Consider the following 144,179-nt stretch of genomic DNA (forward strand, 5'->3'; position numbering starts at 1 on the left):
TGGGAAACAGAGGCAGGGGACGAATAGATAAGACCTTGAAAAAATGGGACAGAAAACCAGTAAGCTGGGTATAGGAAAATAAAAAAGGCGATAAAAGGGTACCAGCAGAGATACCTCAAGATAGCCCTCTGAGAGTTATGTTAGCTAACTGGGATAAAAATCCTTGTACAAGGACAAAGGACAAGGTAAAGATGATCCAGTTTTGTATGATGTGAAAAATGCCAATCACTTGGTTTGTAAAATTTTTAAAGTTTAATAATAATAAAATGGTTATAAAAATAGTAATACAATTAGAGTAATAAAAATTTAGAGTTAGGATAATTACAAGACAATAAAAAGCAAAGAATTACGGACGTCCAGATGCTCTCGGGCACTTAAGCCACGACAAGCATGCCTTGTGAACAAAGGAATAACCTTAAAAGCAATAGCCTGTTGCATATAGAAAACACTTCATGATTATGCATATATTTTATTTAAAACAAGAAATTCGTCTGGTACTTGTCAAAAAGTTTCTGTTAATCCCCAGGCGCCTTCGAGTCGAAGTCAGGCTTGAAGAAGTTCATTTCTATTGATAAGGAAAGCCATAAATTCCTCTCCTCTGGAAAATGTAGGGGTTTCTGTAATTGTTATCTTTGTGTGAAAAATTCCTTGATTATCTCATCTCTTTCTTGAGCTAGTTAAAAAGTATCCTACATAGCGTAGTTTCTATTTTAACATTGTGTTATAACCTAAAAATACATTCAACACACTACTTGAGAGAATTAATACAGCATAACTTTCCAACATTACACATATAATATTCATTGTAACTATTGCAAAAAGCCAATCATAAAATATGCATTTTTCACATATGGTATAATGGACAAAGAAGGAAATAAGATCTGACCATGTTTGTTGGCCTAGATACAGGTTTTTTTGAAGTTTGGATTTGTCAGGCTCTGAATATATTTGTAAATTCAAAAGAACCGTTTAATCCAGAAGAAAGAGAATATGCCACATGCTGGATGGTAGGTCTTAGGCAAATAAAAATCTAAAATATCAGAAACTCTCGAGAAAAAGCAAGAAAATAAAAAGGGGAAAGAAAAAGGCTGGAAACGAGGGAAAAAAGAAAGAAAAAGATTGGGATCCTTTACAAGTATTGCCTCCTCCGTTCCCGCTTGTTCCCCCACCGTTCGCGGCTGCACCACTTGCCCCAGCCCCCGTCCCGGCCCCGCTGCTTGCAGCTGCACCACTTGATCCAGCCCCTGTGCCGGCTCCAGCCCCGCCAGTGAATTTGTCTGCCCCAGTCCCAGCCGCCTGGCCTGCGGCCGCTCCGCCAGCTGTGCCGGGGGTCCCGCCTGCAGCGTGGTCTGTGGTCGCCGCACCGGCTGCGCCGGGGGCCCCGTTTGTTCCAGCCGCTCCATCCCCGACGGCTTCTCCCGTGGCTGTCCCCACTGCCCCACCCCCGGCTGCTCTGCCCGTGCCGAATGCACTGGGCGCCACCACTGCTGCTGCAGCCCCCGCCCTGCCTGCTTTGTCTACGCCGGCTGCACTGGGAGCTGCCGACCCAGCCATCATGAACCACATGCGAGCCATCCACGCTCCAGTTTGGTTTCCACCGGAATATCCCCCTCCTTTCGCGGTTCCTGCAGCAGACCCTGCCTACGCCCTCCCCTTAGAGGACCAAGCCTCGGCACGGACCCCTCCCCTCACCCCCCTTCCTTAGACACTTCCATCCGTCTCTGCCCTGCGTCCCGTTCCCTTGGTAACGACAGTTCCTGATGTTCAAGAAAACTTTCTCCCTGAAGAAGAAGCACCTTATCGACTTGAGATGAAAATAGGTTTTTTTCAGGAGGAGAGGCAAATGATCAGGGCTGCTGGAATAAAAATTTGGAAAAGGGAAAACCCTCCAGGAGAAGACAAAATGCCACCAGCACCTCTTGAGTGGACTCAAAATAATGAGGAGGGGAGGAAACACATGAATGACTATCGTAATTTAATAATCAAGGGAATCAAAGAGGTGGCACCCCGACGGCAAAATGCTAAAAAGGCTTTTGAGGGACAGCAGGGGAAAGAAGAAATTCCAAATGAATGATTAGACAGACTTAAGAGAAATATGAAACAATATTCCAGAATAGACCCTGAGACTATTGTGGGACAAGCCCTGTTAAAAATTAATTTTGTCACTAATGCCTGGCCAGATATTAGGAAAAAACTAGAAAAAATGGAAGACTGTCACGAAAGATCACTAGATAATTTATTAAAGGAGACTCAGAAAGTTTATGTCCGGAGAGATGAAGAAAAAGCTGAAGTGAAAGAAAAAATTATGGTAACCACTATGCGAGAAAGTAATTTCCAGAGGAATCTAAAATCCCCAGGCACCTGAAACATAAACTTTAAGGGATTTAGAGATTTTAGAGGAGCTAAGATTTTACTTAGAGATAAGCCTTACTAGAGTTAATTAAAATAAAAGGAGTCTGTAAGTAGGCCTTGATGAAGTTAAGAGTTAGTAGTTAACTAATAATTGATTGCTTGTCAACACAATGTTTAGTTAGCTGGGTTTATAATGAAGAATATAGAAACTGACAAATAGCTTTTAGGAACATAAGACAATTGTGGGCCTCCTCTGTTCTGAAACCAATTGAAAACAGGGAATGGGAGTTCTACCAAGAGTTCATTTGTCATATTTGCATTGAAAAGGTAGAAAGGTCAGAATGAGGAAGACTTCATTTACTTCCTCATTTTGGGACCCCTCCCCATGAAAGGGACCACTGACCCATTTCAAGGAACAAACTATGCAGGCTTAATAGCTTTTGAAATTATTAGCATATGAAGCGAGGAATGGGATGTACCAAAATTATGAATATGTATTTGTATTTTGGGTATTCAATACGTGTATGGATAAAAGGACTCTAATCATTTGAAAGGTGCAGTGTGTATTTGGGAGCTATCCCGCACACTGCCCGGCATCGTAATAAACATACACTTTCTAACTTTAAACTGTTAGAGAGTTTTTGTCCGTCACAGTTGGATATCAGTACTAGATCAATATCCATATTTCGTTAATAAATCTTTCTTTCTTTCTTTCTTTCTTTCTTTCTTTCTTTCTTTCTTTCTTTCTTTCTTTCTTTCTTTCTTTCTTTCTTTCTTTCTTCCTTCCTTCCTTCCTTCCTTCCTTCCTTCCTTCCTTCCTTCCTTCCTTCCTTCTCTTCTCTTCTCTTCTCTTCTCTTCTCTTCTCTTCTCTTCTCTTCTCTTCTCTTCTCTTCTCTTCTCTTCTCTTCTCTTCTCTCTTCCTCTTTGCCTCTTTTACTATTAAATAAAATATATCAATTTTTTGTATCAACATCTAACTTTATTTGGTTTTATCTCATTTGGGTAATATTCGAACCTTCTGGGTTCATTCTGTTCTATTCACAGAGAGTTAGTTATCTTTGCTCTTCTGTGATTAGAGTGGATCGCAACACCTTTCCACCAATAAGGAACAAAATACGAGTAGATATAAATGAAAAAAATAAGTTTACTAACAAACAGAATGTCAACAGGCCAAAAATAACAGTAAATAACAGATAAATACAAAATTGCCATGTGGGGACCCTGGGGGGCATCCCCTAGGTTAGGGAGACACAAGAAGCTTCCCTCAAAAAGTTGTTAAGACCCCATTGGCTCCTTCCCCTGTTCCTATGTCTGTTCTTATGTCCCTGAACCACTCCCTCCCTATTCCCCCATTGGCCCTTGTCTTTGTACTGCCCGGATGCCACTGTCTAGTCCTGACCTCTGGGTAGAGAGAAAACCTGGATTCCCCATGAGTGTGCCTGGGACCCTGAACATCTTACCACGTGGCTGAATAAAACATCTGTGGATACCATGCAAAGGTCCTTTTTGCTTCCTTACCCTGGACTTTACTAGCAGCTATTCAGGCCGCAACACTGACAAATTTCACAAACCCCATGGGAACAAAGAGAGACACAAAATGCTGGAAATACTCTTTCCAAGACAGCATGCAGCAGGGGCAGCCTCATGGCTTGAAGGACAAAAGGAAAATGATGCCATGATGATTTTTTGCCTTTTCTTTTATATACCTTTTATATACCTTTTATGTATCTTCAGTGCTCTTAGCATGCATACTTGTAATTCCTTAAGTCTGATAACTTAGCATAGTCCTAGTATTCTGTTAGGCCAGAAGACCAAACATCCTAGAGGCCTCACAGCTGGAGGCTGGAAAGCCCTACACTATCTTGAGAAACCATGGTCCTCTCTAGAATACATCCTCTAAACTAGGATTAGGCCCATCGGGGGGGAATTCTTCAGGATGGGGGGATATCACGCTATTCCTTCAAGCCTCTCATTGGAGCATCTTTGTTACATATGCTAATTTGCAAGGTCTGTAAAACTGTATACGTGCTCTATCGTGTGTGCATTTTGGCGTATTTCACCGTGGCAAAGTGTTGCACCATAAGGATCCTTATTAAATACCGAGGTAAAAACCCTTTATCCCTTAACTGCATCTGGCTCTCAATTTTAGGACCAAGGAAAAGGCATCAACAAGATGGTGTCAGATTCCTCCTGGGAAGACAGGAGCTTAAGAAGTTCCAGCAGCAGACGAAGAGCTGTGGTCAGCACCCTCCTCACACAAGGCACAGAAGAGCAGGCATGGCAAGGGGAAGCAGCTGGGCTGGGGCCACTCAGCATTTTATCTTGTAATATATGTTATGGAATAATTTGTGCTTATGTAAAATATATATATGTAATAAATGGTGCTTGTACAAAAAAATTCTTAAAGTTTTAAACCACAAGCCGCAGACGGGGAAAGGTTGCAAAACCACAGTGTCATGATTTGACACTGGCGCAATGCCAGCGCCCCCATGAAAATACACCTTCCCAAATAAATGCTGTGAGATGTTATCAGGAACAGAGCAGAGCAGGCCCAAGCTTAATAACAAAGGGAAAAAAAAAAACTTTATTAAACTACTACAGAAGACACATGGACTAAATCCAGGATGAAGACCTTTTAAAACACCCCTCCTCCTCCCAATTTCCAAAACACCCACCATGAAACATCACCCGGGATTCCTGATCAAGTTACCACCCTTCAGATAATCAATACGCAAACTATCAAGGGAGAGAGAAGTCTCTCTTGCACCACAGACCCCCCAGGAAACACAGTTGCCACCTCCTGTGTTTCCCTGTCACACATGGCAACCACCCGGAGAAAATCTGCCAGTGTGACACTCTCCTTTCCATGTCACAGTGCTCTCACCACCATGCATGGACAGACTGCTCATAGGGCTCCTTTAAGGATGCTTTGCCACGGACCCAAAGATACAACAGTTCAGCTTCTCATCCTGGGACTACAGTCCCCCCCATTTTCCCCTGGGGCCAATGGTCCAAGAACAGAAATCATCTTCTTCCTGAAGACAGAGGGCATCACCATTCCCTCCTCAACTTTCCTCTGTTCTTGCCATTCCTGTGCTGGTGGTTGCTGAAGCAGGTCTCCTTGGGTCACCACTGCATCCCCCTAAAATGCAGTCTCTATTGCAGGAGAATTTGGTTCAGTCTATGACTAACAAGAAAAGTCCAGCCAAAAGCTACTTCATCATCTCCTCCCACCTAAAAATTTCTTCTTCTAACATCTCAGGTCCCGGACTGTCTCTCTTCCACTACAAATCAAGGAGGAGTAATATTTTACAAAGCCCTCATTTCCCAGAAAGGGTTAAAAGTTCAGACTCACTGGACGGCTGAAATCTCTGTCCAGCATCCCGTCTCCCACGCTGGGCATCATCCCTCCCCCTTTCTCCTTCTCCTCTGCTGGCAAATCTCCAGGTGCCGCCAGGCTCTCTGTCACTTTCCCTCTGTGGGGGGGGGGAACAAAGGCATCTCCGCTTCTCTCCACCCTTCCGTCTGCAGGAGCTGGCTCGGTTCCAGACCTTCAGCCCCCTCGGCCTACCTGGACAAGGCCACATGGCTTCCCCTCCCCCACCCAGCCTGAGGCTGGGCAGGGGAGAGTCTGCACTCTCTGAAGACCAGAACCAAAGAGACAGTTCTCCTGGGAGTCCTTGCTTTTAACCCCCTGTGTTCTCAGAGGCTTGTCCATACTTTCAGTGGTCACTCCAGGTGCCAATATCCAAACCTGACCACCGATTGGTTTGACCCAACTGCCTGGAAAAAAATTCACTTCCATGTCAAACCACGACACACAGATGGCAGCAAGCAGAAAGACCTCATTTACAAACAAAAAAACATGGCTCTGGGTGGAGATGGGCACTTTCCTGGACCATCCAGGAGACACCCAGCAATGAATACATGGGAGATATCTACGATCAAGATAGAGTCGTCAGGAGCATAGTCAGGAACACGCATCTCAGTACCAGCTTCCTGTAACTCAACATCAGCATCCATCGGTTCCCAGAAACAGCTTTGTCCAGCTCAGCACAGAGAAAAGGAGACCCATGAATATGTGAAGCAAAGAGAAGAATAGGAGAACCTCTGCCTCAGACGAAAAAAAACTGTATAAAAACTGACTGGACAGAGACAGCATTTGTGAACAGAGGTCTGATCTGTGTTTACCCAGCGCCGATCCTGGCCTTGGTACTGCCCTTTTGATTGTGGCTATCTAAGACCGAATCTCAGTCACGAAATAAAAATCTATTTTATTAATTATTAATTCGTCTTGTTCATTTTTACCTATAACACTCTCTTTGGCCGGGCACTGCTGCTGAGCCCCCAGCGACTCGGACTGAAGTGCAGCTGCTCTGCTACTGTTGGTGTGATGCCTCCAGCTACAGACAGGCAGCTGCAAAATTCAACCTAAGGCAGCTCAAAAACGCTAGCTGCAGTCTCTTTAAGACAAAAAAAAAAAAAAAAAAACAACAAAGAGAACCCAGAAAGGGAAAAGTCTCTGCCTAAGCAAAGACCACGCAGCCAGCAAAGCAAAAACCACGTGACTGAAGGGAATGAGCAGCCTGCTTCAGCAGACTTTAAAAGTGCCCACAATAGCAGCCCCCACACAAGGTTCCTGGCTGCAGGGTCTTAAGGAGACAGTAACAATTTTTGTGAAGAGATAGATATGGAATACAATAACATTATGGATTACCCCAGAACAAATGATCAAGACCAGAGATCTTGAGGAGGGTAACAGTGTTCTCCTGGGGTGAGACATACTTTTGTAGGTGCCATGGCATTGTGGATGCACAGGGTGGTCTTGGTGGTGCCATTAGATTGAACTGTGCAGAGTTGGAGCCAGTTGCTGCAATCCCCAGGGGAAAAAAAAAATGAAAATTTGTGACCTCTGTGTCTCTTCAGCTGCAGTGCAATGGGGTTGTCTTCAGTGCTGCCTCAGAGGGACCAAATCCTGGTCCTGGGGAGCCCCTGTACCACACTTGAGGTTGCTGCAGGGCAGGGAGATTCTGGGATGACCTTTGGCAGGGGGATAGGCAGGTTACCTCTCAGATATCCTCCCCTATTGCTTGCCCTGGGGTGTCCTGAAGCCCCCAGGCCCACAGGGAGGGCAGATGGGAAGGCAGAGGTGGGCAGAGGGTAGAACATGCCCTAGCACCTATGTGGGCTGAGTGGTGATGTCAGCTCTGTGTACAGGAGCTGGTAGGCTCCTGCTGGGAAGTTGGTACAGAAACGTGTTGGCATTCAGGAGCTGTTGAGGGAGATGTTGTTAGATGCTCTTTATGGCTCCAGGTGATGCCTTAGGATTTTAGCTTTTATTTATTTTATATATATGTATTTGTGATCCTGTAATTCTTTAGTGTATCGCTCTAAACTCCATATACAGTGCTAGCTACTGTCTTCACATTTTGGTCAGACAAAACAATTCCTCTCTAGGCCTGGGAATCAAGGACACCTTACTGTCTCAGGCCCCAAGAGATATAAACAAAAGTGAGTTGGGGGGAGCAAACTTGGGGTAAATGACTTCATTACCTGAAGCTGTAATTGGAAGATTAATCTCCAATATGCAAATGGACCAAACTTATAAAGGTGTGAAAACTCATTGTCACCATTGAGTAAGAAATTATACAGGCTTACTAGAAGGTTGATTGGTATAACGTGCTGTTTATTTTGGACTGTTCTTTTTTATAAGTTGTTCTGATTTAGGTGGACTTGATTGGTTATTTAATTAATACATTTTACTTGATTGGTTAATTAACAAGATGCTTTTCTTATAAACAATCTTTGAGAAAAACAAGGAAACAGAGAGTAGGAAAACAACACTTGTAGGTTGTTTATAATAATCGGCTATAATTGTTTATCTTCAACTCCCTGAAGTCTCTCGGGCTGATTTTTGGGAAAACTTATCTAGTTTTCTCGCTCTCTGACTAGGTTGTCACATCACATCTACAGCTCATGACTCGTCGTCCATTTTTGGGTGTAGCCCCTGGGGGGACTTTGTCTGCCTGAAATGCAACTGAAGGCCCTTCCACTGCTGCAGCTATCCCCATAGGGCATTAGCCACCATCCAGGAGCTGCTTGCTGGCTGGCGGCTATAATCTTTTCATAAGTCTCCAAGTTCTGATGAGATCAGGGACCAAGTAACTTCAGTTTCCTATTTGACTTGCCTCACTCCCTTTGATTTCTTTGTTGAAGGGCCTGCCTCTTGATCTAACCCCTTCTTTCCTACTATTACTTCCTCTTCTTCTTCTTCCTCTTCTTCTTCCTCCCTTACTAATTGGTGGTACGGGCCTGAAACTTGCCTTGTCCATTTATCGAGTGACCTGGAAGAAGAACCACTTCAGGTGGGGCCCTGAGCAGCAACAGGCCTTTTAGCAGATCAAACAGGAAATAGCTCATGCGGTAGGTCTTGGGCCTGTTTGGACAGGACCAGCTGTGCAAAATATACTCTACACTTGATCTGAGGAGCAGGGCCTCACCTGGAGCCTCTGGCAAAGGACCACAGGAGAAACCAGAGGTTGACCATTTGGGTTTTGGAGCCAGAGTTATCGAGGATCAGAAGCCCACTATACTCCAACTGAAAAAGAGATATTAGGAACCTATAAGGGGTTTTGAGCCACCTCAGAAGTTGTTGGGACAGAAGTATGTCTCCTCTTGGTGCCACGATTGCCCATTCTACACTGGATGTTCAAAGGAAACATTCCCTCAACACATCATGCAACCAGATCTACATGAAGTAAGTGGGTAGCATTAATTACACAACAAGCCCGAATGGGAAAGCCCAATTTCCCAAGAATCCTAGATGACATTTTGGATTGGCCAGAAGCCAGAGATTTTGGAGCACTGCCTGAGAAGGTGACCCGTGCCCAAGAAGCACGACCATATAATGAGTTACCAGAAAATGAAATAAGCTATGCTTTATTTACTGATGGATCCTGCCGAGTGATAGGAAACCATTGGAGGTGGAAAGCTTCTATGTGGAGTCCCATATCACTGTTGAGGCAGGGACGGGAATGAAATGACTCCATGTTCAGAAGGCAAAGAATGAACCCTTTATTCAAAGCATGTCTCTCTTTTATAGAGAACATTGTGAAGACTAATTTCATTGGTCTTAGAGTAAAAAGATTTCACCTGCTTGGTACACTGCACTTAGGTCAGTGTGGCAGAACATATCTATAAACCATATGAACAGAAAACAAGATAACAGATGGTTTACATTCTTCCCGGACTTTTTCCCAGGCCTAGCCTGGCAGAAATCTTTCTCCTTTTCTCTCTGACTGAACTGAGTATATCCATAATTCCACATTTTTGTTTAAAGAAGGAGGCAGTGTATGTTGCCCTCCTGCAGGGCCCTCTGCAGAAAAGAGAACAAACACAGCTCAAGCATTTTATCAACTGTCAATCAAAACCTCAATCAGATATTGGCTCAGAACGGTCGAAGAGATTCCAAACTTATATTATAAATTCCAAGAAATGAGTTACCAACTCTAGTATAGTAACAACCCATTGTCAGTCTGCCAAAGGACTGGCAGTCCAACTTGTCAAAACCCATTTCCCAGTGTGAGCAGATGCCCACATAACAGAAAAGAAGGTATTAACAAACAGGTGCACATACCCAAATCAGCCAAATTTGGAATTTGGCAAAATTAGTAATATCTGGTTGCTGCAGCTGCAAACCCTTTAGGCCTCTGGCATTTATCCCAACCAGTAAGGTGCAGCAGGTCAAGTTTTGGTTGGCATTCACCAAAATTGCTTTTTGCAAGGTGTGTGCACTTGATAGAAGAATCATGCAAGGCTTTTGGCCCATGCAGTCATGTCCTCAATGAACAACTTGAGTGATAAAATTGAACTCAGGTCCAAATTGCATCCTCAAAGTTTTCAAAACTATTGAGTAGAATTGACCAAATTCAGAAACACTTAAGAAATCTCTGAAATGGCCACAGCCCTTAATTCAGTCACTTGGGCCGAGGCTGACTCGTGGCTTTCCAGTACTTTGAGCTGTCAGTGAAGATGCAGCTCTTTCCACCTTTTTTTTTTTTTTTCAAAAGAGCCAGCAGCACCGGCGGGCTTTAGGACCCTGTGGTGCTGGGCGAGGCGGGGGACCCGACCCAGGGGGACGGGCCAAGTGCCCCAGACCCGGCCAGGGAGGCGGGGAGCCCAGCCCCTCTGCTGAGCCAAGATCTACTCGGCTCGGTCCCTCCCCCCAGCTTCTCATTGGTATCACTTGGGGACCCTGGATCTAGGGCCCCTGGGACACCCCATGGCCACCCGCAGATGGGCGACCCATTCCAACCCTATTTTTCGGTGCCCGCCCCCACCAGGCTGTCAGAGTCTCGGCAATTCCTCTGGCTTTTCGCCCTCCCCCCGCCCCACCAGGCCATAGATCAAACCACAGCTTCTCGGGATCCCGCTCCTCCCGCTCTGCAAACAGGAGCAGGATGCGCAGGGTGCGGGCAGGGAAGGTTTTCCCGCGAATATGAAATTCCACCCTGGATTTGGGGCTCTTGGCACCGCCCATGCCTGCCCAGTACAAGGGGCTGATCCTCGCTCCCTGATCTGTAGCCCCACTCCCATCCCCAGGCACGGTACCAGCAGCAGCGATGCTGCTGCGGACCAAACGGGTGCTCCCTTTCGGTGCCCCTGCCTCTGCCTCAGAGGCACACAGCTCGGGGCAGTCTGGGGGAAGTGGAGGGGGTGGTGGGCTGGGTGCAGGCTCTGAAACAAGCGGTCTGAACGTGTCCAGCACGGGGCTGCCGGCCGCTGCCGGCGGCAGATCACAGAGCGGAGTGGCTGCTGATGAGCCGGCTTCAGGCGGCGAAGCTGGAGCCCGAGGCACAGCGAGTGGAGTGGGGGACGCAGTCTTCCCCGGCGCTGTGGCGGGAGCCGCCGCGCCCTGTGGGCGCTGCCCCCCCTGCAGCATGGCACACCGCCAGTCTGAGCGAAGCGGGCGGGGTGGCTGCGGCGGCTTCTCTTGGTGTTGGTGGCCGCGGCGGTGGCCGCAGCAACTCTGCCGGGCCCGGGGTGGGCGGCGGCGGCGGTCGCGTCATTGCCGCCCGAAACAGGAAAAAACTGACTGCTCTGTCCGAAGCGGTGGGTGGAGCAAAAGGCAAGGCTGCGGCTGCCGGAGCGCTGGGCAGCACAGCAGGCGCTGGCACCGCAAAGGACATGAAGTCAGCCAATCCACATGGCGTGCAGGGGGGCGGACCGGGAGGTAGTTGCGTCTGTCCCGTCGGCAAAGCCGGAGCCCCCGCGGGCAGCGGGGGGTGTGCCAGGGGATGGATCAAAGGCTCCATTGCTGGTCCCAGCAGTACAGGGGGGCGGGACCCGTACATCTGCGCAGGTTCCATAGTCGATAGCGAAGGAGCCGGGGGGGCAGCAGCCCCCACTGTGTCACGGGCCGTGGGCGGCGCTGGCCCCCCTCCCAACTGCATTCCGGAGAGGGGGGTCAGCAGCAGCTGAAGCAGTGAAGCTGCCGGGTCAACAAATGGGCGGTCTTCAGTCCTCCGCGGTGAAGACGGAAAAAACCCCGGCAGCCACCCAGGCTGCAGAGCCGCGGGCTGTGGTGGCTCCTGCCGGGCCGGGGTCGCCCCGTGCAACCCCTGCAATGTCGGTTGTGCCGAAACTGATAGTTGAGACAAAGGCACCCCCGCTGCCGCCTGAAAGGCGGAGAAAGTCGCCGGCTACATTCTCGGGGCGGGATGGTCCAGCCCGACTGACCGCGACATGGGCTGCGGTGCGGTCAGTGTCCGATCGGTCGGCAAAGGATATTTCTGCTGAACGTAGTCACAAGGATGGGGATACTTGGGCTTAACATAAGTTCCTGGTGACATATAAAGTCCGCGGGGCGTCCCGGTGTCTCTCGCTGCCCCGCGCTGCACCGGGGTGGGACTGGGCATGACCCTGCCTGCCTGTTGCCTGCTGAATCCCGAGATGCCGCTGCATACCGAGATGGCATCTTCACTTCCCGAGAGCTCCCTGTCAGAATTGCTGCCTCTCGGGGTCTCGCCCCGTAGGGCTGTTATAAATTGAGGCGAATAATTTGTTCAGCCTTTCAAGAGTCAATCATAAATTTATTGATTACAGCAAGCGATGGCAAGCAAACAGCGCTGGGTGTAGCCGGGGAGTCCCCGCTCCGCAAACGGCCCACCCCGTTTCCCCCTTCCCGCAGTGTTTTTATACCCTTTTTTTTCTCCGGGGCCGCGGTATCTCTGGGTGTACTCTGCGCTTGCGCCCTCTGTTGCTAGGGGGTCGTCTTCTACTCTCTGTTGGGCGTTTGAGGAAGGCTCCTCTCTTCTTCCTTGGTGAAAGTCCACGGCCCTGTAATGGTCTTTTCCATATAAGGTTATATGTTATATGCACCTAAGTTCTAATTACTCAACTAGCTTAAGTAATCAACATACTAGCTAGTTTCTGTCTGGCAGTTTTCTGTTATCTACACAAGGCTTCTCCTTTGGCTCTCTGTTATCTTACACAAGGCTTCTCCTTTGATTTTCTGTTATCTACACAAGGATTCTCCATTCTGTCTTGATGAACAAAGAGTCGTCTCTAACTTATCACAGGGCCGTGTATATGCACCCCCAGACTGTGAACAGTGAGGACGCTAATGCGTCCCCCTTGTTCAACTTCATCATGAGGCAACGACCCAAGTCACACCAAACTCACCGATCCAAGGCGTGTCTGAGATCCTCAGAAAATCCATGGTCCCGAGCCCAACCCAGGAGGAGAACGAGCTCGGCATCGGACACTGGGATCCCCAGCTGAGGGATATAACCCTGCCAGGAGGACAGAACCAGCTGTTCAGCTGTAGAAAGTTGGTTCCCCATTTCCACGGAAACCCTCCCTTAGCAGATGTCCACTTCATGAGACAAACAGTCTGCTATTTCAGGGAAAACCATCCGGCTCAGTTCTCAGCTTCTAAGAGCCGACCTGCGGTCCGAACAGGACCGAGTCTTTTCCAGAAGACACGGGGTTTCAGCGTTACCTCACTCAAGAGGGCAAATATGTCTGACCGGAGTCTCCAGACTCATGGTGTTCAGCCTCGGCTGACAACTCCCCCCCGCCCTCGATCTGTCAGGGTCTTGGGTCTTCAGCCGAGGCTGTGGTCATGTCCGGGTCCACCAGATGTCACTGTTGAGGCAGGGACAGGAATGAAATGACTCCATGTTCAGAAGGCAAAGAATGAACCCTTTATTTAAAGTATGTCTCTCTTTTATAGAGAACATTGTGAAGACTAATTTCATTGGTCTTAGAGTAAAAAAGTTTCACCTGCTTGGTTGTCCTGGCTTCTAAGATAAGCATATATTTTATTTGCCATCTGTTGGGCAGTTTTCTTATCTTTTCCAAGAACAATGTCTCCCTCCGGGGAGATATCTTCTGTTAATGGGCCATTGAATGACTCACTGCATGACTGATAAAGTTACATCATCCCATTGTGAGATGCTCCACCCAGAGGGAGGAGCCAAGCATCCCTACCTGCATAAAATCAGCATTTTTTGGGACATCAGAACAGCCTCTTCACTGGATTCCAAAAGGAGCAGCTTCTTCCCCACTGAATTCCTAGAGGAAGACCAGGCCCATCTACTCTATCACCAGACCTTCAGAGAAAACTACACCTTTCTATGGGATCACCACTTCAACAGCATTTCATCTGCCACTACAGGAGGAGCAGCCACCATTTAACTGGACAATCACCAACACCCTGACTCTATCAGTAGTTTTGTTTGTACTAATTACATTCTTTTAAATTTAGTTTTTTCCTAGTAATGAACTGTTATTCCCATTCCCATATCTCTGACTGAGAGCCTTTTTACTTTGAAATTGTGGTCATTCAGAGGGAGGGGGTTTACCTTTTCCATTTCACGGGAGGCCCTTGCCTTCCTTCACAGACTCCTGTCTTTTCAAACTTAGACGGAAGGAAAAGGAAAAAAAGTTAATGAAGGTTTCATGAGTGAGATAAGGATCGGGAGAAATATTTCAAGGGCAAAACAGGCTCAACTTTAGTTGAAAAGTGAATTTATTACTAACAGAATCAGAGGATAAAGAGAAATAAAATAAGCCCTTAAAACACTGTTCCCCCCCCCCCCCAGCCCCTTCCTCCTTCCCACCGACAGTGCAGGGAGACAGGGTGTGGGGGTTTTGGTCAGTTCATCACTGAGATTTTCTTCTGCTGCTTAGGGAGAGGAGTCCTTCCCCTGTGAGGCCGTGGGGTCCCTCCCACTGGAGACAGCTCTCCGTGAACTTCTCTGGCATGGGCCCACTCTCATGAGCAGCAGCCCTACTGCACCTGCTGCAACGTGAACTCCCCCCACAGGCAGACAGTCCTCCCAAAACTGCTGTGACGTGGGTCACTCTTCCATGGGGTGCATTCCTCCAAGGACAGGCTCCTCTAGCCTGGAAGCAAGGGTCCTCTCTCTCCACTGGGTCTCCCACTGGATCACAGCCTCCTCCAAGCATCTACCCTGCTCTGGCTTGGGCACCGCCCCCACGGGCTGTGGGTGGATCTCTGCATCCCACGTGGACCCATGGGCTGCAGGGGGACAACCTGCTTCACCATGGTCTTCACCATGGCCTGCAGAGGAATCTCGGCTCTGGTGCCTGGAGCACCTCTTCCCCCTCCTTCTCCACTGACTTTAGTGTCTCCATGTTGTTTCCCTCACATGTTCTCACCTCCTCCTCCTCTTCTCTGACTAGAAGCAAAACCCCTGAGTTTGTTTTGATTTTCTTCTTAAATATGTCATCACAAAGGCGTTACTAGCCTCTGTCATTGGCAAAGTTTAGGCCAGCAGAATGTCCATCTTCAGAGCCATCAGGGATTGGCTCTGCTGGACATGGCAGAAGCTTCCAGCAGCTTTTCACAGGAGCCATCTTTGTGGCCCCCCTGATACCTAAAACCAGGCCACACCAAACCAATACAAACCTTTTCCTGATATCCAACCTAAACCGCCCCTGACAACTTCATGCTGTTTCCTCGAGTCCTGTCACTGGTCAAGAGAATGAAAAGATTGGAACCTGCCCCTCTGCTTCCCCTCCATGAGGATGCTGAAGACCACAATGAGGTCTCCTCTTAGTCTCTTCCAGGTTGAACAAACCAAGTGACCTCAGCCACTCCTCATATGGCTCTCCCTCCAAACCCTTCACCATCCTCCTGGCCCTCCTTTGAATGCTCTCTAATAGTTTAATGTCTTTTTCATATTGTAATGCCAAAAGCTACACACAATATTCAAGGTGAGACCACACCAGTGCAGAGCAGAGTGGGATAATCACCTCCCTTGATCGGCTGGTGATGCTGTTCCTGATGCACCCCTGGATACAGTTGGCCTTCCTGGCTGCCAGGGCACTTCTGACTTATTCAACTTGCCATCAACCAGGATCCCCAGGTCCCATTCTGCAGCGCTGCTCTCCAGCCTTTCGTTCCCCAGTCTATACACACAACCAGGGTTGCCCTGTCCCAGGTGCAGAATCCAGCACTTGCCCTTTTTGAACTTCATACAGTTTGTGATTGCCTGTCAGCGATTGAGAGATGAGACTCTATTATGGCCTGGGGTTCCCAGGGTCTATCAGACCCCGGCTGCTGTAGGTGTCCTGGATAGCACTGGGCTGATAAGCACAACCTGTCCAGGTCCCTCAGGCAAGCTCCCAGCCGCAGGCAATCTTAGCAAGCAGCTCAGCTCTTAAGTGAGATCAGTTCTTTGGTGAATTCAGCTCTTTAGTGATTTCAGCTCTTTGCTTGCTAAGTGCCACAGGCAGACACGTGGGGAGAGAGAGGAGAAGGCTGCATGAGGCTCCACAGTGGTGTCTTTATTGGCAGCTCCAGTGAAGGGTTTCAGTGACAGCTCTTCTGCCAAACTGGGAAGAAATGGAGGTCTATATAGGATACAGAGGTTTTAGAAATTGGTCCAATAGTAAGGGTCGAGGCGAATATGACCTATAGTCTTACAGAGAGATAACAAGGGTCTGAAGGTGGAAGAGGGGCTACTTTGGTCCAGTCATCATGACTAGGCATTTATCTTAGGCAAGTGACTGCCAGGGAGGCCTTGCAGGGCCTCTGGCTTTTACAGGACTCCACTTAGTGCAATCAAGAAGTCGTTTATTGTTTCTAAAGTTCGGTTTATATACTCTTACAGCTTTGAATAAAATTTTCCGCTGCCAAGCAATAACTACATTATTAATACAATCTTGCACCTGCAGTCTTACATGGCTTCCTTAAAACAAAGCACAACATTCCTTTTCCTTCCTCCCTCAGATTTCTGTTTCCCAAGGCTTTTGGCTTACCAAGGCCAAGATGTCCACCTCATCCATCAACTCTCCATACTCTCTGCTCCACTGCCCAGCTGCTTCCCCATAATTGCCCATCTCTCTCATTTGTTCAGGTCTCTCTGGAGGGCCCCTCTGCCTCCAGGGAGTCGACAGCTCCTCCCAATTTAGTGCTGTCAGCAAATTTACTTAGTATTCTTTTGAGTCCTGCATCGTAGTTGTTAATGAAGGTGTTGAAGATCACTGGGCTGAGGACGGAGCCCTGCAGAGCCCCACTAGTGACCAGTCACCAGCCTGATGTTACCTCATTTACTGTAACCCTTTGTGCCTGACCCATGAGGCAGTTGCTCGCCCATCATGTAATATAGTTATCCAGCTGTGCGCTGGACATTTTGTTCAGAAGGATCCAGTGAAAGACTGTGGTGGTGCGTGGCTATGCAAAATGAGCAGACAAGCTTTGTGAATTGGAAGTTGGAATTTTTGTTTCGTAAATCTGAAGTTGGAGTTTCTATTCTGTATTTTTACGTATATTCAGCCTCCCCCCTGAAGTTATTCCCATTGGATTTCACCTGTGATGTATTTAGACTGGACTCTGTTTCTATTGGATTTACCTTATCTCTTATATTCCCTATAAAAGCTGTGACGCAACCCCCTCCCATCGTCACTTGTACGTGCGGTGTTCGAGCAAATACAACCTACTTCGGACGACACACAAGTGTCCAATCTCTTGAGTCTCTTTATCTCGGTCTTAGTCGCGCTGGCAAAACCATTCTGTCCATATCGGAGCAACGAACAACAAGGTGGTTGTTGCTCACAAACACGGCCACTCCCAGAAGCCGCTGGTCGGCACCCGGGAAACAGAAGCCGTGTGGAAACAGGAACCAAAGAGAAAGCAACAAAAGACAGTATCAAAAGCCTTGCTTTTGGATATCAGGTTTGACAAGCAGGACTTTCCCCTCATGAAGCTGTGCTGGGTGTGACCAATGACTGCGTTGTCCTCCAGGTGTTTTTCAAAATGCCCTTTCTCTGGCACACATGAACCCATACAGCCTTGTATGGTGCATAACAGTGGACACCAAAAAGTATGAGGGATCCAGCATCCTTGGCTAAGCATGGGGCAGAAATGCATTGACATGGGGAGACTGTCCTTCATTTGCCCCCCAACCTGCTAGAGATCTAGCCAAGCATTCACTGCTTTTATGAAGATGGCACTGGGCATCATCCTGCAGCCAGAAAAGCTCTTCCCATGAGGAGGGACTGTGTAGGAATACAGCTAAAAAGCTGAGCTGGGAGCACTGTTCAGCTCATGACAGAAGTGGATATGATAGCATTAGTAGGCTGCAAGCCTTGGCAACAGAAAGCAGAACTTTGAAGAAGGAATGCAGAAGTTAGCGGTGCGCTTGGTAAGCAGAACTTATGTAAGACGGTACATACCTGCACTAGTTTATATGAGGCTTTGAATTAAGCAATGTTACCTAGTTACATAAATGTTATAGTTGTGCTATTTTTAGTTACTGCCGAAAAGGTATATAAACTCAGCTTTGTGTATCAATAAATGGCTTCATGTGTGCAAACCATGGAGTCCACATCTCTAATCAATCACCGTCAAATGGTACCCTCGTGGTGAGGAAGTGATGATTGCCTAGCTGAGTGACTGGTGATGAGCCCTGCAGAACAAAGTGCTGCTGTGAGGAAGCAGAAAAGCCGGCCAGTGACAAACCCCTCTGGGATACAGAAGGTTAGCCACTGCAGGGGACAATGGGTCAGGGGATGTCTGCCCAGGAGAGATGTTTTTGAACTTACGTCTAAGTTGCTGTGACAGCATGGCAAAATTTTACCCTCACATGACTTAAAAGTCCTATTATGATGGACAGCAGCTGATATGCTAGGAGTCACTGAGTCCATGGTCTTTACAACAGATCTGTGGGACAAAGCAGGAATTAAGCTATGGGATTCTGCTACCAAGAGAAATAAAGTGGCTGCAGAAATGCTACCCTCCTGGCGGGTGATTTTTGGGGCCTTAAAGGCTCAAGAAAACTCCCAGGCTACGGGGAATGCCTGCCCTCCCACTGTGGCAGAAGCTCAGTGCTCTTTAAAATCTGAAGAGACTGCTGCTAAAGTCAAACAGATTGCCGTTTGCTCCCCCTTTACGGCGGCGTCTGAGAATGCCTTACATTCCAAAGAGACTGCTGCATCTCCCACCATAGCAAACACAATCCACAGCCCCAGTACCCTCTCTTATGAGGGAAAGAGAGGAGGGCCCTTTGCACTCTGAAGGGGCTTTCGCTGCTTGCTACAGTCCAGAAAACAGTGAGGAAAACAAAAAAGAGGATCCCAAGGAGGATCCCTTTGATCCCAGACACATTGATCCTGACAAAGAACCTGATTTATATCCCCCCCACCCTCATGACAACTGGGTATGCTTAAAACAAGCATTAAGGGAGGGGGGTTTTGACATTGCTGAAAGAATTGTGGCACTGATAATATATTTGGGACCCCAAAAGCGAACTGCCTATTGGGAACAGCTGTCTTTCCCAGAACTTAAAGAGCTCCGATGGGCAGTTACAGAGCTCAGTATCAGCTCACCTCATTTTACAAACATGCTAGATTCTGTGTTTGCTGCTCACATAATGACCCTGCACGATTTAAAAACTCTCACTCGGCTACTGCTATCCCCCATTCAATACAGCTTGTGCGAAAAGGAGTGGGAGAAAGGTTTGCAAAACCTTCTTAAAACTTATATGGGTCGTGCTAATCAGACCCTGGCAGGCGTCACAATGAGACAGCTTATAGGAACGGGACCGTACACAGATCCTGCCGCCCAGGCACGAGACTGCCCAAGGGAAGCCCTTGATGGAATCCGGGATGCAGCTCGCCAAGCCTTTTTTAAGGTCCCTGATGCAAAAACTCCTCAGAAAGCATTCACAACCATTGTCCAGAGGCCTCAGGAGCCCTACATGCAGTTTATCAATTTGGCGTTCAAGTGCTTGCTTAAGATGGTCAATAATGTAGATGCCTGTGAAATTTTGCTTTTAAAACTTGCTGTTGAAAATGCAAACACAGACTGTAAAAAACTCCTTAAGTCCCTGCCTAACCAAGAACCAACTCTTATTGAAATTATTGAAGTGCGCAACTATATTTGGACAATAGAACTTCAATATGAAGCCATGGCCACAGCTTTTGCAGCCACCAAAGGTGCCTTTGGAACTCCGGCAGTTTGTTTCAGCTGTAGCAAACATGGCCACCTTAAAAAAAGACTGCTTTGTTCAGAAAGGGCCTAAGCCAAAAACCCCTGATGCATGTCCACAGTGTCATAAGGGTGGTCATTTTGCTAACCAGTGTCACTCTAAGTATGATTCTGAAGGTCGCCCGATCCAGGGAAACTGGAACTGCAGCACAGACCTGCACCGCGCTCTGATACAAATACCCCAGCTGACACAAATACCTCAGCCACCACCGCAGATGCTGCCACCGCAGATGCCAACTGTGCAAGCGCAGCCACCAAGAATACTCAGCAGAGGATTGCCTCAAGTCTTCACCCAGCAACTGCAGGCAGTGTCAGACCGGACCTGTCAACCTCAATCACAGTAACGTTGCTCAACTCTTCTGTTCATTTACTCCCTACAGGAATTTTTGGCCCACAAGGACCCCAGAAAAGTGCTCTGCTGGTGGGGAGGTCTTCAACTACCCTTTTAGGTCTTTTTTTCCTCCTGGGAGTTAGACTCAGACTCTGTTGGGGAAATTAAAATCATGGCTTGGACTCCCTTTCTGTGAGTTTGAGGGCCCCAAGTTGGGCAACTCCCTGGGGGCTCCCCTGGCAGGGGAGACCCTCCTGGAGCAGTTCTGTGTCAGGAACGAGAGACGCATTGGACTTTTTTGGTCTTCAGCTTCTGTTTATTGTTATCTTATCAAAACTTCAGCACGCTCTCTGCACCAGACTCTGCGTGCAGGAAAAACAGCACAAAAATGGCTAACAATCTCTTGTTACGAGGCCTTTTAAGTCTAATCAAAAACTAAGCTACCCAATTAAGAAGTGACACCTAAATTATTTTCCTTTCTAACCCAATAACTGACCCCTAAAGACCCACAATGCAGATTTTTCTACCCAATTACAAGATACCACCTAAACCCAAGAAGAAAGAGGAAGAAGAAGAAAGAAGAAAGGAACTCGAGACAACACCCTATATCCTCCATCTTGAACCCATCTGTAACATACAAAAAATCCTAAAACCTAAATTTCTCACCCATGTGACATACTAAACTACTCTCTACAATCTCTACAATCTATTTCACACTTTTGTGGTTTCTAGTTTACCTTGAGGCTTTGGAAGTTTTCTCCATGAATGAGGGTCAAAGTCAGTGCTCCCCTGGGGGTCAGGACACCCCAGAGCAGACAGAAAAATATTCCCAGTGCCCTGGGTTTCCACACCTTTCCACCCTGTACTGTCCCTCAAGGTACACATATCACACAATTGATTCCTTTTTCACGCAATTTGTCATCCCCTAAACAGAATGCAATACAAGGGTAGGAGGATTTGGTTCTTCAGGAACCCCACAAATATTAGAGGTGCAGACAATTTCTGATGAATGTCCCACTTGCAAATGTACCCTGTCATTACAGGGGGGACAGATAACACTCACTGGTATTTTAGATACTAGAGCTGACGTCACTTATTGTGGTAGTGCGTAGCTACACAAAAGGGGCAAAAAGCTTTGTGAATCTGAAGTTGGAGTTTCGTTTCTGTATTTTTCTGTAAGTTCATCCTTCCCCCTGAAGCTATTCCCATTGGATTTGACCTGTAAATGTATTCAGACTGGACATTGTTTCTATTGGTTTAACCTTATCACCTATGTACTCCCTATAAAAACTGTAACCAAAACCCCTACTCCCATCACTTATCCTTGCGGCGTTCGAGCAAATACAATCTTCCTCGGACTGCAAACAAGTGGCCTCTCTGGTCTCTTTGTCTCGGTCATGGTAGTGCTCTCAGAATAGCTCTGTCTGTATCAAAAATTGAACATGAAACCTATAGTAATAAAAATAGTTGATGAGAGCCATCCAGTCGCGTACGACAATATCCACTCTCCCTGGAGGGGAGACAAGGACTATGGCAGGTGATCCAGGACCTACTTGAGGACGGGACCTTAGAACCATGTAAGTCCCCTCATAATATACCCACATTACCAGTAAAGAAGTCAGATGGGACTTATAGGCTTGTCCAAGATTTAAGAGAAGTAAACAAAAGAACAGTGAATTGGTACCCAGAGGTGCCTAAACCCTATACACTACTGAGTAATATTCCTCCATCACACCAGCGGTTTAGTGTGCTAGACTTAAAAGATGCCTTTTGAGCATGTCCATTGGCAGAGAAAAGTAGGGATATATTTGCCTTTGAATGGGAGGACCCCGATTCCGGGAGGAAGAAACAGCTTCGGTGGACTAGGTTACCCCAAGGGTTTTCCGAATCCCCAGACCTATTTGGTCAAGCCTTGGGAGAAGTACTACAACTCTTCTCCATCAAACCTGAGATAAAGGTCATCCAGTATGTAGATGATTTGCTTCTCTCAGGACGGGAAGAAAGTTCAAGAATCCACCATAGCATTGTTAAAATTTCTGGGGAACCAAGGACTTCGAGTATCAAAAGGGAAACTCCAATTTGTAGAGAGGGAAGTAAAATACCTAGGACATGTGATTTGTCAAGGGAGCCAGCAGTTGAACCCTGAGAGAATCACAGGGATAGCTTCACTCCCACGGTCAGAAACTGAGGGAAGTTAGAAAGTTTCTAGGCTTGTTGGGATATTGTAGGATATGGATTGAAGGATACAGGCAAGCTATCAAGTTCTTGTATGAAAAGCTAGTAGAAGAAGAGATTAGGTGGGAAGAAGATGATGAACAAAAGTTTGAAGTTTTAAAGCAAAAATTAGTCAGTACACCAGCACTGAGTTTTCCTGCCTTAGACAAACCTTTTTATCTGTTTGTAGATGTAGAAAGAGGGGTAGCACATGGAGTATTAGCCCAGGACTGAGGAGGATCCAGGAAACCGTTGGCCTATTTATCAAAACTGCTAGACCCTGTCAGCCGGGGATGGCCTATCTGCATTCAGGCAGTGGCAGCAATTGCTGTACTCATAGAGGAAAGCAAAAAATTAACCTTTGGGGGAAAATTGAAGGTATATACTCCTCACTCAGTTAGAAGTATCCTAAGCCAAAGGGCTGAGAAATGGCTCACTGATTCCTGAGTGTTAGAGTATGAAGCCTTCTTAATAAATAGTGATTTAGAGCTAATCGTGAGTAACCAATTCAACCCTGCCCAGTTTTTATATGGGGAACCAGGTGAGGAATTAATAAATACTTGCCTAGAGGTTATAAACTATCAAACTAAAGAGAGGACCTAACGGATCAACCACTCCAAGGAGGAAAACAATTGTACATCGATGGATCTTCAAGGGTAATCCAGGGGCACCGGGTATCGGGGTACGCTATAGTAGATGAAGGGTTAGTGGCCATAGAGAAGGAAAAGTTACCTTCCAACTGATCAGCCCAAGCATGTGAGTTGTATACCCTAAAACGAGCTCTAGAACTATTAATACGAAAAAGAGGAACAATATATATAGACTCAAAGTATGCTTTTGGAGTAGTGCATACCTTTGGAAAAATTTGGGAAGAGAGGGGGCTATTAAATTCAAAGGGAAAGGGACTGATTCAGGAAAAGCTTATTTTGGAGGTATTAGAAACCTTACAACTACCAGAGGAAGTTGCAGTAGTATATGTTAAAGGACATCAAAAAGGCGTGACTCAAGAGCCACAAGGGAATAATTTAGCAGATTTAGAAGCTAAGAATGCGGCCAAATCGGGGACAGAAAAATTAATGGTAGTGTTAACCCCCATTAAAAAAATGCAGGAAGTCCCCATATTCAGTGAGACAGAAGAGAGAGTACTCCTTAAAATAGGAACCAAGAAAGATAACAAGGGGAAGTGGAGATTAGCAGATGGGAGGCAAGTGTTAAACCTCTTGCCAAGAAAATGCTAGAAGGCATGCATGGTACAACACATTGGGGTACTCAAGTGCTAAGCGATCAATTTCTAAGGGATTTGGGCTGCATAGGAATTTTTGGGATAGCTAAGCAGGTGACTGAATGGTGCGTGATAATTCAACAAGTAAATAAGAAGGTCCTAAAAAAAACTCAGGGGATGGCGAGAACTAGCCTTAAGGCCCTTTCAAAACATCCAAGTAGATTTTACTGAACTCCCCCAGGTACAACGGCGGAAGTTTTTGCTAGTGATAGTAGATCACTTGACTCATTGGGTAGAGGTGGTACCCACTGTGAAAGCCAATGCCAATGTTGTGAGTAAAACACTCCTAGAATCAATCATTCCCTGATATGGGATGGTGAATAGGATTGATTCAGACCGGGGAACTCATTTCACATCAAAGATATTGCAGAAAGTTTTTCAAGCCCTGGGAATGAAATGGGAGTTACACACTCCATGGCATCCACAGAGTTCTGGTCAGGTTGAGAGAATGAATCAAACTCTTAAAAGAGCTCTAGTTAAGCTACTGATTGAAACCCAAATGTCATGGATAAAATGTCTCCCTTTGGCCTTATTAAGAATTAGAACCCAACCCCGGTCAGATTTGGGGGTGTCACCCTATGAAATGATGTTTGGGTTACCCTTCCTAACCTCACCCCAGAAGGCTGCCACCTGTGAGGAAGGGGAAACCAGTGCCAAAAAATGTTATATCTATAGTACAAACCTTAGAAAGGCTAAGACATAAAGGGGCAATTCCTCAAAGTACCACCCTGGATTTCAGAATCCATAATATTAATCCTGGGAATTGGATGGTGATTAAGTCATGGAGAGATCAGCCTCTAACTCCGTAGTGGGAAGGTACTGCTCACCACCGAAACGGCCATGCGAACTGCAGAGCGGGGATGGACTCGTGCCAACAGAGTTAAAGGCCCAGTGGAAGAACCCAAAGAATGGACTGTAACATCCAGGCCGGGGGAAACGAGATTGACTCTCAAGCAGAGACCGAGAGACAACCAGGAAAACACCAAGACACTCAAAAAGTAGAATCAAGCTTTCACCAGCCACCCCAGGAACTGTTGTTTTTTTGTTTGTTTGTTTTTCATGTTTTAATGACGAATAATTATGAGTATCTGTTGAGGGGAAGTACACAAGGGACCATAAAAAGTAATGGGACAGCTTCCTTAAGAAAATAAGACAAAGGAAAGAGGGCAAGACCAGGTTGGCCCCTTTGTTTGCTACCAAGAAGACCCCATAGCCCTTCTGTGGGTAGCAACCCCGTAGGCATGGTAAGGTAGGGACAAAAGGCCATACCGGACCTCAGTAATTCCCCAACTGTCTTTAAATACAAAAGGGACTAGAGGGCAAGACTGAGTAGGCGTCTGTACTCACCACTAAGAGACACCTCCTATGGGTAGCTGTGGAGCCTTCCCGTTCTGAGGAGGCTGTTATCTGATCTTAAGACTCCTCCCATAGTGTCCCAGATTGAAAGGCAAGATGTATTCCATTTGCCATTTATATGGCAGTTGTCTTCTGTTAAGTGGGCAGTTTTCCTTATCTCTTCCACAACCAATCCTCTCTCAGGGGAGACATCTGCGGATAATGGGCTATTGAATGTCACTGCGTGACTGATAAGAACTATAACATCCCATTGTGAGATGCTCTGCCCAGAGGGAGGAGCCAAGCATTTCTACCTGCATATAATCTTGAGTTTCTGGAACACCAGCATGGCTTTTTCTGTACTGGATTTCCCAGAGGAACAGCTGCATCTTCCACTGCAGGAAGACTACACCCTTTTCTACAGGATCACTGCTGCAACAGAACCACACCTGCCACTCCAGGAGGACTGCAGCCATAATTCCCAATTGGATTGCTGCCAACACCCTGACTAACAGGGTGTCAGGTTGTATTCTGACTCTGTCAGTGTTGTTTTGGTTCACTGCATTTTTTTTTTCTTCCCTAATAAAGAACTGTTATTCCTGCTCCCATATTTTTGCCTGAGAACCCCCTTTAATTTCAAATTTATAACAATTCGGAGGAACACGGTCTACTTTTTTTTTTTTTTTTTTCCATTTCAGGGGAGGCTCCTGCCTTCCTTAGCAGACAGCTGTCTTTCCAAACCAAGACACATGGGACACCTGATAAAACCCCACGGCCCTGGGTCTGCTCGCTCTGCTCTCAAGCTCTCTGGGCTTTGCTCAGACTCCTGGGCCTCCCGCCCCCTGCTCCCCCCGGCACGGGATTGGGGGGGGAAAATAAAATGGACTCTCGTGATAAACAACAAAGAGCCTTGTCTTGTCTGTTTTCCCTGCCATCGGTTGTGGCCTCTCTGGACACCATTGTCACTGCTGCTACAGGCTGCTACAGGTAGCAACCCCATAGGCAAGGTAGGTGGGGGTAAAAGCCATACCGGACCTCTGTAATGACCTTTTGTTCAATCTGGATAACGGTGTCTAAGGAAGCTTTTGTTTCTTTTCCCTTTGGTTCCCTCTGTCCTTTCCCACATCAAACGATGCTAGTATGACATATTGGGTTAAATTGTTAAACTGACTCTCACAATTATCATGTATATAGGTTAAGAAAAGTTTTATAGATTTAGTTATGCTTTACCCCCCCTTGCATTGTTATCAAGAGACAGCCAGGGTTGGGGCATCTGGGAGGGTCAGCTTGTCACTATGGCAACATCTGACCTCCAATCAGGATTTGAGGAAGTGATCTCCACCACTGGACAGCAAAGAAGGGGTCAATGGACAGAACCTTAGGAGGGGTTAAAGGGTTAAAAGGTGAAACCTCAATTGTGTGGGCAAGCACATGCTGAGGAAAATTCATTGCTCCTGGCGCCATAACATTTTCTCTATTCAGTCTTCTGTTGTATTTTTGGTATGGTTTAATAAACCTTTCTAAAATTATGAGAACTGAGTAGCCATTTCTCACACTTCTCTCTTTTTCTGTTTAAACTTCTCATAAGATTACAGTCATTTCAGCATCTGCTTATTTTAGCATAGAAGCTTTTGTTTGATATTAATTTAAACACTTTTATCTCTTTATAGTTTTATGCATTATAAAGAAAAAAGTATTTTTTCAATAGCTTATAAGAAGGTTTCAGTTCTAAAGAAAAAAAGCATTTCCTCACCCCTCCCATCTAAAACTTAACTTCTTCCTCACTGACCTCAATATTTTTATGTTGTTTCTTTACATACTTACATCTTATTCCTTTCTCTCACTCAAAAATACTAAAGTATTAAAAAAGTTAACATCATGCCTAAATTCTTCAAATAGTCACCTGACCCCCAATCAAGCTAAGTGTTCTAAATAACAGCTAAAAGAAGCAGCACACATCTAATCAGCTAAACTAAAACTCAGCAGCAACACACCAAAATTAAGAGAAAAAAGTAGCCTTTTCTTTTCCCCTGCCCAATAGTTATAAGCAACTTCCACAAGAGTAAAATCCCAACACTGACCCGGGGCTGCTCCCAGGGTGCAGCGGGTGGGGCTGGGCCCCAAATTAAAAAATTATAATAAACAATTAAATATTAATAAAACTAACTCAATTCAAGTCACAACACCCCCTCTCCCTGCCCAAAAACAGATTAAAAATAAAACCAAACCAGCAGGCAGCCCAAAAAAAAAAAGACCCCAGCCCCACAGCAAAACCAGTAGACCCAGCCTGAGACAAAACCCATCCAGCCATGTTACCTCATTCTTGACCAGAAAGTAAAAAAAAAACAGTTTCCAAGGTTTTCTTTGTCTTTAACACGTGTATTTCACAAAAATGTGTCCAACTTCTCAATAGTTTAACAAACCATCAATTACACAAAAAGCTTTACATCACTTTTCTAAATTTCCTCCCCTTCCAAGCTATAACAGAGGGGTATAAAAGGTTGGGCTATAGAACAAGAAGGGCAGATGCTTGCAGCCTTCTGAAATGATATGAGCTGGCTCTGGCACAGTGTTATGAACCAGTTTAACACAGAAGACCAAAGGAAGCTAAGTCTCTGTGAATAAAATGGATTGATCCCAGAAAGATTTGAAATACTGTTTTGGTTTGAAAAAACAGGTGTTTGCTTATGGAAGGCAGAAGCCTTCCTTGAAATGGAAAATGTAAACCCTCCAAATTATTATAATTTTGAAATTAAAAGGCTCTCAGGTAAAGATATGGGAATAGGAATAACAGTTCTTTACTAGGAAAACTAAAAATAAAAATGTAATAGTACAAAAAAAAAAAAACTACTGACAGAGTCAGAATATTACCTGAAACCCTGTGGGTCAGGGTGTTGATAGCAGGCCGTTTGAATGATGGCTGCAGTCGGCCTGGAGTGACTGATGTCGTTCTGTTGAAGCAGGGATCCTGTAGAAGGGTGTAGGTTTCCTCTGAAGGTCCAGTGGTGGTTTAGATGAGCCTGGTCTTCCTCTGGGAATCCAGTGGGAAAAGGCTGCCTGTGGTCTTCAAATCTCTGATTATATCCAAGTAGGAAAGCTTGGGTCCTCCCTCTGGGTAGAGTTTCTAACAATGGGATGATGTAATTTTATCAGTCATGCAGTGAGATTTAATGGCCCATTAACAGAAGATATCTCCCTGGAGGGAGGATTGTTTGTGGAAGAGATAAAGAAAACTGCCCACTTAACAGAAGATAACTGTGCCACAGATAGGAATAGAATACACACATCCATTTCCAACCTAAGACAAAATTACCCAAAAAATGTGATTAAAACCAAACTAGTTTAGAGGTTGGTGCGAAAAAAAATATATATTTTATTTAATCGTAAAAGAGGCAAAGAGAAAGAAAGAGAAAACAAAGAAATAGAAAAAGATGGGGGGGGGGGTTGGGGAACAGGGAGAGAGTGACAGGGGTTAGGTAGAAGCATATCACACTTCTGGGGGTCCCAACGATGTCTTGTTTCTCCCCTCCATCTGGTCTTCTTGGTAGTGAGGGTCCAATGCTGCTGCTGCCGCCGTGCTGAAAAGTATAGAATCCAATGGATCAATATATGTTTGGGCCAGATGGGAACGCCCATCTGAACAGCCATCCTGAGGGGGTTAGGTTTGACACTGTCCCTTGCAACACTGTCTATTTGTTGCATCACGTTGCAGTGCTCTGGTGCAGGGTCCTGGGGACCCCTTTGAGGAGACCTTTGATGGGCCATGACTCTGCTGTCCTTCTCGTAGATGCGGCTTTTCCCAGGATGAAGGGGATCCACAGCTGAGCTCCTCTGCACAGCAGAGGATGGAAGATGGATGTTAGCTGTCTCTAACTAGAGGCTTTTTCACCACACACCCAAAACCTCTCATCCCTATGGATATTCTCAGTTCAGTCAGAGAGAAAAGGAAATATCTCTGCCAGGCTAAGCCTGGGAAAAAGTCCAAGAGGAATGTAAACCATTTATTATCTCTCTTTCTGTTCGTATTGTTTATAGATATGTTCTACCACCGTGTGCTATTCATAGTGCACCAATGGTGTGGAATGTTTTTAGTTTAAGACCAATGAAATTAGTCTTCACAATGTGCTTTATTAAAGAGCAATGTATTTGAATAAAGATCATCATTCTTTGCCTTCTGAACTTGGAGTCATTTCCATTCCCGTCCCTGCCTCAACAGTGACACATCCCCCCCCACCCTTTGTTGTGAGGGTCTCTTCCAGCCTGGCAGCTGATAGACCTGGGGCTGTGGTCTCCACCCCAAAGGTGCTAAGCTCGATTCCTTTGTGAATGCATTTCTTCTTTCTCCAGTCCTGAATTTATCTTATCTCCATCATGGAGCAGTGTAGGGCCTCAGACAGAAGGCCTATTCAGGGTGTGGTGGTCTTCTCTGCAGCTTTTGTAATACAGCTTTGCCATAATAGGCAAAGGTCCTTCATGAAGATATTTAAGCCATAAATTATAACATTCAGTCTCCAACACACAGGTGCTCTGTGATTGCTCTGGTGTAAAGCCCTGGTTCAGCTGTAAAAGCTGCAGCCATGAGCCCTCAGCCAGTGGACAGCATGAGAAGTGATGTTTCTCCTGGTGCTTGTTCCTGCTCTAACGCCAGAGGCTTTTCCTGCAGAAGGGCATGCAGAATATATTACTATATACCTCAGAAACAGCAAGTTAGATCCTCCTCCTTTTCTTTTGCAGAGTGTTTGGTGAAGGCAAGAAGGGGAGGGCTGGGCCTCTCCCAGACTTGGATCAGAGGGGTGAGTGTTTAGCTTGCTGAGCAGGGATGAACCTGTGCCAGCCCACTACTTGGGAAGCTCGAGGCTATACTCCTGCCACCCCGTCCCTTCCCCAAACATTGCTCTCAACTTCTCTTCCTCAGCATTTTTCCCTTGCTGAAAGCCTGAAGATGATTGCAGCTGCGTGTACCCTAAAGCTGAGTTATTAAGGGCACAAGGATTTTCTTGCTGCATTCCCACATCACACAGCTTGCCAATGCAAGGCGGCATGCAGCTGCCATGGCACCCACTGCCCCGGCTGCTGCCAGGGGCTGGGGTACAGCGGGGTGGCACTGCTGACACCTGCTCTTGGCTTTGTATTGGGGACTGGAGATGGGGACCAGCCCCTGAGACCTCAGCTTCCAAGAAAGCTGGGTGCTGTGCTGCAGCGGCAACGTTGTCCCATGACAGCATAGCCTTGTGGGGGCTGTTGCTGGTGGGGGATGGAACACGGGTTGTGTTGTCGTGGGTTGATGCTGGCCAGATGCCAGGCATCCACTAAAGCCACTCTCTCACTCCCCTCAGCAAACTGAACAGGGGAGAGAAAATATAACAAAGGGTTCATGAGTTAAGGACTGGGAGAGATCACTCATCAAATACTGTTGTAAGGAAAATTAATCCACAAACACCAGAGGTTTATGTCCAAAAAGGAGACAGAGTTACTTTATTCGTATAAAGGGAGAGGCCATGGGGCATTTCCCCTGGGGTCTCTCAAATTTTTGGAGGACGCAGCCTCCTTTTTATCCTAATTTCCTGGCTGCATTTCCCTCTCTCTTTCCCCACTGGCTGAGGTACTTGAGAGGTACAGACTCCCCAAAATGCCTAAGACCCCCTTCTAATGTATACTTCGCCTCCTTTGTCTTTTCCTTGTGTCAGTTAGTGGAATTCCTTATGGAATTTATGGTTCTTCCCATTGTTTCTTTCATCTCTCAGTATTCAATTTTATTTATCAGCAGACCTACAGTTTGTAAAGACAAATCTCTCATTCCATTTATCAATCAGTGGAATCCTTCCCATTGTTTCTTTTATCTCTCAGTATCTACCTTTATTTATCAGCAGACCCACAGTTTGTTTGTAAAGACAAGTCCCTCATTCCTTTCACTGTCATGGGCAAAACAGGCTCAACTTAGAGATATAAATTAAGTTTATTACTAACAAAATCAGTGCAGGATAATGAGAAGTAAAAGAAACCCTTAAAAACACCTTCCCCCCATCCCTCTCTCCTTCCAGCTCTACCTCCTCTCACCAACCGTGCAGGGAGACAGGGAATGGGGGTTACGGTCAGTGTATCACCCAGGATTTCTTCCCCTACTCAAGGAGAATTCTTCTCCTGTGGGGTCCCTCCCATGGGAGACAGTTCTCTAGGAACTTCTCCAATGTGAGTCCATCTCACAGGCAACAAGTCTTCCTCAAACTGGTGCAGCATGTGTGTCTTGGTTTTGCATGGCCTGATTTTTGGTAGCAGGAGGGGCCACAGAGGTGGCTTCCGTGAGAAGCTGCTGGAAGCTTCCACCATGTCCAGCAGAGCCAATCCCTGATGGCTCTGAAGATGGACATGCCACTGGCCAAGCCTGGGCCAATTAGAGATGTTGGTAACACCTCTGTGATAATATATTTAAGAAGAAAATCCAAACAAAGTGGGGCACAGTTTTTTTCTAGCTAGAGAACAGGAGAAGGTGAGAACATGTGAGGGAAAACAACACAGTGACACCAAGGTCAGTGGAGAAGGAGGGGGAGGAGGTGCTCCAGGCGCTGGAGCCGAGATTCCTCTGCAGGCCATGGTGAAGACCATGGTGAAGCAGGCTATCCCCCTGCAATCCATGGGTCCATGGGGGATGCAGAGATTCACCCACAGCCCCTGGGGGAGGTGCCCACGCTGGAGTGGGCAGATGCCTGGAGGAGGCTGTGATCCAGTGGGAGACCTGGTATGTGCCTCAAGGAGATTTAACCTTAGAGTAAGAATAATCTATGGTGTAAGTTGTATGTTGCAGGAGGTAAAGTAGCAGGAGTAACATGAACTGATGAAGAAGGAATTTTGCGGAGCAAGGAGAATGCAATGATGAGCTGGGACAGTGTCAGTGGCCAAACATCAAATGTACTACTTCTCCTGTCCTGACCCCTCATCCTGCTGTAATGGAGACCTGGAGGGATGTGAAAGGACTGGCTATAGTAGTTAATGAAAAAAATGTATGTATGGTATAGAGATGGTTTAAGGATGTAGTTTAAGCTGTATGTGGGGGTAAGAAAGGAGTCCAGTAATGAGAAATACATATAATGGAAGAGTTGGAAGATATATAGATTATACGGGATCTGAGTATGACGCAAATGGTATGGAAAAATGGGTGGAGATTGAATTGGGTCTGACTGAGGTAAAGTTCACAGCCCTCACAGTGCTGTGCTTTGCATTAGTAGCTGGACAGGTGTTGATAACAGACCAGTGTTTTGGCTACTGCCAAGCAGCGCTGTCCCTCTGACATTCCTTCCCCTATCAAAGGGGATGGGATTGGGCAAGATCCTGTGAGGGGACACAACCAGGCCAGCTGACCCAAATTAGCCAAAGGGATATTCCATACCATAAGACGTCAGCTCAGATATATAAAGCTAAGGGAGAGAGGAGGAAGGGGGGGCATTTGTGATTCTTCAATGTTTGCCTTCCGGAAGAACCATTACATGTGCTGAAGCTCTGCTTTCTGGGAAGTGTCCAAACATCATTGCTGATGGGAAGTAGATTGACTTTTTTTCCCCTTAGCTTATGTGCATGCAGACTCTCGCTTATTTAGTTCCTTTCACTGTAATAAAACTGCCTTAACTCACTCACTGGTTGTTCTCCATGTTATTATTCTCTCCCCTGTCCTATTTGGAAAGGGAGTGATAGAGTAGCTTAGTAGGCACCTGGCACCCAGCCAAGGTCAACCCACTACAATGGGTCACTCTTCCACTGGGTGCAGTCCTTCAAGGACAGGCTGCTCCAGCAGGGGCCCCTCTCTCCACAGGTCTCCCACAGGGTCACAGCCTCCTCTCAGGCATCCACCTGCTCCAGTGTGGGTCTTTTCCACAGGCTGCAAGTGGATCTCTGCATCCCCATTGATTTCCATGGGCTGCAGGGAGACAGCTTTTTTCACCATGGTCTTCACCACAGGCTGCAGAGGAATCCCAGCTTCAGTGCCTGGACTTGTTGGGGTTCAGCGCAGTGTAAATAGGACTACACAGGATCCCACATCTCCACTGTAAGTTTTATCTTCCCCTCTGATGCTTGCTGCTGTTTGGGGTACCAGCTGTACTGTGGTGCTGAGGAGACTGTCCCATGCACTTAGGACAAATTGATCATTCCTGCCCACAGTGGTCCCATCCTGGAGCTGGACTGTTTCTAACCTGGGACCACTGTACCATGTCCAACCATGGTCCATTCTCCTGTGCCAAGCCCACAGCTGAGCCTCAGCTATGCCAAACAATGGAGTGCAAAGCACTTGGGGATGGCCCTGGCCAGCCTCCTGCCTCTTCACAGGGCTGGGGCTGTTCCCAGTGTCTGAGGGCAGCTGGGCAGCATCTGCCTGCATTTGTTGCCTACAAAGCCCCAGCCAGCAGGAGAAAGACATAAAGCCCAGGGCGGAGCTTTCTTGTTCAGATATGTTGAATTTGCATTGCTGTGTTTTGGGATTTTTTAAATTATACACATATATAGAGAGCTCATTGGATAAACTCCATAAGGTTTTTTCCCTGCCTGTTTTGTGGTTTCTGGAGTGGTGCACTGTGTGTGTGCATGTGTGCGTGCATATGTACATACATACCACAAGCATGGGTGTAAAAGTAGAGCCAAACGTGAGCAGAGCTGGGGTCTTTCAGTAGTGTTTGTATTCAACCTTCAGGATTTTACTAGGAAGATAAATGTATGTATATATTTTTCTACAGGAACAATTAATTCAGGAGGCATTTTTGGGTGTTAAGGTGGAACTGGGAGGCGCATGAGGCAATCTGGCTTTGTTTTTAAATGCAGTATTTTTTTAAAAAACCTTTGTATTTCCATTGGGAGAATTTTTATAGTCCTTACCTTTCTTGACCCACTCTGCCTTGTGCCTTTTTCCTGGGAAGGGCTCCTACAAAGTGGAAGGCACATTTGACTGACCTTTGTATTCTTCCACTACAGTACCACAGAGAAAACCTCTGGAATAATCTGCCAGGAATCCTTTTTTTTTAAGGAGGAATCACTGACTTGAAACAGGAGGTCCTTTTGGACAGGGGAGGAAGGGCAAGCATCAGGTGTCCATTGGGGGCTAGGTATACAGCTGTATATTGCATTGTACAGGGCATGGAGGCTGGCTGCTGCCACAGCTCTGGCACAGGGTAAGGAGACTTCATTAGGCACTGTTTAATTTATCACCTGGTTTGAAAGACAAGGGTATGCCACTGGTTCACTCCACTGGTCCTGGTGGAGTTTGACATAGAGAAACCTGGAGGGAGAAGACAAGTTAGTGCACAGATACAAGCTCCTTTGTTTTCTCAGTTTTAATGAGACCTGAATGTTTTATAGTAGGTTTTTTTAAAAATATTTTTAAATGTCAGTATTGAGAGAAAAAATAAAGTAAAAAATATACCTCCTTGGGGTGTGTTGTGATGGGAGATGCTGGGGCTGTGCTTGCCCTGGCCTGGGTGCAGGCAGCAGGGCTAGGGAAGGGGCTTGTCTCTCACTGGTACCAGGGCAACCCCATGGGGGTTCTGCATCCCCTTGGGGCTCCCAGGATGTGGCCAACAAAGGCAGGAGTGGGGGCCAGCTGAGGAGAATCTATGAATGGTAGGGTGGTGGAGCTGGGATAGTGAAGGGGGCTCCTTGCTGACAGAATGCCTGAGGGGGCTGGAGAGATGCTGGTGCTCAGCTCTTGAAAAAGAAAAGGTGGCCCTGGGGCTGGGTAAGAGGCAGCAGCACATGTACCCAGGGACATTCCCCACTGAAATCAGGAAAAATGTTTGTTCATAAGGCACCAAGCAAGAGCAGCCGTAAAGGCAGATGGTTTGAACAAAATCCCATGGGCATTGTGTTTGGAAGGGGCCTGGGCAGAGGCTGCCAAACCCCAAATGGGGGACATGGCTCACTGCCCTCTGCTGTCAGGAGCGCCCTGCTAAGCCCGGAGACTTGGGGTGCTGCAGGGCCCCAGTCTCCTGGGTCAGGGACCAACCTCTAATGACAATGCCTTGGCCGGGGCAAGGGGATGCAATCCTTCATTCTGCATACACCATGGCTGGGCTACACATTGTGGATGCTGTCAGCATCCACAACACATGGCCCTCTGTGGAGCCTGGCTGTAAGGCTGGGGGCAGGAGATGGACACGGGACACACAAGGACATGGGGATGTAGCTCTGGGGCCACATGGGGAACCCCAGGGGGCACGAGAAGATGCCGACCACTGCAGTGAAGAAAGGGCCTCCCTCAGCTGCTCACCTCACTAATCTTGCTCCATTCAGGACAAGCTCCAGCTGACAGCACCTTCCTCCTGCCAGCACCTTTGGGGCTGCCCAGTCTCCCCAGCAAGATCCTGGGCAGGGGAGAAGTATGCTGTGGAAAGGCTCTTGCCCATGCAGCTCCCAGGGGTCCCTGCTGCAGGGATGGCCCCTGGAAAAGAGCACAGATTGGGGCCAAATACAGTCCTTGGGGCTGCTGGTGGTGGAGATGCATGGGGGTGAGGGAGACCCTAGTCAAGCTCCCTGATAGATGCAGGTGTTGATTTGGGGGACACCCTCTGCCCCCCAGCAGTTTTACACAGCTCCAGTGCAGGGCGGATGCTCTCAGTGCCACTGTGGGTGCTGTCCCCACAAGGAACCATGGAACCATGTCCCACAGGTGGCAGGGAAAAAAAAAAGATGAGGGTTTCCAGCCCTTGTGATGGATTTAATTAGCATTTGCAATTATGAGAGGTAGCAGGAAAGGCTTTGGGGAGCTGGGACACATGCACCCTACTCTCCTATACACTGCTTGTCCCAGCCTCCACAGCAGAGATGCCAGGGTAGATCTTCTGGGGGCTTGCTGAATGGTCACATCCCCAAACTGGCAGGAAGAAATTCACCCAAATACCAGAGCTGAGGAAGGTTTTTGGAAGAGTCCTAGAGAGCTCCCAGCAGGGATGGAGAACCTTCCCAGGTGGCTGGTTCCTTCCCTGGCTGGATCTGCCTCTCTTGGGCTTGCACTGATGAACAGGTAGGACACAATGAAAGCAAAGCCAGTACTTGCATCCACCCTGCTTGAAGGAGCACAGAGCAGCAGAGAAAAGTACAGGCAGGGAAGCAGCCCTGGAGTAAAGGTTTTCAGGTGCCAGTTATCCCCAGAAAGGGAAGTGCCAGCCTGAGAGGGACAGGCTATCCTTAACCCTGCTGCTATAGACAATGGCCAGCATTTTCTCTGCAAAGCAGAACAGAGGTGGCATAAGGACAGGGCAAGAGTGGTGCTGGCGGGGAGACAGCTCTTAAGCAAGACAGAGGACCTGAGAAGGGGCTACCCCCGCTTCCCAGGGGCTTACATGTTCTACCACAACAGGTGTTCTTTTTCCCCATTGGTATGCACTAGTCCCCCTCTCATGGATAGTCCCATCCTTCTATCATTTTGAGACAAGACTCTTGCATGTCTCCCCTCTCCCCTTAAATATAGCCAGGTTGCTGAAGTTCTCCTAGGTCTGCCAAGCTCTGGGGCTGAAACTTACATTGCTCAGGCCCCACATAACTCCTGCCACAGGGGAAGTTGCCCTCTTCAGTGTGGCTCAGCCCGAAAGCCTAGGGCACCCTTCTGCCACACAATCAACATTTAAACTTTGCAGAAATCCTCAGTTCCTGCACTCTCTCCAAGTCAATAGCACATGACCACTCTGCACATCTTATGGCCATTGTCTCAAACAGGCTCTCCCCTTCAGTTCACAGCTGGGTCATATCCAGCATGCCACACTGCTCCTGTGTGCATGATGAGACCAGACCCAGGGCTTCTCTCATATAAAACACTGAAGTACAGCAGTACAGTTAAGAGAAGGGAAAATAAACCAAGGAGCAAGGCAGCAACCTGTAACCAGAAAGGAAGGATTAGAACTATGATCAGAACCCAACTACAGAGTATGAGGCAAAAAAAGGGGCAGGCTGGCAGCAGAGAGCCATGTCTGTCATCAGAACTCCAAAAGTATTGCAGGGGAAGGGGGAAAATCTCTCCACAAAGCCTGATGAACAGTGCTGTAGCATCCCCTTTTCTAACAGTAGGGTCATGCTGCACCACAAACTTCAGAGACAGCTGAAGAGCCCCCTTCTACCAACCTTCAGGCAGGGCAGATAGAACCAGGATTACTGAAATCCTTTGCTGCAGAGGAGCCAAAGCAGCAGGAGACCCGACAGCTCAGGGCCAGCATCAGAGAAGCAAGAGATACCTGCTACCAGGCTCTCTTAGTTGGTGCTTCCTGCCAAATTGAAGCAGGAAAGAGACAGACTGCCAAACCAATTTCTTCTGCTAACTTGGGCTAAGAGACATAACAATGAAAAACAACCTCAAACACATCAGGGAAGCATGCATATAGATAGGCTCCACCAGACTGAGGAGTGCTCAGATAGCATGAGACATGGAGTTTACAGGGACAACACAAACTACACTGTACCAGGCACACGCAAAGGAGTGTTGTGGGATTTTTATTATTTTTTATCATTTTTGTGGGATTTTTTTTTAATACAGGCTAGCATTTTATTCTTTACTAAAGCTGCTGATTCTGCCACATAAACTAGCACAGAAATTTCTCTGAAATTAAGTCAGTTCCCCTCCTTGTTAATTCACTGTCTGCCTCCCAATTGAACACCACTCTGGATTTGTGTTTGCAGAAAATATTCCCTGTACAAAGTCTGGTGTGCAGCTACACTGTTCTGACTGAAGAATGAAGAAGCTAAGAGTCCACTGAACACTGGATTTTTTTGCTGTACAATGTGGCCTGATGTGGAGCTGGTCCACAAAGCTGAGAGTTAACCGTAGAGATCGTCGTCATTGTCTTCGCTGTACACGTTGCCCCCGCTGCCACCTCCTGTGCCTTGGCTCGGACCGGTACTGCCCTGGTTGCCTGATGGGAACCTGCATGCAGCAGTGCAGGACAGGAGAGAAGAGATGCTGTTCAAAAGCCTCCTTGCAGCTCAGTGCCATACCCTCCCTCTGTGCCAAACCCCAGTGACAAGTAGGACAGGCAGGAGGAATGGGATGAAACCTTACAGCAGATCATGCAAAAGGTTTATATGACTTCTGGGTATCACTTGTCCTAGGTAACCCAAAATATTATTGTAGTCCATATCTATCTGTGCCCAAAGATTGTTACTGTCTCTTTAAAACCCTGCGGCCAGAAATGGAGCTGTGGGGCTGGGGGATGCTTGGGCTTTTTGAGGTTGGGGCATGAAGGCAGAGCTCTCTCTTGCCTCTACTAGCAACAGTAGCAACATGAGAAGCTGCATTTCGCAATCAAAAACTGCTACAGAGTGAATTTTGCCAGTCGAGGTTGGGCCACCATTCTTAGGTGCTCAGAAGTCCATTTTTTTTCTCCCCCATCAATCAGAACAGGGACCCGAGACAGCAGCACCAACACCAGCGGCTTGGAGGCTGCAGTGCCGACACTGGCTGGATCCAGCTGGCCGAGAAAGAGGCAGAGAGAGAGAGAGAGAGGAAGCCTGCTGAGCCACCATGAGAGCCTGTGTCAGCTCCCTAGAAGCATTGACTCTTTTTGGACAGAAATAGTTTTCCCAGGTTTTGTTTGTCCCTGCTCTGGTTGTTCGTTTGGGGAGGCGGGGGGGAGGGAGCTTTGGAACTGTGGAGGCTTGTTTGCCACGTTGATTCCTTTGTTCTCTCGCTCAAACGCATGGCCCAGAAGGAGGATTCTCTGCCATTTTGTCATTGTTCCATGGGACAATTAGGGGGACCTCCTCTGCATTTATGGGTGGAGAATAAACCGTTTTGCCTTTGTTTCCCCACACGTGGTCATCTGTGGAGGGCAACATCTTCAGGGGGTTTACTCTGCCATTTTGAGTTTCTCTTCCTGGGGACTCTCAGATTTAGCAACTTTGTAACTAGTGATTATCACCGGGTTTTTTTTGCCTGTTGCTGTTTTGTTTTTTTAGTAAACTTTTATTTTTTTCACTTATATCTACTCATGTTTGTAACTCATTGGTAGAAAGGGATTATTTAAAGCTATAAGGGGAGGCAACTCATTTTAGAGTGTTCCCCTTAAATTGTCTTAAACCAAGACACTTGCGTTAAAGGAAAAAGGGTTGTTGGACTCCAGGAGTACTAACAGAGCAGCTAAAACCAACCTGCAGCACAGCCTACACCTGCCACACACTCAGCTTTCTGCTGTACATGCTGGGGAAAATGCAGTGGAAGAGGGAATTTTTTATCCAGAATCCAGCAGAAAGGTGCCTCAGTGCTCTGTTCTGGGGCTAACTGAGCCACACTGCCCTTCTCATGTTTACCTGAAGCTGCCAAAGCCACGGCTCTGCTGTAGGGTCTGTGCAAACATCTCATATTTCCTGATGTCGTTGTCACTGACAGAGCGGCGAGCAAAGCGCATGGCCTCCTCAAAGTGATCCCTGCGTATCTCGGGAACCGGGTCATCCTCCTCCACCTCCTGCAGCAGGACAGAGGAACCAGGTGAGCTGCATGCCCAAGCTCTGTAGCCCAACAGCCATCCACAGCCTCCTACTAGATCAGGAGGCTCCAACACCCACCAAAGCTGGAGCTGGAGAGAGACACTATGGCAGACTAAGTCAGGGCTGCAGCAGGGGCTGGCTTTCTGAGCAATGCTGACAGTGAGGTACCCCAGGAGGACCTCATGCTCCCATTCCATGTTCTCTTCTGAGACCCCACTCATCCCCAACCGAGGATTATGAAGAGGAATGCATCCTGCCTCACCCACAGGCAGGGGTGGGCTGCCTGTGTCATAAGTGGGGAAAGCTCGGAGTATCCCACTCACCATGGCAGAAGGGTTGGTCTGCCTCTCACGTTCTCGCCTGATCTCACTCTCGATGGATTCGCGGATGGCCAGTTTGCAGGCACGCTGGCAAATTTCTGTCAGGTCAGCCCCCGAAAAGCCATTGGTCATCTTAGCTAGGAAATCCAGGTCAACATCCTAGTGGAAAAAAACCCAAACAAAACAACAAAAACAACATCAAAAACCAAACAAAAAAACAACCCTCAAGAGAGGTCTGTCCTTTATACTTTACATCCTCAGGTGACAAAAAAGTGTCTTTAGATCTCATGGTATAAAGGTGCTGCCTCAACTTTGGCCAATTTTGAAAAGATGAGCTGTTAAGGTTCTTGGTTTTGGGAAAAGTTAACCACATATAAAGGCAGGCCATACTCCCCACACACCCAATAAGATCCTGGGAAGCAGCTGTAAATCACAGAATGGTTTGGGTTGGAAGGGACCTCAAAGATCATCTAGTTCCAACCCTCCTGCCATGGGCGGGTATCGCTGTTGAGCAGGACGGGAACGAAAGACTCCAAGTTAGAAGGAAAAGAGAATGAACTCAGATTTATTTCAAATGCACCACTCTATATATAGAGAACATCGTGCAGACTAATTTCATTGGTCTTAGAGTAAAAACACTCACACCATTGGTGTGCAGTGAATGATGCACAGTAGCAGGACATATCTATAAACAATATGAATAACAAGATAGATTAGAGAATTATTTACATTCTTTCCCAACTGCTTCCCAGGCTCTCGCCTGGTTAGAAAACCTTTCTCTTTCTCTCTGACTGAGCTGAGAATATCCACAGGCGGGGACACCTTCCACTAGACCAGGCTGCTCAGAGCCCTATCCAGTCTGGCCTTGAACACTTTCAGGGATGGGGCATCCACAACTTCTCTGGGCAACCTGTGCCAGGGCCTCACCACCCTCATAGTAAAAAATTTCTTCCCAGTATCCCATCTAACCCTGTCCTCTTTCAGTTTGAAGCCATTTACCCTTGTCCCATCACTACACACCCTGACAAAGAATCCCTCCCCATTTTTCCTGTAAGCCTCCTTTAGGTATTGGAAGGCTGTAATGAAGTCTCCCCAGATCCTTCTCTTCTCCAGGCTGAACAGCCTTAGGTCTCTCAGCCTGTCTTCATAGCGGAGGAGCTCCAGTCCCCTGAGTATTTTTGTGGCCTCCTCTGGACTCACTCCAACAGGTCCATGTCCTTCCTATGCTGGGGGGCCCAGAGCTGGACACAGTACTCCAGGTGGGGTATCATGAGAGTGGATTAAAGGGGAAAAATGCCTCTGCATTGTTTACCCTCAAGAAGATGCAGGTTGTCTTGTGGATTTAGGATATGATTTACTCTGGTCTCAGCATAAGGAGTCAAATGAAACACTGTCAGACTAGAAATAGGAATGACACACAGGCAGACCAAGACAACCAATCTTCTGCTCCTTCCCTTCAACTGAGAGAGTAGTACTTCAACCTCCTTTGAAGCTTTCCTTCCCAGCAGCACCTAAAAAGGTAAGCTTGGCATGAAATAGCTTGAGCTCTCACTTGACATCTGTTTTTCTCTGATCAGCTATCAGTTTCATTATTGCCTGCTCCCTATGCAAGGAACATAGCTCTTGCAACAATTCAGTTCAGCAACAATTAATTTCAGTAGTTCCTCTTCAGTTTCCATTTCCCACCTGTTTTCTACATTTACTTTTCTTTCAGAGTACAATATTCTTTTCCATCTTGCCATAACAGGCTTTCCTGTTCCCACACTGTGGGCAGAACTCCACCATGTGACAAAGACCTGCTGTGCTTACACACCAACACCAACCTTTATTAATACCTACTCTCAGAGCTCAAGCCTCCCCCTACTTCTTCACTTCCATCCTTCAGGGACTGAAGGTTTCCCAGGTCTGGATTGCATTGAGCAGTCACCAGCCCTCTGCTCTATCCCCAGCTTGTGAGGAGCATGTGCAGCTTACAGCAAACCAAAGCCAGACACAGTCAAAGCACAGATCCTTACCTTGGCAACTGGTGATTTCCTCAGATTGGCCTTAAGAATTGCAACCCGGGACTTCTCGTCAGGCAGGGGGATGTAGATGAGCTGATCCAGGCGGCCAGGGCGCAGGATGGCTGGGTCAATGATGTCTGGCCTGTTGGTGGCACCAATGATGAATACATTTTTCTTGGTGGACATGCCATCCATCTCGGTCAGAATCTGGTTGATAACACGATCTGCAGCACCGCCGCCATCACCGATATTCCCACCTCGGGCCTTGGCGATGGAGTCCAGCTCATCAAAGAAGAGCACACATGGGGCTGCTTGACGAGCCTGCAGAAAGCAAATGGGAACAATTACTCCAAGTTTATACCACTAGGCAAGGAGCATGCTGACTTCACAGTAAGCCTACCCTACATTTAAAGCAGCTTAGAAGAGTACAGCAGAGCTCTGCTGCCACAAGGACAGCTTGGAGGAGTTGCTATGGAACAGTCTCCTGCCACACAAACACTCAAATTCTCCTGAAAAACAAGCTGCATTTCCCCAAAACTAAGAGCACTGTGAACCAGGCAGAAGGGTGGGAACTCCAATGCCTAGAGGAAAAGCTGGAGCCAATTTGCCTGGACCAGATCTCCCTCCAGGATTGGGGACGTCAATTGGTTATTTAGTGTCTTGGGGTGGCTTTATAATACTGTATCCTCTATTGTATGCTTTATGCCCAGGAATGGGTCCTGTAACTTTCAGCTGGGTCTGAGGGGGGGGGGAGCCGGGGGAATTCTTTTGGTGGTCTCTGTTCAAACACACATCCTCTGCCATGTTTTCTCAGTTGTGTTGTGTAGCACGAAGACGAAGTACATCTTTGCATTTAGCTAGCTTATTTTGGTTAGCTGAGGCAAGAAGCTTTCCCAGGACTGCATACAGCTTCTCTGTTGACTTCTGTTGCTTCTTTTGTGAGAAATGACCCTCACTTTTAAAATTTTAAAAGGTTTATTAAACCTTAACAAAAAAATACAACAAAGGACTGAATAAGGAAAAATTGCAGCGTTGAAAGTCTCCATGACTAGCAGCCATGCGCTCATCTACAAAATGGATGCTCTGCCTTTTATACCCTTAGCCCCTCCCAAAGTTTTGCCTTGATTGGAGGTCAGGTGTTGTTATGTCCCACCTCCTAGTAATAAGCCAGCCCTCTCCAAATGCCTTGACTACTAAGGCTATTACAAGGGGGAGGGGAAAGAGGACTATGGGAGGACATATTACAATAACATCACTATACATCTTAACATACACATAATATCTATCTCTTAATTGTGAGAGACAACCATTACATTACTCATCTATAGCAAACTCTCCTTTTCCTTTTCTATAAGCCATTTGGCTCGAACAATTAACTCTCATTTTTGATTATGATAATCTAGTCCTACTTCTCAAAAATGATAAAGAAATAATTTTTTTTTAATGAGTCATACTAGCATCTGTTGATGTGGGCGAGGACAGTGGGAACAGGAAAAAAAATCCTAGGTTTTCCTTAGACACACTTATTTGGAATGGACAAAAGGGGATCACAGAGCTCTGGTATGGCCTTTTTACTCCCATCTACCATGCCTATGGGGTTGGCTACTCATAGCAGGTGTATCTTAGTGGTGAGTACAAAGGCCAACTCAGTCATGCCTTCTAGTCTCTGTTGTATTAAAAGATAACTGAGGAATGATAGAGGTCCAGTATGGCTTTCTTGCCCCTACCTTACCATGCCTATGGGATTGCTGCCCGCAACAGGGCTATAATCTTCTCGGTGGCGAACACAGGGGCCAACTCGGTCATGCCATCTATTTCTTGTTTTACTCTACTTGTTGGTTCTTAAGGAAACCGTCCCAATACCTCTTACAGTTCCCTGTGTACTTCCCCTCAACAGATGCTTGTAATTCCCATCTATTAAAACAGGACAATTACATCAATAAATGTTACAGTTCAAACTCCCCGCTCAAAGTGTTAGTTAAAACAATCTTCAAGCTGACTGGTGGAAGCTCGACTCTACTTTTTGGATGTCTTCGAGCTTCTTTGGTTATCTCTCACCTGGTCTGGATGTTATAGTCTATTCTTTGGGTTCTTTTACTGGGGCTTTAATTCTGTTGACATGAGTCCACTCTTGTTCTGCAGTTTGCACAGCCGATTCAGTGGTTAGCAGTACCTGAAAGGGACCTCCCCACTGAGGGGTTAAATTGAAGACAATGCACATAGCACTGCCTCATATGTTTAATCGAGTCTTAAAGTAGTTACTACTGTTGACACAAGGGAACTGCAGCCTAGGAAGCATTAGAATCACAGAGAGGTTTAGTACTTGGTCTAGCATCCCATTTTGATGGCAGCAGTTTTTAGGGAACATGGGTTAGAACAGCAGTGGATCACAGTGATTGTAGATACCCCTGTTTATAGGGATTTAACGGAAACTTAAACACTATTAAATTTGATGGAAATCACTGTACACAACTTTACATAAACTTTTTGGCAAACTTATACATAGAGGCAAATTTTTTCTCCTTACAAGAACAGAGTTTACACAGAGAGCTAGGGGCCACTCTAGCCAGCAGAGCTAGGTAGTGACACACACACAAATACATATATATACACACATCTGTTTTTCCAGGTGGGACAGCAGCCGGATGCACAGAGCTGTGTATCTAGAGCTATGTCCCTGGACATGCCCAGCCTGTGTGTGCATACAGGAACATGTGCAGAGCTAGTGTACATACACATAGGTGCCTGCTCACCTGCACAGAGCTCTTGTGCACTATGGTACTTGCTAGCAGCACACACTTGTGTACACCTAACCTGCCACACTAGCACACGTGCTACACAGACACTCACTTATGTACAGTCCCTACTAATGCACACATGCCTACAGGCAGAAGACCTGCTTGCACGTAGAGCTTGAGTACACCAATGTGTGCAGTGTCATACACATTAATATACGCATGTCCCACTCAGAGCCATGCTCACACTTGCACAGCTTGTGCACACTCACAATCACGGAGCTGTGCATAGACCCACTCATACCTGAGAGTGTGTAATTTAACACACATGTAAACAGCAGTGCACACATCACGTATACATGTCAGCAAATCTATATGAATAGTGCTGTGCACACTAACACACATGTACACTGTGCAAAGCAGGACATGTACACTCACATCTGGGCACACCAGAAAACACATGTGCACACAGAGCCGTACACATGGGCATACACATGTACAGCGCTCTCTCAGAGCTCTCCTGGCCCAGAGGCCCCCGTGGGTCTCTCCTCGTGGGATCATGTCATAGTGGGGATGGGGACAGGAGAGGGGAGTATGGGTGGGACATTGTGGCACAGTTTAAAGAGCACCCTCTGTGCCTTTGGGGTGGGAACAGACAGGCCTGTCTTAAAGGAAAGGTCAAAAGGAGACTATGCTGGATTCTTGCTTTTTGCCTCTCACTCTACAAGGGCAAAACTGAGCACTTTTTGCTGCCTTGTTTTCTCTAGGAGCTTGACTAGCACAAAGGAGAGGATTAGAAGGATTTATTGAGGATCACTGCTAGCACATAGCACACGTGGTGTTTCTCACCCCTTACATTATGATGGGATGTTGGGGTAGGAACTAACAACAGCCTTACTCCACTGCCTTGGAAGCTTGTGTTTTGTCAAGAGGCACCTTTTACTTCTTAACTGAGGAGGGGTATTTGTGGCCTTTATTACTGTGGAGGGTAGCTCACAGTCCTCTGGGGGTACATTAAGGAAAGCTTCAGGCCTCTTTGCAGAGGTGACAGTGACTTTGTTTCAAAGTTTTTTATCAATATTTAATCTCAGACTGAAAGAGGGAAAGGTATCTTTGTTATGCATGGAAATTTGAGTGGAAAACAACTGTAATTTCTAATAAATAATTCTCATCGATATAAGGTCTCCTGTTTTCTAAAGAAGCTTGGTTCAGTCTGACAGAAAATCACTTCCTGATGTACAGCTGTCAGTGCTGACTCAAGGTACACTTTTACGAGGTATATATTTAGTTTTCTACAGCAATGCCAGAGATTCCATGAGCATATGCATCCTTGCAGTGTAACAAAGCACGTGAGCTCTGACAGACAAAAGAACATAAAATATAGATACACTTTGGGTTCAAACCTGAAACATTTGTCTCTTGGGAATTCCATTTCCACATGAAGTGTGGCTGGATGAACACTACTGAAGCACGCAAATACCAAGACCACCACCACAAAACTGCAGAAATTATTGAAAATTCTCTTCTACTGGCAGTAAGAGTAAACCTGTCTAAAGGTTTCTTTGTATGGAGAGCAGCTACAATGAACGGTTTCAACATCAAAATCAACTGGAAAACAACAATTTCAGGTAAAGTGTTAAAAAATTAACACTGTATTTCAGGGATTTTCTCAGTCACATTTTTAAGATGATGTACACAAACTAAACTGCCTGAGGGAAACAGAGCATTACAGTGTACTGTAAGACTCAGCTTTTTCAGGGAGAGGAGGGAAGAGCAGAAGCTTAGCAAAGACTTGCCAATTTTCTGTCCCCTTACAGAGAATCTAAGTAGAGCTTAAAATAAAAGTGACTGCAGTAATGACCTACCAGTACTACTCAACAGTATGCTACAAGAGCAGATCGAAAAATAGTATTCACAGAGAAAGAGACAAGAAGGCAGGAGGTGGTAAAAGAGAGGAGGAAAACAAAGTACACTCTAAGCTAGTGGGTTTTTTTCTGGAGTCTAGGATTTTGTTTGGATGGAGTGTAGAGTAGTTAAAACTTGATACATCTACTTTTCTTTTGACTCACACTATGGCTAGTACATATATTCAATCTCCTTCTTAGTGTATTTTATTACATAATATTGCATACTTTTGGTGTTGGGGTCACATCTCTACCAGGTTTGTTTTCTTCTCAGTGGGTTATCAGGAGGTATACCTGTTGACATCTCTGTATTTCCTCCTTCTCTCTTTGGGGACTTCCTATTTGTTCTCAGTCTTATCTAACTACAGGCTCTCCCGAACGATCCAGGAGATCATTTGTGAGAAATGACCCTCACTTTTAAAATTTTAAAAGGTTTATTAAACCTTAACAAAAAAGTACAGCAAAGGACTGAATAAGGAAAAATTGCAGCGCTGGGAGTCTTTGTGACTAGCAGCCACATGCTCGTCTACAAAATGGATGCTCTGCCTTTTATACCAAAGTTTTGTCTTGATTGGAGGTCAGACGTTGTTATGTCGCACCTCCTAGTAATAAGCCGGCACTTTCCAAATGCCTTGACTACTAAGGCTATTACAAGGGGGAGAGGAAAGAGGACTATGGGAGGACATATTACAATAACATCACTATACATCTTAACATACGCATAATATCTATCTCTTAATTGTGAGAGACAACCATTACATTACTCATCTGTAACATTCTGGAACTGTTCAGCTTTGCTCTGGTCCAAGAACAGACCATCGCCGGGAGCCGGCGGGGGAGGCCCCAGGATGCTGCATTCTGGCTCTGGACCTTGGGAGGAGCCGAGCCACACCTACAGAAAGAACTCTGAATCCACCAGCTTTCTCTGCAGCAAGAAGGTTTTACTATTTAACATTATTTGTTTTTTTCCCGTGCCTGTGTGCACTCTGTGTGTGTGCTAAATAAACAGTTTTTTTCACGTTCTTCCAAGAAATTCCTTTCATATCAGTGGTGGGGGAGTGTTGTGGTTTGAAATAGCTTGGTTTTAGTTAAGGGAAAAAACCATCAGGTACAGAAGTAATTCTCTCTGTAAAGAACACTACAGCTTCCTCCGTGCCTGGCAAAACCAATCTCTGGCTGGCTTTGATAACGGATACACCAATTAGCCAATTTGAGAAGCTAGAACCGCCTCTATGAATACCATATTTAAGAAAGGAGAAACCGCGAAAAGTTCTCTCTTATTTCCTGCTTTCTGCAAAAGAGTGGAGGCCCTCCCCCCTACCCTTCCCGGTAAGGCCAGGCCGGGCCCGCGTGGCCCGGCTGCCAGGCAGCAGGAGGGGAAGCCCAGGCCAGGCCGGGCTACGGCGCGGCTGCTGAAATCCTGCTGCTGCTAAGCTCCGCCCACAGTCATCGGGCCAGGCCGGCTCTGCTGGGCTCCGGGCCGGCCGGGCCCCGTTCCAGATGCAAGCTGCCGAGCCATCCTGCTGGGGGCTGTCCTGGCGCCACGGGGCACCGTGCGGCTGAGACCAATGAGCAGCTCTGCAGTCTGCGCAGGAAATGGCCCCATGGCTGGAACTGAGAGCGGCCGGGGCCGGAAAACAGCCATGCGGCCAGAGCGGCCGCCGCCATCCTAGCCCAGCCAGCGAGAGACTTTGCGTGCGTGTCTGCTTCTAATCTGCCTCACTGCAGACAAAAGGACAGAAAACAGCGCCCGGAGCGGCTTGTGCAGCGCCGGGGAAGATCACATGACCAGCAGCAAGAGGCAGAACACGCAATTCCTTGATGCAGGGCCTGGACGAGATTAACCCTTTCCGTGCTGTAAAATTCCACTTGAGATAAAGCCTACAGACGCCAAGCTCTGATCTGACTTGAACAGAGAGAGAGAATCTTTGCTTTCAGAGACAGACGAGAACCTTTGCTTTCAGAAATAGAAAAACAGAATTTTTACTTCCAGAGACAGAAGAAGAGAACTTTTGCTTCTATAATAGAACAGCTCATCCTTAAAATTATACCCCAGTAGCCAAAATGGCCCTCGACAGCAGTTGTGGGAAAAACTGTAAGTCAATGGGAGGGACTTTCACGAAGCAAACAAGTTTTTAACGGGCAGACTGTTTAACTGTGAACTTAAAACCACAAGGAAACTGTTTCTTGTGGCTTGACAGAAGAGACTCCTATCCTTAAATGAGCTGAAAAAATTCTTTTTTAGAAGTGGCAAACTGACTGATAATCACAGGTTTTATCTCTTTATGTTGTTAGTGAGAAGGAAAGAGGGGCTGGGGGAAGAAAAGTGTTCTAAAAGTTTATTTAGCTCTTATAATTCTTATTTTAGTTCTGTTAATAAAGTTTTCTTTATACCCTTTAAAATTTTGAGCCTATTTTGCCCCTCAAGCATTTTCTCCTAATCCTTATCTCAACCCCATGAGCTTTAGTGTAACTGGGTTTTTTCCCCCCTCCTCTGCTCCAATTATAGCAGAGGAAGATGACTAGACGATTTTCGTGAATGCACTGGCGTTTGGCCAGCGGTCAACCCACTACAGGGAGGGAGTGCCAAAACCTGCCTTCTTCAGAGAAGACGTTCCTTTCGGGACATTTCCTCCTAAACTTGTCTCAAACCAAGACATTTAGGCACTTGAGTATCAGTAGGTAAGAAATATCAAATGGAAGGGGGAAATCCAATCTGTCTTCAGCTACCTAATATGTAGAGTTATAGGGAAAAGGGAGCTATATCCTTCTTCAAAATGCACAGTGTTATAAATAACTATGTATTTGTTTGCTTTCGCTATTATGTATTAGCTTTTGCAAATTATTATTAACAACGATTTTGATGTAGTACAGTTTGTAATCACTTTTAAACTGTTTTTGATATAATTTGTCAGCTTTTGTGGCCATTTCCCTGGCCATGTGTACCTTATCTATGTATTAATGTGATAAATATATATTGTAGTTTAGGCTTTCGCAAAATATTAAAATAGAGACTATGGAATGTTAACTTTTGCAGGATGCTTTTATTTTTAGCTAACTGACAGTAGTGAGAATAACTTAGATAAGTTTGTGGAAATAGCTAAAACTGTATGATTAGATAACATTGAAAAAACCACACAGATAACATGGAAAGAAAGGATGTGAAAAGTACTTCTGCCACTGACCCTGGGGCTATCAATAATTCCCCGTTTGACGTTATGAGGAAATGGCATGCACGTTGTGAGGAAATGGTATACATGTTGTGAGGAAATGACATACACGACTCCCAAAAATCAAAGCTACACTATTGCACGACGGGTCAGGGGTCGAACAAAGCTAAAGAATTTCCAGAACATGTAAAAGTACTCAGAGGAATGTTTGAATATGTATAATCTTCATGAATATGCATTTAACGAATGTAATGAAAAAGTATATAAGAAATTTGTTTTAAGCTAACGGTGTGCTTTTGGCAGTTTGCCAAGCACCCCAGCACTGGATATTGTCCCTTTTATCCCTTATTAAACTTTTAAAAATGTTAAAGAGTGAGCCTTGTTTCTCACACACAGCAAAAGGATGAAAGACCAGAGACACAAATGGCTGCAAAGAAAATTGCAGTCAGAAATAAGGGGGGAAAGAATCCTCACAATGTGAGAGCTCAAACACTAGCACAGGAACCAGAGAGGTCAGGGATTCTCCATCTTTAGCACATGTTCATAACACAGGGCCCTTGTTGGAGGTTAGGTTTTTCTCCTTTTTTTTTTTCTTTCTCTCATGGAATTTTGTCCCATTTGTTGCTGAGAGACAATAACCACAAATACTTGAGAGACAAAAGATGTGGCTGGGAGGAGGAGGAGAGGGAAGGGTGCAGCTGGCTACTCGCTTATCTGAGGGGTTTTCTCTTGGGAAGGGCAGAGATACCGCGAGATTTTGGCCTGGGGGTGAGGGGCTGGGCTCAACTCCTCTCTCTCTTGTGCTCGAGATCAGAGGGAACAGTTGAGCTGCTGCAATCGCTGCCACTGCAGAGTCCAGCCCATTACTGTTCTATCCTACTGCAAGTGAGTATTTTGCTTGTACGAGCAGCCGTTGCACTGAGACCTTATTAACACCCTATCTCTCTGGAAAGGACCTTCACCATCTACTCAGGTGCCTCAGGGGAAAACCCAGGCCCCTGAGCCCCTCCCCCTCCAAGGGAGCCTTTCCTGGCAACGTTTGGAAGCCCAGCTTGCTGATGCCCAGCCCCACCGTTTTTCTGCCACTGCTCTGGGGTTTTTGCTACACTGCAACCCAGCACTGTGCCTACCAGGACACCCCGCGGCTCCTGCTACAGATGAGGAGTTTCTGACACATTCTGTTTGCTACCCCAGGTCTGCTCGTCCCTGCCATTCCAGCTTACTGCTTCCGAGGCTCCTGCTACAGCTCATTTTGCTATCCGGAGGGGCACCAGGACTAACTGCCCCTGTGTGAGTTTGTAAAGGAAGCCCCTTTTCCATCTCTTCTGCCGGCTATGCCTGCCATTACCCACGTGAGAGACAGCTGAGGTCATGCCACAGCGCCTCCTGCAGCCGCGAGTGAATCATTGCACCTGCCCTGCCCAGACAGGAGTCAACAGTGCCCCTGCCGCCCGTGACCGTAACTACACCAAAGGGGAACATGCTTGACAGCCGACAGAAGGCTGTTACTGGGTTTTCTGGTTTTGTTTGCCTTGTTATATGTGGATATTCTCAGCTCAGTCAGAGAGAAAGAGAAAGGTTTTCTAACCAGGCAAGAGCCTGGGAAACAGTTGGGAAAGAATGTAAATAATTCTCTAATCTGTCTTGTTATTCACATTGTTTATAGATATGTTCTGCTACTGTGTGTCATTCACTGCACACCAATGGTGTGACATGTTTTTACTCTAAGACCAATGAAATTAGTCTTCTCGATGTTCTCTATATATAGAGCGGTACATTTGAAATAAAGAGAGAGTTCATTTTCTTTGCCTTCTGATCTGGAGTTCTCTGTTCCTGTCCTGCTCAACAGCGTCAGTTATACACATACATATTAGTAAAGAACTGTTATTTTTTCCCATATCTTTGCCTGAGAGCCCCTTAATTTCAAAGTTATAGTAATTCAGAGGGAAGGGGGTCTTATTTTCCATCCCAGCAGAGGTTCCCACCTTCCTTGGCAGACACCTGTCTTTCAAACCAAGACAGTCCTGAGCAATCTGATTGAATTTCCAAGCTATCTCCCTGCTCTGGACAAACAGCTGAACCAGATAGCCTCTGAGGTTCCCTCTCAAGCTAAATTTTTCTCTCTCACTCTCTTTCCAACTTTGCTCTTTCAGCACCTTCCCTGACCACAGGAATGAGGATTCTCAGGATAATCCATGCAGATAACCTCCTGGGACAGGAGGTCACACTATCTACAGGGAAACTGGGCAGTGGAAGTGGGCTCCTTTGCAAGCCATATATATTGCAGGAATAGAATAGAATAGAATAGAATAGAATAGAATAGAATAGAATAGAAAAGAAAATTTCAGTTTGAAGTGGCCTACAATGATCATTTCGTCCAACTGTAGAAAAATAAGAACCCATAACATCCTTTAAAAATCTGTAGATGGTGATGGTTAATGAGGTGTTGAAATAAGTTTTCAGGGATGCAGAGAATATCTATGCCATCCTAATGCTAGCCTCCCTGCTAAGACACTGGGGCATTTATAATCCTGTAACAACAGATACAAATTCCAGTGGGAGAAAACCATCTAAATATCTATATTGCCAAAGAGAATTCATACCTGTCTTAAGTTGCAATGCAAGGTGTAACCAAAAGTATGTATTCTATTACTATCTCTTAAAACCAGGTGGGGCAGTGTTCTTTATCTCTTCCACAAACAATCCTCCTTCCAGGGGGATATCTTCTGTTAATGAGCCATTGAGTCTCACTGCATGACTGATAAAATTACACCATCCCATTGTGAGATGCGCCACCCAAGGGGAGGAGCCAAGCATTCCTACCTGGATATAATCAGATATTTGGAACACCACAGGCAGCCTTTTTCGACTAGATTCCCAGAAGACCAGACCCTTCTACATCACCACTGGACCTTCAGAGGAAACCTACACCCTTGTACAGGATCACTGCTTCAACAGAACTACATCTGTCACTTCAGAAGGACTGCAGCCACCACTTAACCAGACTTCTACCAACACCCTGACCAACAAAGTGTGTGGGTATTCTCAGCTCAGTCAGAGAGAAAGAGAAAGGTTTTCTAACCAGGCGACAGCCTGGGAAACAGTTGGGAAAGAATGTAAATAAATCTCTAATCTATCTTGTTATTCACATTGTTTATAGATATGCTCTGCCACTGTGTGTCATTCACTGCACACCAATGTTGTGACATGTTTTTACTCTAAGACCAATGAAATTAGTCTTCTCGATGTTCTCTATATATAGAGCAGTACATTTAAAATAAAAAAAAAAAGAACTCATTTTCTTAGCCTTCTAATCTAGAATTCTCTGTTCCCGTCCTGCTCAACAGCATCAAAGGTGTTAGGTTGTATTCTGTCTCTGACAGTGTTTTTTGTACTACTGCATTTTATTTTAATTTTCCTAATAAGTTGTAGGGGTTTTTTTTATTTATACATACTAGTAAAGAACTGTTATTCCTATTCTCATATCTTTGCCTGAGAGCCCCTTAATTTCAAAATTATAATAATTTGGGAGAAAGGAGTTTGCATTTTCCATTCCAAGCAAGGCTCCTGCCTTCCTTAGCAAACACTTGTCTTTCAAACCAAGACAATACCCTAACATCAAAGGAGCAGCCTCTGCTCTCAGTGCAAGCAAGGAAAACAAAACCAGGCCAGTAAGATGGGTGCAGTAGAGGGTTTGGGAGTACCTCAGCACAAACATAGCACAAGGAGTAGAAGAAATACTTACTTTGTCAAAGATCTCACGCACGTTGGCTTCAGACTCACCAAACCACATGGTCAGCAATTCCGGCCCCTTGATGGAAATGAAGTTTGCCTGGCATTCATTAGCAATGGCTTTGGCCAGGAGTGTCTTACCACAACCAGGTGGCCCATAGAACAGAACCCCTTTTGATGGGGTCATGCCAAATTTGAGGAATTTGTCTGGGTGTTCCACAGGATACTGAAAGAGAACCAAACAAACAAATTAAAATCTCTCAATATAAGCTAGAACAGGACTATATCTTAGAATCACATAATTGTTTGGGTTGGAAGGAACCTTCAAAAATCCTCTAGTCCACAGGCAGGGACACTTTCCACTAGACCAGTTTTGTTTCTGCTCCTACCAGAAGCACTACCTGAGATGACTTGTGCAAAGCATTGGACAGTGTCCCACATGCCATCCTGGGCTCTAAACTAGAAAGATTGGGATTTGATGGGTGGACCACTCAGTGGATAAGGAATTGGCTGGATGGTCACACTCAAAGAGTTGCAGTCAACAGCTCGATGTCCAAGTGAAGACCAGTGAAAAGTGGTGTCCTCAGGGACCAGTGTTGGGACTAGCACTATTTACCATCTGTGTCGGTGACATGGACAGTGGGATTGAGTGCATCCTCAGCAAGTTTGCCAATGACACCAAGCTGTGTGGTGCGGTCAACATGCTGGAGGGAAGGAATGGCATCCAGAGGGACCTGGACAGGCTTGAGAGGTGGGTCTGTGCAAACCTCATGAAGTTCAACAAGGCCAAGTGCAAGGTTGTGGATGCTGACAGTTTAGTCAGAGAGAAACAGATAACTTTCCCAGGCATCATCCTGGGGAAGTTGTAAGAAAGCTCAGAGAAAGAATTAAAACAATTCTTATCTTAACCTCTGCACCTGGTGCTTGTGAACATGTGGAATGTTTGTACATGATGTTTATGGAAAGGTATTTACAAGAAGGTGTTGTTCCTAATTAACCAATGGTGTGAGGGGTGTTGTTTAAGTACCAATCAGGTTCTGGGTGAATGATTCTGTCTATAAATGTGTGTAGTTTCTAATAAACCTTGCTTCATGCCTTCTAAGAAGCATTGGAGTCTGTGTCGTCTTTTCCTTGTCATTCCTAACTCAACAGCAACATCTGGTTACCCCTCCAGAAACTGCAGGATGAATGGGATGCTTCGGATCGACCCCACCGGGAGACGCCGCAGTGGCCCCGCCGGTCCTCGCAGGACAGACTGGATGCCCTCTGTCCTCCATTTAAGAGTGGTAACAGTGATTTTCCCCGTGCCTCCTTGAGACAGCTGGTCTTTTCATGACCATGGGTAGCAGCCCAATGCCAAACAGCTAGGGTGGAACGGCTTTTCCCAGCATAGCTAAAGTGTTTACATCCCAGAGTAGACTACTGCTGCGTGCGGGCTGCTGGGAAGGGTTTCCTTCAATATGGGGAACCAACTTTCTACGGAAGAGATTAGTTATTTCTGCATGGAAGGATGCTTTGCCACGTAAGGGGGTTCCTGTGTCAGATCATTCCCTGTGTGCCTTACTTGCCTGGGTGAGGCCCCATGACTTTTCAGTAGACGCAAACAATGCATTTAATCCAGAGACTTGGCCACTGCCTGTGGGACGAGGTCATCAGGGGAGATAAGACCACACCTCAGTTAGCAGTTACCTGGGGAGTCTTTTCGAGAGCTTTGCAAGGTTGGACCCCAAGGGGAAGTGAAACGGAGATGGGGGACTGAGAAAGTGAAGATGCTCTCTCCATGGACACACACACCCTGGCGGGAGAGGGAGCCGGGCAGGGGGCTGCCGGCTCTTTATCGGCTCCGCCCGGACCCTCGAGAGTCATGGAGATTCCCCACAGAATATATCCCTCGCCCAGGGACTGTGTTCCGCTGAAATATCCTTCTCCTGCGACGCTGCCCCCGACGACTTCGGTAGCCGTGTCCCGATTGGACCTGGCAGAGCGTTCCCCTCTATTCGCGCCACCTTCGCCTCCCCCAGCGCCACAGGTGGCGGCCGGGGTGTCCCTGCCACAGCCAGCGATTCTGGCTCCCCCTGCACTGCGAGACATCACGGGAGGCCCTCGCCGCAATTGGTTTCGCCCTCCCCGTCAGCGCCAGTTTTCTCTGCTCCGCAAGCGGTAAGCAGCATGTCCTTGTCACAGCCTGCTACACAAGCAGCTTAGCTCCACCCACCGGCCCCTCCCCTCTCTGCACCACAGCTGGCCGGGAGACAGCCCTTGTACGGCCAGCCAGCTTCCCAGACCCTGCCGCCGGTTCCTTCTTCCCCTGCACTGCAGGAGGCGGTGCAACCGCCTCCACCACCGGCGAGTGACGTGGCTGGAACGACCGCCCCTTCAGCTCCTCCGTTCCCATCCGCGGAATGAGTGCAAGTGTATGCACCACCCCCCCCCCGCATCGCCATCGCTTGCCGTTGTGCCTTTGTTCCTGCCGACTTTGTTTCCCCCGCCAGTCCCCTCCTCCTCTGCGGTGCAAGCGCAAGCGGCAGCGGCAGCACCTTCACTGTAGACAAATGATGCGACCGGAGACGCGATCTCTTCTGCCCCTCCGCTTTCACCTGCGGAAATGGTGCAACTGCCTGTGCCTACTCCTCCTCCCTCTGCTGCGTGCGGATCAGCAGGCATCATACCTCTTGCAGCTTCACCGCCACAGCCCGCACCGCCCGCCATGGCCGGGTCCCCCGCTCCGCTGGCTGCTGCCAACTTCCCTGCCTCAGGGCTTGCAGCCGGCTCCACCGCTTTGGTGCTTCTAGCCGGCCCACCATCCTCCACCTCCCGCAGGCTGTCCCGCCCGCCCCCACCCCGGGACACGGACAGTGACAGCGACAGCGACAAAGATCGGCAACCTGCCCCCCACCGGGGGCGTGGCCTGGTGGCGGAATGCCGGCACCGACAAGCAGCGACATCATACCAGAGTCATCACTGGACATTGCCCCCTTGTCGGGTGACCGTGTGACCGACGAACCCTCGCCGGTTTTGGGAATTGGTCAAATTGCGGGCTCTGGAGAATGGGGATTGAGACCTGTTAGAGAAGGTGGGAATGCCCGGGGGCGGACTCATCAACGCGATAAATGCGGAGGAAGGGGCCATAGGGGACAGTCAAGTAGTTAATCCAGCATCTGAGGAGGGGACACAGGTGGATCAGGGAGGCAATGCTCCGTCACAAGGGGGAGTCCAAGCCTTTCCCGTGTATAAAGCTGTCCCAAATACAGGACAAGCCGACAAGCACGGTGTCATAGAATGGCGAGTCGTGCAGGATTTGCAAGGTAAAGTAGAAAAATATGGGCTTGGTTCTTCACAAGTTATGCAAATTATCTGAGTGATAAACACTGACCTGCTTGCTCCATTTGATATTAAACATATAACTCAAAGATTGTTCCAACCTGTACAATTTAAAGTTTTTAAGGACAACTGGAGGAAGATGGCTGATAGGGCTGCAGCAGAGAACCTGCGATTGCCTCCGAATGATCCCAGGTATGCTGTGGGAGTGGATGCTCTCATGGGGAAGAATGCCTTCTCTAATCCTGATCTTCAGGCTACCCGGGACCCTGCCATTCTCGAGCAGTCAAAAGATAGGCTTTGGAGCACTGTTAAAAACTATAGAAACAGCCGTTCCCAAAACACTATATGTGAAAATAACTCAAGGAATAAGAGAACCATTTCTACCATTTGTTGAGAAAATTGCAGCAGCCCTGGAAAAGCAGGTTGAGGATGATAATTTGAGGCAGATTTTATGTAAGCAATTAGCAAGAGACAACACAAACAACAATTGTAGGAAGATCATGGATGCTCTTCCAGGCGACTCAACATTAACAGACATGGTCCAAGCATGTTCAAAAGTAGGTTCTGTAGACTACAAAATGTCTGTTTTGGTGGCTGCTTTACAGCCAGGCCAGACATCCTCAGGGGATGGACAACAGAAACAGGTGAAAAATAAGGGCAAGCAAAACCAGGGAACACAGAAACAGAAAAGAAATAAGAATAATTTCTTGTGTGCTAAGTGTGCAAATACAGATCATTATGCAAACCAATGTAACTCTAAATACCATGCCAATGGTCAGCTTTTGGTAGGTTCGGTGTTGGGAAGGATGAAAGTTTGACAAGAAAGTTTAACAGATATGTATGCTTGGCAGAAAGATCTCTGAATGTAGAACCTGAGAATGGAATAGAGATGGAAGCAAGTTTTGATATAGAAGAACAATAGATGTATAAATTGAGGTTTGCTGAGCCAGTCTTGCTGGACAACTAAGAAGGCAAAGATTATGTCGAGTTGGAAAGAGGCTTTATGACTTAGAGCAAAGGATAAGCTGACCACAAACAGAAAGGTGTCTTTACCAAGCAGAAAGATACCACAGGCAAACAAGACATGTTGATTTGGCAAGTAGAAAAAAGGTCTCAGAATTTTCCACTGCAAGAAAACTGAAAAACAACTTCTAGCTTAAACTGTAACATACTAACTCATGTGATTGGATAGTATTAACCATAATATGGTAATGACAGTAGTTATGATAGGCTATAGGTAAAAGTAAAGGTATAGATTGGTTCTTATGTATTAAGATGGTCAGCAAAGTATATAATGCAATGTAACCAAAACTAAAGCATCTTCTGGCTTGTCGACAGCTGGAGCTGACAGCTGTAGGTGCAGGCTCTGTCACTCACGACCCCGGACTGTTGTAAAATCTTGGATACAATAAACTGCATTTTGAAGACCCGCCTGAAGTCCCGCATCTCTCATCTCAGGCTCTTACTGTTCAGGAAATGGGAAGACAAGCGCAAAGGGGAACTGCGCTCTGACACAAATGATTCCCCAGGGCATGGTACCAGCACAGGCTTACTCAGCCAGCGTAGGGGTAGCACCCACGGAGCAGCCGGGGTGGATGTGCACACTGCAGCAACAATCATCTTAGAATCTTGTTGTGTATATAAGGTTCCTGTGGATGCCTTTGGACCTTTGGGTCAAGGATTGAGTGCACTGCTTGTGGGAAGATCTAGTGCCACCCTCCAAGGAATCTTTGTGCATCTAGGTGTCATTGACTCTGACTTTAAAGGTCAAATTTGTGCTATGGTTTCCATGCCCACCCCCCCGTCACTATCCCGGCAGGGACTCGTATTGCTCAACTTGTGCCTTTTCAGTCATGTGTCCCCAGGACTGACCAGCGGACTCGTGGAGATGGCAGCTTCAGATCCACAGGACTGCCAAGAGTCTTCTGGACTGCAGATATTTCTGCTCAGCGACCACAGATGACATGTATCCTGATTCTACCGAGTGCCAGCCTGCCTCAGATCCAGCTCTGAGGTTTGATTGACACAGGGGGTGATGTGACAAGTCATTTCCTTCTCTGCGTGGCCTCCTACATGGCCTTTGGCTTCCATAGGTTCGTCCATTGAAGGGGTGGGGGGTGCAACACAGACCTTTGTAAGTCAACAGTCTGTGCTGATGAAAAACGTAGATGGGCAGACAGCTATAGTTCGGCCGTGTCACTGCAGCTCCGATCAACCTCTGGGGGTGGGATGTACTGGTAGCCTGGGGGGTTTTGATTGGGACACATTTTTGATTGGGGTCACTGCGCTGAAAGGTGCAAAGTATCCTACGCTGCCTTTACAGTGGTGTCATAGTTTGGAATGGGAGGAAATTCAGGGAAGTGATGCAAAGCTTTTTGTGTAACTGACAGTCTGTTGAAACACTGAGAAGCTGGACATGCCTCTGTGAAACACACATGTTAAAGACAAAAACACCCAGGAACTCTCCCTTTTCCTTTCCGGTTAGGAGCAAGGTAACACAGCTGGGTGGTGGGCCCCGTCCTGGGCTGGGCTCACCAGCCCTGCTGCGGGGCTGGGCTCCCTTTCCCTGGGCCGCCTGCTGGGTCCCCCTCCCTTCCCCCATCTGCTCCCGGACAGGGAGAGGGGGTGCCGGACAGGGAGAGGGGGTGCCGCGGGCCAGATGGAACTGGCATTACTAACTTCTAACTGCTTACTACAACTCCCCAGCCCGGGGCCCAGCTGCACCAACTGCGCCCTGGGAGCAGCCCCGGGGCGATGCCGGGATTTTACCCCCGTGGAAGTTGCCCGCAGCAACCATCGGGCAGGGGGGAAAGAAAAGGCCACTCCCCCAATCCCGGGTGCTGCTGCCGAGTCTTAGCCTAGCTGATTAGATCCCAGCCACCTCCCCCAGCTGCCATCTATGCCATCTAGAAGACCCAGCTCGACTGGGGGTCAGGTGACCATTTGAAGAGCCCAGGTGTGATGTTAACCCTTTCAGTGCTTCAATCCTCCCTCGAGTGAGAGAAAGGAACAAGATGCAAGCATGTAAAGGAACAACATGAAGACATCAAGGTCAGTGAGGAAGGAGTTAAGTCCCAGATGGGAGGGAGGAGGAGATGCCTTGTTTTTGGAGCTGAAATCCTCTTGTAAGCTATGGAGAAAGGACTCTTTTTCCTTATAATGCATGAAACTATGGGGAGATTAAAGTGTTCAAATTGATATCGAGCAAAGGCCTCCATGCTAAGATAAGCAGATGTTGAAATAGCTGTGATCCCACTTGAACAGAGACAGAGAGTAGTCTTCTGCTTCCAGGAGAAGAAGAAGATCTCTGTTCCCAGGGATGAAGATGATTTTAGAAATAGATAATGAGAACTTTTGCCTTTGAAAAGCTCATGTTTAAAACAATACCCCATAAGTCAACATGGCCCATCAACAAGCTGTGGGAAGGCTTGTGGAAATGGGAAGGATTTCAGGATGGCAGGGTTCCCCAGGTGGCTGCTATTCGTGATGAAATTGAGAACCACTAGAGAACTGTTTTTTCCTCTTGTGGAGAAGTCTCCATAACCTTAACAAGAGGGACTTCTCTCTCTCCATGAACTGAAGAAAGACTATTTTGGGGTGGTAAACTGACTGGAAATCTTAGGTTTGGTTTCTTTACATTGTCAGTGGGAAAGCAAAGGTTGTGGGGGAGAGAAGTGTTCTGAAGGGTTTGTTTTGATTCTTACTACCTTTTTTTTCCTTCTAGTTACTTTTAATAAAATTCTCTTTGTACCCTTTTAAAGTTTTGAGCCTGCTTTGCCTTTCTCCTAATCCTATCTCACAGCAGGAAGTGAGTGTATTGGTGATGAGCCAGCACCGAACCCATCACAGGTGGCTAGCGAGCAGACCCATCTGGGAGAACCAGTGGCCCCTAACAAAAGAAAAATTGGTTGCCCTTCATGAATTGGCTCAGAACAATTGCAACAGGGACACACTGAGCCTTCTACTAGTCCCTGGAATACTCCTGTCTTTGTGATAAAGAAAAAATGTGGGAAATGGAGGCTGTTACAGGACCTCTGAAAAATTAATGCAGTGATGGAAAGTATGGGAGCATTGCAGCCTGGTATGCCCTCACCCACCATGCTCCCTATGGGATGGGAAATTTTGATCATTGATTTAAAGGATTGTTTCTTCACAATTCCTTTGCATCCTGATGACAAACCAAAGTTTACCTTTACTGTGCCTGCAATTAACAATGCTGAACCTGTGTAGAGATATCAATGGAAAGTGTTGCCACAGGGCTGTAGAAACAGCCCGACTATTTGTCAATGGTATGTGGCTCAGGCCTTGTCCGGAGTCTGGGAGCAGTTTCCTGATGCATATTGCTATCACTACATGGACGACATCCTGGTGGCAGCATCCACCCAGGATGAGTTGCTGAGGATACAGCCTCAGCTGTTCGCTGCTCTGCATTCTTATGGACTGCAAGTGGCTCCGGAGAAGGTTCAACAGCATCCTCCTTGGAAATATTTTGGAGTCAAAATTCTGGATCAAACCATCCAGCATCAAGAGGTGCAATTCACAGATTCTATTAAGACTCTGAATGATGCCCAGAAATTGCTAGGTGTCATCAGTTGGTTACGTCCTTATTTAGGGCTAACCACGAAACAATTGTCCCTGCTGCATAATATTTTAAGGGGGGACCCTGACCTGAATTTATCGTGGAAATTTACTCTTGAGGTGTGACGAGTGCTGGAGGAAGTCCAACAAGCTGTTTCTGCTCGTCAGGTTTATCAAGCAGATCCTTCCATTGATATCACTGTTTCCATTACCAATCCAGATTTTCATCCTACAGGTATCATTGGCCAATGGAGTAACAAATAGTCTGATCCTTTGCACATTTTGGAATGGGTCTTCTTGCCCCATCAACCAAAAAAGACAGCACCCACATTGTTTGAATTAATCGCTCATTTGATAATCAAATGCCATCAACGGTGTTTGCAATTAATGGCAGTTGATCCCTCAAAAATTATTCTTCCAATAGAGCGGGAAGTCTTTGAATGGAGCTTCATTAACAGTACTCATTTGCAAAGTGCACTGCAAAATTTTTCAGGGCAGATTGCCTATCATCTGCCCAGTCATAAGTTATTGCAGTTGGCAAAATCAACCAATCTGTCTTTGAGGCCAAAAAATAGTCAGGTGCCGGTGCAAGGACCCACCGTCTTCACTGACAGCTCAGGAAAAACAGGGAAAGCCATTGTTACTTCGAAGGATCAATCTGGGTGGCAAGTGCTGGAAGGCCATGAGTCAGGCTCGACCCAATTGGCTGAGTTAAAGGCTGTTGCCATGGCATTCCTGAAATTTTCTCAGGTGCCTCTGAACTTGGTCACAGATTCTGCTTATGTCGCAGACATAACCAAACATTTGGATTGTTCACTTCTGAAAGAAGTCAATAACGCAGTTTTGTTTCAGTTATTGAAAACTTTGTGGTGTGCAATTCAGACCCAAGTTCATTCATATTACATCTTGCACATTTGGAGTCACACCAATTTACCAGGTTTCATAACAGAAGGCAATGCCAGGGCTGACAGGTTGGCTAACCCTGCGTGGGTAGCACCTCAGCCTGACAAGATTGCGCAAGCCAAAGCATCACATTATTTTTTCCATCAAAGTGCACATACCCTGCAGAAACAATTTCAGTTAACACCAACTGAGGGTCGTGACATTGTCACTTCTTACGCTGACTGTCATGGACTTGCTGCACCTTTACCAGCCGGGGTAAACCCCAGAGGCCTAAAAGCCTTGCAGCTTTGGCAAACAGATGTCACTCATATTGCTGAATTTGGCCGACTTAAGTATGTGCATGTGTCTATTGACACCTTCTCCTCTGCTATGTGGGCATCTGCTCACACTGGAAAAAAGGGTCGCGACATGATTGCCCATTGGAGGATGGCTTTTGTGATTTTGGGTATACCTTCTGTGAAAACTGACAATGGTCCCACCCATGTCTCGCAGAAGACGCAGCAGTTTTTGCGCTTATGGGGAGTCTCACATAAACTTGGTATTCCGCATTCTCCAACTGGTCAAGCTATTGTTGAACACGCTTATGGTACTTTAAAGCATGTTCTGGAAAAACAAAAAAGTGGAATGCCCGGAGAAACCCCGCACAGCCAATTGGAAAAAGCTCTATATACAATCAATCGTCTTACAGTGCCACAAAATTCAAACAATCCTGTCATTTTAAATCACTTTTTCTCATTGCAGTCTTCAGGTGAGACACACCTGCCTCAAGTGAAAGTCTGGATACGGGACCTAACCACTAATAAGTGGGAGGGCCTGTGTGAGCTTATCACTTGGGGTCGTGGGTATTGCATGCATTTCCACAGATACTGGGGTATGGTGGATACCTGCAAGATGTGTTCGCCCTGAATTGCGACACCAAAACCAGAATGTGGCCAACAGGCAACCTTCAAACGATGATCAAGATGACAATCATCAATCAGATGGTCCCTCTACGAGTAGGGAATGAGCATTCTAACTCTTTCTTTGTTTCTGGAAAAGGGTTGTTGACAAGTTAGACTGCCAGTTTTTTGAGCAGACTAACAATGTTTTATTATCATATTAGAATTAGTAAGGATTTCTTGTAAGAAGGAACAACAAGACTTGATATTGGTAAAAGGATGTGATTGTAAAGAATTCGATGGTATGTGTTGGAGAATCTCCCTGACCATTCTAAGTCAGCGTCTGATTGAGGTTCTGACTGATAACTGGCAAATTGCTAAAGGGACCTCTTGAGCTATGTTTGTTCTTCTTCCTGCAAGGGGCCCCACAGAGGATTACAAACACCGCCTTCCGCTTTAAACAAAAAAGGGGGACCTGTGGATGCTGACAGTTTAGTCAGAGAGAGAAACAGATAACTTTCCCAGGCATCATCCTGGGGAAGTTGTAAGAAAGCTCAGAGAAAGAATTAAAACAATTCTTATCTTAATCTCTGCACCTGGTGTTTGTGAACATGTGGAATGTTTGTACATGATGTTTATGGAAAGGTATTTACAAGAAGGTGTTGTTCCTAATTAACCAATGGTGTGAGGGGTGTTAAGGACCAATCACGTTCTGGGTGAACGATCCTGTCTATAAATATGTGAAGTTTCTAATAAACCTCGCTTCATGCCTTCTAGGAAGCATTGGAGTCTGTGTCATCTTTTCCTTGTCGTTCCTAACTCAACGGCGACACAAGGTCCTGCACCTGGTTGGGGCAATCCCAAGCACAAGTACAGGCTGGGAAGAGAATGCATTGGGAGCAGCCCTGTCAAGAAGGGCTTGGGGGTGGTGGTTGATGAGAAGCTCAACATGAGCCAGCAATCTGCACTCGCAGCCTAGAAACTAACTGTGTCCTGGGCTGCATCAAAGCATGGCTATCAGGTTGAGGGAGGAAACAGCTCTTGTGCAGGCACATCCTGCAGCAGAGCAGGAGATTGCAGCAAACAGTGCGTTTCTAAAGGCAGGGTAACCCCAGGAGAGCATCAAGACCCATGTGGAGCTTGAACAAGAGCAGTTGCCTCAGCATGGGCAGGGCCAGGAGTGACAGCAGCTGATTTAAGCTCAGTCTGTCACTCACAGAGGTGAACAGCTCAGGTGCAGGAGCCCCCAGGGAGCATGAGAGACCAGGAGCACAGCAAACAGAGGGAGCAAACAGGACATGGCATGTCAGTCAAGGTGGGGCACAGCAATTTGCCACTGCAGTTGACAAGGAAGGGCTCCTCTCCATAGGAGGGCCAACATAGTAGCAGTACCAGAGAGCAGGAAATAGGAGCAGCAGTTAATGGCAAGGAGCAAAGGAAGCCCCTTCTTTCCCAGTCTTACTAGTGTGAGCTCCCAACATTATGGTGATGACACACTGTAGAGCTCATTCCCCAGTGGCTGTTGGAGTTGCTGCACCAGTGGCAGACCTTCTGACAGTACATGTAGCTCTGCAGGCCTCTGGTTGTAAGGAGTGCCTGATGCCTGTCTGGGAAGCTGGGGCTGAGTCATCTTCTCTGCAGAAGGTGTGTCCCTGTCAAGGAGCTATGTCACCAGGTCAAGGAGTTATGTGAGTAAGCAAGCGGACTGCACAGCATTCATGAAGATGAGAAAGAGATAGGATATTATCAGAGACCCTACAGACTCAGGAGTTTCAGTCCCGCTCTACATTGGAGATGCATGTAGGCTCTGCATCATGTCTCAAGAAATCCAAAGTCAAAAGAATGCTGGAAACTAACCACTCTGTACAAGGAAGAATTCTCTTTTTCCTCCTGAAGACTTGCTATTAACAAACAGGTTTAGTGCCCTCCAAGCCAAGGAGCTGGGTAAGGATTCAAGCAAAGCAGTAATATATATTTGTTTTGAGATCTTGCAGGAAAAAAGAAGCTTGGGAAGTAGCTGAAAAGAAGCCGTTTGTCAGACTCCAGAGCAAAGGACTACAAGCCTACTTAGGTATGGCTGGATGGTGTCAGTTATGGATTGACAGTTATGGGGTACTGGCAAAACCCTTGTACGATCTTCCACCGAAAAATACTTGGTATGGACTCCTGAGAGTCAGAGGGTCTTTGAAGCCCTAAAAGAACCTTAATGACAATGCCTGCACTGTGACTCTTACATTTGAACCAAACCATTTGAGTTATTTGGGCATGAAAAGATGCACCTGGCACTAGGGGGACTGGTGCAGTATTTGGGGTCATGGAAGCAGCCTGTCCAAACAATTGGAACAAAAAGGAAGACATTGGATATTGCCAGCAGGATGCTGAAATACCAGCAGGACATTGTTGAGCTGCTTAAGGTAATCATTGCTTTGAACCCAGCCATGTTTCTCCAGGCTTCAGAAGAAGTCCAGAGACCTTTGAACCATGACTGCCTGGTAACCATTGGACAAGTGTGTTCTGGCAGACTGGATCTCAAGAGCAATCCCATCCAGGACCAGGAACTGCACCTATACACCAGTGGGAGCAGCATGGTACGAAACAGAAAACGGGCAGCTGGGTATGCAGTGGGAGCCTCTACCCAGACAATAGAAGCCCAGGGTTTACCTTTTAACACATCAGCACAAAAAGCATAAGTAATGACTTTACAATGAGTGCTAGAAATCACTGAAAGAGTAAACAGATGGACTGATTTAAAATATGTTTTTGGAATAATACACACCCATGAAACCATATGCAAGGAAAGGGGATTGTTATTGGCACAGAGGTCTCCTATTAAGTACAAAGAAGAAAATAGTCAACTACTACAGTGTGCAAAACTCAGAAAAAGTGGCCATGATGCCCTTGTAAAGCCCATCAGTTTGGAGACTCCCCAGTTAATACAGGGACTCAATTAGCTGACAAAACAACTAAAGAGGTTGCTGAAAAAGGTATCCTTGCACTAATACCTAGCAAAAAGTTGAATGTCTGGGAACAAAAACCAAATTATAGTAATCAGGACAGGCAGTTAGCCCCATCATTAGAAGCAATGGGAAATCTCAGCAGGTGATTGGTAACCTCATGTGGGCAGGTAATTGTACCTCCACAATTAATGTATAAGATAACAGAACTAAAACATCAGGAAACACATTAGGAAATAGAGAATATGGTAACTAGTTTATCAAGGAACATAGCACAAAGATGACAGAAAATAATAATTAGTTGAAAAATGTGTGATTTGTTTTGCAAAATAATCCCAAGAAAGGAAAAGGGCCACCGCCGGGATAGTAAAACAGGGGAATTCACTAGGTGATAATTGGCAAATTGATTTTGAAGAACTGCCCAGGCAGAATGGGGACTGGTACATTTTGGTATTGGTAGATACTTCTTCTGGATGGCCAGAAGCTTTCCCATGTTGCACCAACAAGGCAAGGGAAGTCTCAAAGATTTTGCTGAAATTAATATTTAATAGCACTGGAACTAACTCTTTTAAGTCTTAAAAGGTACAACACTGTCAACAGATAATTTGGGCTAGACTTGCCTGTACATCCTTTCTGACCAGGAGATACAGTGTATATCAGAACCTTGAATTTTGGACCAGTTCAGGAGAAGTGGAAGGGACCATATCAAGTCCTCCTGGTAACCTACACTGCACTCAAGGTAAAAGGAATCAAACCCTGGCTTCATCACATGTGGGTAAAACCATCAACCATACGTTAAACACAGCAGAAACAAGACTGACTAACACCTTGGAGGTTTTTCATCTAAATCCTAAAATTTCAGGTATAGAATATTATTTTCTAGGGGGATACTATTTATTGGACCTAGATGAAGATGATAAATAATTGCATATTTATAATAATAATAGAAACTACGATCTTAAATTCTTGGAAGGGGAATATGGTCCTAAAGTCAGATTACAGAATGTAACTTCTATAACAGCTTGTTTACCAATACCAATCTCTGCAGAAAATCCAGTTCCGTGGGGAACTTTAGTCAGCAATTTGACAAAAATCTGGGAACACATGTGAGAAGGATACGAAAACTATAGTGGGATGGATATAAAAATCCATCTTTACTCCTCCTCAAACATTTACCTTTAGGAACAGACTAGCTATACACAATTTGACTCTGCAAATGGAAGCTTTAGCAAATACAACTCAATTGGGGTTTGCTGAAATAAATGACCAATTGCAAGGCACAACTAAAATGACCTTACCAAACAGATTTGCTTTAGATTTATTGCTACTACATGAACATGGAGTATGTGGATACTTGAATTTAAACAATATTTGTTGCATGCACATTCTGAATGTGACTGCTAAATTGTATGATCAGATAGAGAGGATAAAATCAGTTGCTGCATCTAGCAGAAAATTAGGGACAAAATTAGAAAGTAACTGGTTAAATAAAATATTTAAAGGACTTGCATTTTCTCTGAGTGGTTGGTTGGCCTCACTTTTGCAAAGCATAATTGTGATCGTAGTAATAATTGTGATTATGATGTTTGCTTTAAGCTGCATAAAAAACATGATGGCTAATGCAATGCAAGGAACTTATATGATGTTATTAAAAATCAAAGTAAGGCTTATGAAGGCTTAACAAGACAAGCTTCACAAGCCTCAAAGGGGGGGAATGTTGCCAGATGAAAAATTGTCTACACCTGGTGAGCTAACACAATGCTTGTTCTCCAAAACCCACTGGCCTATGGAACTGCACAATGCCCATTGTGTAAGAAGGAGAACTGGAAGTTCACTAGTCCCAGTGCCCTGCCAACTTGACCAGATCAGGTATTACATTGGGGTCCTCAATCACTAGCAACCACCAAAGAGACCCCCAGGACAAAAGAACACATACGTAAAGGGGAGGGAAAATATGTTAATGATTTCAGGAAAATGATTATGATATGCATGTTTATTCTGGGATAATCAATGAATATGTATGTAAAATACAGTATATAAACAGAAACTTTCCTGTACTCACTGTGCTCAACTTTAGGAGGAGCTATCCCTTCATGCATCTGGCCAAATAAGGAATGCCTGCTTCTTAATGCTACATTGGTGTTAAGGAGTTTTTTATTTTACCAAATTTTTGGTAACAGAATGATGTGCTGCTTGACCTCATACTAACAAACAGGTAAGGCCTTTTTGGAGATGTAAAGGTTGGGGGCAGCCTTGACTGTAGTGACCATGAGATTGATGAGTTCAGTATCATGCGAGGAAGAAGCAGGGCAGCAAGTAAGATTGTAACCATGGACTCCAGGAGAGCTAACTTTAGCCTCTTCAGGGATCTTCTTGGAAGAATCCCATGGGATAAGTCCTGCAGGGAAGAGGAGCCCAAGAGACTTGGTCAATATCCTCCTGGCTCAAGAATGGTACATCCCAATGAGCAAGAAATCAGGCAAAGGGGACCCAAGCAAAAGCAGGAAACACAGGAGATGGAAGCAGGGTCAGGCCACTTGGACTGAATATAAAGAGGTTGTCAGAGTAAGTAGAAAAGAGACAAGGAAGGCCAAGGCCCATCTGGAATTAAATCTGGCCAAGGATGTCAAGGACAACAAGAAGGGCTTCTTCCAATACATCAGTAACAAAAGGAAAACTAAGGCTAATGTGAGGCCATGAGTAAATGGAGAGGGGACCCTGGTGACAGAGAATGCAGAGAAGGCAAAGTTATTGAACGTCTTCTTTGCATCAGTCTTCACTGACAAGACCAGCCCTCAGGGATCTCTGACCCAGGAGACCAGGGTAAAGGAATGTTGGAAGGAAGACCTTCCCTTGGTCAAGGAGAGTTGGGTCAGAGAACACCTAAACAAACTTGATATCCACAAGTCAATGGGCCCTGATGGGATGCATCCACAAGTGCTGAGAGAGCTGATGGACACCAGAGAGAGGCTGCTCACAATCATCTTTGAAAGGTTGTGGCAATCAGGAGAGGTGCCTGAGGACTGGAAGAAAGCAAATGTCACCCCAGTCTTCACAAAGGGCAAGCAAGAAGATCCAGGGAGCTACCAGCCAGTCAGCCTCACCTCAATCCCTAGAAAGGTAATGGAGTTCCTCCTTCTGGAGGCCATCTCTATCCACATGGATGACAAGAAGGTGATCAGGAGTAGTCAGCATATATTCACTAAAAGGAAATCATGCTTGACCAACCTGATTGCCTTCTATGATGAAACAACTACATGGATGGATGAGGGGAGAGCAGTGGATATTGTCTACCTTGACTTGAGCAAGGCTTTCGGCACTGCCTCTCACAACATCCTCATAGGCAAACTGAGTGTTGCGGTGTGTCTTCTCCCTCCTAGATATGTAAGCCCTTCCCCTTTCCCCCACTCCAACCCCTGCTGTGAGCCCTACTTGTCAATCTTGGAAGAAGTCCAGACAGGGCGTCGAGTGATTGGTAGATTCAAAAGATTCCCCCTGCCCCCCAGGGAGTATTGGGCAATCTAGGTGCCTTTTTCTCCCTGGGACCCATCTCCCCTCACCTGGTTGGTTAATCCCCTGCCCCTGCCCTCCCCCCTGCCCCCAGGATAAAACCGGGCACCCCCATGCGGTCGGGTCTTCTGTTGGAGCTGTTACTGGGTTCAGAAGCTCGTAGCTGGAATAAACACTCTGGATTTAACCCTCTGGCAGAAGTGACTCCTTCCTTCACCATAGCCCAAAGTCTCTCCACTGAGGAATACTGTCCGCTGGGGTTTCTGGCAAGCTTTCAGCCACCTGCAGCCTCTGGGTGAGCCAAAGGGTGTCTCTGGGGTTAAACCACCCCAGCTGCCGCCATTGAGCTCAGCAACGGGGCAAGCCCGGGCGTGTTCCTGCAGGAAATATTGGTATCCCCAATACTCAGGAAGTGTAGACTGGATGAGTGGACAGAGGTGCATTGAGAACTGGCTGAATGGCAGATCCCAGAGGGGTGTAATCAGTAGCACAGGGTCTAGTTAGAAGGCCTGTCACTAGTGGTATCCCCCAAGGTTCAATACTGGGCCCAGTATTGTTTAACTTGTTCACCAATAACTTGGATGAAGGGGTAGGTGCCTCCTTAGCAAGTTCGCTGACAACACAAAGCTGGGAGGAGTGGCCAATAGCCCAGAGTGCTGTGCAGGCATTCAGAAGGACATCGACAGGTTGGAGAGATGGGCAGAGAAGAACTGTCTGAAGTTCAACAAAGGCAAATGCAGGGGCCTGCGCCTGGGGAAGAATAACCTCAGGCACTGGTAACAGGCTGGGGGTGACCTGCTGGAAAGCAGCTCTGCAGAGAAGGACCTGGGGGTCCTAGTGGACAACAAGCTGTCCATGAGCCAGCAGTGCCCTTGTGGCCAAGAAGGCAAATGGGATCCTGGGGTGCATTAAGAAGAGCACTGCCAGCAGGTCAAGGGAGGTGGTCCTGCCCCTCTACTCAGCCCTGATGAGGCACATCTGGAGTGCTGAGTCCCATTCTGGGCTCCTCAGTACAAGAGAGACATGGAGCTCCTGAAGCGGGTCCAGTGGAGGGTGACAAAGATTATTAAGGGACTGGAGCATCTCTCTTATGAGGGAAGGCTGAAGGAGCTGGGCCTGTTCAGCCTTAAGAAGAGACAACTGAGAGGGGACCTCATCAATGTGTATCTGTATCTGAAGAGAGTATCATCAAGAGGATGGACCAGGCTCTTCTCGGTGGTGCCAAGCAATAGGATGAGAAGCAGCGGGCAGAAACTGATGCACAGGAAGTTCCACCTGAACATGAGGAAGAACTTCTTTACTGTGCGGGTGACTGAGCACTGGAACAGATTTCCCAGAGAGGTTGTGGAGTATCCCTCACTGGAGGTATTCAAGAACTGTCTGGATGCAATTCTGTGCCATGTGCTCTGGGATAACCCTGCTTGAGCAGGGGGGTTGGACCAGATGATCCACTGCAGTCTCTTCCAACCTCAACCATTCTGTGACTCTGCCCCCCTGCTCTGCTCTTCTGAGACCCCACCTGGAGTACTGCATCCAGTTCTAGGACCCTCAAAATAAGGATGTAGACCTGCTGATGCAAACACAGCAGGGAGATGATCAGAGGGCTGGAGTACCTCTCCTATGAAGACAGGCTGAGAGACCTGGGGCTGTTCAGTCTGGAAAAGGCTCTGGGGAGATCTTAGAGCAGCCTTCCTGTACCTAAAGGGTGCCTACAAGAAAGCCAGAGCGGGACATTTTACAAGTACATGTAGTGATAAGACAAGGGGGAATGGCTTTAAACTAAAGGAGGATAGATTTAGATTGGATATTGGGAAAAAATTCTTTACTGTGAGGGTGGTGAGGCACTGGCATAGGTTGCCCAGAGAAGTTGTGGATGTTCCATCCCTGGAAGTATCCAAGGCCAGGCTGGATGGGGCTCTGAGCAACCTGGTCTAGTGGAAGGTATCCCTGTCCATGTGTATTCGGTTTGCATGGCCTAGTTTTGGTAGCGGGAGGGCTACAGGGGTGGCTTCTGTGAAAACCTGCTAAAAGCTTCCCCCATGTCTGGCAGAACCAATCCCTGGCAGCTCCAAAGACGGACATGCCGCTGGTCAAGGCTGGCCCAATTAGAAATGGTGGTAACACCTCCATGATAAAATATTTAAGAAGAAAGAAAAGTTATTGTGCAGATGTAATTGCAGCCAGAGAAGAGTGGGGTGAGAATATGTGAGAAGAAAAACTATGGAGACATCAAGGTCAGTGGAGAAGGAGGGGGAGGGGGTACTCCAGGCACCAGAGCTGAGATTCCCCTGCATCCTGTGGGTAAGACTATGGTGAAGCAGGCTGTCCCCCTGCAGTCCATGGAGATCAATGGGGATGCAGAGATCTACCCGCAGCCTGTGGAGGACACCCATGCCAGAGCAGGTAGATGCCTAAGAGGAGGCTGTGACCCTGTGGGAGGCCCGTGGAGAGAAGAGCCCTTGCTGGAGCAGCCTGTCCTTAGACAACTGCACCCCATGGAAGAGTGATTCAAGCTGTAGCAGTTTGAGGACTGTTGCCCATGGCATGGACTCACGTTACAGCAGTTCACATTTAGCTATTGCTCGTGAGATGGACTCACATTGGACAAGTTCATGGAGAACTGCCTCCCATGGCGAGGGACCCCACAGTGCAGCAAGGGAACGACTCCTCTCCGTAAACAGTGGAAGAAACCACGGGTAATGGACTGACCAAAACCCCCATTCCCTGTCTCCTTGCACTGCTGGGGTAGGAGGTAGAGCTGGAAAGGAAGGAGGGGTGGGGGGAAGGTGGTTTTTTAAGGGTTCATTTTACTTCTCATTGTCCTGCTCTGATTTTGTTAGCAATAAATTCAATTCATACTCTAATTAGAGCCTATTTTGCCCACTATGGTATTTGATGAGTGATCTCTCCCAGTCCTTGTCTCAACTCATGAACCCTTTGTTAAATTTTCTCTCCTATGGCCGGCTGCAGAGGGGAGTGAGAGAGCAGCTTTGGCGAGTGCCTGGCATTCAGCCAGGGTCAACCCACTACACCATGGCTGGGAGGTTTGGAATGATCTTTGAGGTCCTTTCCAACCCAAATAATTTCGATTCCTGGTGGTTTAAACACAAGAGTCTGCCTGCTCAGTGCCACTGGTGTTTTTAAATGGGCACTGGTTTGAAAAGCATCACAGCTAAATTGTAAAGCCTATGAACTAAGTGCCAGTTCAGGTAGTTTTCCAGCACATTTAACCCCAACTTCTGTCTGCCCTGCAAAAGCAAATGAGAACAGCTAGCTCATTATCTAACCTATTTTCTCTGCCCTCCAAAGACAGTCAAGATGTCTGATGTGAGCATTTATCCTTCCAACATGATCAGAGATAGGTGATGATTTTAATGCCAGAAGTTAGATTGAAAAGTAGATTCTTTTATTCACAGACAGGCTGTTTCTACAGTGCAACTGAAAGCAGGGATGTATCAAACCCAAACCACCCCAATTCCGCAGACTGTTCATGACTTTGTTCCAGTTTCTCCTTTCATAGAAGGCTTCAATTACTTCTCACCTCTATCTATGCTAACACTGCTGCAAACTTCAGAGGCTCTCTGCATGAGAATCTTCATCTACTTTCTAGCATATTAAAGCCATCACATAACAGGATTCTTGGCAGCAGTGCTATTGCTAGTCTCCACTTAAGAGAAGCAGAACTGCTGCTGTTCCTGCATGTACCACAACACCCACCCAAGATGTCCCTGTATACTCAGCTCAGGAAAGCCTGATGCTGCTTCCCAGCACCTCCCTCTCCCCAGGTTCACTAAGATGGAACAGCATGATATTTTCAGTCCATTACACAAAAATACCATATAAACTTTGCATTTACCCTGGTCACAGCCCGAACAGGAATGTGCAGAGGTTCTGAATTTTATTATTGTCCTGGTTCTGGCCAGGACAGGGTACCACCTCATGTCATGCAGGGGGCAGAGGAAGGGGGTCCCTTTTGGTCGGATAGCGTGAAGCAAGCAGTTGGGGATATTGTCATGTTCCGTATGGTGAGCACTCACATGTGAATCATTCACCTGCCCTGTACACTGTTATTAATATGTTCATTTTCTTATCTCATTGCTGTTTCCAGTAAATTGTTCTTATCTCAGTCCACAAACTTTACCTTTTCTACCTCCAATTCTCCTCTCCATCCTGCCACAGGGGAGGGGAGAGTGAGTGAGCAGCATGTGGTTTGGAGTGTTTCAATGGGAACACTAAACTGGGGAATACCATTCCTAAACCATGACAATCATTATTTTTCAAGCTGACTAGGAAAAAATCTGTTGGAAACCCTTACCTGTACAAGTTCCTGGAGTTCTCTCTTTACATCTTCTAGACCACCAATATCTTCCCAGGTAACTTGTGGCACCTCCACCACAGTCTCCCTAAGAGCAGAAGGGTTGCTCTGGCTCAGAGCCCACTGTCATTAGAAGAAACAGCATTATATAAATTCTAATATTTTATGTTCACTTGCTTCAGATAAGCAATTAGACATTGCACACAAAAGAAAGAAGGGCACTCCTCCATTACCCTGAAGTCATCCATGGTCACAGCCAGCGAGTTCATCACTTCAGCATCAATAGTTTCATCTTCTAGGTCTATGAGATCCATCTTCTTTCTGATAGCCTGAAGAGCAGCTTCTGAGCAAAGAGCAGCCAAGTCAGCACCAACATGGCCATGGGTCTCATTTGCCACCTGAAAGCAGAGCATTAACTATGACTCTCAGGAACACAAGCAAGCACTCTGCAAGGGCAATGCATGCTCTGGTCCCTCATTCAGAGGTGCAACAAAACTCTGAAGGACGGAAACATTAGTGCTTTGCTGCAAATTCAAGATAACTGCTATCACATTTAGCAGACAGAGACACTGCTGTTCTACCTCTTACTTGAGAACAAAGTTGCAACTGGAATAGATAGTGTGCAGAAAGATAACCCTGAGGACTGCAGTTCTTCATTCAGGACAGAGATTAGATCCATCCAGTATTACTATAATGTTCAACCAGCTCTGTGAGTGCTGTTTCAGGCTTGATTTGTTTTTAAAGAGAATGCCACAGCAAACAAACACAGGACAGTGGCAAGGCACTTCCAGACTGAACTGGTACACATTTCTTTCACTTAGCCACAGCATTCTTAACTAGCAAGTGAGGATTTTTGGTCACTGGTAATCTAGTCAGAAGGAAGCTCAGAGATCACATATTTGCTCAGTTTCACACTGTCCTAAATGAGCAGAGGCAAGCTTTCATAATAGCATGCTACTTACCTGTTCCAGATCCACATCATCAGCCAGTTTCATATTTTTTGTGTGAATCTGCAGGATCTCCAGGCGCCCGGTGGCATCTGGGATACCAATATCTACCTCTCTGTCAAAACGACCTGGGGAGTACAAGCACACATTGAGTTGCTGGTTCTGCAAACTAAGGGAGCTACAGTTGATACCTTCCTCTGACACAGGAACATGATGACAAGCCACAAATAATTTCAGAAAATGCCAGAGCTTTGAGTTTCTCTGCAGCATCAATCAGCACAGTAGCAGAGTCAGATCAGAGAAGGCAGAAAGGCTTATAGCCATTTAGGGAAAGTGAGACTACTGCATTAAGTACAGTTCAGGATTATATAAACACAGAGGATTTCTGTTTTTTTCCAAGCCTAATTTATAGGAAAATATGCTATCCTAACCAACACACCATGGGACATTTTTATTTATTCCTACCTTTGTGTCCATAAATACTGAGAGATTACATTTTTCAGAACTTTCACAGCAGTACCCAAGTGGTGAAAAACATTAACTGCCCCAATATCTGAGGAAGCAGGAAACTCATGTATTACTGCAATATTAACTAGGGCATGTACATCTATCATTTTCTTCTAGCTATAGCTGTGCATTCAAATGCCTCACTAGACATTTAAGAGGCCATTTTTCCTGCAAATTTGACTTTACCAACTGGTCATACAACAGACGTTCATTTATACTGCAAAGTTTTGAAAACCTGAATCTCAGAAACTACCAGACTTTTCATCAATAAAAGATAAATGGGACAATTCAGAGCCTCCTGCAGCCTGAGGCATGAACAACCCCTTAAGCATTTGGTCCTGAAATAGCCTCACCTAACTGATGCAGTGAAAAAATGTGCTACCCTCTAAGTATTTTATTATTTCTACAAGTTCTAATCTAATAAAGCACAAAAGATTATACCAAAAGCTGAAATCTAGAAATTATTCCCAAACAAGTAGCTGGAGAGAAGTTTATATAACACATAAGATGCTTAATATTAATTTCTACTCAGTCTTTCCAAGGCCCCTGAAGCACAGTCCATAACAAAGTATCTGATACACAAAAAAAGAGATGGCAGTCATGGTTACCAAATCGCCTGAGAGCTGGGTCAATGCTGTTAGGTCTGTTGGTGGCTGCCATAACGATCACATGTGCTCTCTGTTTCAGTCCATCCATAAGAGTCAGCAGCTGAGACACGATGCGACGTTCCACCTCTCCGTGTGTCTGTGGAGAGAGAAAGTAATATTTAGACCAAAAGCTCTAAAACACAGCACAGGAGCTAGTACTGCACCAAAGCAGACAGATACAACAGACATGAGCTGTTAAGAAATACTGTGAACTACATCAGATTCTTCTGATACCCAAATTCTGACATCCAACTGCTTTCAAGCATTAAGTTAAATACTGCTTTACCCTGTAGTCAAATGCAGAGATTCACGCCAGCTGCTAACAAAAGGGATGCACTCCTTTACCTTCTAAAGGCTTTCTTTACCTTCTCTCTTTTAGGAGCAATGGCATCCAGTTCATCAATGAAGATGATGGCAGGAGCATTCTTCTCTGCTTCTTCAAAGGCTTTCCTCAGGTTGCTCTCAGACTCACCAGCCAGCTTGCTCATGATCTCAGGACCTAAAAAAAATAGCAACTGTGGCACCCAGAAGAGAGGCAGCTAGCCCCAAAAACATGCAGCTGATTTTTTTTTTAGTACAAGGTTCACATGTATCTATGTTTGAAGCCAAAGCAAATACTATCAACCAAGTTCATTAAATTTACATCTGAACAGGCAAGGCCAGCATGCAGAATTACTTACTATCATCATTTCAGTGTTTTTAGTTTAACAGAATGCAACACTCGCCAATGAGATACCATTAGCTGCCTCTTCCCTTACCCTATTTCACACTCGGTGAGCTTCTCTGTAATGTGCCACCACACACAGTTAATGCTCATAATGGAAGCAATCAAATTATATGGTGACAAATTATCAGGGTAGGGAAAGAAAAAGCTGTAAGATACCAAAGCTGTCTATAGCATGCATTACACAGGTATGCATTTACCTCTATAAGATTTTATAAATGAGTTCAAAAAAACCCAACTGTTGGGAGGAATGGGTTAAAAAGCAAAACACTGGTGAATGCTCAAGTGACCTTGCAGCTGGAAATAACCCTTGATAAACGTGTGTGAACAGTAGCCAGTGATCCTCTGGCGTGAACTAACAGTGCCCATGTCTGTGCTTGTGTGCCCCTGTGCAGGTATTGCTTCAGGGATCTCTCAGTTAGTGAGGTAATGGAAATAAATTTACTCTATGTTTTAGCCATGGGTTTATGGTTGCCCTGGCTGCCTGTCTGTATTGACTCACACACCAACTAACCAACCAACCAAAAACAACAAGCCACCACTAAAAAAAACAATACCCCAAACCCCATCTCCTCTCAAAGAATAAATAATAAAAATGTGCAACCACATTAATCCCAGAAGGAAGGGCAGCATTCCTCTGAGATCTCCTATAATTGCTGAACACTAGTGCAGGCTCACAGATTTATTCTGTTTTTACAGATTTTCCATCATGCTGAAGGGAGTGGTAATGAAGAAAAAGTATGCTTCTAAAGGATCCAAGAAAAAGAAACCTGACCCTTGGAAGTGCAAGGCTGCCAGCTGACTGAAGCAGGCCAGCTGCAGAGACACTGGTACAAGCAGGTACTAAGAATGCTTCATTACAGGTAACTCACTAATTCATACCAGCTTCATCTACAACACTGCAGCTCCATGCTTGGGACTAACAGACAGAGAATGCATTGCTAACTCTGACAATGTTATTTTTATTATGCAATAGAAATACAAGTGTCTAAAATGTCTGGTTCATTAGCATGCAGTAACACCTTCCACATACTTAGAAAGTATATGACAAGGACAACATATGGCTAAAAACAGTCAATTTACATCTGATATCTTGAGATATAAAGCAAGTCACTTCCCTACTGCTGTTCACTGCTATACTGTGCTATATACTTCTTTGCTTTCACCTTCATGGGTCTAAGTGACTGAAATCAGAGAAGAAAAGCATCTGTTATGGTTTGACACTGGTGCAATGTTAGTACTTCTATGAAAATGTACTTTCTTTAAATAAATGTTGTGAGATGTTATTAGGGATAGAGCAGAGTAGGCTCAAGCTTAATAACAAAGGAAAAAAACTTTATTAAACTACTACTAATATAGAAAACACATAAACTAAATTTAGGATGAAGACTTTTTAAAACTACTCCTCTTCTTCTTAATTCTAAACACACTCAGCCATGAAAACATTACCTGGGATTCTTGATTAAATTACTACTCTTTAGGTAATCTATGTTTAAATTATTAAGGGAGAGAGAAGTCTTTCTTGTACCAAAGGCCCCCCAGGAAACACAGCTGCTCTTCTGTGTTTCCTTGTCACACATGGCAACTGCCTGGAAGAAAAATTTGCTAGTGTGACACTTTTTTTTCTATGTTACAGTGCTCTCACTACTGTGCATGGACAGATTGCTTATAGGGCTCTTTTAAGGATGCTTTGCTACGGACTTAAAGATATAACAGTTCAGTTTCTCATCTTGGGACTACAGTCCCCCCCATTTTCCCCTGGGGCTGAGGGGTCTAAAAACAGGACTCATCTTCTTCTTGAAGACAGAGGGTATCACTATTTTTTCTTTAGCTCTCTTCGTTTTTCGCTATTTTTGTGCTGTTCGAAGCTGAAACAGGTCTCCCTGGGTCACTACTGCATCTTCCTAAAATGCAGTCTCTATTGCAGGAGATTTTGGTTCAGTCTATGGCTAACAAGAAAAGTTTAGCTAAAAAGCTACTTCATCATCTCTTCTCACTTAAATATTTCTTCTTCTAACATTTTAGGTCCTGGACTATTTCTCTTTTACTATAAATCAAGGAGGAGTAATACTTTTAAAAAGTTCTCATTCTCTTGAAAGGGTTAAAAGTTCAGACTCCCTGGACGGCTGATATCTCAGTCCGGTGTTCTGCCTCCCACGCTGGGCATTTCCCCCCGCCTTCTCTTTCGCCTCTGCCGGCAGATTTCTAGGTGCCACCAGGCTCTCTGTCTCTTTTTCTCACATGGGGGGGGGGGGCAAAGGTATCTCTGCTTTTCTCTACCCTTTTGTTCACAGGAGCTGGCTGGGTTCCAGACCCTCAGCCCCCTCGGCCTACTTGGACAAGGCCGCGTGGCTTCCCCTCCCCCACCTAGCCTAAGGCTGGGCAGGGGGGAGAGTCTGCACTCTCTGACGACCGGAACTAAAAGAGAGAGTTCTCCTGGGAGTTCTTACTTTTAACCCCCTGTGTTCTCAGAGGCGTGTCCATACTTTCAGTGGTCACTCCAGGTGCTAATATCTAAACTTGACCACTGATTGGTTTGACCCAACTTCCTGGAAAAAATTCACTTCCATGTCAAACCACGACACTCCACCCTTCGCCTCTGAGAACACACATTTCTAAAATTATTATCAAAATTACATTCAACACACTTATACATAAAACAATAACTTACACTAACCTTCTACTTCTATATTGGCACTATAACTTAATACATGCTTTGTTCTTATTCTTTTTGATCTCATCTCACAGCTCTCATCTTATCTTTATCTCATCTTGCCCAGAATTTGATTTCCCGGTCAGGGAACCAAAAATGTTATGGTTTGACACTGGTGCAATGCTAGCACTTCTATGAAAATGCACTTTCTTTAAATAAATGCTGTGAGATGTTATTAGGGACAGAGCAGAGTAGGCTCAAGCTTAATAACAAAGGAAAAAAACTTTATTAAACTACTACTAATATAGAAAACACATAAACTAAATTTAGGATGAAGACCTTTTAAAACTACTCCTCTTCTTCTTAATTCTAAACACACTCAGCCATGAAAACATTACCTGGCATTCTTGATCAAATTACTACTCTTCAGGTAATCTATGTTTAAACTATTAAGGGAGAGAGAAGTCTCTCTTGCACCACAGGCCCCCCAGGAAACACAGCTGCCCCTCTGTGTTTCCTTGTCACACATGGCAACTGCCCGGAAGAAAAATCTGCCAGTGTGACACTTTCTTTTCTATGTTACAGTGCTCTCACTACTGTGCATGGACAGACTGCTCATAGGGCTCTTTTAAGGATGCTTTGCCACGGACTTAAAGATATAACAGTTCAGTTTCTCATCCTGGGACTACAGTCCCCCCCATTTTCCCCTGGGGCTGAGGGGTCTAAAAACAGGACTCATCTTCTTCCCGAAGACAGAGGGTATCACCATTCCCTCTTCAGCTCTCTTCGTTTTTCGCTATTCTTGTGCTGTTCGAAGCTGAAACAGGTCTCCCTGGGTCACTACTGCATCCTCCTAAAATGCAGTCTCTATTGCAGGAGATTTTGGTTCAGTCTATGGCTAACAAGAAAAGTCTAGCTAAAAAGCTACTTCATCATCTCTTCTCACTTAAATATTTCTTCTTCTAACATTTTAGGTCCTGGACTATTTCTCTTCTACTATAAATCAAGGAGGAGTAATACTTTTAAAAAGTTCTCATTCTCTCGAAAGGGTTAAAAGTTCAGACTCCCTGGACGGCTGATATCTCAGTCCGGCGTTCTGCCTCCCACGCTGGGCATTTCCCCCCCCTTCTCTTTCTCCTCTGCCGGCAGATTTCTAGGTGCCGCCAGGCTCTCTGTCTCTTTTTCTCACATGGGGGGGGGGCAAAGGCATCTCTGCTTTTCTCTACCCTTCCGTTCACAGGAGCTGGCTGGGTTCCAGACCCTCAGCCCCCTCGGCCTACTTGGACAAGGCCGCGTGGCTTCCCCTCCCCCACCTAGCCTAAGGCTGGGCAGGGGGGAGAGTCTGCACTCTCTGACGACCGGAACTAAAAAAGAGAGTTCTCCTAAGAGTTCTTACTTTTAACCCCCTGTGTTCTCAGAGGCGTGTCCATACTTTCAGTGGTCACTCCAAGTACTAATATCTAAACTTGACCACTGATTAGTTTGACCCAACTTCCTAGAAAAAATTCACTTCCATATCAAACCACAACAGCATCACTCCTTAAGTACAAATGTTCAGTTATTCCAACACTGAATGTAAAATGGCACAGAAAAGCACTGAGGAAAAGTTACAGTCTGACCCTTACAGGACATAAACCAGTATCCACCTCGACTGCTACAGGTGAAGAGTGATCAATAGGAGGTTCTGTCACTTGTAGCTAAGTCCTAAGGTACTCATAGCTTTCAGGATAGTTCCTCACAATTAATGTTATATGAAACAGAACAGGTCTTGTGCTTTACTTGAGGGAAAAACAAATCCACAGCAGATCAGCTTCTTTTCTGAATGGAACATGCTGGCAGCAACAGAAACAAGCGTTCTGCATCCATATTCATAGAATAATCTCACCACTCCCAGCTCTGCCCTCAACAACATATGCAAACACTAAGCCAGACAGATTCCAGGTCCCTGTATTGCAAAGTAGTCTTTCCAATGAGCCAGCTACAAAACAATCAAGCTTAAGGGAAGTGCCACTACAGACACTTCCACACAAATGGCCTCTAAGTGTCCCCAGATGCACACTTCAAAGAGGTAAGAAAGGTTGTCAGGGAGACGGCATGCTCTACAAGCCCTATTGACACCATTCCTTACCATAAGATGGACAAGTGAGCACACAGCAGACCTGGGGCCAAAGCAGTCACAAAACTTACCGTTGATCAGGAAGAAGAAAGCCCCTGTTTCGTTGGCCACCGCTCGGGCAATCAGTGTTTTGCCAGTGCCAGGAGGACCATACAGCAGGATCCCACGTGGAGGCTGAGGACAAAGGCAAGGGATTTAGGTGGTATCTGAATGCCTAAGTAGATTCACAGCAAATCTGTAAGCATTTGATAAAGCCAGTCTGAAATTGTGATGCAATCTTATGCAACAGCTGCCATGTCAACATTGCTATCAACACCCTTACTACTTCACACAACACACAACAAAAACCTTGCCAGTAACTGGCAGCACTGATTCAAAGCACCCCTCTGCTTTGCAAGTTGACAGTACTTTTATCTGTGTCCAAAACATGTAAGGAGATACTTTCCTAACACCAGCATTTAAAAAAGTCCCAAACATAAGCAAACCAAACACCCCCCAAAAAAACCCCAAATTACTTATTCCCCTCCCAATACCTCATGAACCTCTGATATCAAGTCATCTTCAAGGGCAAGCCCACTCATCTACCTGGTGCACATGGGGACATACCTTCACCCCTATGGCCTTGAAGAGAGCAGGGTGTCGGAGGGGAAGTTCCACCATTTCTTTAATTTGAGCCAGCTGCTTCCGGCAGCCACCAATGTCATCATAGCCCACTTCATTCAGCGACTCCTCTTCATCCTACCCAGGAGGAAATACATTAAACATCTGAGTTAAAACAGTAGCTCAACAATCCATCCTAGTCTATAGAACCCAGGTTTTTGCTCATTGTAATTTCTTTGATGTCTTGAGATTCTCATTTTCAAGTCTTTCTGCTGTCTTCTACAACTGTTTCTTAGTTCTCTCTTCCTAGACATGCAGAGGGAAATTCCTCACTGAAGCCTACCCTCTTGAATGACAGCCTCTGCTGCCAGGGCCCCTACAGACTAGTGCAAAACAAGTTGTGTGACCCTCTGATTTGGCTAGCAAAGTTGATAAGACAATGAAGCCCAGCATAAAATATACTTATTCCTTAAACTCTAAGTGGTATTTCTAACTGCCTGACATACCCTAGCTACCATACAGTTCTCCAGCATAGTGTTTTCTCTTGGGATTGACTCAAATTAACAGAAAATGTTACAATCCAGATGTGCAGATAAGACCACCTGTAACCAACTCTTTCAGTATAGCTCTACAGCATCCATTAATTTGGCTGTCCAAATTTCTATTGGCCTTAGTTATCTGTAACATTAGGCCATGCTAAAATAAAATAACACAGCCTGGAATCTCAGAGGGGCTCAGTCCGAGTCCCACAAACTGGAACTACTACACTTCAAGCAGGTTGTTCAGGGTCTAGCCCTACCAAGTTCTGAAGGTCTCCAGGTCTGGAGGTTCCTGCCCTCTCCAGGCCTTGTTCCAGGGTTTGGAGAAACCTTTTTCCATTGGGAATTTTCCTTGATCCAGCTTGTGTTATTGCTTCTAGTCCTGTCCCTGGGTGCAGCTCTTGGGAGAGCCTGATTATCCACACCTTCCTATCAGGCAGTTGCCAGTAACCCTGAACTTTTGCCTTCCCTTCCTGCTGCATCAACCCACTCCCAGCTGTTCCTCATTCATTCTGACCTCCAGCTCCCTCATCAAATTTGGTGGCCTTGACTGAACTTGCTCCTGTCTCTGTTGTATCCTGAAGAACCCAAACTGGACTCATCTAGTGCCCAGACATGACATATTTGCCCTCACAAGTGTCAAATAGAGGTGATTTTTTTTTGAAAAGGCAGCGCTAACTACAAACTAAGACTCACCCCGATCTGCAGGCAGTAAAAAGGCACTTACTTTATGAAGCATACAGCTACCTTAGCCCATTTCTGAGCTTTCCTACTCTGTAACAGTAAGGTGGCCAAGACCTGACACACAATCCACTCAGGCTGCCTCAAGCTTGGGACACTCAAGGCTATACGCCTTTAAGGGATTGGGAGGAAAAAAGAAAAAAAATCCATAATTTACATTTCAAATTTCTCACTGAAAAAGTATCAATTGCTTTCTTTCCACATGGCATGAAATTCAGCAACATTGTAAGCCCTCCCTGCTAGGTATCAAGGGAACTTTGGAATTAAAAGATTAATCTAAGTCCAGCATGAGATATATGGAAGCAGATGCAAAAGAGCTGCTGCCAAAGTATGGCATCTTATCAGCAAACCTATGCGCTGGTGCTATCTCAGCATATGAGGAAGGATGCTGGAAGCACATTTCTCTGACTATCTTCAGCAGCAGCTCATCTCCTGAAACCAGAGGTTTCAATCATTACATTCAATACACAAAATGCCAAAACAGGAACTGCAAACACTGCTGCTCTTAAGGAGTGTCACTAAAACAATTTCAGAGGGGATTCAGTAGAACTGCACAGCAGGATTCTGCTCACCTCTCTTTTGATGGGCTCTCCCTCACAATGGATCACTGTGTCCGGAGCCACTATGCAGTATGGGCTTGGATCTGTCTCCACCACTTTGAACTCCACTGCACGCATCCCTCCACGCACCAAGAAGATGTCACCTATAAAACCCCACATTTCAGTAGCCTGCTGCAAAATGTCAACCCTTGTACTACCAGCAGCCCCAGAGAACAACAAAGTGGGTTACACAGGTATACACTGCTGGCATTTTTAACACTACTCTGCATTTTAAATTCAAGAGCTGCATGTACTGTGACCACTCGAGCACCATCAAATTTCGAGAAACAAACAGCAAACAATAGAAAAATAATATTCTGCCTAAATACAAAACATAAAGGCAAGGAATCATGTTTCTTTTTCATCCAGCTTCAATTTAACATTTCTAAAAATGGCAAAAAGCCTTGACTTAATCTAAATTAATTTTGAAGTTATTATAACTAGACTGGTTGTCTCCAAAAACAGAATAATATATGATACTGCACTATGAATCCTAGGTAAACTGGACTACAGAAGCTGGATAAATTCAACTTGTGTATATATTGTATTAGGACCTATTTGTTCCAGCAGAAGTGCTACTAGCACAACTCTAAACGTATATTTGTTTTTTATGCACTTTCCCAGTTATTAATTAAATTACTTTGGAAAAAGTGCATTTAGTCAGGGTGCCAGCTAGTATATCTAACCCACTGATTAATATGTAGGCAACTCCCCAATCCCATCAAGTGGTAGCAACTCAGGAGAAAAATCTCATTAAACTGACTTCGACCTAAGCCTTTTCTGATGTCCTCCCATCCCACGTAGCAAAAATCCACAGGAGAATGTCCTGGTGTCATCTGGGATAAGAGTTCATTTTCTTCTGAGTAGCTGGTACAGTGCTGTGTTTTGGATTCAGTATGAGAATAATGCTGATAACACACTAATGGCTTTGGTTGTTGCTGAGCAGTGCTTACCCTGAGACAAGGGCTTTTCAGTGTCTCATGCTCTGCCAGTGAGGAGCTGCACAAAAGAAACCAGGAGGGAGCATAGCTGGGACAGTTGATCTGAACTGGCCAAAGGGATATTCCACATCATAGAATGTCATGCCCAGTATGTTAACTGGGGGGAATTGCCCAGGAGCCACATATTGCGGCTTGAGGACGGGCTGGGCATCAGTGGGTGGTGAGCAATTGTATTGTGCATCACTTGTATCTCTTGGGTTTTATTCCTCCCTCCCTCTCTCTCTCCATTTATTATTAGTATTATTATAATATTATTAAACTGTTCTTATCTCAACCCATGAGTTTTACTTTTTTTCCAATCCTCCTCCCCACTGGGAAGGAGGGAGGAGGTGTGAGCGAGCAGCTGCATGGTACTTAGTTGCTAGCTGGGATTAAACCATAACAGAGAACTATCAAGCTGCTCTACCAGCCAGCAACAGATATTACTCTTTCTTCTGAAGTTTAGGAAAAAATTAAATCCACAACAGCAAAATCTTACTCTACAGTTGTCAGTCTAATGCTCCATGGAGATCTGTGCAAGCTTCCAGAAATTCTTTTTATTTGGATTCAGGACTAGCTTGCATTCACTGCCATCAGGACTTCAATAACAGGTGCTATTACCTTTCCTGATGGGTCTGTAAGCTTCCAGGAAATATGGCTTGAGATAGACCTCAAACAGATTCCCTGTGATCCCTTCTACTGTGTCATCAATTGGTAACACATGGATACGTTTGCCATATTTGACATCTGGGCAAGGCTGGATGCTGCAACAGAAGAAAACTCCAGTTAACCATATCATGCTGGACTTAAACCCAAGTTTGGAAAAGGCAGTGATGTCCCTTCTCAGGCCAGTATAAATGCCAGAAAGGACCCTCCAAAGCCCTATGGAGACTTCCCACATGCATAAGAATGCTGACAAGGCAAAAATCATGCCCACCAAAGAGCTACTCTTTTCAATACATGCTTTCCTTCACTCCTCTCAGCCCTATCCAAAACTGCTGAAGGGTTTTGTACTATCCCCCCCCCATCTTCCCCCCCAATCCCTGCTCTTCTGTAGCTCCCCTTTGCTGTCCCCAAGATACATTCATGAGTTACTAATGCAGCCTCAAGACCAGTAAGAGTCATGAGCTAACTGTTGTTTCAACACATGCTCCTGCATCTGGGTCAGGGCAATCCCAAGCACAAGTATAGGCTGGGTGGAGAATGGATTGAGAGCAGCCCTGCTGAGAAGGACATAGGAGTGTTGGTGGACAAGAAGCTTGATATGACTTGGTTATGTGTACTTGCATCTCAGAAACCAACTGTGTCCTGGACTGCATCTAAAGCAGCGTGGTCAGCAGGTCAAGGGAGGGGATTCTCCCTCTCTGCTCTTGTGAGACCCCACCTGGAATATGGTGTCCAGCTCTGGCCCCCCCAACATAAGGAGGTCATGGACCAGTTGGAGCAAGCTCAGAGGAGGCCACAAAGATGATAAGAGGTCTGGAGCCCCTCTCCTATGAAGAGAGGCTGAGAAAGTTGGAGCTGTTCAGCCTGGAGAAGAGAAGGCTCCAGCAAGACCTTATGGCACCTTCCAGTACCTAAAGGAAACCTACAGGAAGGCTGGAGGGACTTTTTACAAAGGCATGCAGTGACAGGACAAAGAGGAATGTCTTCAAACAGAGAGAGAGATGATTTACATTGGATAATAGGAAGAAATTCTTTACTGTGAAGGTAGTGAGGCCCTGGCACAGGTTACCCAGAGAAGTTGTGGATACCCCATCCCTGGAAGTGTTCAAGGCCAGACTAGATAGGGCTCTGAGCAGCCTGGTCTAATGGAAGGTGTCCCCGCCCATGGCAGGAGGGTTGGAACTAGATGATCTTTGAAGTCCCTTCCAACCCAAACCATTCTGTGATTCCATGAGCTACTGCTAACTAACTGTAAGGGAAAGGGAGTTGAGAGGAAATCTTTGTTCCTTCCTCTCTTCCTCATAACTTAGAGTTCCTGTTGCTGATAAACCTGATTCTGAACAAAGGTTCTCAGTACCAACCAGGGATAGCTAGGTGTCTGTCAATCCCTTTTTGTGGAAATTAACATTTAGGTTAAAGTCTGAAGGCCCCTCCCCCCTTTTTAGATAAAAATTTCAGCTATTATTTCACAACGTAGGCCAACAGCCTACTGTAGCAATACATCAGAGCATCAAGCTGTGGCAGAGGCAGAAAGCTCAAACTGGCTTTGCCAGCGAAAAAAAGCCTACGGGCAACTGCAGCTGAGCACACAAGTTTCATGTTAGTTTGTTAGAGACTATAAGGAGATTCTTTAACTACATGCTTTACAGTGAGGATATAGCAGAAGAGTAAATGAAAAGACAGACTGACCCACAGAAGGAAAACAGCTGACTACAAACAGGAAGCAATTAGTGCATGAATCTGGATTTTGGCAGAAACCAAGCCAAAGAAATTAACACAATAAGTACTTAAAGATCAGGAAGAAAAACTTTGAGGGCAAAAGATGTGAAAATTCTCTGACCCTTGCAATGAAGCCAAGACAATCAGTAACACATCTGAAAGGCTGAGAATTATTACAGACAGTCCAAGCAGAGACGGGGATAGCACCAGCTGAACTGCCACACTAGAAATTACTCCAACAGTAACCTCATATAAAGTAAGGATTCACCTTTATTTTAAATCCACAGACTAGCTCAAAACACTGTTCCAACTACAGTCATGTTTAAAACCTGCATTTTCTAATGGTAGAGAGATGGGTGGAACAGACTTGTCCCTCTCCTCTACAGTTCATATGAAACACATTTTTATTTAAAGATTATTTCATATATCACCCCAGGAAAGTCTAGTGTCAGAAATCAGGTTCCAATTTTCCCAGAACATGCACAATATTCCAGATTAGAAGAATGCTCAGGAGAAATAACTGTCTGCTCTCACATATCTAAACCTGCAAAATTAGCATTTTTATGTTTAAGAAATGCTGACATATTCTTTTTTTCCACTCCCATCATAGAATGCAACCTGCCTCCTGTAAGCCAAAACGTATCCTTCAATGCTTTCCCACTACCTTCTTCAAGCATTGTACAAAATTCCTGCAACACTTCAAGCATTCCTAATTTTAAAATCATTTTATAACAAAAATTGGTATATAAACAACCTTCAGGAATTTTTAATATGGATATTTGACTGCTTCAAGTTTTAACTTCTGTTTGTTATAGTGCAGCTCAGTGCTTGAGCTAGCCATACTATAGGATCAATTACAGTGTTGCTTACTAGTTTTCCGTTATCTTGCGAACATAAAAAATTTAGATGGAAAAAACTTGTGAATTCATTTGACAATGTAGATTTGGGAAGAATACTATGACAACAGTGGGGTAATTCAACTACTTAATGACAGGACCAGGGCTTGTGAAGGTCCCAAAGAGTCTTCAAGAATATTAGTATTAATCTGAATATGCATACAGCCAGAAAGACATGCAAAAGTAAACTGAGATCCCTGATGTAAGACACATTTGAAAACATTTCTGTGACCTCCTCCAGAAGATTCAAGAATACTTCTTGCAGAACCTGCTATGGACCAAAACAATTCAAAGCCAGGGCACAAATTATTTAGGCAACCCAGGGATACACAACAGTTAACAAACTAGTCCTCACCTGATGACATCACCCAGGCGCACTCTCAAGTTGTTTCGAACAACCCTATTCATGCGAATCTTCTCATCTGAGCAGGTATCATCTGACAGAACAATGCAGACTGCTTCTCTCCTCTTCTTTCCTTTTAGCAGGACAGTATCTCCTCTAAACAGCTGCAGTTCATCCATTTTTGCCTGTAACCAATAACAGCATTAGAACAAACTTTTGACAAAACAATTGAAGGAAGCAGTTAGTGACCTGCTGAGCCCCTTACACCCTCACAAGTCTATGGAGCCAGATGAGATTCAGCTGAAAGTACTGATGGTGCTGGTGGAAGAGCTCACCAAGCTACTCACCATCATTTATCAGCAGTCCTGGTTAACAGGGGAGATCCCAAAGGACTGGAGGTTGGCCAATGGGATACCCATCTGCAAGAAGGGTTGGAAGGAGGATCTGGGGAACTACAGGCCTGTCAGCCTGACCTCGGTGCCCAGCAAGATTATGGAACAGATCATCTTGAGTGCAATCACACAGCAGATACAGGACAACCAGAGGATCAGGCCCAGCCAGCATGGATTTAGGAGGGGCAGGTCCTGCATGACCAACCTGAGCTCCTTTTCTGACCAGGTGACCTGCCTAGTAGATGAGGGAAAGGCTGTGGATGTTATCTACCTGTACTTCAGTAAAGCCTTTAACACTGTCTCCCATGGCATTCTGCAGAATGCTGCAGTCCACAGCTTGGACAGGTACACTCTGCTGGATTAAGAAGTGGCTGGATGGTGTGGCCCAGAGCGTAGTGGTGAATGGTGCTGCATCCAGTTGGTGGCCAGTCACCAGTGGTGTCCCTCAGGGATCAGTGTTGGGCCCAGTCCTGTTTAATATCTTTATTGATAATCTGGATGGGGAGATCAACTGCACCCTCAGTTAGTTCTCAGATGACATTAACTTGGGTGTGAGTGTGTATCTGCTGGAGGGTAGGAAGGCTCTACAGAGGGATCTGGACAGGCTGGATTGATGGCTGAGGTGAATGGTATGAGGTTCAACAAGGCCAAGTGCCAGGTCCTGCACTTGGGTCACAACAACCCCATGCAGTGCTACAGGCTTGGGGAAGAGTGGCTGGAAAGTGGACCAGTGGAAAGGGACCTGGGGGTGCTGGTTGACAGCAGCTGAACACAAGCCAGCATGTGACCAGGTGGCCAAGAAGACCAATGGCATCCTGGCTTGTATCAGAAATAGTGTGGCCAGCAGGCTGAGGGAAGTGATTGTTCCCCTGTACTTGGCACTGGTGAGGCCACACCTCTAGTACTGTGTCCAGTTTTGGGCCCTTCACAAGAAGGATGTTGAGATGCTGGAGCATGTCCAGAGAAGGGCAACAAGGCTGGTGAAGGGTCTAGAGAGTCAGTGATATGAGGAGTGGCTGAGGGAGCTGGGGTTGTTTAGCCTGGAGAAAAGGAGGCTCAGAGGAGACCTTATCACTCTCTACAACTCCCTGAAAGGAGGTTGTAGCCAGGTGGGGGTTGGCCTCTCAGGCAACCAGTGACAGGGTAAGAGGAAATGGCCTCAAGCTGCACCAGGGGAGGTTCAGGTTGGACATCAGGAAGAATTTCTTCACGGAAAGGGTTGTTAAGCATTGGAACAGACTGCCCAGGGAAGTGATAGAGTCACCATCCCTGAAAGTGTTTAAGAAACAACTGGACATGGCACTTAGTGCTATGGTTTGGGTGACATGGTGCTGTTTCATCAAAGGTTGGACTCAGTGATCTTGGAGGTCTTTTCCAACCTTAATGATTCTATGAATTCAAGCATTTGAAGGAGAGCGAGTTGACTTTGAAGGATTACATCTTAGTAGCAATATACTAGATCAACAAAGACAGGAGTTTTCACTACACTAGTCAAGATCTACTCCTAAAGCCAGACTAAGGGCATGAGCTCAAGTGAATCCTAAAAGTTAGAATCAGAATGTATGTTATCATTTATTAATAATTATTATATATGATTATTTATTTAACCCACCTGCCTCACTTGTAACTGCTGCAGCTTCTGACACAAATACTTAGATTCATGTTGCAAAATTAGATTTCAAGTTAAAAGACAACAACAGCTTGCAAATTGTTAGAGTAAATGCTTTGCTTTTATAGGTGACACACCTGGGACAGTGACACAACACTGTTGTCTTCATTGATGGCTTCATCAACAATTAATCGATTAGGCCTGTTCTTCTGCTTCAGAATAGCAGTTGATAAGTCATCGGCTTTAGAGCTGGGAGAGAAAACAGAAGTTAAGGAGTCCAAGTGATATTCCTCTCCCTTTCACACCCACCCCTGTTTTGTTCTCCATTTTCTACAGGTTTCTTTGTTGTCTTGTCTTTTAGAAACTATACTTGTTTGCAAGTGTCCTGGTTTTGTCTGGGATAAGAATTAATTTTCTTCTCAGTAGCTGATACAGTGCTGTGTTTTGGATTCAGTATGAGAATAATGCTGATAACACACTAATGGCTTTGGTTGTTGCTGAGCAGTGCTTACCCTGAGACAAGGGCTTTTCAGTGTCTCATGCTCTGCCAGTGAGGAGCTGCACAAAAGAAACCAGGAAGGAGCATAGCTGGGACAGTTGATCTGAACTGGCCAAAGGGATATTCCACACCATAGAATGTCATGCCCAGTATATAAACTGGGGGAGGTACCTGGAAGAGGAGCCAATCTGAGTTTGGGAAGGGGATCTGGCATCAGTCAATTTACTACTGAAATGGATACAAGCTATGAAGCTATCTATAAAAAGAAGTGGTCAGTGAGATGCTGTTGACTCTAAGATGCTTTGCCTAAAAGAATTGGTCAGACTCATCTGAAATCACATATAACTGCTGCCACAGAAACAAAAGTTCAAGTCTATTTAGTGTCAAATCCCAGATAAATAGGGGAATTAAAGGACAATGCTGTAGCTCTCCTGACAGGAAGAGTTTTAAGAGTTTAGCCTGTCAAAGCCTATTAGTTAAACCTAGCAAGCCAGTAGAAATATTCAAGTGCTCATGAAAAATCGGGTTTACTTTTTTTTTGGATATAAGCACCTTTTCATAATACCTTCACAGGACTCACTGCAGCTCTAGCCTACTACACCATAAGATATGTGACATAATTCATTTGCCTTGACAAAATTGAGCACACCAAACAACAAGGAAATGGAAGAAAAGCAGATTAATTTATTTACTTCAAAATCTAATATAGCAAATAGTTCATTTTACAAAATAAATATGAACTTGAACCAACTGATTCCTAAGGCGCTCTTAGAAGTTGTATATTAGCCAGCCACAATAGCAGCAGATTACTGTAACTTGCCTTGGTGGGCATCTGACTACTCTCTCAAAGCAGTCCAGATGTGCCAGTGACTAAGGTCGAAACAGAAACTTAGCACAGTTTGGCTTGATTCTCACAAAAAAAAAAAAAAAAAAAAAAAGTCTTCCTTTGTCCTAAGCAAACAGCAAGCACCAGCAAAGAGTAGGAAGCTTTGCGGACAATGGTGCTGGATGTACACTTTGGCTCCATTTTGCTGTTTTAGGGACAAAATAACCAGAAGAAATCAAACCTTGAGTGGAAGTGGCAGAGCAAGCAGCTACACAGCATAAACACAGACTGTATCAGTAGTGCATCACTCGACATGTTCACTGCATTTTTAAAAGCCACCTTTTCCCTCTCTTCATTAAAGAATGCAAGAGGTGAGAAATCAACATCCATCCCTTTCAATGACCATGTGAGATGTTACAGATTCATTTTCTAAACCCAAAGAAGACACAAGAAAGGCTATTGGATACCTCCAGGGAGGAGCTCATGAATTCATTCCATCTTAAACCTAAAATATGGTCCTGGTAAAGTCCTAAAAGGTCTGGGATTTCCAGGAAAACTGAGAGTGCAACAAGAAACCAATACATCATCAGGCCAAACAGGATCTTGTGCTTAAAACAGTGGATAAAAACAACCACCTACTTGCAAGGACCTTGCCTCAACATTCCTGGACACTGGAAATTAACTTAGCATGTATATTTTAAAACTTAAGCTAAGGGACACAAAAAAAACAATTTAGCCTATTCAAAGTGTAAATGCAAATCATATCCTTCTGCACATGAAACGTGGATCCAAAAGGCCTTTTGATAAGAAACCACTGCCAGACTTTGGCTATATAAGTCATCACTGAAACTGAGCAGCTGTCTTTCAGGATGCAGAAATTGCTGTGCAGCCTAAAAAATGGTCTGGGATACAAGATAAAAATAAATGGAAGAGGAACTGGGCAGCAAGTGGAAGCTTTTGGACCAAAACTTCCAATAAATCAAAAGTTGTATTATATATATTTGGAAAAAAAGTTCAGATACCTTTGAACACACAGCAGTGCTGAAGAGCACAGCAAGATGTCCACTTAGTTCTGCTGAGTGTGAGAAAAAAAGTTTTAGTACTGAAGAACTGAATCTGCAGTTTCCTAAGTAAGAAGCAAAACTGGATCAATGTTGTCAGTACATTGCTGCACTTAAAGCAATTGAAAAGCTTGGAGGCATTAAGAATGGAATAAAGCTCTCCAAGAAACACAGCATGTAAGCATCTAAACGCATGGGGTCAGCTTCAGTTATCTGACCTAACAGTTCTGCTGAAAAGAAAAAAAGGTGTTAAGAAATTATGACAGCTACACAGGAAAGTGATGTTATTTCTCTTACAGACAAGAGTAAGGACTTTGACAGACAAGCACTACCCATCTTCCAATAGCAATTTAGAATATTATTATCACCATTTGCTATCACTACATCTCTCCTGAGGGTTCATAAAATCATAGAATGCTTTGGATTGGAAGGGATCTCAAAGATCATCTAGTTCCAGCCTTTAGCCCTGGAAGTGTTCAAGATCAGGCTCGATGGGGCATTGAGCAACCTGGTCTAGCAAAAGGTGTCCCTGCCCATGGCAGAGGGGTTGGAACTACATGATTGTTAAGGTCCCTTCCAACGCAAACCAGTCTGTGATTCTACAATTACATCACTTCATCACTTTTCTGTGTCAGAGCTTTCCTTGTTCAGCATGTGATAATGCCCAGAGGCTATGCATTGTGGTAGACAGTATGAAGACTGAGATCAGAAAGTAATTACTGAATCTTCTGAAAACAACCACCAACCTTCGGAGCTCCACATAAAGTAGGGAACTAACTTGTTCCTGCATGTCTGTGTTAAATATACAATGAAAAGTCACCAACTCAAAATTATTCCAGCTTTAGTAACAAAAGTGAAAACAGTCATGCCTCCTGTATGCTGGTGTACCTTTTTATCAATACCCTCATGAACTCACTTCCTAGATAAAATCTGTCAGTGTTTTTTTACCACCCTGAACATCCTAATTACAGTCTGAACTACTTTCTTTGGCTAAGTATTTTTAAAAATCCCTTGAAGTAAATGAGTGGAATATCTGATGATTGCAGCCACTTTACTGGAACACCACATGACAAGCAGCGAGTTCATACCCATGCTCAAGATGCCAAATTCTCAGATACTGTTTCAGACAGGTACACACACGAATCCAAGAATTTTTTCAGAAACACTCTATTAGGTCTTGCAATGCTATACTCTGTGATAAAGCTCAATTTGAGAAGATGGCTGCCAACAGCATTGACCCAAAAATTGTAACTAAGTAACTGTTTTCCAGTTGTACAGGAACTTTTTTTGATTCCTATGTGGTGAGAACAACTTTGTAAAAACATATTTTTTTTTAATAACACTGCTCACCTCAGACTCAAAATACACCTCTGAGACCATCACTTCCATCACAAGCTCTACCACAGACCTTAAATTCTTGGCACACCTTGCTGAGACTGACTTAATAAGACCAAGTGGGTCGAAATTGCAGAAGTTGCCAAAGAAAAGGAGAAGATAAACCACAGACACTAAAGGGACTGAAAGAGTGTCTGGTGAAGCCAACAAGTCACTTAAGTATTCTTGGATTTGGAAATTAGCTTTAGGTTTTATTTTTACTCCCCTCAAGGGACTGTGAAGTGACTTGCACATATGGGCTGGGCACAGAGAGGCCAGTATTACTCAACTGACTTTTGAGGAGCACAAAATATGATCCTCAGCCTGGAACTGAAGACAGTGAGGCAAGACACTAGAGACAAAAATATAACTGATTGCTTCAGCTGCCAGAGGGGCTAGTCCGGTACAACAAATCTTCCTCTTCCAATGCCAAGTCTCTTCCAGCCCCGGATCCGAGGGCCGCTGCGGACCTGCGGGGAGGAAACCAGGACACGCCTCTTCCCCCTCATGTCCCGGCCAGCCGCTCACCCCAGCGCTCCGGGCTCTGGAAAACAAAGCCTTCCCTGGATGAGGCCTAGCCCAGGCGAGACGGCCCCGGCCAGGCCTCGCCCCCCATTACTCAACACTTCCCGAGGAAGCCCGGCAGGCGAGGGGCGGCGGTACCCAGGGCCCCGCTGCGGACAAGCTTCTGGCTGGGCAAACACGAAGAGCAGCCCATCCCCCTCCTGGCCCCACCCCCACTTCCTCAGAACCTGAATGACACAGCGGGATCGGGAGGAGGATTGGGCCCGCCGTCAGGCCCAGCCTGGGTAGTGTCGCGCGAAGGCGAGATAAGGAGAGCTAGGCCGAGCCGGGCCCAGCGCCACCGCAGCCGGGCCTAGGCCGCGGCCTGCCGGCGGACGGCCCACACTTACTCGGATCCTGAGGCCATGGCGCTGAGAGGAAAAGAGGTGAGGCGGCCAGCAACAGCTCCTCAAGACGGGTGACGGTAGGTCTCGGACAGACTCGCAGAAGCGATGGTACGTCGGGACGCTTCGCGTTTACTGAACCTCGGAACCGACTCATCGGAAGGGGAAACTCCGCCTCGCGCTGCCTCACCCGCCTAACAACAGCGTGCGCTGACCAATCGGAAATTTCGTCCGGCCACTATCTCAGCCAATCGGAAAGGTGGAAGCGAGGAGACGAGGGAAAAAAAAAAAAAAAAAAAAAAAAAAAAAAAAAAAAAAAAACCGCGCACTCTCCCTCTTCCTCCCCGCTCCTGTTCTCTCCCAATCATCACGAACCAATAGCAACACCCGTCAGCCAAATGCAGCACCTTCCTTGCTGTGGCTGTTCTATAGGGCAATACGGGTCGAGCAGCCAATGGCAAAAATCCACCAACGCGAAAATCCAGGCGGAAAGTCCCACTACGACAGCCATCCGAGCTACCCTCGCCTAGCGATTGGCTAAGCACCCGAGGAAAGGGAAACGTGTGGGAAGGATTGCAGCCAAGCAGGAGGGGCGGGAGGTGAGTGCTCGAGTGCGCTTTGCGCGCCCGGGCTCGGCTGACTGGACCGCGCGCCTAGGTTCGGGCAGTGAGGCAGGTTTGGACCCGTAGAAGGTGGTCTCTTTGCTGCCTCGGCGAGGCTTTGTGGGGAACATGGCCCAGAGGCTTGATTTCCCCCCGAGTGAAAAGGTGTGTGTAGAGACGCAGCCCTTCCTCTCCACCCAAAGGTACCTGTAGGACTCCTTTCCTCATTTTTTTTTTTCTTTGCAGGTTTTTCTTTTCCCTGATTGATTTTTTAGGCAAGACTGGACTGTCCCACCAGGCCCCACTGCAGGACTCGTTCCTAGCCGCTCGTCCCAGCACAGACCCTGTTCTACCAGAGGGCTGAAGCTCTAGTTCCCCTTGAACCACCTGAAACAGCCATCCCACAGCTCTTCCATCACCAGTCACCCCTCCACAACCACTTCTCGGTCTGTTTGGGCACTCACATCCTCACCTGGGTGGCATTTCCTTAGGGCTAGAAACATTGCTGCAGCCAAGTGGCATTGCATCTACAGCCCCAGCCCTGCTCATATCAGGAGGAACCAGACATGTATGATGCTTGTTCTCAAGCATCCAGTGCTGGCAGGCACTGCCTTGTTTTCTCCTAGATGCTTATGAATAATTTAATTATCTGGTGGTCTCTTCCAAGGAGCCGACTAGTACTTAAACCCTGCCTCCTCTCATCTGCCCTCCTTTTTTTAAAGCCCAAGCAGTAAGGTGGGACTGAAGAAGAGCAGCCGTTGGGCTCTTCCAGCCCAGATGAGTCTGTCTGCTGAATTAAACCTCTCCCAGCAAGGTGTTTGTCATGGTTTAGGAATGGTACTCCCCAATTTGGTGCCCCCACCTAGACTCTCCCAAACCACAGGCTGTTCTCTCTCCCTCCCTCTTCCCCTCCCGCTTCCCACTAGGTCATTAGGATCGAGTTGAGACTTTGAGGCACAAAAGGTGAAGAACATGGGTTGAGATAAGAACAATTTACTGGAAACAACAATGAAATCAGAAAACTGAACAGTAGCAGCAACAATATTAATAACAAAAGGTATAAGAAAAGAAACAATTTACATGGAAAGCCCCCAACAATAAACAAATGCCAGATTAGTCTGCCATGTTTTCTCAACCTGGAGGAACTCCTCAGAAGCAAGAATCCCTTTCCCCCACACCCAGCAATGATGTGAGGTGGTATAGAATAACCTCCCTCCCGACTACTGCAAAAGTGAACCCTGTCCTGGCCAGAACCAGGACAGCATTTTCCCCCAGCATCTGGGTTTTCAATCCCCTCTGTTCATCCCTCACTGTCCGAGTTACTTTTTCTGAAGGAATTGCAGGGCAAAGTCCACTTAGGGCCCCTTCAGCATTCAGAGGAGGCCACAGCAGCTCCTACCTCGCACTTCTCTGTCATGTCCTGTTTCCTCTCCCTCAACTCACCCTTTGCCTTGCAGTTCCAAACTATTTCTTCCCTCTTGTGGGAGAAAAGGCTTGCCAAAAGCTTGGCTAATGTGGTTGTGGGACCTTCCTCATACAAAATTAGCTGCACCAAACACCAAGTGGGAGCAGGTGCCCCTTCACCCTTGCTCACTGTCACACAAAGGGGCCCAGAGCCATGCAGTGTGGTTAGGACAGACCCCTCCACCCCAGGGATAGAGGGGACACACAGGCACAGGTCTCAACACTGCCACCTTCCCTGGCTAGTGCAAGGTGATTGAAGTCAGACCTAGAGCTGCGTGCTTCAGGCAAAACCACTTCTCTGAGCTCCAAACTACAGTGATCGAGTGAAGCACCAGTATACAAAGCACAGGTAGGACAGACAATTTGACAAACCCTTTGCATTATGAGATGGTCTGGCTCTGATACCAGCTCCCTGGAGCAGGGAGAACAGAGCTGGCCCCACTGTATACAGCAGCAGAGTCAATGCCAATTCCAAAGGAATGAGGACATTTCTGTCCTTGATCTCCCACAAACCCAGGGCATAGCCCACAGGCTCACAGCAGCTCTAGGCAGCATCAAGGCCATGACTGCAAATGTTCACTCTGGAAAAAGGACACAGTAAAACTTAAATTAATAAAGCCTCAGCTCTATTAGAAAAGATCTAGTCTGTTTCACTCCTTTGGGAATCAAGCTTTATCCGAGAGTAATTTTGAGTCTCATTCCAACCTGGTGCAGGGGGACTTCAGCAGCTGGGGATGGGGAGACTGACTGGGTTAACTCAAAGGGTCCTGGCTTGTAGTCCCAAAGTAAACCTGTATGCTTCTGGCAAGAGACTCACTGTGTGGAAAGGTTGTCTGCTTCAGACACTGTTGGGAGGAAAGGTTTAAAAGTAGAAGAATGGTGAGAAGTGTTATGAACAGTTTCCAGGTGTTCCCCAGAGACGCGGGCAGGGCCTTCCTAGTTCCCATGGCAACACTAAAAGAAAACTACTAACTCTAGCTAAGTACCGATATTGAAATGCTAATTAGCTAATTGCTCTGTTTGTTTTCTCTAAACTACCTGGGGACAACCGGCCCCCCACCCCTCCACGCTGCCACTCTGAGACTAACATGCTAATAGAAACCCCTTAGGATCATGGGAGTATTTTTAGAAGGAAAAAAAAGAATATAAATCAAAAACTGAACACAGTAGAGGAGTCTAGGCAAATGCCCTAGCTGAGGAAGAGGGAAACACATCCCCTGATTGACTTTTAACTGTCGCCATCACCTAAGAAGGAACAGACTATATTAGGCTCTGAGAAGCAGGGAGATAGAGACAGAGAGCCCTGGTGCTGCCACCGGGGAAGGAGCAGGGACAGCTGTTGTTCTGGACTTCAGCAACAGACTCTGCACGCCACGCCTCCTCATCTTCGGGCCACCGGTGTGCCACCAGGAAAGTAGGAAGGACAGCTGCTGCTCGGGACTTCAGTGACCGACTCTGCACGCCGCCTTCCTTCCGGCTGCCTGGGAAAGCTACAACCGCGGGGGCGAGCTCTGCGTCGAGCCCCCTGCCCAGCTGATCTTTTTAATAAAGAGCTGAACATTAATAAAGGCATTAGCCCTGTTCATTTCAAGAAGGATGGTAGATTTCCTCAAGGGACCTTGTAGCTGGGAATGCCAATGCCTAGAGAATAACAGTGTGGGAAACTCCATGTATTATGCCTACTGCTGTTTATCTTCTGTCTGTTATGAAAAGTAGAATCTCTGTGAAGAGATAACGTAGGTCTTTGAAGAGACTTGGAGGCCCTCATGCTTGAGCTCCCTGTTTTGGGAGAGAGAAGAGCAAAGCTCAGAAATCATAAAAAAGCACAGAAATCACAGCATGGTGGTAAAATACGTGTGCGCAGGCCCTTGATAAATGGGTGCAAACAGCAGCCTCACTGCCTACTAGCGTGGACTGAGCCTGAAGGTGCTGTGTTCCTGTTTGAGTGTCTCCACCCAGGTGTTGCTTTGGGATCCTCTGGATAGCGAGGTAATGAGATAAATTTACTCTTTGCATTTCAGCCATGTTTTTGTGGTTATTCCGGCTGCCTGCCTCTGTGAACTCACACAGACACGAAACCACGTACAAAGGGAAAGGCCTGAAAGAGAGGGAGTATCGCAGCATTAAGAAGTTTACCCCGCCCCCAACTTCTGCCCTCCCATTTGCCATCACAGAACCCGGCTTTGGCTTGGTGTCAGCTCTTTTGTGCCCTGGGGAGTCCTGCAAAGCTACAGCCCATGGTCTCTCAGAGCAAACACATGGGGAAGCTCTTAATACAGACTGGAGCTGTGGGTGCAGGCTAGCAATCGACGAGCTAAACTGTCCACAGTTTGAAACACAGTGTGATAAACTGTGGTAACTTGTTTGTTCATCAAAAGAATTGGAATATTAAAGGAGGAAATATAAAAATTAAAGTATAAGGGACTAGCCTGCTTGTTAGGACATAGGGGAGTACAATAAAAAAGCAACTGCTACAAACCGCAAGGCTATAGACATATTGCAAAACTGCAAGATCACAAGTATGATTAATCACCATATAGGGAGCTTTTCGTAGCTTTTTTGCAGACACAGGCTAAGGATGTCGGGGGATGGCCGGAGCTGATTATGAAATCAGCGACCACCAGGCAACGGCCACCGGACTAGACAACGTAGGAGTGCTCCAGGTACGCCCATCACTGTCCGGAGCCGATTGTGAAATCAGCGATCACCTGCCTCGACACAACGCAGAAACGACGCAGAGAGATGCTCAAGCTACGCACACCGCTATCGCAAAAGACACGAATGAAGAAACCTCCAAGAAACTAAAAAAAGAAACTGAATAAGGGATTGGGGTGTGGGGCACTGCAGTGTGGGACACTGCAGGAGGGGCGGTTAGGAGACCCCTACCCACCCAGCGCTGTTTTGCTTGCTACTGCTTGCTGTAATTAATAAAATTCTAATTGACCTTAAAAAGGCTGAATCAAATTATTCGCCTCAATTTATCACAACAGGTGACCTGGTTTTGTCTGGGATAAGAGTTCATTTTCTTCTGAGTAGCTGGTACAGTGCTGTTTTGGATTCAGTATGAGAATAATGCTGATAATACACTGATGGCTTTGGTTGTTGCTGAGCAGTGCTTACCCTGAGTCAAGGGCTTTTCAGTGTCTCATGCTCTGCCAATGAGGAGCTGCACAAGAAGCTGGGAGGGAGCACAGCCAGGACAGCTGACCTGAACTGACCAAAGGGATATTCCACACCATAGAAATCATGCCCAATATATAAACTGGGAGAGGTACTAAGAAGGGAGGCCAATCGTGTTTTGGGGACAGCTTTTGGCATCAGTCAGTGCGAAAAACAACTATTCACTTTGAAAATTTCAAAAGGTTTATTAAACCTTAACAAAAATACAACAAAGGGACTAAATAAAGAAAAATTTGCAGTGCTGAGACCTGCCCTCATGGGTACCACACAGCTACCTCATCTTCAAGATGGATGCTCAGTCTTTTATACCCCGGGGGGGGGGGGTTTGCATCAGCCAACCCTGGCCCCTCCCAAAGTCTGTCAGTCAGCTCTTCTTTGCCATTTATTGGTGGAGATTGCTTTCTTGTAACTTAATTGGCGGTCAGGTGTTGCCATGTCGCACCTCCTAAGCAAGAAGCTTTTCCTAACTGCCCCGTGGAAGGGGCACATGTGCATGCCTTCTTTTTACCTGTCCTAGACAACCCAGGCTGTCTGATGGTAACAATACAGGGGAGGGGTGGGGAAAGGGAACTATGGGGAGAACAGAGGACATCTAAACTACAATAACATAACTATACATCAATAAAGCTTCTCTTAATATTCACACAATATTCATACCTCACTTTTAAAAATATTTTTATTATAATATTTTATTTTGTTTCAATTATTAAATTGTTCTTATCTCAGCCTACAAGTTTTACTTTTAGTTCTCCTCCCCCTTCCGCCAGGGTGAGGAGGAGGTGGGGGAGAATGATCGAGCAGCTGTGTGGTGCTTAGTTGCTAGTTGGGCTTAAACCACGACAGTCCTTTTTGGTGCCCAGTGTGGGGCTTGAAGGGTTGAGATAACAACAGATCTGACCAGAGCATGTTAAAACAAGATTGTTATAAACATTAATTGTACTGGTTTAATAGTTGCAGGTTACAATGTGGATTTATTTGCTCTCACAGTTGTTGAATTTTGTCTCGGGGTTGTGTTTTGTAATACCAGTAATACCTTACTTGCAGTATGTGTTCCCTGGCATAATGTTTATTGTCCTTGGGGCCTGGGCTAAGACTATCATTGTGGGGTACTTTTTAGTATTGGCTTATGATATGACAACATCACTGGTCAGGACACCAATCTGGTGTATGTATTCAGTATTGCAGGCACCCCTGTACTTTGGGAGGCACCTATAGGGAATGATTAATAATCACAACTTCAGCCTTTTCTCCTCAGAGGAACAACATATGGGGGAGACACCTTCCTACATCTTTCTTCCCTCCTTCTTCTCCTTCTTTCTTTCCTTCCTTCTCCTCCAGGCTGATTGCAGTAACATTTGATGACTTTGAAGATTTTGAATACCTTTGAAATTAATCTAGTCTTTTTGCTAGGAGCCAGCATGTTGCTGCATATGGTTCAGGTCTTCTTTAAGGGATGTCCAGTACACCTTGAATCGACTACCCCAGGGGTGGAAACACAGCCTTACCATCTGCCGTGGACTGATAGAGACTGTACTGGAACAGGGTGAAGCTCTAGAACACCTGCAATACATTAATAATATAATTGTGTGGGTGTCACAGAGATAAGAGGAAGAGTTTAACATGAAGGGTGACCAAAAATCATATATTCCATATCTTCTCTAAGTCAATCCGCCCAAATTTGTTTACTGCCTTTAAGACCCGCACTCGGGAAGCGGAACTTCTGTGCTTTACCCAAGTTCACAGAAGGGGGAGGGGGGTGGTGGGGGTGGAGGTGCAGGGTCCCTTTAAAACAGGCAACAGACATAGAGAGCGCTCTCTATTGTTCTTTCTAGGCTCTCGAGGGGGTTGCCTCGGGCAGGTCTCCGAGTCACAACCCAGGAAACTTCATTTCGAAATCCGAAGCTACTTTGAAGTGTATTTCACGATGTGAAAAACATGTTAATTCTCCTGTGAAAATTTAAAAATTTTAATAAAGGACAATAGGAGACAAGGACCATAGAGCAAAGGTTATTACGGCCGGCACTCAGCCAAGAGCACACTGTTATCTTCGGAAATACCCCTTAAATACCTTTTTCCTTACACCAGCCTGTTGCATATTCATAGACACTTGTGCATAGTAAACTTTTCCCCCAAACTAGTTTACATGTTCCAAGAATTGTTTAGCATATCTCCTCCTTGGATCCGCCTTTTTAGAGTATGCATATTCCTTGGTTGTGGTTTTAGTCCTTTTTTATCATCATCTTCAGTTTTGGCCCCGGCCCACATTGTCTTCAGACGGTGAGTGATGATAATTGACATATCTGTAGCAGGTGTCCTCATCCTATGTTCACTGGATGTTATACCATCCAAGCAGGCATTTTAACACAAGCATACTTATATCAGCTATTTCACTAAGCTTAATTAACAACAGAAATAAATACTATATCTTTATAACAAAGTTACTTTAACACTACACATATGTGAAAAATGCATACTTTATGACTGGCTTTTCGCAAATATTACAATGAATATTATATGTGTAATGTTAGAAAGTTATGCTGTATTAATTCTCATAAGTAGTGTGTTAAATATAGTTTTAGGTTATAACATAATGTTAAAATAGAAACTGTGCAGTGTAAGATATCTTTTACTAGCTCAAGAAAAGGGATAAGATAATCAAGAAACTCTTTGCACAGAGATAACAGTGACAGGGCACATTAAGAGTTATGGCCTCCTTATCAGAAAAGACAAACATTCTTCCACCTTCTCTCCATCTTTATGGGACCACCAGGATTAAGGGGAAGAAGTTGACAAAAACCAGGAAAATTCTTAATTTGCGAGGAATTTATGCATCATGTATGAGATATATGAATATGCAACAGGCTATTGCTTTTAAGGGTTATTCCTTTGTTCGCAAGGCATGTTTTTGGCAACTTAGTGCCCAAAAACATCCGGATGTCCGTAATTCTTTCCTTTTTATTGTCTCATAGTGTCCTAATCCTCACTGTCCAAATTTTTATTACTCTAATTTTATTACTAATGTGGGAGGGGTTCCTGCTCTCCCTTGGGAGGCAGCAACAGTTTAGAAATCAGCTGCTGCTCTCCACCCCAGAAGAGCTGTCCATCAATGTTTAGCATACTCCCCAGTTCCAGAAAGTTCAGTTATTCTGTTACCCCCATTGGCTCCTGTTAGAATACCACTCCTCCTCTGTACCCTGATTAGTTCTCTGTATGTCACTCCACTCTGTCTCCCCCCTTTTACCCGTTGCCTGTTTTGTACCCTAACCACACCCACTTCTTTGCCCTTAATACCCAGCCCCGCCTTTCCTCGGGGCTTCCGGAGTTCGCTCCCTTCTGGAGAGTTTGTGTCCCTCGTTTCACCCTCCTGTTCCTGCGACGCTCCTGAAATAAAGCCTCTAGGAATAAAGCCACTTCGGAGCCCTCTCGTCCTTACGGTGGAGCTATCCGGGTTCCGCCACATCCTCCCCGCGGACCAGTCCTCTGAGGGTTTTCCCCCGGACAGGCTGGGCACCTGGGTGAAGCCCGGAGGACTTGTAGTTTAATACGTGTCCTCAGATGCCCTTCCCAAATCAAACCTTGGCTTTATTACTCCACTCCATGCCTTATGGAGGGATGTTTTCAATCCATTGAATTTGGTGCCACAGTACCTTTTTACCTCAGAGGTCCTGGGATGTTGATGCAAGGGTGTCATCAAAACTAGTGTTTCTGCCCAGGGGTGAGTTCATAGTGTCCTGAGCAATTGGTGATAGAAGAGGTGCTTGTTCTGATGTTTAACCATTTATTTTGCCTTTTAGTGATGGAGTTCCTTGAATTCCTCTGTTTCAGTAAATCGGAGGTAGTGAGGTATTTCTTGAGAGCTGTGGCTGGAAACCTGTGAATGGAAAAACTCTGGTTGCAAATTGCATTGCACTAACTAGCATTGCCTCAAATTTTTTAGTGCAGGCAAGGAGGGGTGATTGGCAGACTCACCTCTCTGGGATGTTGGAATGTAGTGATGTTGGAATGTAGATGTTAGAATGTAGAGTGATGATGTCTTAGTGCTAGAAGAGGACAAGTGTTTGAATGCAGTCTCTGCATAAAGGGCAGAGAAGTGTCTTAACACATGGTTGTTAGAAAGTTGTTCAATGATATGTAGACTAAAGAAATAGAATGCCAAAAACACCTGGGGACACCAAGTTTAGAGTTGTCGAAGTTGAGAAGTGTTTAGCTGCTCTCAGGGGCTGTGGCAAGAACTGATTCATACTTGAGAGAATGAATACAGCATAACTTTCCAACATTACACATATAATATTCATTGTAACTGTTGTGAAAAGCCAGTCATAAAATATGCATTTTTCACAATCCCTCCTCTTATTCTTTATAAATCATTTGGCTTGAGCAATATTTCTTATCCACTTGCATTCTTTGGACTCTGTTGGTAATTAAACATGGGATTAAACAAGGAAGAAACATCAAAACAGTTGTAACACATAAAAGGAAGAATCTTAATCTACCATCTCATTCTCAATACATTACCCCACCAGTTTGTTTTTGATTTTGTTTTCCTATTTTTGGACTGATACCTGGGTTGTAATTTTTTTATGATATCCTTTGTTTTTCTCAGGATGACCTCCCTATTGTCATCTATTTTCAACAATCTGATATATTAAACTTTCTACAAACACCCCCTTCGACAGCCAATAAATAGTCTAAAGCCAACCTATTCTGATACACTACAGTTTTTGTTTGGCTTTGCTGACTTGATATTAATTTCAATGCCTAAGCGGCTTTGCTTGTTATCATCTTTATAACTACTTGGAGTCCTATAATACTATTCAGTATATAATTTGGGGTCAATATAGAGCTAGATTGTTGTGCTGGTATCACCTTTTTGTTTTTTTTTTTACTAATTGCCTTTTTACCGAATCTTGGACTATATCTCTGAGATCAAATGTAAAACAAATCCATCTCTCTCCTTTTGGACATTCAATGCCCCATCTATTACCGCTTTTTCCTAAGTTCCTTTGTAATCTTGTATTTTTCCCCATTTTGCCTGCAGGTACTTAATTTGGATGGGTCATAACTGGCTGTTGACATGGGTGTGTGTAACAAAAAAGGAATGTTGGTTTCTTTCCATGTAATACTTTCTGTAGCATTTGTGACAACATCTTGCTGGTATCTCGAAAGGTAAAAGACAACAAATGAGAGACAGAAACAGGAATAACAGAGGTCTGGTATGGCTTATACGCCCACCTCCCCTGCCTATGTAGTTGCTTCCCATAGCAGGTATGTGTGATCTTCTCGGTGGCGAGTATAGTGGTCAATCCAGGCTTGCCCTCTGTTTCCCTTGTCACTCCTTTTTACTAATAGTGGGGTTTTTTTGGCAAGTCCTTTTTGACACTCCTTAACTGTGGTTTCCCACCATTCCTCAGGTTTCTCTCAGTCAACAGGCATGGATAATTCCCATCTACAAAACAAAGTTTTTACTTCAGTTGTTTTGAGTTCTATCTGTATAGGGGATAGATTCAGTACTCAATACCTCTTGCAACGAGAGCATAGATTTTGTGAGCTCCAATACCAATTATTCCCATAATTTGAACATTTACTTATAACCCAGTTAACGTGTCCAGTATTAAGATGAATCAAATAAAGTATGCAATATAGTACTAATCGCAATTTCCCTTCTTCCCTGTACAAGTCCTAGGCTAAGGCCAGAATATAAGAACTCTTTGATTAAAATAGTCTTGATCTTCTTGTTTGAAGTGGCAGTATTCCTCTCCCAAGGAGGTGTCAGAGACGTCTTAAGGCTTATTCACGCAGTGCTTAAAACCAGTGATGTAAGCTTTGCCTTATTTTTCAGTTAGGTGTTATTCTTTGTACCTTCCTTGGATCGTTTGGGTCTTCCCAAACCGTTACCACCCAGTCCCAGTTGAAAGTCAATTTGGTATCACTCGGTTTAGATGTGATAATCCATTCCTCAAGTTTCTTCACAAGTTCTTTGATTTTGCTGGCATGAATTCACCCTCTTTCTGTGATTCGGATTGCTGCTTTAGTAGTACCTGGAAAGGATTTCTTAATAACACAGTGTTAAAAGACAGTACTGCATTAACTTTTACCATTAGTTTTCTTCAAAACTTCTTGGGTTTAACTAAAACTGTTTTTCTACAGCTGCTTCTTGTATCCAGCTGTGTTAATAGCTGCAGAGGCCAATTAAACACTAGGCCAATTCTAACACGAGATGTATCACATCTCTTGCTTTTTACTTTTGGGTGACATTTAACTGTTTTAGCCTTACAGACCCATTCTTTAGAACAAAAGCCTCCTCTTCTTAACAACAACAAAAAAAAAAAAACAGAAAGAAAAAATCTTGTCAAAAAAACCTATTTTGTGAGGTTTTGGAGTGCCAACTATTTTTGCTTTAATCCTTATCTCTTCTTTTTCACAGCTTTGCGTTTAACTCTGTTCTTGGCCTCTCTCTCTACCTTGTTGTCACTCTACCTAGTGGGGGAGAACTTACAGACAGCCACGGGCATGGTGACTTTGGGGGCTTATTTCACTATCCCCTTCACTCTCTCTCTCTCTCTCTCTCTTTCTCTCCCTTTCTCTCTCTTTCTCTCTCTTTCTTGACTTATGTGCCGGGGCAGAGGCTGCTGTCCTGGACTCGGGACCCTGGCAGGCTGGGAGCTGCCCCTGGCAGCTCCGCCACTGAGCCAGCTCACTCCTGGGCGGCAAACCCGCACAATCCACGCCCAGCCCCGCTACTGGACCGACGAGCGCCTCTGGCAGCTCCTCGCTCTCTGGGACCCTGGCACAACCCAGCCAGCCCCGAACCTCAGTGGCACCTTGTGCTGTGCCACTTCCACCGGGTGGGCGAAACACTGGGAGTTGCTGTGCTGGGTAACCTCCATGAATCAGTTCTTGCCGCAGCCCCTGAGAGCAGCCAAACACTTCTCAACTTCGACAACTCTAAACTTGGCGTCCCCAGGTGTTTTTGGCATTCTATTTCCTTAGTCTACATATCATTGAACAACTTTCTAACAACCATGTGTTAAGACACTTCTCTGCTCTTTATGCAGAGACTGCATTCAAACACTTGTCCTCTTCTAGCACCGAGACATCATCACTCTACATTCCAACATCCCAGAGAGGTGAGTCTGCCAATCACCCCTCCTCCCGCTTTTTCAACTTCTTCTGCAATCATGCAATTCACAGCACCCTCCACCAAGGCTTCTAGCCACTCACAGCTGACACAGTGCCAAAACTAAAGACTTGCTTTGCTATCACAATTTTTTATTCACAACCTTGAAAAGGTGGCAGGAACAAGGTAAACTACAACTTACTTCCAAAGTGACCCTGCCTGCACTAAAAATTTGAGGCAATGCTAGTTAGTGCAATGCAATTTGCAACAGAGTTTTTCTATTCACAGGTTTCCAGCCACAGCTCTCAAGAAATACCTCACTACCTCCGATTTACTGAAACAGAGGAATTCAAGGAACTCCATCACTAAAAGGCAAAATAAATGGTCAAATATTAGAACAAGCACTTCTTCCATCACCAATTGCTCAGGACACTATGAACTCACCCTTGGGCATAAACACCATTTCTGATGACACAGTTGCATCAACATCCCAGGACCTCTGAGGTAAAAAGGTACTGTGGCACCAAATTCAATGGATTGAAAACATCCCTCCATAAGGCATGGAGTGGAGTAATAAAGCCAAGGTTTGATTTGGAAAGGGCATCTGAGGACACAGAGCATGAGTTTTACAAATCCATATTTTGAAGAGGGAATGGACAAAATATGAGTACAGTGGGGGGACAGTGTGAAAAATGCCAATCACTTGTTTTAAAAATTTATAAAAGTTTAATAAAAATAAAATGGTTATAAAAATAATAATACAAGTATAGTAATAAAAATTAGACAATTAGAGTTAGGACAATTAATGAGACAATAACAGCAAAGAGTTACAGCCCGGGCTGGGTACCTCTCTCTGGACAAAAACAAGCCAGAAAAAGGACCCCGTTAAAAGAGAATTTACTCCTTAAGAGGGGTAACCTGTTGCATATACAAAACACTTCATCATGATGCATATATTTTATTTAAAACAAGAAATTCATATGGTACTTGTCAAAAAGTTTCTGTTAATCCCCAGGCGCCTTCGAGTCTAAGTCAGGCTTGAAGAACTTCGTTTCTGTTGATAAGGAAAACCATAAATTCCTCTTCTCTGGAAAATTTAGGGGTTTCTGTAATTGTTATCTCTGTGTGAAGAATTCCTTTATTATCTTCTCCTTTTCTAATAAAAAGAATATCTCACACACATAGTTTCTATTTTAACTACTAATGCTTAATTTTGATTACAAAATGACATTTACTATATTATTAAAATGTTAATACAGCATAACTTTCAGCATAATACATATAGTAAATATCTGCGTAGAGCCATATAATATGCATTTTTCACAATCCTTCCTCTTTCTTTTTATAATTACTTTGGCTCAAGCAATATTTACTGCTTTCTAGTCTTCATTTTTTGTTCATTTTCTTCATAACTCAATCTAGCTTCTTGAAAGGGGTCTTCTATATTATTTTGTTTCTTTAATACCATAATCCTTTGCACCGTTTTTGTTGTATCCAACTTTTGATCCATGGTCACTATTTGCATGCCTTGAACTACACTGGTGATAAGTCAAATGAAACAGGGGATCAAACAAGGAAGGAATATTAGACCAGCTGTAGCGCATAAAAGAAAGAAGCCTAGTTTTTTCCACCATTCTATTCCCAGCACATTATCCCACCAGCTAGTACTCAGCATTGACTCCCACCTTTGAACTGGTACATGGGCGATTTTTCTGATATCACTGACTATATCCAGGACAGCATCCCCGTTATCATCTAGTTTTAAGCAGCAATCCGATGTATTGAATTTTCCACAAACACCCCCTTCTTCAGCTAATAGATAATCTAAAGCCAACTTATTCTGATACACGGCTGCTCTGGCTTGGGTTTGTTGTCTTGATATTAATGCCATTGCCCGACCAGTTTTGCTTGTTATTATCTCTACAGCTGCTTGGAGTCTTATAATACGATTTAACATATAAATTGGAGTTCGATATCCCCAACTCCCATCTTGTGCCCAGGTGGCTGGCCCATATGTTTCCAATATACGTTCAGGGGGCCACTCCTCGTCTCCCCATTTTTGGAATCCTCCAATTAAGTCTCTCTTGTTTCTTTTTAGATCCTCATAAACTGGTATCCCTAAGTGATCCCCTTCAGGCCCTGGAAAAAGAAAAAATCCTGGCTATATGACTCCCAGAGTACAGCTCCCTCTCCACTGAGAGGGAAGTTTTGGGTATGCTCTTTTTCCACATATCCAGAATAAGCCATCTGGAGCTTTCCAATAATCAAATTTTTGCTCATCTATATTCTCCCAAAATTTAGAAATCTCTGGGATGCCAACGTAAGGATTTTTGCCTGTGTCATTACATTGGGAAAAGTCTGATTTTATTATTATACTTACAATTTCCTTTTTTTACTTTTTCTTGGGTCCAATACATGGTAGGTTCTTCTGGGACCCATCATACAGAAATTCCATTACTAACCTTATATCTTTTACAGGGAGTTTTTCCTACTTCATGAAGGAACTTTTTCCCATTGCGCCAAAGACATTCTTGCCCTATGACTACTGAACTCAAAATCCACCCCTCTGGTCGGTTTTCTTCTCTTAGACTTGTCTGGTTCCACTTAAGGAGCTCAATTTGGCCTAAGCTGCTGCCTTTCCATGGCCATTCTTCTGACATCAAGGCCCCTCCACAGACCCAACAATTGGTTATGTTAAGTTCCTTACTTATTCTTTCTCCCAATTCCACAAACTGATTTTTACCCATCCTTGAAATATCTATTTCTTTTTCTAATTGTTGTTCCAGTTTTGTATACAAATCGTCAAGTGAGATTGGTACAGGTTTAGGTGGCGGTGCTGGCTTAGCCTTTTTGTTTATCAATTGCTCTTTTACCAAATCCTGTGCTTTATTCCCAATAGCGTATGTGAAACAAATCCATTTCTCCCCTTTTGGGCATTCACTTCCCATCCTGTTACCACTTATTCCTAAATTCTCCGTAATCCAGTACTTTTGTCCATTGTGCATGCAGTTTCCTAATTTGGATGGGTTATAACAGTGACTGTTTACATGAGTGTGAGAGATAAAAAAGGAGCCTCGGTGTCTTTCCATATACAGCTTCCAGTAACACCTGTAGCATGGCCTTGTCAATATCCCAAAAGGGAAAAGACAGAAAATGAGTGACAGAAAAAGGAGAGGTCCAGTATGGCTTATACTCCCACCTCCCATGCCTATGGGGTTGCAACCCACAGCAGGTGTATGTGATCTTCTTGGTGGCGATTATAGAGGCCAATCTGGTCTTGCCCTCTCTTCTCTTGTCACTTCCTCTTAACTAATTTCCAGGCAAATTGTTTTTGACACTCCTTAACGGTGGTTTCCCACTGTTCCTCAGCTATTTCCCACTCAACAGGCACTAATAATTCCCATCCACAAAACAAAGTTATTATTTCAGTTGCTTTGAGTTCTACTTGGATAGGGGATCTAGTTGGCACTCGACACTTCCTGCAACGAGGGCATCGATTGTGTGAACTACAATACCAAATTTTCCCACAACTCAAACATTTACATTTAACCCAACTAACGTGCCCGGTATTTGGGTGAATCAAACAGGGTATATTACGTGGCACTGATTGAGGTTGTAATTCACCCTCCTCTTTGTATAAATCACAGGTTAAGGCCAAAATACAGGAGTTTTCTGTCCAAAAGAGTCCCGATCCTCCTGTCTGTGGTGGCAGTATTCCTTCCCAAGGAGGGTACCGGAGGCGCCTCAAAGTTTGTCCAGGCGGTATTTGAAACCACTGATGTAAGCTCGGTCTAACTTCCCAGTCAGGTGTGATCCTGCGTATATTTCTTGGATCATTTGGGTCTTCCCAGTTCATTACCACCCATTCCCCGTTTAAGAGTTAACTTTGTATCACCCGGTTCAGATGTTATCGTCCAGTCCTTAGGTTCTTCCACAGGTGCTTTGATTCTGCTGGCGTGGATCCACCCTCATTCCCTGGTCTGGATCGCAGCCTCAGTTGTCAGCAATACCTGAAAAGGATCTTCCCATTGTGGAGTTAAAGATTGTTCTTTCCATGTTTTTACCAATACCCATTCCCCTGGGTGAATATTATGGATTTTAAGGTCTAAAGGTGTGGTTTGAGGGATTATTCCTTTTAACCTCAAATTTTGAAGAGTTTTTGCAATGGTGTTAATATATCTCTTAACACTCTTTTCCCCTACCTCATAGGTAGCGTTTTCATGTTGAGTGGTCAAAAATGGTAATCCAAACATAATTTCATAAGGTGACACTCCCAGGTCTGACCTGGGTTGTGTTCAGATTCTCAGTAAGGCTAAAGGTAGGCATTGTACCCACGACATTTGGGTTTCAACTATTAATTTAGTTAAAGTTCTTTTTAGAGTCTGGTTCATCCTCTCTACTCGGCCAGAACTTTGTGGATGCCATGGGGTGTGTAACTCCCATTTTATCCCCAAGGTCTGAATTAATTGTTGTAACACTTTTGACGTAAAATGTGTTCCTCTGTCCGAGTCTATCCTATTAAACATTCCATATCTTGGAATAATCTGTTCCAAAAGGGTTTTACTTACCACATTGGCTGTGGCCTTGGCAGTGGGAACCGCTTCCACCCAATGAGTTAGATGGTCTGTCATTACTAATAAATACTTCCATCTTTGAACTTGAGGAAGTTCAGTAAAATCTACTTGGATACTTTGAAACGGTCTAAGAGCTAATTCTCGACCTCCCAGTGTGGTTTTCCTCATTACCTTTTTATTTATCCTTTGGCATGTTATACATTTTTCAGTTACTTTCTTTGCTATCCCAAAAATCCCAATACAGCCATAGTTCCTTAGAAAATGGTCACACAAGGCCTGAGTACCCCAGTGAGTTTTCTGATGCATGTCTTCTAATATTCTTCTAGTAAGTATTTTATTAAGTAATTGTCTTCCATCAGGAAGTTTCCATTTCCCTGATTCATCTTGTTCACCTCCTATCTTGTTTAATTCTTTGTCCTCTGCTTCACTAAATTTTGGAATTTCCAATTTCTCCTCATTTGGAGTTAATATTAGCATAACTCTTTCAGCTCCAGTTTCTGCTGCATCCTTAGCTTCCTTGTCTGCCAAATTATTTCCCCTTACTTCTGGAGTCACTCCCTTTTGGTGACCCTTAATATGTACTACAGCTATCTCTTCCGGTAATTTTAATGCTTCTAAAACCTCTAAAATGAGCCCCTCATGTACTAATTCTTTTCCTCTTGAATTAAGCAATCCTCTTTCTTCCCAAATTTTCCTGAGATTGGGGTCTGAGATTGGGGGCTTTGTAAGGCACTTATTATTTCTCTAGCCTTTTCTACATGCTTCTGTGCATTGCATCTGCTGGCTATGACCTCATAGACCACCCTACGCACTGGAAGAAGTTTTGCTTCTGCTGTGTTTTTAAGTGTAGCAGCATTGTATAGTCTTAGATTCACAGAGTCCCAGAAAAAATGGGTTGAAGAGAGCTCCTGGATCTGCATTTGGGAATCATTCTTGCACCCAGTGTAAAAGATCTTTTAATTTGTCTCTTGGGACAGTAATGGGATGTTCCCTGACCATTGAATCTAGGAGATCTAAGGCATCTCTTTGTGATCTGGACATTACATTTCCCATTATCTCTCTATTGGATTAATCCTGAAGAATAGAAAGTGTACCTGACTTCTCGCTGTCAGTTTCTGCTCCTCGGTACCCTGTTCTATGATCGTCCTGCAACCATGTTCCTGGTTCAAAACCGTTCTCACCAACCTCTTGGGATGTCTGAGTTTCTTTTCTCCTTTTTTCTTTTCCCTGGGGATTTTTCCTTTCCAGCTCACAGCTGCACATTATCTCTGTTTCTTCAGGGAGGTCCCGACCTCAACAGGTGTCCTCACACTGGGGGCACCATTAAATGCCGGGTTTTGGCTTCTTTTTTCTACCTCTGCCGAGATTGGGATTGAAGGCACTTGAGACAATAGTTCATGTTCAGGCTTAGATGTTTATTGTATCTTATCAATGTTACAGCCTCACAGCAGTGAGTTCTGCAGTATTTCAGTAACAAGGCACAAAATGGCTATCTTTTGTTACAAGGTCTTTTAAGGCTAAACTATCCAATTAAGAAATGACACCTAAATTATTTTCACTTTTAACCCAATAACTAATCACTCGAAGTCTGCAATGCGGACTTTTCTGTCCAATTACAAAATACCACCCAAACCCATGAAGAAGAAGGAAGAAGAAGTTAAAGAAGAAGGACCAGCCTCTGCTCTAAAACCTCCATCTTGCTTCATATATATTACTATATTCTAAAACCCCAAACTCTAAGTTTTCCACCCTGTGATATTACACACTTCTAATCAACTACACACCTGTAATCCCAGTGCTATTAACCAATTTTGGAAGCCTTCTCCACAGCCTCAGGTCAAATGCAGTGCTCTCTTGGGAGTCAGTCTGTCAGCACAGAAAGTCTAAAATTCTCTGCATCCAGAACCCCAACAACACAAGGAGAAGACAAAGGGGGGGTATACATTAGAAGACGGTCTTTGGTATTAGGCGATTTGGGGAGTCTGTACCTCTCAAGTACCTCAGCCAATGGGGAAAGAGAGAGGGAAATGCGGCTGGGAAATTAGGATAAAAAGGAGGCTGCATTTTCCAAAAATTTGAGAGACCCCAGGGGAATGCCCCATGGCCTCTCCCTTTATTCAAATAAAGTAACGGGACTCCTCTGTCTCCATTTTGGACATAAACCTCTGCTGTTTGTAGATTAATTTTCCTGACAAGTATAAAACACATTTTTTACATCTTGCCCTGTTTGGACTGGCCCAAGGGCTACAGCATGAACTATCTCCTGCTTGAGTTTTTCAAAGCCTTGTCGTGGCTCAGGGCTCTATCGGAAATCATTATTCTTCCTGGTCACTTGATAGAGAGGGCTGACAATCAGGCTGTAATTTGGAATGTGCATTCTCCAAAATCCCAAAACACCTAAAAAAGCTTCTGTTTCTTTCTTGTTAGCTGGTGGAGACATTGCTGTTATCTTGTTAATAATGTCCATTGGGATCTGACAACATCCAACTTGCCATTTTATTCCTAAAAGCTGGATCTCCTGGACAGGTCCCTTTACCTTACATTGTTTTATGGCTAAATCAGCTTTCAGAATTATTTGAATTATTTTCTTCTTTTTCTGAAAAACGTCTGCTGTGTTTCCCCACTGTATACTTTAAGACAATTATACAGAGCAGGCTCCACAATGAGTTACTGCCCCTTAGTTTTAACCACTCCCCTTTCAGTAATAAGGGGAGACAAATGTGAAAAGATATAAGTGAAAAAATAACAGTTTACTAAAAGGAAAAATAGAAACAACCAAGATAACTGCAATAACCACTGTATACAAAAGTGCTGAGTCCTGCCTGTTATAGATGGATAATGAGATTATTGGCTCTCGCAATTAAGGGATGAATATTGTGTGAATATTAAGAGAAGCTTTATTGATGTATAGTTATGTTATTGTAGTTTAGATGTCCTCTGTTCTCCTCATAGTTCCCTTTCCCTGCCCCCCCCCCCCCCCCGTATTGTTACCATCAGACAGTCTGGGTTGTCTAGGACAGGTAGGTAAAAAGAAGGCGTGCACATGTGCCCCTTACATGGGGCAGTTGGGAATGGAAAAGCTTGTTGCTGGGTGGGCACAGCATGACAACACCTGACCCTCCAATCAAGTTGCAAGAAAGCAGTCTCCACCAATAAACGGCAAAGAAGAGTTGACTGACAGGCTTTGGGAGTGGCCAGGGTTGGCTGATGCAACCCCCAGGAGTATAAAAGGCTAAGTATCCATCTTGAAGATGAGGTAGCCATGTGGTAGGTAGCCACAGAGGCAGCGTCCAGGCCTGTTTTTTCCTTATTTAGTCCTTTTGTTGTATTTTTGTTAAGGTTTAATAAACCTTTTGAATTTTTAAAATGAACAGTCGTTTCTCACATGCCCCTCCCTGGAACAAAAAAAACAATATGGCGGAGAAGCCGTCTTCTCCAGACCATGTGACTGAATGAAAGAACAAAGGAAAAACAACAGAGAAACTGTGCCTCTGCGTTTCCAGAACTCCCTACTTCCCCCAAGAACAACCTGCAGGGGACAGGGACAAAGCCAAAACCTGGAAGAATTATTTTTGTCCAAAAAAAAGAGTCACTGCTGCTGAGCTGCCCGCTCCATGCCACCTGACAGGGGCTCTCCCAGGGGCAGAGGTCCGGTTGGTACTTGGGGGTTACGAAATACCATTCTCTGAGGCTGCGAAGGTCCTGCGAAGGTCCTGTCGGCAGTAACAGCTGTGGGCTGTGATGAAAAAGTCCGAAGAAGTGTCTCCGGCAGCTTCGGGCAAGCTTCGATCCCCCTTCCCTGGCAAACGGCAGGCAGCTGAAACTTTCGTGGAGAGCGGGTCTGACCCCTCCTCTGCAAAAGAGCAGGCAGCCACAGCGAAGTTGTCACTGTTATAGATACATATTATAATATTGGCTTTTCGCAAATATTAAAATGGATTTTGTATGTGTGAAAAACACCAATCACTTGGTTTTTAAAATTTTAAAAGCGTATTAGTTGTATTAAAATACAAGTCCTCCGGGCTTCACCCGGGTGCCCAACCTGTCCGGGGGAAAACCCTCAGAGGACTGGTCCGCGGGGAGGATGTGGCGGGACCCGGATAGCTCCACCGTAAGGACGAGAGGGCTCCGAAGTGGCTTTATTCCTAGAGGCTTTATTTCAGGAGCGCCGCAGGAACAGGAGGGTGAAACGAGGGACACAAACTCTCCAGAAGGGAGCGAACTCCGGAAGCCCCGAGGAAAGGCGGGGCTGGGTATTAAGGGCAAAGAAGTGGGTGTGGTTAGGGTACAAAACAGGCAACGGGTAAAAGGGGGGAGACAGAGTGGGGTGACATACAGAGAACTAATCAGGGTACAGAGGAGGAGTGGTATTCTAACAGGAGCCAATGGGGACAACAGAATAACTGAACTTTCTGGAACTGGGTAGTATGCTAAACATTGATGGACAGCTCTTCTGGGGTGGAGAGCAGCAGCTGATTTCTAAACTGTTGCTGCCTCCCAAGGGAGAGCAGGAACCCCTCCCACAACTCCCCCTTTCTGATTTATTAAAAAAACATTCCCCAAGTTCCTCGTTAACATTTTCTTAAAGATAGTTAAGGCTACAGAAATTAAGAAAATAATAATCAAAATCCAAATTAAACCTTTAACGATTGGCATGGCCCACCCAGGAACACCCCACTGGGAGAAGGTCTTGTTCACCGCATCCACAGCCCTGGTTTCAGTCTTTAAGTCTTTGACTAACGCCTGGATCCGCTGGATGTTGGCTTGGATGGATGTGCTCTTCGATGTCAGATTGAAGCAGCACATCCCTTCAAAGTCCTCGCAGCTATGGCCATGGGCGAGCAGCAGAAAATCGATGGCCGCTCTGTTCTGTAAGGTGGCGTGCCTGGTGGTCTCTTCTTCTGCCAAGAGGTCTGATAATGCGGCAGACGTAGCATTGGCCTGCTTACTCATCCAACACCCCAGGTGAGAAATCTCACCGAGGGCTTTTGCTGCTGCGTACCATGGTAGAAAAATAGAAGCGGCAACCCTCTTTCCCTCACTCCAATCATAAATTTCAGAATCGCAATTTGGGTCAAATTCACCATACGATCGCTTTTTGCGTGCCAATTGACTTTTCTTCTTCCAATCCAGAATTTGGGTTTTATTGGGGGTTAGCGTCGTAAGCTTGCCAAGGCTACAGGGATCCCCTTTGGTATTGGAGGGGATCCCAGCCCACGCCCTGTCCCCACAGATGAGAAACACACCCTGAGGGAGCTCCTTAGGGAATGGGTAGAACTTGGACAACACAGGGCCTGTGTAATTGCACCACTCATTTATGTATTTTCTATTTGCTGGTGTTACGTCTTTGATGTTTTGCCCTGGTTTTGTTTGTGGGGCCTTAGTATAAAACCGAATACAAAAGTGGACCCTTGTGGACCCCAGTAGGTCCAATTCCTGGGGTTCCTGTGGTGCCTGTGGTAGTGTCCTCATCCAACTCATCCAGGAGTCCGCCGGGTTGAGTTTCATCCCCGTGAACGGAAAATCATTTTCGGACAGGGGGACTCCCACCAGGCATGTAGACAACGGATTGTCTACACTGCCCATGGCCATGCAAAGCTGTTCTTGTCCTATAGACTTTGCCAGCGTGACCCAGACGTTTTCCTTGGGCTGTGGCACGAGCCAGCTTCCTGCCAGGTGGAGCCATAAGATGGTGACGAAGGCAGCTGCAGGAAGCCGGTCGCTGCGGGGTGTTCTGACTGATGTAATTGCCATCTGGGTGGTCGGTAATCTAATAACTCAGACATACAAAAAGAAGTAAGACCAAGGGTCCCCTCAAATCCCCATCCTCCCCCGTTTAAACTAACATTGAAACAGAAAAAATGTGGGGTCAGGTGTGAGGGTAAGGGGGGCGAGGAAAGTGGTAGGATGGGAAAGGGTAAGGAATGGTTGGGGATGGGGTCAGGGGGTAAACTGTCCAAGCCGGTGGGAAGTATCGATTGGTTATCAGAGTCCTTGTGGCGGTGTCGATGGGTCTGCTTCCCTTCCTTTTCCTCCGACTCTAGGTGACGGTGGTATCCGCTGGAGCTGTCGTCTCGGGGGAGTGGTCCGGGGGTGGCTTTCCTTCACGATGTCTTCCCGGTATGGTTTTATAAACTTGCCTGGGATCCACCTGGGGCCCTGTTCTGTGGAGACACAGCCATACCCTCTCCCCCACGTTATCAGCGGGTATGGACCTTTGATGTTTCTGGACTCAGGGTCTTTAACGAGCACTGGTGGTCTTTCTTTCAACTGCGACCTGGTGTTATTGTGAAAGTGGCGTAGTATCGGGGGGTTTGGCTCGCGGTCCGAACAGTTCATGAAATTGAGAACATATAGGGCTTTGCACAACCTCTCTACAGGGCTTGTGGTAAGGGCCAAATCGTTTTGCTGCTCTAGTAGTTTTTTAATTTCTTGATGTTTTCTCTCCACAATTGATTGTCCTGTAGGGTTGTGTGGGATACCTGTAATATGGTCAATGCCCCATTGTTGCACGAATTCCATGAATTGTTTGGACACAAACCCTGGTCCATTATCTGTTTTGATAGTTTTAGGGACACCCAAGGTGGAGAAAGCCATGTATAAGTGTTTGATGATGTCCTTTGTTTTTTCCCCCGTGTGGGTGGAGGCAAACACTGCCCCCGAGAACGTGTCTACAGACACATGGATGTACTTCAGCCGCCCAAAGGAGGGAAAGTGTGTTATGTCTGTTTGCCAGGTTTCCAATGCCCCCAATCCCCGAGGGTTAACCCCCGTCGCTAAGGATGGTAAGGCGTGGGATTGGCAATTGGGGCAGGTGGCTAAGATGGCCCGCGCCTGCTCCTTGGAGATTTTAAACTGACGGCAAAGCGCCGGAGCATTCTGGTGGAAAAAGGCGTGGCTCATCTTAGCCTGCATGTGGACGTCTGGCAAGGTGGGTCTTAGAACTGTAGGGTTTACAGAGGTGGAGGTGGCCAGCATCGCCAGGGCGTCTGCTCTCCGGTTTCCCTCAGTGATGTCACCTGGCAGGTCTGTGTGTGACCTAACATGCAGAATGCGATACGGTTGCTTCTGGTGTGAGATAAGCCAAATGAGTTTTGAGAGCAAGCTGTACAATGCTTTGTTGTGAATTTCTTTGAGCAGGGCATGTTCAGCCCTTTCTGCTATCCCGGCCACATAAGCTGAATCAGTGACGAGATTGAAAGGTTGTTGAAATTTTTTGAAGGCTCTCACGACCGCTGCAAGCTCAGTGATCTGGGGGGAACCCTGAACTATTTGGATGTCAGACTCCCACTTCTGACTGTTCGGGTCCTTCCAGGTGATCACCGACTTGTGGGATCTACCTGACCCATCGGTGGACACCGTGAGAGCACCTTTCAATGGAATCTTACTTTTGAAAGATTTTGGGGCCAAATACAAGGTGTCTTTAAAAAGTTTGTGTTTGGGATAATGTATTAAAATTTGACCAGGATAGCTGTCTACCGAAATCTGTACATTTTCATTTGTTTGTAAGAGGAAATCCAATTGGTCCAAATTTAATGGTAAATAGATGCATGCTGGGTCACACCCTGCGAGGGTCCGGAGGCGCTGGCGGGCCTTGATAATAAGTTTTGCCATTAATTCCGGAAAAGGTGTAACCGTTTTTGCAGGCTGATGTGGGAGGAACAACCACTCTATGATTAAGAGTGAGTCCCTCTGGCTGTCGTCCCACTGGAATAAGAGGGCATGTAAGTTCGGGGACTTACCTAAGATGGCACAGTTGATGGGGAGGGACCGCACGACCCGATGTGCCTGGCGGGACTTGATGGCAGCCGCGACTCTCTCCAGGGCCTCACGGGCATCCGGGGTGAGATGGTGTGGGGATGCCAGGTCACCGTCGCCTTTCAGCAGTTGGAACAGCGGCGACAGCTCCTCTGTGGTGAGTCCTAGGAGAGGTCGGATCCACGTGATGGTGCCGCAGAGCTGCTGCAAGTCCCGCAGGGTTTGAGGGTTGTCCTTGATGGTGAGGGACTGGGGCGCGACGGTTCCTCCCGTGATTAGGAAGCCCAAATATTTCCAGGGGGATGACAGCTGGATCTTCTCCTCTGCAATTTGGAATCCTGAGTCTTTGATGGTCTTTACTGTCTTTTCCAAGGCCGCTTTCAAGTAGGTCGCGTCAGCGGCGCAAATTAAAATGTCGTCCATGTAGTGCAAAAAGATTGCCTCGGGAAAGAGGCAACGGACCGGGGAAAGGACCTGAGCCACAAAAGTTTGGCAGAGCACAGGGGAATTTTTCAATCCCTGGGGCAGAGTGGTCCACTGATAGCGTTTATATGGCTCTCCTCGGTTGATGGAGGGAACCGAGAAGGAAAATCTGGGAGCATCTCCGGGATACAAAGGGATGTTAAAGAAGCAATCCTTGATATCAAGGATTGCAAGCTGCCAATCCTGGGGCAGCATGGACGAAGAGGGAAGGCCTGGTTGCAAGGGGCCCATATCTTCGAGGACATCATTAACCCTGCGTAGGTCTTGGAGCAGGCGCCACCTGTCTTTGCCGGGTTTCTTAATCACAAAGACAGGTGTGTTCCAGGGGCTGGTGGAAGGTATTAAATGCCCCAGGCGCACCTGCTCCTCCACAAGTTCATTAAGCGCCTTTAATTTTTCAGATGGTAAGGGCCACTGGTTCACCCACACCGGTGTGTCTGTTTTCCAATTGAGCGGTGGGGAGGTGCGCTCTGCAGTGGCCCAGACTAAAAATCACACGCAGGACTAGGGATGTCAAGTCGGGCACCCCATTGGGACAAAACGTCCCTACCTAACAATTTGATATTGGAAGCTACCACAAAAGGCCTAATCGTGGCAACTTGACCCTCCGGCCCCTCCACACATACCAGATGCTTGCTCCGGCGGGAATTGACAGCACCTCCCACGCCGGAGATTGTGCCACAAGGGGACACCAGTTCCCAGTCGCGAGGCCACTCTGCCTGGGGAATGATGGTGACATCTGCGCCGGTGTCTGCCATCAGGTCTAGTGAGATGGACTTTCCCTGTAAAACAAAAGAAGTCTTAATAATAGGTCTCTGTCTGCTTATGTTTTGCACGAAAAAGGCAGAAGAGTCAAGATCCAAAGGAAGGTCCGTTAAAAGGTCCATGCCGGTGTCTTCTGTGTGGACATGCAAGATGTAGCAAAGGGCTAAAGGAGACCCCTTAGGCAATGAGAATGGAGGCTGGTAACATACCACGGAGACGGTGAGCTCTGTCCCCGGCTCGAAGTAGACGACCTCTGGGATGATGGTGAGGTCATCCGGCGTGTTGGCGGTGTCTCCTAACAGCAAGACAGTGGTGGGGTAGTCACAGTAGGGCAGTGGCAGGAATCCCGCCGGGACGCGAACCAAGTCCTCATCTGGAAATATGACGTGAAGGCTGGTCCAGAGGACTTGGCGACGGGCGCAGTTCAGTTGCCTGGTTCTTCTGAGGAGCCGGAGCCCGTCCTCCTGGCTGCGGACGTCCTGAGAAACGTACCGTTGGGGCCGTGGTTCTCCGGGAGGGATGGCAGCCCCGGGCGCAGGGACAGGCCATTTGGTGTCATGGCGCGGCCCTTCATCGCGCTCTGCCTTCCGTTTCCCGGCCGATGGAAGCGGGGATTCCTGTATGTTGGTCTCGGGGAGGGGTTGTAAGGGTGGTAAGACCTATCTGGCGGCCAGTGTGGGCAGTTCGCTTGGATGTGGCCCAACTGGCCACAGCCGAAACAGCGAGTGTTCATCAGGTCTACCATCGCCTCCCCCACCCCTTTGCTCACCGCAAATGCCACTGTCTGCTCCATCAAAGTCGCCTTGGTGCATGCCTCTACCATCTTAGCGATGGTAGGCTCCGGATCCTGGGGAAGAGCTCTCAGGATCTTTTTGGTCTCTGGGTTGGCATTGGTCAGGGCCATCTTTCACAGAAGTTTTTCTCGGGCCTCGACGTTCTCAATTTGCCTGTCGATGGCTTCCTTTAACCTGTCCACGAACTTGATAAAAGTTTCATCAGGGCCTTGAAGAACTGATGAAAAGTTTTGGCGGGGGGTGGTACCATCGGGGATTTTCAGCAGTGCCTCCTTCCCAGCGTCCCTTATGTCACTTAACAAATTCTCGGGAAGGAGGATTTGGTCCTCAGGTCTGCTAAATTCCCCCTCCCCTGCCAAAGCTTCAAGTCCCTCCGCGCCGTCTCCTAACACCTCCCTGAGATCATACTTTGCTAGGAGAGGCTTAATCAATTTTTTCCAATGTATCTCCCACAGAAGGAATTCTGTGGGGGACAGCAGGGCCTTCGCTACGTAGCGAAGGTCGTGTTGTATAAGGGAATGTCCAGAAAAGGTCAGATCTAAAACGTTTTTAAAGAAGGGAGAATTTCTCCCTTAATCTTTTGCGGCTCTCCTCAACTCCTTAACTTCCACGTATGGTAACTGTTCCCACCTCGGCTCTTTTCCCCTCTTATGCACAATTGGTGCCGCAAATGGACCTAGATCCCTAGCGAGATCTAGGTCCCCATCCTTAATGGCCTCGGCCCGGATCCGGGCCCAGCCCTCCCCCGGCTTGGTTGTGGGCCGGGGCTTGTCACTATCCTCATCCTCTTCCGATGATGAGGCAGGACGGGCTAGGGCGCGGAGCCTCTCCCTTGCCGGTGGGTCCCAGTGCCAGGAGACCCTGCAGGCCAAGATGGCCTGCTTCCGGCTGGGCCTACTTTCGGTTCCGGTAGCGTGGGAACCGGGAGCAGCAGGAGAGGGGGCGTGGCCTGACCCACCCACCGGGGCATAGCCTGACCCACCCACCGGGGCGTGGCCTTCCGGCAGTCCTGTCCCACCCACCAGGGACCCACCCAGGGGCGTGGTCAAGGAGGCAGGATGGGAGGGTCCCGACGTCACCGAAATCGATGCGTGATGGGGGGTGGGACCCGACGCGGGGGCGGCAACCGACGGAGGGGGCGGAGATGTTACAGTGGCGGGAACCCGAGGGGGTGAGGAGGAGGAGGAGGAGGAGGCGCCCTTTTGTGCTGTGTGGCGACCGGCCACAAGGCCGTCGCCATTTTGAGGTATTAAAACAGCATTGGAACAACCATGACAACTGGGGATACAACTGAGGATATAACTGGGGTCAGGGACTCGTGGAACGAGGGAGTGGGTAGGGCTCGTGCTGGGGTGGCCAGTCCCAACACAAGGAGAGGACAGGGTGGGACGGGAGGCAGCAGGGAGACGGCAGCAACCCTGTGCCTCATTCTGGCAGGATCTGTCTCCCGATCCACCCTTAGGGGAAGTGGGGTTAGGAGCGGGGGGGGCGGAATGAGGGGTAGGAGAACTGGGACCCAAACTTTCCCCTTTCGATTTAACTAAATTAAAAATGGAATCATAAATTGGAAAAAATCTCCCCACTTTAAAATTCCCCGTAACTTGAACATCATAAGTGTAACGTCCAACTTTCCCCCAAAATGAAACAGAAAAGACATCGTCCATGGAGACGTTGGGAAAATGGTCAAAAATAAATTTAACAAAAGATTTTAAAACCCCCTTTTTAAAGGAAACATTCCCCAACAAAAGGGCGGACTTAACTTGGATATAAAACTCCCGTCGTGCAGGGGAAAGGCGGTTGCCCATTTTTCCCGCTGCAAGAGAGATCCCCGGCCAAAGCAAAAAGGAGAAAAGAAAAGAAAAAGCCTGCGTCGGCTGCTCGCCTCGAGCAGCGAAACTCACCAGCACCGGGACGCGGCGAAAAGAAGAAAGCTGTGGCGGGGCGGTGGAGTGCTGCTGGTCTCGTGAAATCTGGCGCTTCCCCCGAAGCTGCAGGGTCGGATCTCCACGAGTTGTCAGCAGCGCCAGGAGGCAGAAGCCTTCTAACAATCAAAGTAGAGCTGCCCCTGGAAGCGGCGGCGAATGGCGCTTGAAATCCCGGAGCGCGGCGTCGCGGATCCGGACGCTCACGGGAGACGCTCCTCGGTGACCAGGGCAGTGGTCGCCGTGTTCGGGATGCCACCTGTATTAAAATACAAGTCCTCCGGGCTTCACCCAGGTGCCCAGCCTGTCCGGGGGAAAACCCTCAGAGGACTGGTCCGCGGGGAGGATGTGGCGGGACCCGGATAGCTCCACCGTAAGGACGAGAGGGCTCCGAAGTGACTTCATTCCTAGAGGCTTTATTTCAGGAGCGTCGCAGGAACAGGAGGGTGAAATGAGGGACACGAACTCTCCAGAAGGGAGCGAACTCTGAGAGCCCCGAGGAAAGGCGGGGCTGGCTATTAAGGGCAAAGAAGTGGGCGTGGTTAGGGTACAAAACAGCCAATAGGCAACGGGTAAAGGGGGAAGACAGAGTGGGGTGACATACAGAGAACTAATCAGGGTACAGAGGAGGAGTGGTATTCTAACAGGAGCCAATGGGGACAACAGAATAACTGAACTTTCTGGAACTGGGGAGTATGCTAAACATTGATGGACAGCTCTTCTGGGGTGGAGAGCAGCAGCTGATTTCTAAACTGTTGCTGCCTCCCAAGGGAGAGCAGGAACCCCTCCCACAAGGACACAAAGTATTGGTTTTACAAATCCGTATTTTGAAGAGGGAATGGACAAAATATGAGTATAGTGGGGGAATAGCAAGTAAGGAATTTGTCTCTGCAATACCCTCCCTTCGACTGCTAGGAAACACTGTCTAAAGAGGTTCCTGTGGTACAAACAATAACTGGATGGGAAGAGGCACTCTTGAATTTCATAACAGGAAACAGCACCTGAGCACTGCAGTGGTGAAGCACCTTGCTTGCAAACTCACTAGAGGCAAGCGACTGCTGCCACGCTGCAGGGCTACCTGCAGCACAGAGGGAATTATGGCCAAGCCCTCCCTGCAGGCCTGGATAAACCACACAAGGGACCCACAACTTCCTCACAGCTCTCTAACTCACTTAAGAAATAAAACTACAGTAAGCAGAGATCTCCCCCCACTATCTTTTTTATTTGTGCGTCACACACCCACAGTAATGCTGAAAGTAACAAATTAACAGCTTACATTAGAAGATACTGAATCTTTTTCTTCGTCTAGCTTTGTAGGTTCCCTTTTATATATGTAGCCACCTCCAATTCTGGGTAAAAAAATGAGCCTTATTTTTCAGAAGGGCTATGCATGCACAACTCTAGCTGCTGTTCCAGGTGCACTGCAAGTAATCAGTACTTCCAGAAAAACAAACAAACAAAACAAAAACTAAAAAAGCAAAAACACCTTTGGGTACCTGAAAAAGGATGGCTGGAAGGAAAAATGTTTCTCATTGACTTACTAATTAGCTGGTGTTACTTTTAGTTTAACTTTACACACTGAGAACTACTTGATTGAATAACCTGGCCTCGACTTAAAATAAATTAAAACCAGGTTTTGCTATGTCACAGCTGTAAACTAGTTTTTTTTTAATTTTAGAGTACAGCAAGTTATGTATTTGAAGATGAAAAATCACAATGCAAATTGGAATAAATAGTTTAAACTACTTGTACACAGCAAAGGGAAAAGAATTAGCTGAATCAACAGCTCCATGAAGACATCTGCTCCATATGAAGCATCCTCCCCTATTTCCTTCTCCAGCCCAAACTTCCTTGTTAATTTTTCTTTACCTTCTTGGCTTAATATTAAAACTCTGGCTGTCATTTTCCCATCTTCTGGGATAACCCCTATTCTTAATTTTACTTGTAAATTTCATTCTAATAAGTTGCTACCCTCCCCTGGGACTAATAAGACATCTTTTATTTAAAATTTAGTTTCTCCCTCAATTTCCACATCTTTGATGACAGGAACAGTGAAACTCTCTCCTTTTGCTCTTGTTACTTTTACAGTATTTTTACTTACACTATAACCTTTTGGAATATTTAACAAACAGGTTCTTTCTGCTCCTGTATCTACTACAAATTCGAATTCTTCTTGGGGACCTATTTTTAAAGTTATCACAGGCTTTAGATGGTATTTGTCCCTTAGAAAAGAGAGCCTTTAACCCCCCTATTCTTCCTCTGTGTTCATCTCTTTGAAGATTTTCAGATCTTTTGCCTGTTTAGGGCAGTCCCTCTTATAATGTCCTTCGCCCTGACAGTAAAAACAGACATTCCTGGAATGCTCCTGAGGTTTGGTTTGTATTGGGGTTTTATTCTTTTCTGTTCCCCTGTCTCTACGACCATCATATTTAGGAGTAGTGCCTGTGTGTTTTTGAATTCTCTTGTAATTGTTTTCTCTCATGGTGACTGCCATTCTAATATCTGGCCAAGTATTTGTAGCAAAGTTAATTCTTAACAAAGCTTTTCCCACATCAGTTTCAGGATCTATTCTGGAATATTGTTTTATATTTCTCTTAAGTCTGTCTAACCATTCAGTTGGGGTCTCTTCTTTCTCTTGCTGTGCCTCAAAAGCCTTTTTCTTCGAGGTGCTGCCCCTTTGGGCCGGTCGGGCAGCCGCGAGCAGCGAGGCGGGGGCCGGTACCGAAGCGGCGGGCGGCGAAAGAGAGAGCGGGGGGGGCTGCTGCGGGCAGCGGGGCGGGAACCTGCAGAGCCGCCGCCGCCGCGGGCAGCGAACTCGCGCCTGGGACAGAAATTGGGGCATGAACACGCGGCAAGCCAGGACCTGGGGTAGGCGCTGGGACCGGGACAGGCACCGACACCGGGGCCGGCGGAGCTGAAGGGAGCAGCTCGCTGGGACCTGAAACCGGCGCTGGGGCCGCAGGTGGTGCAGGCGCGAATGGGAAGGGAGGGGGTATAACTTGTAAAGGATCCCATTCTTTTTCTTTTCTGCTTTTTTTTTCTCTTGTTCCCCTCCCTTCTCTTTCCCTTTTTTCTTTTCTTGTTTTGTTTCGGGGATTTCTGATACCTTAAAGATTTTTATTTTCCTAAAATCCCCTGTCTAACATGTGGCATATTCTCTGTTATAAATTGAGGCGAATAATTTGTTCAGCCTTTCAAGAATCAATCAGAAATTTTTTGATTACAGCAAGCGATGGCAAGCAAACAGCGCTGGGTGCAGCCGGGGAGTCACCGCTCCGCAAACGACTCACGCCGTTTCCCCCTTCCCGCAGTCTTTTTATACTCTTTTTCTTCCGTGTCTGCGGTATCTCTGGGTGTACTCTGCGCTTGCGCCCTCTGTTGCTAGGGGGTCTTCTTCTACTCTCTGGTGGTCGTTTGAGGAAGGCTCCTCTCTTCTTCCTCGGTGAAAGTCCACTGCCTTGTAATGATCTTTTCCATATAAGGTTATATGTTATATGCACCTAAGTTCTAGTTGCACAATCAGCTTAAGTAATCAACATACTAGCTAGTTTCTGTCTGGCGGTTTTCTGTTATCTACACAAGGCTTCTCCTTTGGTTTTCTGTTATCTACACAAGGCTTCTCGTTTCTGTCTTGATGAACAAAGAGTCCTTTCTAACTTATCACATTCTCTTCCTTCTGGATCAAACTGTTCCTTTGAGTTTACAAATATATTTAGAGCCTGACAAATCTATCTTTCAAAAGAACCATATCTAGGCCAATAAACGTGGTCCGATCTTATTTCCTTTGTTGGCCATTCAAGCATACAAAATTGTATCATCTTTACTTTGTCCTTTTTTCTTGTACAAGGGTTTTTTTCTCAGTTGGCTAACATAACTCCCAGGGGACTATCCTGGGGGATCTCTGTTGATAATTTCTTACTCCTTTTTTTCTCTCCTCTATTCTCCTTACTGGATTACTGTCCCATTTTTCAAGATTTTATCTCTTCACCCCCTGCCTCTGTTTTTCACTTTCCTCTCACCACCTAAATACCACTTTTCTTTCGGCTATATTCTAAAAAAAAACCCCTCCTTTTTCTCGCACTACTTTTAAATACAACACTTTCCTCCGAGGAACTATAATAAAGCTTAAAATAAACAATCTACATTACATATACTTTCGTCCGTCCACATTTTCTCCACTTTATTTTTCCCTTACTCTTACACACAACAAAGCAACCACAACAACAAGGTACCTTTTATTGTTCAACACACCTATTACACCTTTAGGTGTCCCTGGCCAGTCCTGGTGTTCTTGGATACCCCTCAATCTAGCTGTGTTGTTCCCAACCCCAGATCCTCTCAGGCTTATCCTCAAACTGGCAAAATTTTTGTCTTCCACTCATTTCCATTTACTCACCTTTATTTTCCACTCAGTCTCGCACACACATTCACACCCTCAGGCCTGTTCATTCACACTTCTACATTTCCCTTTATTTTATTGCACAGAGGAAGGAAACGTTAGCAAACATCTTAGACTTACACGAAGGGATTTTTGTTACCAGAGAATCGCGGATCGTGCAAGCCCCACCCTGACCCCTTCCACCTCCCCGAGGTTTGGCTATCCCTCTTCCCTAGAGATAGCCTCAGAGTCAGGGGTTCGGACCTCCGGACCTTGCCCGATCTGGACTCCCCACCCCCCCCCCCCCGGGGGAATGGGTTATACGACTACTTTACGCAGCCGCGGTGCTAAAAGGTCCTACGATACTGAGCCATCCTTGCTTTGGGGGCAGCCTCTCTGGGCTTCAGTACCGCCAGGCCTCTGGGAAGTGCCCTGAATTTAGTTGCCTCTGGTGCCAATTCACCTTTGAGGCTGGCTGCATGCGACTTACACTTGGTGCGAGTCACAGCTTCCCCCTCACGCCCGGGGGAACAAGGCTAGGTTTGCGGTGTTTTGCCTCAGCTCCCACCCGCGGGGACTTGTTGGTGTGGGACCCACCCTCGCATACACAACAAGAAAACAAGGTACCTTGCTCTGGCCAATCCCAGAGCTCTTGGATATCCCTCAATCCAGCTGTGTTTTCCAACCCCAGATCCTCTTGGGCTTATCCTCAAACCGGCAAAATTTTTATTCCATCCTGAGTACTCTCGAATTTTCCCCAATACCTTTTATTTTTCCCCAATAGATTATGCCAAGAAAACCCTCTTTTAACCTTTTATTAATTTATTTTTTTTCCCAATTAATTACCTTTTTATTTTCCTCCCCTGTGACAAATTGAGGCGAATAATTTGATTCAGCCTTTTTAAGGTCAATTAGCATTTTATTAATTACAGCAAGCAGTAGCAAGCAAAACAGCGCTGGGTGGGTAGGGGTCTCCAAGCCGCCCCTCCTGCAGTGTCCCACACTGCAGTGCCCCACACCCCACCCCCCTTATTCAGTCTCTTTTATAGTTTCTTGGAGGTTTCTTCATTCGTGTCTCTTGCGATAGCGGTGGGCGTAGTTTGAGCATCCCTCTGCATCGTGTCTGCATTGAGTCGAGGCAGGTGATCGTTGGTTTCACAATCGGTTCTGGACAGTGATGGGCGTACCCGGAGCACTCCTACGTTGTCTAGTCCGGTGGCCGTTGCCTGGTGGTCGCTGATTTCATAATCAGCTCTGGCCATCCCCCAACATCCTTAGCCTGTGTCTACAAGAAAAGCTAAAAAAAGCTCCCTATATGGTGATTAATTATACTTGTGATCTTGCGTTTTGCAATATGTCTATAGCCTTGCAATATGCCTGTAGCCTTGCGGTTTGTAGCAGTTGCTTCTTTATTGTCCTTTTTTTTTTTTTAGTAAAACCCACAAGTTGCTGGTTCCCAACTTCACAGATGCTTCCCCTATCTCCTAACAAGCAAGCTAGTCCCTCATACTTTAATTTTAGATTTCCTCCTTTAATATTCCAATTCTTTTGATGAACAAACAAGTTACCACAGTTTATCACAATCCCCCATTTTCTCTTTTACCATTTTGTTCATCAAATCGCTTTGCTGCTTCGTAGGTTAGAAGTAAAGTGTTCAGCATTGTCCTGACTAGAAACACCACTAGGACAGAGCAATAGAAAACTAATAATTTGCCAATAAGGGTGGAGTCCTAGCCTTGTTTTTGTTTCGTAATATCCTGTTTTCCCCTTTTTGGCTTGCTGCTCCCTTGGTGTTTCAGAGGCACTTAGACTGGTCCTTTGAGGGATCCTAGTACTCGGCTGGCAATAGTTGGAGCATTTCAGCATTGTTCCACTTAGAGGGGGCTTGGCCTTTCCTCTCTGCCTCGCTCGCCGACTCGGGTGCTTCGAGCCGCGAGGTCAACCATCTTCTCGGCAGCAGCAGTAGTACTCGCCTGAGCGTCCCCTTTTCCGCTCCTGCCTAGCCTTGTACTGTTCCCAGTTCTTATCTTTGACCAGAGGTGGGTTGCAAGGAATCCCCTTCAGTTCCTTTCGACAACACCCTTTTATTATCTGAGCAGCAGATGGAGTGGGCTCGTTAGTATGAAAACAAGAATACTCAGGGTATACTCCCTTGGTAAATATTTCCCACCACTCAGATCCAAAACTGACCCACCGATTTTCCAATTCTCCTATCCTTAGCACAGTTTCAGTTAGTTTTCGCTGAGTTTTATAGCACTCAGTACAAACCCCAATTGGTGGTCTTCCCCTCTGGCAATGGACCCACCACCGTTCTTGGCAAATTTTACATATAAAGAACACAAAAGGATAACAATCTCCACAACCTTCCTTATTACAAATCACTATATAGTCTTTAGCTAGTTTGTAATTGTATCCCTTTTGCTTCCCCTTATGGTTGATTTGGATAATGTCCACAGAGTTCATTAGTTTTTCTTAAGAGTCGCTTTCAAGTTCCCACGCTGGCTAGTCACTCTCCACTGGTAATTTGTGGCAACCGGGCCTTTCACTCGGCTGGCGTGAGTCCACCCCTTTTTGGCCGTCCTGACTGCCGTTTCTGTGATACTTGATCCCCTGGTTTTATCTTATGGATTGTGATATCCAGAGGTGGTCTCTGTGCCAACACTCCTTTCTTCCTCAATTCCTGCCTTCTGCTCATAATTTGGGTGATGTAAAATTTAATATGAGAATCTTTTAGGCAGGGGTGATCTGTGGGGGCTTCCATATCATAAGGCATTCCAAATAACATTTCAAATGGAGAGATTCCCACATCAGTTCGGGGTTGAGTTCGAATGTTCAATAAGGCAAGAGGTAGGCACTTAACCCATGACATTTTTGTTTCCAGCATTAACTTTGTGAGTTGTTTTTTTATTTCTCCATTCATCCTTTCCACCCTCCCCGAGCTCTGTGGATGCCATGGGGTGTGATATTTCCATTGAGTCCCCAAAGCTGTCAGGACATCTTTTGCAATTTTAGAGGTGAAATAGGGTCCCCGGTCTGAGTCTAAACACTCAATTAATCCATACCGGGGGATAATTTGCTCTAATAATACTTTTACCACAGTGTTCGAAGTAGCTCGGGCCATAGGATAAGCTTCCACGTAATGGGTTAAGTGGTCTACCAGTACCAATAGATATTTATACCTCCCCACTTTTGGTAATTCTGTAAAATCTATTTGTATATGTGAAAAGGGTCGTTGTGCCAGTTCCCTTCTGCCCATTGGTCTTTCTCTTAATTGTTGTTTATTTATTCTTTGACAGGTTAAACATTGTTGGGTTACCTGTTTTGCAAGATTATAGACCCTTATGCACATATATTTAATTGCAAATTGGTCAACCAGGGCTTGAGTTCTCCAGTGGGTTTTCTCATGGATTGCTTGCAGGACCCTCATTGCCATTCCTTTTGGGAGTACCTCTCGCCCATCCGGTAGTATCCACTTGCCTCCCTCTTTTTCCTTCACCCCCATTTGGTTTAATTTTTGTTTTTCCTGTACCGTGAAGGCTAACACATGGTTAATGGGTCCATGGAACCGGCAATGTTTCTCTTGGGGGTTATCACAGGCATACTGTATCGAATCAATTCCATATGCATCCCAACAAGCCCAACATGGTTCTTCCTCTAAGTCAGCTCCACAAGTGGAGCAATCTTCCCTTTGTGCGACCCCCCCCTTATATGGTTTTAAATTCATTAGAGCTGCCTTTTTTGCCTCCTGGTCGGCTAAGTTATTTCCCTGTACTGAGTTTCCCATCCCCACTTGAGGTCCTTTTACATGAACAATAGCTATTCTTTCCGGACCTCTCAAGGCCTGGAGCACTTTCCGAATTAATTCCCCATGTATCAACCCCTTTCCCTGTGAATTGATAAGTCCCCTTTCTTCCCAAATTTTACCAAATGTATGAAACACCCCATAAGCATATTTTGAATCAGTATAAATGGTCCCAACCTTTCCTCTTAGCAGTTCTAAAGCTCTGAGTACTGCATACAATTCACATGCTTGTGCTGACCAGCTGGGGCTAAGAGGACCAGATTCTATTTTCTTAAGAATCTTCCCATCCACAATAGCATACCCAGATTTCTTTTTCCCTTCAAGGACCCGAGAGGATCCATCTACATAATATCGATATCCTTCCTCTAATTCCTCCTCTTGGAGATCTGGTCTTATTTTTGTTTGTTCCTCTATTTGCAAAAGACAATCATGAGTTAGTCCCACAACTGGTTCCCCATATAGAAACTGGGCTGGATTTTGTAAGCTTGTGGTTTCAATACTTAACCTAGGAGAAGAAATTAGGATGCCTTCATACTTTAGGAGTCTGGCATCTGTTATCCATTTATCCGCTTTTTGTTGTAGTACTCCACGGATGTTATGAGGAGATAAAACCTTCAGTTCACTCCCAAAAGTTATCTTTCCTGCTTCTTCTACCAAAAGGGCAGCAGCCACTATCGATTGCAGACAGGCAGGCCACCCTCGACTAACAGGGTCGAGAAGCTTTGAAAGATATGCCACTGGTTTCTTTCCTCCAGCCCATTCCTGGGCTAACACCCCGTACGCCACCCCTTCATTGACATTAATGAATAAAAAGAATGGTCTTTTTAGATCCGGGAGGCTGAGAACCGGGGCATTGACCAATTCAGTTTTTTTAATGTTTTTAACCGGGTCTCATCCTTGGAGCTCCATTTTAATAGCCCGTCTGTTGTTAATTTTTCATACAGAAATTTAACTTTCCCACTAAAATTTTCAATCCATTGTCTGCAATACCCAAAAAGTCCCAGTAACTGTCGAACCTGCCTTTTAGTTTTTGGAGCTTCCAGGGAAAGTATTCCTTGGACTCTATCAGTATCCAATTTCTTAGTCCCCTGAGTCAGCCAGTGTCCGAGGTATTTAACTTCCTCTTCCACGAATTGTAATTTCGACTTTGAAACTTTGAGTCCCTTAAGGCTTAAATAATTTAGGAGTTTTATAGTTTCTTCCCTTACTTTTTCTTCTTCTTTCCCTGCAATTAATAAATCATCTACGTATTGTAGAAGCACAATCCCCTCCCCCTGTGAATATTCTGCCAATATTTGTTCCAGAGCTTGCCCAAACAAATTTGGGGATTCGGTAAACCCCTGGGGAAGGACTGTCCACCTCAATTGTTGTTTTCTATGTGTATCCGGGTCTTCCCATTCGAAAGCAAAATAATCTCTAGAAGTTTCCCTAAGGGGACAGGCCCAAAAAGCATCTTTAAGATCTATTACACTATACCACTGGTTTTCTGGGCCAAGTTGGCTTAAAATAGTATGTGGATTGGCTACGACCGGGAATCTTTCAACTGTTCTTTTATTGATTTCCCGCAAGTCATGCACCAATCTGTAACTGCCATTCGGTTTCTTTACCAGCAGGATGGGGGTATTGAAAGGGGACATGCAGGGTTCTAAAAGTCCCTTTTCCAAAAGTCTCTTTATTTCTGTTTTTAGTCCTTCCCTCCCCTCCTTGGGTATGGGATATTGCCGAATCCTGACAGGGATTTCTGGGTTCCTGATAGTTGCCTCAAAGGGTTCAATATTTAATTTCCCCACACTGTCGGGGGTATACCAAACTTCTGGGTTAATCTTTTTTTTTCGTCTTCAGCCCGGAGAGGATATAGTTTTACTGTTAGTTCTCCCTTTTTTGCCTCTATCCCTATCCCCAACTCGACCATCAAATCTCTCCCTAATAGATTATAATCTGCTTCTGGAACTAGTAAAAATGACCCAATTCCTAATTTAGAATCACTTTCTAAGAGTACATCCTTAATTACAGGTACTCCAAAGGGTTCCCCTTTGGCCCCAATCACCTGTATTATTTCAGGTGAAACCTTACACCCTTGGGGAAGGGTCTGGACGGTTGATCTCTCCGCCCCTGAGTCCACAAGGAACTCATATTCTTGTTGCTGGGGACCTATTTTTAATTCTACCAGGGGCTCTGTTCTTTCTCTTGTCCCCAGCAGATAGAGCCCCCGACCCCCCTAATCTTCTTTGAACTGTTCCTCATCAGCAATCCTCTGCCGACACTCTCTCCTCATGTGTCCCTTCTTCCCACAATAGAAACAGACAATGCTCTCTCCACCTCCCGACTTCCCTTCAAACCGACTTCGCTGGACGTCAGTCTGACCTCTGGACTGACCTCCAGTTCTTCTTTGGGGATTCTGTTGTCCCTCCCTTACTGCTGCCAACATGATTTTAGACTGCTTTTTAAAACTCTCATCTTCTCTCCTAACATACACCTTTTGAGCCTCTCACAACAACTCATCCAATCCTCTCGCTTGCCATCCTTCTAATTTCTCCAACTTCTTCCGAATGTCTACCCAAGAATCGACTACAAAATGCACCTTCAAAAGTGTCTCACCCTCTGGGGTATTGGGGTCCACCCCTGAATACAACTGGAAAGCTTTCTTCAATCTCTCCCACTATCCAAAGAGCTACATATTCACTCTCCTCTTGGTTAAAGGGCTCTTTGGAGTTAACCTATATATTTAGAGCTTGACTGATCCAATCCTCAAACGACCCAAATACGGGCCAATATAGTTGGTCTCCCCTTATTTGTTTACCTCCCCAAATTTCCATACAATAATGGATCATTTTAACCCTATCTTTCCTTTTCTAGAAGGAAAGGCATCCCAATACTTTACCATTGAGCCTAGTGGACTTTCCTCTGGGATCTGAGGAAGTTTTACCGAGATTCTCCCACCCATGGGTTCAGCAGATTTACTTTTTCTCTGACCCATCTTCTAGAGTGCCTTCTCACACTCAACACAAATAATACGGCAGTCGCTTCCCCCAATTCGTGGCCCACTCCGTCGCCGGATATGGGAAACACACTACTATGGGGTCCACACTCACTTGGGGAATCTGAGCTGCCAGTTCCCCTCTCACACACACGTTCGCATTCGCTACACTCCAGGACTCCCACCCCTGACCGAGCGACCGAGCGGACCGGACTACGCACGTCTTTCCGGCGCCTCCGTTTCTCGACCGGGGCTTCGCCCTGTGTGTCTTCTCACTCACCTCAATCACCCCGGGACTACGCACCCCTAAACGACTCTTAAAGACCCCGTTTCCGGGGTCGAGGCTTTGTCCCTTTCACACGCACTCCGGAGCCCGCTTGTACGGGGCCCACCAAGTACATACACTTATACCAAATTAGTAAGCCGAAACTTGGGGAAGTTTCTCCAGGGATCCCCCGCCCCAGGAACTTTGACGCAGTCCACCTCCACGTCTGGGTTAGGCCCGCTTGCTCTCCTCCTAACCCAGGAGCCTCCCCACCGAGGGTAACTCAATGCCGAGGGGGTGCAGCTCTCCCCCTCCTACGTCACCCAACCCTGGAAAAAAGAGGCCCACCACCCACCGGGAAAAGAGGCCCACCGCCCACCGGGGGCTAATTATGCTTCCTGTGTGTTCACTCTTCCGCGGTTCTTCGTGCACAAAGATTAACGGGGGTAACTTTGCTTGCTACTAAGTTTTAGGTTCGTCGGTAAAGGCCCAAGGAGGAAGCCCCCCTTTAGGCCCACCGGAAAAAGGCGGTGGTGCGCCTCACCATAGTGGGGCCTCCCTCCTGGGTTTCCTTTATCCGAGTCACGGCACCAAATTGTGACAAATTGAGGCGAATAATTTGATTCAGCCTTTTTAAGGTCAATTAGCATTTTATTAATTACAGCAAGCAGTAGCAAGCAAAACAGCGCTGGGTGGGTAGGGGTCTCCAAGCCGCCCCTCCTGCAGTGTCCCACACTGCAGTGCCCCACACCCCACCCCCCTTATTCAGTCTCTTTTATAGTTTCTTGGAGGTTTCTTCATTCGCGTCTCTTGCGATAGCGGTGGGCGTAGTTTGAGCATCCCTCTGCATCGTGTCTGCATTGAGTCGAGGCAGGTGATCGTTGGTTTCACAATCGGTTCTGGACAGTGATGGGCGTACCCGGAGCACTCCTACGTTGTCTAGTCCGGTGGCCGTTGCCTGGTGGTCGCTGATTTCATAATCAGCTCTGGCCATCCCCCAACATCCTTAGCCTGTGTCTACAAGAAAAGCTAAAAAAAGCTCCCTATATGGTGATTAATTATACTTGTGATCTTGCGTTTTGCAATATGTCTATAGCCTTGCAATATGCCTGTAGCCTTGCGGTTTGTAGCAGTTGCTTCTTTATTGTCCTTTTTTTTTTTTTTTAGTAAAACCCACAAGTTGCTGGTTCCCAACTTCACAGATGCTTCCCCTATCTCCTAACAAGCAAGCTAGTCCCTCATACTTTAATTTTAGATTTCCTCCTTTAATATTCCAATTCTTTTGATGAACAAACAAGTTACCACAGTTTATCACATCCCCTACCAAGCAGTCCCACTCTTTCCCTGAGACCCAGTCCTAGTTTCCCGTGGGGGTTTCTCTCACTCTTTTCAGCACTCGCTTCGTCTCTTTACTGGCCGCTTTTCTCGCTAAAAAGACGGAAGCGCAGCATGGGAGACTTCCGCTCTCGCTTAGCGGGTCTGGGATAACCAGCCCGCCTCTCATTCACACACATTCATCCCCCCTTTATCCACCCCGTCCCAACAAATACTTACCTATCCTTTGTTCTTGGGTCTTTGTTCTTCGTGTACACTTTAGTCTTAGGGGCTAATTACCGCGCTTTTAGGGAATCTCTTCCTTTTCTTTCTTTTATTGTCCCCTTTTGTCCATCGGATCGTAACCTGCGTCTGTCGGCCACACCAGGGGAGTATAGTGAGGCTGCCTAACAGGGCAGGACGTGTCTCCCCCACTCTGACTCGCCTAAGGCACCGGCAGAGAGGTGTTAAGAACCATCCTCTGCTACCATAATTGTGAAAAACACCAATCACTTGGTTTTTAAAACTTTAATAATAATAAAATGGTTATAAAAATAGTAATACAATAAGAGTAATAAAAATTTAGAGTTAGGACAATTACAAGACAACAAAAAGCAAAGAATTACGGACGTCTGGATGCTCTCGGGCACTTAAGCCAAGACAAGCATGCCTTGTGAAGAAAGGAATAACCTTAAAAGCAATAGCCTGTTGCATATACAAAACACTTCATGATGATGCACATATATTTTATTTAAAACAAGAACTTCGTCTGGTACTTGTCAAAAAGTTTCTGTTAATCCCCAGGCGCCTTCGAGTCTAAGTCAGGCTTGAAGAAGTTCGTTTCTGTTGATAAGGAAAGCCATAAATTACTCTTCTCTGGAAAATTTAGGGGTTTCTGTAATTGCTATCCTTGTGCGAAGAATTCCTTGATTATCTCATCTCTTTCTTGAGCTAGTTAAAAAGTATCTTACATAGCATAGTTTCTATTTTAACATTGTGTTATAACCTAAAAATACATTCAACACACTACTTGAGAGAATTAATACGGCATAACTTTCCAACATTACACATGTAATATTCATTGTAACTATTGCAAAAAGTCAATCATAAAATATGCATTTTTCACACTTTGTTCACAAGGCATGCTTGTCGTGGCTTAAGTGCCCGAGAGCATCCGGACGTCCGTAATTCTTTGCTTTTTATTGTCTTGTAATTGTCCTAACTCTAAATTTTTATTACTCTATTTGTATTACTATTTTTATAACCATTTTATTATTATTAAACTTTTAAAATTTTAAAAACCAAGTGATTGGCGTTTTTCACAGCGCGGTCCCACGGGAATTCCTCAGAGACCTTTTGTTTCAGCTTTGAGATTGTGCACGGGATCTCTCCTTTTCACAAAATGGCGGCATCCTCCACCCTTCTGCCGTACAGCAAAATGGTGGTGCCTTGCACACCTCTTCCGTACGGGAAAATGGCGGCGCCCTGGGTACTTCCGCAAACAATGCATACGTACTTCCGTCGACGCCATTTTGCGACCAACACGACAGTCAACCTGCTGCTGCAGCGCCACCTCCGGCCGGTTCTATTATTGCACCCTCCAATTCAAATAATATAAAACAAATGCAACTACCATTCCTTATACAGAAGGAGAAGGAATGAATACAGCTTCGAAGCATGAAGAAGGAGCATCTTTGCAGGACACAAACCCACAAAATGCAGAGTAATAGTCCCATTTCCTCATATTCCAGAAATCGTCTCAAATAATAATACAAAAGATCCTTCAAGAAACCCATCAAATTCTACCAAGTGGGCAGAGATTAGAAGAAAAGCATTAAAGGAAGGAGATTTTGACATGGCATCAACACAATTAATGGCCATGCTGATAAAATATGGCAGACAAAATGCAAATCCCAAATGGATGCCACTGGCACACTCTCCCCCTCCTCTTTGCACCAAAAACACCTCTTTGACAGCCCTGTTCACGGCCCGCCACATGCATTGAAAAAGGCATGGCAAAATGAGCAGAAGAATTACAAGCCCTACTAAAATATAAAAAGCTGTTTTCAAAAGTTCCTTCCACAATGGTGAGAGGTCAAAAAAATCAAACATACCATTCAACCAAGACCCAGTAACTTCTCCGAGTTTGGCTATACCTTCTTGCAATTGCTTTATGTCTTCATGAATCAATTTTGAATGATCAGACAAGTTCATGCAGCACATCCCCTCAAATTCTTCACACCCGTGCCCATGTGTCAGCAATAAATAATCAATTGCTGCTCTGTTTTGAAGAGTTGCTCATCTTACACTGTTGATGTCTGTTAACGTGTTACTCAGTGCAAGAGAGACGGCATGAGAGTGCTTGCTCAACCCAGACCCCATTTGATCCAATTGAGTCAAGGCTACTCCTGATGCTGATTGTGGTGAGAGTATTGCAGCCACAATTCTCTGAGCCTTGTTCTATGAGTGAACATTATCATCACAACGTGGATCATATTGTTTAACTTCTCTTTTCCCTCTATGTTTTTGTTCTTTCAAAATTGTCAAATCAGGTATTAACAATGAAATTTTTCCAATGCTGCATGGACCACCTTTGGCATTTGCAGGGATAGCAGGCCAAATTCTGTCCCCACAAATGAAAAAAATTCCTCGCGGCAATTGCGCTGGAACTTGGGAGGATGGTTTGTCTGACACCTTGGTGTAATTGCACCAAGAAGATGCATGTCTGTAAATGAAATGGTTTGGGGTGGCATCAATAGTTTTGTTCTCTGTTTGTGTCACTCCTGTAAGGCTGAACTTTATACAAAAATTCATTTCCACCGAACCGAGAATTTCCAATTCCTGAGGCTCAAAAGGAGCCACTGGGAGAAATTGTGTCCAAACATGCCATCCGTCCACAGGATTCAAAATGACCTGCGAAACCTTTGGAGGGATGTCCTTTGGAATTGTCCATTCGTTCACTGGTAAGCCTACCAAACATGTTGAAAATGGTTTTTCGGCCTTGAGTGTGTCAAACAGATGGTGTCTAAACCTGCTGCATTGGCCAAAGTTTCTCAAACATTTTCTTTTGGTTGGATCATGTGCAAATCTGCCAAATTGTCCAAGGCAATTGAATTGCCTAAGGCAATTGATAATAGAATGAAACACAAAACCAACATCTGGACTTTGCAATGCAATGACATCCAAGTCCTGAAGCTCTTGATTGAAGAGATGTTCACGGTCTTGATGTTTGCTCACGTCTGCGTGCTTGCCTCTTTGTTTTTGGATTCAGTGTCTGCTTGCATCTGGGTTTGATATGGCTTCACGTATCTCGCCGAAACCCACTTCAGTCCTCGCCCTGTGGAGGCACAAGCGAAACCCTTGCCTCAAGTTATTAATTTGAAAGGGCCTTTAATCTGTCCTGATTCTGGGTTTCTGATCAAAACTAAAGTATTCTCCCTTAGTTTTGCCTGTTTACTGTTTGAAAAATGCCTGAGAATTGGTGGAGTGGGCTCTGAAAAAGAGCTGTTTAGAAAATTCAGCACATACAAAGCCTTGTTCAACCACATGTGAGGCGTTGCCTCTGCCTCCCCCCTTTTCTGTTTGTCCAAAAGGGATTTCATGGTGTGATGTGTTCTTTCAATGATTGCTTGACCTGTGGGAGAATGGGGAATACCAAAGGTGTGTCTGACACCCTACATTTTCAAAAATTTGTCAGGCACTTTCCCTATATAAGTTGGACCATTGTCTGTTTTAATTTCTTGTGGCACCCCTAATGATGCAAATGCTTGTAAAAAATGTTGACAGGCATGTTGTGAGGTTTCTCCTGTGTGCAATGATGCAAAAATCACTCCTGAAAAAGTGTCAACTGAAGCATGAATGCTTTTGAGTTTTCCAAAAGATGGATATTTTGTGACATCAGCTTGCCACAACTGGACACTTTGCAATCCTCTTGGATTAACAACTCCTGTGGATGCAGGTGGTTGCACAAGCTGACAGTCTGGACAAGCACTAATGATTTCCCTTGCTTGGCTTTCGGAAATGTGAAAGGATTCCATCAGTGCCTGTGCATTCTGACGAAAAAATGAGTGGCTCAATCTTGCTTGTTCAAAAATGTCTGGCAAGGTCTGTGAAATGGGCATGGTTAGTTCGTCTGCATGAGCATTCCCTTCTGCCAAGAATCCTGGAAGAGAGGAATGTGCTCTGATGTGGGCAACAAAGTATTTATGTTTTCTGCCCTCTAATAATGTTCTCATGCACACTAAGTATGAATATAAAATTTCATTGTTTGTTTCTCTCAGAAGTGACCCTTCCAGTCTTTTGACCACATTTGCAATGTATGTGGAATCTGTGATCAAATTGAAGGGTTGCTGAAACAATTCAAAAGATCTGGTCACTGCTGCTAATTCCACAATTTGTGGTGAGCCCTGCACAATTTTTATGTCTGACTCCCATTCCCCTGTATTTGAGTTTTGCCATGTGATTACCGATTTGTGAGTTTTTCCCGAACCATCGGTAAACACAGTTATCACATCCAATGGTTCCTCACTTATTTTTGGCTTTTCCCTAAAGCTTATTTTTGCATTCAGTAATCTATGTTTTGGAAGACGAATTGAACAAACACCAGGGTATTCTAACAAGGCGATTTGTAAACCTTTTGATTTCTGTGATGCCCAATCAAAATACTGTTTCTTCAAGGGTAGATAGACTACTGAAAAAACTTTGCCTGCCATTGTCAGCAACCGTGTCCTTGCTTTTATGATAATTTGAGCTGTCATCTCCCGATCCGTGAGGATTGTTTTTGGGGATCTGTAAGATAGAAAAACCCACTCTATAACCAAGAGAGGATCTCTTTGAGATGAGTCCCACTGAAGAATCAAACCATACAACTGTATTTTTTCCCCCAACACTGCTAGATAAAAAGGCAGTGAAGTCACAAAACGATGCACTTGTCTTTGTTGAATGATCTTTGCAATTCTCTCAAGGGTTTTCTGTGCCTCGGGTGTGAGAGTTCTGGGATATTTAATGTTGTTGTCCCCTCTCAGAAGGTTGAACAGTGATTCGAGATCGTCATCATCCAGCTGATTTCTCCTAGAAGTTGTTGCAGGTCCTGGAGGTTGTTGATCTCTGAACTGATTTCTATTTTTTGAGGTCTGATGGTCTGCTCCGTGATCTTCCATCCCAAATATTTCTTGGTGCAATCTCTTGAATTTTTGAAGTGTTGGTTTCCAGTCCTACTTTTTGCACTTCTGCAACCACACAGTCACAAACCTTTTGAAGTTCCTGTTGTGTTGGTGTCTGTTGCAGTGTGCAGCTACGCAAACGGAGCAAAAGGGCTTTGTGAATTTGAGATGGGAGTTTCTATTTCCTAAACCTAAAGCTGGAGTTTCTATTCTGTATTTTTACGTGTATTCATCCTTCCCCCTGGAGTTATTCCCATTCGATTTTACCTATAATGTATTCACACTGGGTATTGTTCCATTGGTTTCACCTTATCTCTTATTTTCCCCTATATAACCTGTAACTCAGCCCCTGATCATGGTCACTTGTATGTGCGGCGATTGAGCAAATACAACCTACTTTGGACTGCACAACAAGTGTCCAATCTCTTGAGTCTCTTTTTCCCGGTCTTGATTGCACTCTCTAAACAGCTCTGTCCGTATCAAACGAACCCACAAAGGTGTTTGTTGCCTCTCTCTCTCTCTCCGGCTGCTCCCGGAAGCACCTGGCCAGCGCCCCGGGAAAGCGGAACGGGCGAAAACAAGGAAGTCGGAGAGAGAAGAAAAGAACGAAAAGCAACAAGTGGCACCCGAATGCGTGGCTTTGATGCGGGAACTGTTTTCATAGCGCGGCAGATAGCGCTCTGGTTTGGGGCTTTTCCAGACGCTGATTTCCACCGCCGTCACTGCGGGAGACACGGCCCCTGGCGCCGCCACCATTGAGCCGCCAGCGCCAGAGTCCGCCCGGTGGGAAAAGCCGCTTGGACCACGTCGAGTCCGAGGGGGCTTCCGCTCCCTCCGCTCAGCCCCGCAGCGCTATCGCCGCTGAGAAACTCTTCTGGCTCCTGCCGGGTTCCGGGTTTCCAGCGGAGCGAAGACGCAGCTTCTGCACACCCCAGAAAACTACTTCAGACCGGGAACCGCTGTTGTTTTTTTGTTTTCTAAGGGTCGATGGTTCGGAAAGATTCAAAACTAACGCAGGAAGGCCCTGGTTAGTAGATCTGGGTGGAGGTAACCCCGTTCCCGCGGAAGGAAAGGGCACGCAAGCACGCAGCGTGCGGGGTGCCGCCGTCGGGTTTTAGACTTTTTTAGGTTTTTTTTCTTTGTTTTTTCAGCAGCAGGCGGGTGAGGCTTGCTGGTGGGTAACATGGGTGAGAAGTTGTCCAAACAGCAAAAAGAGATTTATTACCAAGTAAAAGTAACCCTGACAGAGTCAGGAGAAAGTTTTTCTAAAAGTTTTGTGAAAAAGTTTATAAAGTGGTTGATTTTAAAGTTTCCAAACGTCTCAGCTCAGGATGTGAGGCAGAAAGTTTTTTGGAAGGGGGTTGGCACAGTTTTAACGGAAGGCACCAAGAAGGGGGATCCTTCAGTGAAAAAGGGTTTCATGAGGATCTTTTTGTTAGTTTATGACATTATTAAAGAGGGTGCAGACAGTCGGGAAACGTGGGAAACTGAAAAGAGTCCATCTGCTTTAGTTCCCCCGTCTCCCCGACCCCCACAGTCTGAAAATGCTAATTGCTCTGTTGAAACTTCTGTTCCTAAACCTTCTTCTGATTCTTTTCACAGTTGTGGCTGCTCCCAAAACTTCTGTACTCCTTCTAACCCCTTCCCTCACCCCCCACGGGACGAACCCCCACAAGATGGCGGCGGCCGCGTGGCGGGGGTCTTTGTCTCATCACAAGATGGACAAAGAAGCGCGGCGGGAACTCCTTCTTCCCAGGTAACCCCCCCCCCCCAATCCCTGACCCTCCTTCCCTTTGTCCTGGCCCCTTCTCCTCCTCTCTTGCGGCAGACCAAACTCCTCCCAAGTGCTATTGCAGGCCTCCACCCACAGCACCGCCCCTCCAGGTGGTTCCTTCAGCTCCACCCCTCGAGCTTCCATCACCTGATCCCGCCCCGCTCGACATGGCATCACCCACCTCAGCCACTCCCACACAAACCTCCACCCCCGAGCCTCCGGACCCTGCCCCCCCTCCTCCTGTTTCCCAAGGCCCGGCCTCTGGTTCCCATGGTGATGGGAAAGTGGGGAGGCCGAAGCTGGGAAACAGAAAGCAGGCAAGGATTCAAACTCCTTGTTTCTCACGCCAGTGTTGTACAACGCGAGAGGGCAAAACCCCAGATGGGAACCACTTTCATACGAAAGCATAACGGAACTCTGCAAAACAAAACGTGAATTCGGACAAAAAAGCGAATTTTTTAAGAGCATGTTAAAAGCAACTTTCAATTCTAACACCTTAGTTCCCACTGATTTAAAGCGCTTGTTCAGTTGCTCGCTCCCTCCATCAGAATACAGAATGTGGGAAAGAACTTGGAAAAGGTTTGCAGGAGACCTTCTTCCAGGAATTTTGCAGAGTCCCGATTATGCAACAGATATAGAGGATGATGAGATCACCCTCGAACATCTTGTAGGTGAAGGGGACTGGAATCAAGCCC

General features: G+C 45.7%; 1 protein-coding gene across 2 annotated transcripts; it reads right to left on the reverse strand.

The window, feature by feature from the left end:
* Positions 1-37,479: 37,479 nt before the first annotated feature.
* LOC128782881 (transitional endoplasmic reticulum ATPase-like) lies at positions 37,480-95,274 on the reverse strand. Of its 2 annotated transcripts, XM_053933384.1 has the most exons (17): positions 95,160-95,274; positions 90,623-90,734; positions 88,497-88,669; positions 85,482-85,624; positions 83,854-83,984; positions 82,008-82,139; positions 81,473-81,575; positions 76,274-76,407; positions 75,870-76,005; positions 74,770-74,882; positions 74,041-74,205; positions 73,808-73,930; positions 53,362-53,574; positions 41,820-42,128; positions 39,808-39,963; positions 39,308-39,462; positions 37,480-37,925 (listed from the first exon to the last, which is right to left on the reverse strand). In XM_053933384.1, the coding sequence occupies exons 1-17, from the start codon at positions 95,174-95,176 to the stop codon at positions 37,820-37,822; spliced, it is 2,421 nt and encodes an 806-aa protein (XP_053789359.1). In that variant the 5' UTR covers positions 95,177-95,274; the 3' UTR covers positions 37,480-37,819. The 2 variants fall into 2 exon arrangements, with proteins under 2 accessions (XP_053789359.1, XP_053789360.1); XM_053933385.1 differs by lacking the exons at positions 85,482-85,624; positions 90,623-90,734; positions 95,160-95,274 and having other exon boundaries at positions 88,497-88,532.
* Between the last annotated feature and the right edge of the window lie 48,905 nt (positions 95,275-144,179).

Source organism: Vidua chalybeata (assembly GCF_026979565.1).
Source record: "Vidua chalybeata isolate OUT-0048 chromosome W unlocalized genomic scaffold, bVidCha1 merged haplotype SUPER_W_unloc_2, whole genome shotgun sequence".
NCBI lineage: Eukaryota > Metazoa > Chordata > Aves > Passeriformes > Viduidae > Vidua > Vidua chalybeata.

Bases quoted from the DNA above. Each gene is read 5' to 3' on its own strand.
- LOC128782881 (XM_053933384.1), bottom strand. The intron at 83,985-85,481 runs GTAATAGCACCT...GGGGTTTTATAG, and splicing joins TTACAGACCCATCAGGAAAG to GTGACATCTTCTTGGTGCGT. The intron at 82,140-83,853 runs GTGAGCAGAATC...CCTCCTGGGTAG, and splicing joins GAGAGCCCATCAAAAGAGAG to GATGAAGAGGAGTCGCTGAA.